The sequence below is a fragment of the Crinia signifera genome, chromosome 8, assembly GCF_055691185.1.
Source record: "Crinia signifera chromosome 8, ASM5569118v1, whole genome shotgun sequence".
Classification (NCBI taxonomy): Eukaryota; Metazoa; Chordata; class Amphibia; order Anura; family Myobatrachidae; genus Crinia; species Crinia signifera.
Window position 1 is genome coordinate 44,936,500 of NC_139224.1, and position 128,475 is coordinate 45,064,974.

At 46.3% G+C, this 128,475-nt stretch overlaps 1 protein-coding gene and 1 long non-coding RNA gene across 5 annotated transcripts; both read left to right on the top strand.

Moving 5' to 3' along the window:
* Nucleotides 1–2,663: 2,663 nt before the first annotated feature.
* PXK (PX domain containing serine/threonine kinase like) lies at nt 2,664–121,353 on the top strand. Of its 3 annotated transcripts, none has more exons than XM_083156263.1 (19): nt 2,664–2,819; nt 35,213–35,263; nt 35,906–35,953; nt 43,258–43,444; nt 48,432–48,509; nt 48,606–48,679; nt 52,871–52,945; nt 54,239–54,343; nt 56,040–56,141; nt 56,950–57,111; nt 58,418–58,535; nt 94,033–94,111; nt 95,449–95,497; nt 101,325–101,402; nt 101,873–101,959; nt 102,062–102,131; nt 104,428–104,490; nt 117,718–117,752; nt 120,931–121,070. In XM_083156263.1, exons 1-18 carry the CDS (start codon nt 2,727–2,729, stop codon nt 117,732–117,734), a joined length of 1,536 nt encoding a protein of 511 aa, XP_083012389.1. In that variant the 5' UTR covers nt 2,664–2,726; the 3' UTR covers nt 117,735–117,752; nt 120,931–121,070. The 3 variants fall into 3 exon arrangements, with proteins under 3 accessions (XP_083012389.1, XP_083012390.1, XP_083012388.1); XM_083156264.1 differs by having other exon boundaries at nt 117,718–117,747; nt 120,931–121,063; XM_083156262.1 differs by lacking the exon at nt 117,718–117,752 and having other exon boundaries at nt 2,665–2,819; nt 120,931–121,353.
* Nucleotides 108,026–116,221, top strand: LOC146025988 (uncharacterized). Of its 2 annotated transcripts, none has more exons than XR_014454331.1 (3): nt 108,026–110,014; nt 110,180–111,710; nt 111,760–116,221. It is a non-coding gene; the product is annotated as an uncharacterized LOC146025988 (long non-coding RNA). The 2 variants fall into 2 exon arrangements; XR_014454332.1 differs by having other exon boundaries at nt 110,180–111,090; nt 111,148–116,221.
* Nucleotides 121,354–128,475: the final 7,122 nt, after the last annotated feature.

The following is a 128,475-nucleotide window of genomic DNA, read 5'->3' on the forward strand; positions in this document are numbered from 1 at the left end:
CATTTCGACCCTAAGCCATGTAGACCTTCCTGCATGTCAACCTAATGTTTGTCGACCTACTTGCTGGTGACCCAATGACCATATCCCACAGAGATATATACACATATATATATATATACATATATATATATATATATATATATATATATATATACACACACTGTATATTCTACGAAGCACATGGGGAGAGAGGGCCCTGCTCATGAGAGCTTACATGTCATCCTATAGACCTATTCATTTAATAAGCTATATATTAGCTAATGTGGAATTCAGATGGCTTACAGACAATGTCTAGGTTGACATGCACAAGGTCGACATCGACAAAAGGTCAAAACAAGCAATAGGTCAACATGGCCTCACTCTCTGGCCAGTATTCAATGCTGCGGTTCACGCACGGCAGCGAATCCTGTTTAGGAATCGCCTGTATTTGCCGACATTCTCCGGGCTGGACGATTCGCAGCTAGCTGTCCCTCCGCTTTATTCAATGCATCAGGGGCTCTCTGTCCCTGACGGTAAATTTGTACCCCCCGTCGAATGCCGCACAGAGCCGGGAGGATGGCGAACAGTGAACATTGAATACAGTAAAGATCATTTTTGGAGAAAAAATTCACTGTTTCGCTGAAAAACAGCCCAGTTCACCGGAAAAAGCGGCACTGAATACTGGCCTCTGTTTCACATATAAAGGACACTACGTTAAAGGGGTAAGAATGGCCTTGGCTGCAGTACCAAGAAAGAGAAAAAGGTGGCAAGCATAGTGTTGCGATAAGATGCTGAAGGTGCGTACACACGGGGGAGATATATTGCTAGCAATATATTGCTTGCAATATATTGCTGAGCAATATATTGCTCAGTGTCTCCTTTTCAACAAGCGACCAGAGATGGTCGCTGTTGAAAACGAACCTCTGCTGGGGGTGCCGCAGAGGTAATTAGCTGGTCGCAGGAGCTTGCTCCTGTGACCAGCGATTACAATGGGGCAGAAAACGGGAGCGCGCACCCGGCGATTTATCGCTGGTGCGCACTCCAATAACTGGCAATATGGTCGCCTGCGACCATATTCCCAGCGATTATAGCCCCTATCTCCCCCGTGTGTACACAGCATTAGAAAGGCTGGAAACACTTACATTAACTAAGAAGGGAGTTCTATCGAAGATGGGATGTTGCTATGGGCAACCAATCAGATTCTATCTGTTGTCTTCTAGAAGGTGTTTAATAAAGAAGCAGAATCTGATTGGTTGCTATGGACAAAATCTAGTTTTCAATTTAACTCTCATCTTAGTACATTTACCCCTTACAGACATTTTTTGAAACCATAGGAATCTTCCAACTTATCACAGTGATTTTGCTATCCCAAGTGACTTTACTATTTATTCACAAGGACAAACATTTGGTGCTTTAAAATATGGACACCCGGTGTGTTCACAAAAAAGCAGTTTGGCTTTGTGTTCTAAGTAGAAATTTTGCGCCACCTGCCAAAAAAGTTCCTGCGACCTCCCATACATTTATTATAAATGTTACCCATATGCTCATTGATCATGCTTGTTGCCAGGGCTTTGACGCTCGTTGCCAGGGCATCCATGTTTGTTGCTAGGGGTCCCGTTTATGACAATGGGCCATAAACGATTAACCTATCCGTATGTTTTTTGGAGTGGTGGAGGAAACCAGAACATTTCGGGGAAACCCATGCGAACATAGTGAGCACATACAAACTCCCTACATATAGGCCATGAGCAGCAATTGAACTCAGGTGCAGTCCCGCGAGGCAGTAATGCTAACCACAATGCCACTATTGGTATGCATTTATGGGGCAGATTTATTAAGCTCGGTGAAGTGATAATGTGGCTGGTACTTTATCACCGGCCAATCAGCTCCTAACTATCAACCAACAGACTGGGCCTGGAAATGACAGTTGGGAAGTAATTGGCCGGTGATAAAGTACTAGCTACATTATCACTTTACTGGGCTTAATAAATCTGCCCCAGAGTCCATAATCATGATAATGATGTCCAGGGGCAAAACATCTATACATCCAAATAAATGTCTTTGGCTTTATAAAAACATAGAAATTTGACGGCAGATAAGAACCATCTGGCCCATCTAGTCTGCCCCTTTTTTATCCTTCAGGTAATCTCAACCCTTTTTAATTCTTATTTCTTTGTAAGGATATTCATATGCCTATCCCAAGCATGTTTAAATTGTTCTACTGTCTTAGCCTCTACCACCTCTGATGGGAGGCTATTCCACTTATCCACTACCCTTTCTGTGGAAGCCATAATGTTCCTTAAGTCACTTACACAATGCACAATTTTCTCTAACTTCATATATGATACACGTTTATATAATCCCATTCATTGTGTTTCCAAAACAGGATATAAAATGATTTGTATAGTAGTAAGTACATAGCACAGAATCTACTATGCATAACAGTTGTGCTGCGGAACTGTGGAAAATATGGCAGTGTTTCTGAGAGCAGATTAGAAAGCAGCACCATCAAAACTGAAACTGTAGAGGAGCGAGACATTTTTACTTAGTTGTCTCCACTGTGACGGCCCTTTTAGTTAAGCCTATTGCCTTTACTTTCATTGAACAGTGGTCTACTAAAAAATGGCTGCCACCATCAAAATACCACACGGAGCTTCAGACTGTTCTTGAAGCGAATTTTAGGTCTTTTATTTTGATATGAAATGCATGTTGTTAGTGATATCACGCAGTGGTGAACATGAGCATACATGGAGAAGCCAGCGTCCAACAAGCTGTTCCTGGATGACACAGCGCCTCTCACAGCTGTCATAGAGGCCAGCCAGAGCCTGCAGTCCCATACGGTGCGTGTACAGTCTGCTGCTGTAGGATGCGCATACTGTGCCTGTCTGTGTGTGTGCTGCTAGGGCAGCCCCTGTTTCTATGTGTACAGCTGTGTATGTATATATTATATGTATCTACTTCTGCAGTGTGTAAACGATTATCCCATAACTTGCCTCTGGCTATATACTGTTATATATAATTATATAGTGTTATCTCTATCACATAGATAATGCCTAAAACATATGAGGTGTTAACTCAATCTTACCCTGTGCATTACACACAATGATTGTACTTTATATGACACACTGTATATGTAACATGATCTGTTTCTATATGAAGGGTATATAGAGCACTTTATATCTGTGTATGGTGTAGTATGTTTCCTTGTGTGGGGTTTGGTATATAACAGTATGTCAACATGGTCATATCGTGGACAATGCTCGCTTAAGACCAACCAAATCCTGATGTTGACAACATAACTGAACATTCTGGTGCTGACAGTGACTGCATACTATTGTAAATTGGATTACCTGGATTACTCTATGCATGATTGCATGTGTTTGTATGGAAGGTGCAATGTTGTAATATGCTCTGCTGGGGTATGCAGTGTCAGTAAGCTCAGCCTGTGGGTTTTACCTTTGTGCATGTGTCTTTGGGAGGTATTCAAGTAAAGGTGCCCATACGCAGCACAATGGTATGTGCACAGAGCACATAAAGTCTATTTCTTAATTGAAACCCCCCATAATAGAAATGCAAAAAATCTGCTGTTTTTCTGTGTGTGATCAAAAACCATTTATGCAGAATCTCGCTGAATTCTGTTGTTACCGTCGTTCCTGTTTTGGCTTTTTTTTTGTTCCGTAATGCAAACTATTTTTGTAAAACTTGGGTATAGACATTTGTGTATTATATCTATAACCAAGGTATAAAGCGCAATTGAATTTGCTGAGCTATATAAAATAACAATAAACCCTGGTGCGACTAGCAGGATAATTTGCAGGGAGCGACCCAGATATATCTGGGTTTTCAGCCATGTATGAAAGGGTTAACCCTTGCTTCAACAGTGTCCTACTGCAGTCACTCGACTGCATCGCTTGAGATATATTTGTTAAATGTCTAATCAGAATCAGCTTTATTGGCCAGGTATACTTGACGTATACTAGGAATTTGATTTGGATTGCTGTACAACCGCCATTTAGGTAACCGTTAAAACATTGACAGTACAGATATACATAACACATACAGGTATATGCTCGTTGTGCCCTGGGGATTGTAGACGCAGGGCACATCGAGCATATAAAGATTTCTGCAATGGGTTATTCAGCTGCTGGACAGGGCTGACCACATACTCGCCTACATTCTTTTCAGACACTTAACATAATCAAGCACGGAATCAGTTCTAATGTCACGTTGAGAATAGTCTCCAAATACACTGTATAAAGGTTGTAGTAATCAGTCAGGGAACATTATGCATTCCATTTGTTTTCAGTTTATAAGTTGAAATGATGGTGTGATTGACCTGTTGTATGTGTAAAAGCATAGTCATCTTTGTATACTGCCTTTTCCTCCATCAGAGGGGTAGCTAGGTGACATGGTGCCCAGAGCAACAGTATGTTTTGGCACCCCCACCCAGTCATCTTTCCTTATTATAGTAATGCTCCTTACACATTATGCCACACACACACCGTTATGACCCACACTGTAATGCCTAGTAGACATTATGCTACAAACCGTTACGCTTAAGTAACCTTATGCCACACACTCTAACATACACATATACCGCCCCTACTAGTGCCGCTTAAACACATAATGCCCCCCCCCCAAAGTGCTGCTTACCTACACATGCTCGTTGCCTGGGGTTCCATGCTTGTTGCCAAGGGGGATTACATACTTGTTGCCAAGGGGCATTACATGCCTGTTGCCATAGGGGATTACATGTTTGTTGCCAGGGGTTCCATGCTCGTAGCCAGGGGAGATTACATGCTTGTTGCCTAGGGGGAGCTAAATGTGAGTTGCCCAGGAGGAAATAAATGGGTTTAATGCCCGCCCTTCCCCCTGCCAGATGCTGACCGCCCGTCTGCTGCGGAGTCACAGAGTCTCTGACAGCATTAGAGACCTTGTGCCCCTCCAAAGATGGCCACCACCACAAAGGAGACAGCCGCTAGAGGCACAGGTGTACCTCTAGTGTCTTCTCTGTGGCGACAGCCGGGGCACAGGGTCTCTGTAATGCTTTCAGCGGGCAGGTGGTTGGCATCCGGAGGGCAGTCCTGCTACTCAGTGGTGCCCGAAGCGCACACTCCACCTGTCCCCCCCCCCCCCGGTCCATCCATCCATCCACCATTATGCATAGACTTGGGCTTTATTTATAAATGATCATATTGTAGACCAAGTGATTATCTTATTACTGTATCACAGCAATAAAAAATTATATACCCCCGAGGTGTCAAATACCGCATCCAGAGACCGGGTCCTTGCAAAGTATAATAGTTAAGAGATCAATTTACTTTCAGTTTCTTGATCCTGGTGCTCGGTCTTTTGCCTGTGCATGTGTGAAAGGGGAGAGCCGGGGACGGAACCATGGGACTGATTCAGACCTTATTGCTGCTGTGCAAGCTTGCAGAGCCCTCTGATCAGATAATTATGCACCCAGATGGCCCCGTGCAAGTGTGCGAATGGCTTGCTGATCTAAAAATCCATTCGCAACTCACTCAACATCAAATGATTTACTCTGCGCAAGTGTGCGTAACTCTGACCGTTCCACAACTCTGCCACAGAGACAGGCTGATCGAAGCCGGCGCTGACGTCATGCACCCTCCCTGAAAATGCTTGGGCAAATGCTGGCTTTGAGCAAACATGTACATTGGAACTGCACTCATTTTCGATTTGCATGGTTACCAATGTACACTGTTCTAGTTAATGACACCGGGGAGAAAGTGTTACTGTCCTAGGCCCACACTAGAGAATAGTCAGTGGAATATCTCTGTAGATGAGCGCTGGGGGGGGGGGTCTTCCCCTGGCTTCCTGTGCATTATTGTCTTACATGGGGCCTCAACTGCTGAACATTGCAGCTGGTTCAGGGCAAACATAATTCCTTCGCTCACTGCATAATTGTTCATTTGTTAGACACTTCAAACTGAAAGCATACGTGTCCGTTCATGATGTGCACTAATTGCCGTACAGAGTAACAACATCTAGTAAACGCCAAAAACAAATCCAAGTAGAACAGGAGTTAGGGAAATGAATAGAGAATAAAACAGAGGGCCGAGGGGAAGGAAATACTGTATTTTTCGCGAGCCAATTTCTAAAGTTCAGGAGCCAGTGGGATGTTAAACGAAGCTAGGGAAGATGTGCTTTTGTTGATGTCGGCAGAAATGATAACCACACTATATCTCCCAACGTTCCCGTTTTCCTTGGAATGTTGCACTGTCCCATCGGTGTACAGCAGCTGGTGGGGTGGGTGTGGGGGCTATGTAATAGATGGGGAAAGTGAACTCGTAGCAGAGCAGCGTATGGTTAGCCAAGCATCTCTGATAGTGTTGGGTATGGACCCACAGTGTTTCCATGAAGTTCTGCACCCTTTTTTTGGGTGCAAGCCGGATCCAGAGTGCCTCACCAGGCATATTGGAGGGGGGGAACCGGATAGTGCAGGGGTGACCTGCTCTCACCTGGCCCAGAGGCAGGACGGGAGAGTGATGCAGGAGGCAGGTGTGTGTGTGTGTGTGTGTGGGGGGGGGGGGGGGGGGGGGTTGGACGGCGCCGGATGAGCTGCTGCTGCTCACCCGGCGCCGTCCTCACTGCTTTAGGCTGTCCTGTATTCATGTCGGATTGAGATTGCTGGAAACGGGGCCTAAACCTGATGGATTTCACCACGTTTCTGTCAAAAGCTGGTGGATCCATGGCTATTCCATCAATCGACCTGGTTTCCGACAGGTCTGATAATTTGAGCTTTCGGGGAAAAAAACAGCCAGGATTGAATAGGTTGGAAACCCTTCCGACCTAAATCGGTTAGAAACTGACGTCTTTCAGACAACACGGCAGTTTAGACTGTAATTGAATATACCCCAATGGTTCCATTCCCCAAATTGGGGGAAATGTATTAAGATGGGAGTTCTATTTCACATGGATTGTTACTGTGGGCATCCAATCAGATACTATCTATTATCTTCCAGAAGATTCTAAATAAATAAGAAGTATATTCTGATTGGTTGCCCATAGCAACAGCCCATCTGAAATAGAATTCCCATCTTATGCCCCTTTCAGACCGAACATATTGCCTGGTATTTTGCTGTTTATTTACTGTTTCAAAACGGTAATATGCGCAGTCTGAACGGTCCAGAGCGAATTTATCATTTCCAATTTTGGAAACGGTAACAAAGTTTACGGTAACGGTAACAAAGACCTACCCATTTCAGACCTTCCTTTTTTTTTTTTTTTTTTTGCAGTCTGAAACGGTATTTAGGACCCAACCGGAAGAGAGCACTGAGCTGGTCATTAAATATTCACTGTGCTGGGTCCCGATCATTAGATATGCATGGAGCGGGACCCAGCGCAGTGAATATTTAATGAGCGGGTCCCCGCCCCCTGCGTATGGAATGAGTGGAATCCCTCTCCGTTCAGTGAATATTTAATGAGCGGGTCCCCGCCCCCTGCATATGGAATGAGCGGGACCCGCTCAATCCATATGCAGGGGACGGGGACCTGCTCATTAAATATTCACTGTGCTTGGTCCCCCTCATTAGATATGCATAGAGCGGGACCTCAGTGCCATGCCATGTAAATACTGGCTTTTATAAGTGCGGTCTGAAAGGGGCTTGAAATGGGTTTAACCTGCTTTGACCTGTTTAAAAAAAAAAAAAACGTTTCAAAAACCAGGTGAAAGCAGCATTAGTAAATTTCCCCCATTGCCTTCTGTGCGGTCTAATTTTGACCATGCTAATAGCCTCAATTATTCTTACCACTTGGTTTGACAGTCCAGATCTCGGGCACGTTAGCCACCTCCATGCAGCCCATTGCTGGCATCTGCAGGCTGCCAGGAAAAGGAGGGAGGATGTCATTGGGGCTCACTGGAGGGATAGGTAATGATAAATACTGGTAGCATATTCATTAGTACTATATGTGTTGGTACTTGTCTACATTCACGGCGCCAGCATGGCACCGTGTGTCTGTGTCCCCTTGTGGGGCTCGCTGCCCACGCTAACGGCTCGTTGCGCTCGCCACGCTATCTATAGTCAACTCCATGCCAATGTGGATAGTAGGTGTACAAACTATCCATGTTGGCATGGAGTTTACAGGCCTGCAGCTGGACACAGACTGGCGCCGTGAAACTACACAAGTACCTATGTGTTTAATGGAGCCCTAAATTTGGTTGAACATAGATTGCTTACACTGCAGATCTCCATTAATAAAGTATTGTATTCTACTATATATATATATATATATATATATATATATATATATATATATATATATATTATATACACACACACACTCCTAGTTCCATTATTCCATTCCTGCTAGTGCCATATATGAAGTACAACTCTCCCTCCTCTCTCAGTATGTGGCGATTGCCCGGCCAGATACTGTACAGCAGAAACGGTTCTGTTTCTGTGGAATAAGCCTGTTCAGACATGTGACTGTACCAGACATTAATAGTTGGAGTAACGTATGTGACATTTCTCTATTGCAACACTGCTGTAGCCTGGAAATCTGCCTCCGAATGATTATTTCCTTTTTGGCTGGTATAGCAGTTAGAGCCAGTATGTGGCTGACAGTCAGTGCGTTATATGTATACTTGTATGTTTTTTTTTTTTTTTAATAAAGGTTTTGCAATAAGCCTCTGTGTAATATTTGTTCTTGTGAAGATTGTTAGAGCAGCAGTAATGGTGACTCACCAGTTGTGGAACTACAAGTGCCAGCACAAATGTCCCCATACTGTCCAGTTTGCTTTTGCAATGCTTTTGAAAGTCTATGGGGGGGAGGGGGTATTCAATCTTTTTTCTGTAAGTTGGATATTCCTGGCCAATTTAACAATTGGTATTCAGACTCCGACTGTTGGAAACGCTGCAACAGTCAGAAAAAGGGTATTGTATTTTTTTTAAAGGCAGTTTTTGACATTGCAGATTCAACTTTTTTTTTTTAAAGCAGATCGGGAGTAAAGACGTCCGAAAATGGCCGAGATTAAATAGGTGTGTGCGCCGATCTTTGCAACTGTCCAAAATATCGGCACAATTGAATAACCCCTATAATTGATTGGTTATAGGTCAAATTGCCGACATTCATTAGGTCGGCACACAAAAGAGGTTGACATGTGTTAGTTCAACATAAACAAAAAGTCGACACAAGCAAAATTATACCATGGAAAAGGTCGACATGAAGAAGGCCAAAATTAGATTTTGGTGTCTATGTTGGCATGAACACTGTATAAATGTATGGCGTCCCCGTGCTGCGGGCACAGTGCCTCACCCTTCATGTCCACTGGGATGATAAAGTATAAACAAAATAAAATGTGCAAAACTCATGTCGACCCTTTGCTTGTCTATGTCGACCTAATGCATGTTGACCAATAGTGGTAGACCTAATGACTGTAGACCTTTTTTAATGTCGACAGCAACCCTAATTGTCTTTGCTATAAACATTGCTTGTGAGAGTCCTCTTTGGCTTTTCGGCTGTGTTTGTATAATGTTGGGGAGACTGGTAGGGATCATTAGGTCACCACAATGTTGGTCGGCAGTCAAAAGGTTGACATGGACACTGAAACGTAGCACCGCGTCCCCTCGCATGGCTCGCTGCGCTTGCCATGCTTGGGGCACACTATTTTATTCTCCCACCACACCCTAGTGGATGGTAGGGCATGAACTACCGCATGTCGGCACATGTCGGCTCAAAAGAAAGTAAAAAACCCTATGTCGGCCTTTTGACTGTCGACCTAACCAATGGCGACCTAGACTCATGTTGCCCTTTCTACATGTTGACTTAATGGTGTCGACCTAATGACTATCGACCAACATGCTGGTGACCCAATGACCGTATCCCGGGGAGACATGTTTGTCTTTGCTCCCCTACAAGACAGTTGCTCTTCTGCCGCTACAGAGCTATAATGTAACCGCTCGGTCACAATACAGGTTACTCCCTTGGTAGGTGAGGGGTGGCTCCGGATGGGTTATTTTTACCCACAGTTTACATAATATTTGCTTAGCACATTGTTTCTAAAAATGGTACTGTCACTTGTGAGGTTAGTTCCTCTGTCACATAACACGTCTACTTAAGTTTCTGAAAGTCAGAGCCCATAGCAACCAGTTATATGCTAACTGCCGTTTGTAGAGCGTACTACTTCATTATAGAGTGTCTCCCATAATCTATATAGAGGTTCCTGTGAGTGCCGGAGTCGATGCGTATTATAAAGGTTTCCGGTCACATGGTCCACACTGTTCATGTTGATACTACAATGTTGATATGGTTTGACATATTGGGTCCAATTCGGAGGGCTGCAAATTTGCAGCCCATCCGAAGTCGCTAGACTGCGCATATGCACGATATGCTGTGCGCAAGCGTGGAGGCCCCTTGCGTATGGACCATGTGAAGTGTAGCCTTTGCTGGCTGTATGCCAGGTGGCTGACAGGCAGGGGGCGTTCTGAAGTGGACCCCCGGCAATTTATGGGCATGCCCACAAAACCGGTGGTCGCGCCTATAGAAACGCTGGACTGGCCCCAACAAACCACGGCGTCGGCACCTGCCCCGAATTTACGCCGATACAAGCAGCCGCAGAGTGACTTGCGGCGGCTGCAAGCGCTGGTCACAGTAGGAGAAATCCTTTGTAAGTAACCATCGAAGGATCTAGACATCCATCCGATACCTTCAGCAGCGGAAGTGGGTGGTGGGGTGGCATCATGCGTTTGGTGGGGGGTCGGTAACCTGTTCTCTAGGCTGCGAAAACAGCTTTCAAATAACGGGCAGTTGCCGGCACCAGTCTGGGTCGACTTTGTACCATGTTGACATATCTGTAGATATGAATGCTAAGCATGTTGACCTTTTCACCACGTCGACTGAATGCACCTTGACATGATAAATGTCAACCTAACATAACACAGACTATCGTATGTGCTTATAAATTGTTCACCTCTGAACAAAGCCGAAACAGATAAGAAAGCAAAGCAACGGAAAAATGTTCTTCGTTTTAACCTTCGGTTCCGGGACCTTGCATGGTTCTGCTGTTCAAGGGGGATGAGATGGGAAATGGACTGTTGAGCTATTGCCTGGCTCAGCACTATGGATGCCTGTACAGCCTTGAGGTTCTGAGGGGAACCCGGCTGCAATGTTGTGTTTTATAGGCCTCATGGACTGACCTTCTGGAAACTCCTGGGCACGGACTATAATACTGGTTTTCCAGGATGTTCCATCGCAGACCGGTTGTGTTGTCACTGCTCAGTGACAATAGCTCTTTGTTTACAGACCCACATTTGTGTGTGAGATCTAGTTATTCAGCTGCGCACTCTGGCAGATTATTCCTCTGTTATCACAACACATAACTCAGCGTGGAACAGCATTAACCAGTGTCGCACAGGTGCTGTAACCCAGGGCACCAGCCAGACTGACTTTGTAGAACAAGGTAAATGCAGGACAAGCACAAGGGCCTGCAGTGTAAAATGTAAAACAAACATATATTGAATTTGCATAGTAACAGGATGGGGATAGAATGTCAGCAGGCTCCTACAATCTAAAGCAATTGTTCCTTTTGTCCGTTCAAGTCATGGAAGGTTCTACACAGTCACACAAATAGGATGCTTGTACGTAGAGAGGTGAAAATGTACTCCTCAGCATTTGTGGGATGTTCTAGTTCGCTCTCTCCGTGACACTTTGTGGTGGCAAAAATCCAGGTTACACCTCCACATTCCATAAGTAACCACACTAGGAAGACATTTGGCTAGGATTCCAAAGAAGAAAGCCAAAACAGATGTATTATATAGTAGTCAGCATTCCCTGCTATCTCCTACATTATAGGAAGATGGTTTAAACCTTGGATAAACTACCATCCAATAAGCTTGTACAGCCTTGTAACATGGTGCTTAGGAGCTAACTCGGTGGTGTATTTATAATGGGTGCAGTGTGTGCGGTGCACACGGGCCCCTGAGTCCCAGTGGGGCCCACAATGTGTAAACTGCATCCATATTTCATTAAAACGTACCCTACGGAGTCCAGCGGCAACAGGAGCACTGCCAAAATTGCCAGAAAACATATGCAGCGGGCATGAGGTAACGGTAATACTCATTGGGTTAGAATAACAGACTGGAAGCTTTAAGGGGAAGGTAGTGCTTGAAATTATTGTTCTTCCTCTGTTAACCATGGTTACCTGCAAGGAAAAGTGCAGTCGGTACTTATGTACTAACTGGGCTGCCGATTTTGAAATCGGGTCCAACGCATCCGACCATATCACATGCGATGCGATGGACCCGATTTTTTCCATAGGATTCAATGTTAAAATGGACTGAGTCCATTTTAACATGGAATTCAATGGGAAAAGGGGTCCTTTTCATACCCCTACTATCCAAGTGGGCATGGAGTTGGATATAAACCTGTGGCGAGCGGACACAGAATACCATCCCCTCGCGGGCAGGTTTTTATCCAACTCCATGCCCACTTGGATAGTAGGGGTATGAAAAGGACCCCTTTTTCCCATTGAATTCCATGTTAAAATGGACTCAGTCCATTTTAACATTGAATGCTATGGAAAAATCGGGGCATCGCATCGCATGCGATATGGTCGTATGCGATGCGATATCTCATCGCATTGCATCTGATTGTATGCCTTAAGTTAAGGCATACAATCAAAACATCGGCAGCCCAGATACTACATAATTACCGTGCAGTCATCTTTGCTTTGCACAAAAAGTGCTTCAGAAGCTGGACAGCGAGTGCCCATTAGCTAGCGGTCCAGCGGGAGACTTGCTTGAAAATAGCGGCGGACAGGGCACTGGGCAGCTCAGCTGGGCGGGGGTCCCCCTTGGCAACAAGCTATTGAATCCCCCTTGGCAACAAGCTATTGAATCCCCCTTGGCAACGAGAAATTTTAGTCCCACTTGGCAACGAACTATTGAATCCCCCTTGTCAATGAGCATGAAGCCCCTTGGCATTGAGCATGACATTTCTAGCAATGAGCATGTAGGTAAGTGGCACTTATGTGTCAAATGTGTAATGGGCATTACGGTTTGTTATATAGTATGTAATGGGCTTTACGGTTGGTTTTATCTAGTGTGTAATGGGCATCATGTGTGGCCTTATGTGTAATTGGCATTACAGCATGTGGCTTTATGTGTAATGGATATTATGTTTGGCTGCGCCCCCTTTTTCGCCACGCAAGAGCCCCTCTTACTATAAATGGAGGGGGGGGGTGTGTGTGAAACATGCCCCTAGCATGCACCCAGGCACCTAGCTACACCGCTGGCTGCAGGATAGGGAAAGCAGTGCAGAGCTTGATCAGAAATGGCAGCAGGTGAAGACTTTTGAAGCATGGCCTGGTGTCAAGAAGGGACAGACTGATATTCTGCAAAAAATACAGGGATTGGACTGTTAAGGACTGGGGGGAAAAATGAGCACCACCATCAGTCTTGTGTCATGCCAACAGTAAAGCATCCCGAGACCATTTATGTGTTTCAGCCAAGGGTGTGGTTTTACTCACAATTTTGCCTAAGAACTCCACCATAAATAAAGAATGGTACCAAAACGTCCTCCAAGAGCAACACTGAAGCAGCAAACTTTGTGAAAACCAAAACTTTTGCCCATGACTGTATAGCTGCCTTTGTATGAGCACTACAAAACTAGAATTCTAATGGGAGTGTTCCCTGATTTCACTGATCATATTTGCCTGTTATACTGTATGATTCAGATTGGCCTTGCTGTCATTGTTGTGCCTTTGGGATCTGTATCCTAGTGCTGCTGTTTTGCACGCCGTCTGCAAGTTTTGCTCTATTCGGTCGCACACAGCCGCTGGTGCTGACATAACTGTTCTGGCATTTTTCCAGGCTAGTAAGTAGTTTTCTCTTTCAATGGTCCTGGTGACACAGCTCAACACTGGGATGTAGGAGGGTCCGAAGGAGCCAGGCACCTATCCTAAAGCTTTAGAGGGTAGGCTCCTCCCCTACTGCATCCCTGGACTCTTCAGTTCGTGTTAGGTGCCCACTGGAGTGGGTGCTATTCTAAAGGGCTGCAGGAGCAGCCGAAGAATTAGAGTAGTTAGGGGATTTTTATTATTTTATTAACTATTACCCTAGCTAGGTAGGCACAGTGTGTGGATTTTCATAGTGAATCCTCACACTGCTAGCGCAGCAGGAGCTGACAGAAGCGCGTCCTGTCAGCTATCTGTGCACAGGGTAGACGCTGTCTGGTCTCCCTGTGCTGCGCTCATAGCCTCTATTAAGAGGCTGCCTGGGCTCCGGAGCTGCCTGAAACCGGCTCCACAGTTAGGTGGGGATCATGGGGGACAGGCGCTCCGTGATGGCGGCGGCCATTTTATGCGGAGCTTACACGCTGAGCTCCTGACTGAGAGGACAGCAGCGCTGTGACAGGCATGTTCCAAGTGGTCCCCATTTGAGGGGGAGACACTGGAACAAGGAAATCCTACCTAAGGAGCGGCTAGCTGGGGGTGGTTGGCGCCAAAAGGTCACGGACCCCGCAGCAGCAGGGACTTTGGTCTCTTCCTTCACTCTGACTTTGGCGCCTTTCAGAACGCTTGCAGCGGAGCTGAGCTGGCGAATTGATCCTGGCAGAGTGACTTGGATTTCCTGGGCATCGCTTCCCCGCAGAGAAACCTACAGACAGCTAAGTGACTGGGTGCATTGACTTTGTATAAGCGCTTGTACAATTGTTTGCACTGTGTATACTGATAGATATACAATTATCACTTGCATCATGTCTGAGCATCAGGCTGTGGTTTTGGGGGAGGGAGCCCTTAATGCACTGAGCGCGTGCAATGTTTGCACACAAAAGTTTGTCCCTGAGCAGATGGCCAAGGGGGGCTTATGTATTACTTGCGCTGATGTGAGACCCATGGGCAGCGATCCCCATAGGGCAGAGCATATGGAACCTGCGTGGGCCAGGGCCCTAGGCAGGTCAGTAAACGCTTTGGTGCAGCTTTTGGACAGGCAGAGTGATGGGCTGGTAGAATCACAGAGACCTATGCCATCATCTCAGCAGTCGTCTGGCTCCTTGCCTCTTACCCAGGCAGATCCTGCACTGATTCAGGTGATGCAGGATACTGCAAAAGGGATTAACAGGTTCAGTGAAATGCTGGACAAAATGGATGATGTGGCAGGGACCCCTAGAAGGTCTTATGCTTTAGCTACTGTGGTAGATGAAGAGGAAGGAGAGTATACTGACATCCCCTGGGATCAGGGTGATGATTTGGAAGAGAACTCTGCTGCTGGTATAGAGGATCTCATTGTAGCTGTGAAGCAGGCTTTAAAGCTGACTGTGGAGGATAAGACTCCTGTTAAGGGTGTTTTTAAGCGACAGCGGAAGGAGGCTGTTACTTTTCCTTCAGATGAGGGGTTACAGGAATTATTAGAAGGAGCTTGGAAAACTCCTGATAAGAGGCTTCAGATGCCTAAGCGATTCCTTAGTCTGTACCCCATGCCAGAGTCTCATGCGGAGCTCTGGGAAAAGGTCCCAGTGGTGGATGCTTCAGTGGCACGTTTGTCCAAGGCTACTGTGTTACCAGTACAGGGCGGTGCAGCTTTCAAAGATTCTGTGGATAAAAAGCTGGAGGGAAACCTCAAAGCTATCTTTGAAGGGGTGGGGTTTACCTTACGGCCCCTTATTGCTTCAGCCTGGGTCTCTAAGGCCATGATAGAGTGGGCTGGTGAATTATGCACCGTGCTGCAGGCTGACCCTGGTGCATTACTGCTTGCAGAAAAGATTAAGGCAGCAGCAGAATATGCAGTGGAAGCAGAGGAGGAAGCTATTAAAATGGCTACCAGAGTGTCCACAGTCTCCATTAATGCCAGGAGAGTGCTTTGGCTTAAAGCCTGGGAAGCAGACAATGAGTCCAAGAAGGCTCTGGAAACATTAGCCTTCAAAGGAAAGGTACTCTTTGGTACCGAGCTAGAGGAGATTATAAAACAGGCCACGGGCGGCAAAAGTACATTCCTGCCGGCCTCCTCAGCAAAGCAGATGTCAAGATTTTCTGCTTTTAAGCCGTCCATTTGGCCCTCCCCTAGAGGTGGTGCGTCCTTTCGAGGACAGTCTTTCAGGGGAAGGTTTCAGTCCTCTAGAGGCAAGACACAGAAGTCAAAATTTGGCTCTTTTCACAAGAAGCCAGCCACAAAAGGAGAGGATAAACCCTCTGCATGACTGTCAGGGGCTTCGCCCGACAGTGACAAGAGTGGGGGGGCGTCTCACACTCTTCAGGGACGCTTGGACTGCTTTAGGCCAGGATGCCTGGGTGTTAGATATTATAACACAGGGTTACAAAATCCCTTACAGAGGGCCGCCTCCGAAGAGGTTCATCCCCACATCCTTACCAAAGGAGGCACGGCTTCGTACAGCTCTTGTGAGAGCAGCTCACTCCCTTTTGGAGAAAGGGGTGGTTACACCAGTCCCCAGGGCAGAGTGGAAGAAAGGCTTTTACTCCACGCTGTTCCTGGTGCCCAAACCAGACGGGTCTTTCAGACCAATACTAAATTTGAAATCCCTAAATGTTCATTTATGGGTAGACCATTTCAAAATGGAGTCCCTACGGTCAGTACTCCTGAGTCTGGACCAGGGAGAATTTTTGGCGTCCATGGATGTCCAGGACGCATATTTGCACGTTCCTATACACCCGGAGCATCAGACCTTATTGAGGTTTGCCATAGGAGACCTGCATTTACAATTCCGGGCGTTACCCTTTGGGCTAGCAACCGCGCCAAGGGTATTCACAAAGATAATGTCAGTAATGGCGGCGGTGCTGAGGCTCAGGGGAATCACAGTCATACCCTATTTGGACGATCTCCTGTTCAAAGCAGAGTCAGCAGTCATGCTGCAGAGTCACTTGGCAGAGGCCATCAGTTTTTTGCAGGCTCACGGCTGGATTTTAAATTTGCAAAAATCTCAGTTGGTACCGTCGCAAAGGCTCCAATTCCTGGGAGTCATACTAGACACCCATCTTCATCGGGTATTCCTCACGGAGGTAAAGGCCAGGGATCTGGTCACCCTAGTCCAGGAGATTCTCAGGGCTCAGAGCATTTCAGTATGGAAGTGCCTCAAGCTCCTGGGGAAGATGGTGGCGTCATTCGAGACGCTTCAATTTGCCAGGTTCCACTCTCGGAGGTTCCAATGGAACATCTTGTCAGCCTGGTCAGGAAACACTTTGACCATGAAATCCGAGATGATAGTGCTGTCTTCGGACACCCGAGAATCCTTGAAGTGGTGGACAGAAATAGATTCCCTTCAGTGGGGTCGGTCATTACAGACCTGGGACTGGTTGATAGTAACTACCGACGCCAGTCTCAGGGGCTGGGGGGCAGTAGTCCTGGATCTCAGGCTTCAGGGCCTGTGGACGGCAGAGGAATCAGCGTTACCAATCAACATCTTGGAGCTGAGAGCTGTCTGGAAAGTGATTTCCTTGGCGGGAGACAGGTTACAGAACCTCCCTTTGAGGATTCAGACCGACAATGCCACAGCTGTGGCGTATCTGAATCACCAGGGAGGTACACGCAGCAGATTGGCCATGTGGGAGGTGTCCAGAATCTTCCTATGGGCGGAACAGAATGTTCCAGCTGTATCGGCTATATTCATCCCAGGGATAGAGAATATAGAAGCCGACTTCCTGAGCAGGGAGGAGCTCAAGGAAGGGGAATGGAGCTTACACCCTCAGGTGTTTCACCAAATCACTTCGAGGTGGGGAACTCCGGATGTGGACCTGATGGCATCCAGGATCAACCGTCAAGTGCCCAGGTTCTATGCCAGAACAAGGGATCCACTAGCGGAGGCAGTGGATGCCATGACTATTCACTGGCAGGGAGATCTCCTTTATGCATTCCCACCTGTACCAATGTTACCGAGACTTCTGAAGAAAATACAAGGGCAGAAGGTTCCAGTGATCTTAGTGGCCCCAGATTGGCCAAGGAGATCCTGGTACTCGAGGCTTCAGAGGTTGTCTGTGGACTCATGGCGTCTACCTCTGAGACCAGACCTTCTAAGACAAGGCCCATTCAATCACCTGGATTCAGATCGATTGATTTTGACGGCCTGGCTATTGAAACCATCATTTTAAAAAGAAAAGGGTTTTCTGACGCAGTAGTACAGACGATGATAAAGGCCAGAAAAGCTGTATCTTCGGCAAATTATTATAGAGTCTGGAAGACTTACATTCGATGGTGTGAGAGAAGAAAGGCTCATACATCTCATTTTAAGCTATCAAGAATGATGGAATTCTTACAAGATGGTTTTTCATCGGGCCTAAGCCTTCAGTCACTGAAGGTGCAGATCTCGGCCTTGTCCATCTATTTCCAGAAAAAGATAGCCATTTTGCCGGAAATTCAAACTTTTTTACAAGGAGTATCCAGGTTGAAGCCTCCATACAAGCAACCAGTAGCACCTTGGGATCTATCACTGGTTTTGGAATGCCTTCAAAAGGCACCTTTTGAACCTTTAAGGTCGGCTGACTTTAAGTTTCTTACGTGGAAGCTAGTGTTTTTGTTAGCAGTAGCATCTGCTAAAAGAGTTTCAGAGTTGGGAGCTTTATCATGTAAATCTCCCTTCTTAATTTTTCATGATGACAGGGCTGTTTTAAGAACAGTGCCTCAGTTTTTACCGAAGGTGGTATCTACCTTCCATTTAAATCAGGAGATTGTTCTACCTGTGTTTCAACCCCCAGAGGGTTCTAAGAAAAGGGACAAGTTGAGAACTTTGGATGTTGTGCGTGCCTTACGCATATATGTGGACAGAGTGAAGAGTGTCAGGAAGACTGACACATTGTTGGTATTGTATGACGTACACAAAATTGGTTGGCCTGCATCTAAGCAGACTATTGCTAGGTGGTTGCGGTCTATGATAGCCTTTGCTTACACCAAAGTGGGTAGACCAGTACCGGCCAAAATAAATGCGCATACCACCAGGTCAGTTGCCACCTCTTGGGCGGTTCGACATGGGGCCACAGCAGAGCAGGTTTGCAGAGCTGCCACTTGGTCATCTGTTCACACATTTGCCAAATTCTATAGATTCCATGAGTTCGCGTCGGAGGACGCATCATTCGGGCGAGCAGTGCTGAGAGCTGCAGACCTGAGCGTACCCTCCCAAAGGACCGGCTCTGGAACGTCCCAGTGTTGAGCTGTGTCACCAGGACCATTGAAAGAGAAAAAGGGATTTTTGTAAGAACTTACCGTTCGAATCCCTTTCTCTGATATGGTCCTGGTGACACAGCGATCCCTCCCTTACGCTCAGTAAGTATGCCAGAATTTCATGATGTTCATGTTAAAATGGTTAAAAGTTAACAGTTTCTGTTATAAAATGTGCAGATAATGTGCAGGTGTTTGTACTGAGTTAATGTATTCCAGTGGCTTTGAAAGTTGAACTGAAGAGTCCAGGGATGCAGTAGGGGAGGAGCCTACCCTCTAAAGCTTTAGGATAGGTGCCTGGCTCCTTCGGACCCTCCTACATCCCAGTGTTGAGCTGTGTCACCAGGACCATATCAGAGAAAGGGATTCGAACGGTAAGTTCTTACAAAAATCCCTTTTTAGCTAACTCTGCTGATACCGTGGGGGCATCATTTACATGTATGGGCAGTGAACAATACTAAATTATCATCCCAAGGGATTAATGATGTCATGATTGACAAATGTATCCCTGGTATGGCGCCACACAATGTGTGATGTGCTGGACTGGGGATCCAGGAACCCAGCATGTGTGAGCAGTATGGCTACTAGGAATTTACTATACTACTATACTAGCCGTAGTATTGGTAATGTGCGTTGTGTTAATGCTAAGATGTATGTGGGAGATTATCGGTTCCAGATTGCAGCGCTCTCGTTCTATGCCAGTCACATACTCCTGCTTTATTGGAATGGTAATTATTCTCTCTGTATATGACATCTGGCAGAATTGCCATTGCTGTAAATTAATTGAAAGACGTGTCCACATACATCTATCCTCCATGCATAACAAGTCATCGTTTACATAACAAGCGAGCTCCGTGTGACTTTGTCGCAACATCTTTTTGTAATGAAATATAGTCTTTTTTTTGCAAAGCGGCATGGATAGGATGCACAAGCAGTTTCTGCTAATTATAATGATATGCGGCATGTTCATATTCCGTGTGTGGCTGTATCTGTATAAGAATTGGAACATTGCAGTGTTTTCCTGGAAATCTCTGTAACAGCACTTTATAATTTTCATCAGCAGAAGCTGCTTGTGCGTCCTATTCACTCTATTTTGCCAATAAGATTTTTAATTGAAAAAGTTGCAAAAAAGTCGCCCAGCACTACAGAGCCTCTCTCTGTGGCAGGGCACAACTAGGAAGGCTGTTTAAAAAAAAAAAAGGAGGCGACCTGTACGTAGGCACATCTGTAAGTGATAGAATACCGTGACACTTATGTGACTGGTGACTGCTTTGTAATAATTCAAATATGTGTATTTTTTGTTGAGCATGTATGGACGGTATAATATAGCCTGCTACTTATTTTCATGCTTGTTAAGGGGGCATGGTTATGTAGTACATTGTGTGTCCTCACTAATTATTACATCCAAATCCCTCCTATCTGCATTTAACAACCAAGTTTTGGACCAATCTCCTCTCTGTTGTGATCTGAAAATCACAACTGTCCTGCCAATACAGGGACAGTTGGCATATAACCTTATAACTGGCACACTTGGGGGTGTCTGCAGTATGTGACAATCATTGCCAGGTTTCATACCTGCCAGCTACCTGCTGCATATCCAGAAGGGTATGTTGAATTTCTATTCCCTGTGGTCTTGAAAAAGATTCACCAGTGGTCCGAAACAAATACCCTATTTTAAAGATGATTGAATAAAACGTAGGGGGTATTCAATACTGGGTTACGACTGTCAGTACGTTGCGACAGCCGTTAGCCTGGCCTGTTTTCGTTTTGCTTGACCGCAAATCGCCAGATGGGATTCAATGTCCCGACTGGCGATCAACGAAAAGGGGGCATGTCCAAATAAACCGCCATGGATTGTTGACACCCGGCTGGGATCGCGACAATTCACGGCCGTTCTCTGCAAAACGGGCCCGGCAACTTTTAAAGTTTGGCCCGTTCTGTCGATCTGCCTCTTCAATGCTGTCGGTCAAGACAACATTGAATAGGTGCCTGTCGCTATTAGCTAATGCATTACTTTACTAAAACAGACTGACTGCCCTCGTTAAGACTCATTGATGTAGGATAAGGTTTCTTAAAAACCATATAGGACAGAGGACATTTCACTGAAACATTCCTATGATAGGAGATGTTCCAAAAGGGCGAAATCCAAACAAGACTTCTTAAAGATCAGATTTCGTGGATGTGACCTGTACTTAGTGGCCTACAAGAGAATCCTGTTCTTCATTGGTTGGTCTAGAAAACGGTTAAATGAACTAGGTAGGCGGGGCTGAAGTCTTGCATGGGTGGAGCTACATTCAGGGGTGGGACATAACCCTGGCAAACTGCATGGAAACAGCATTTCTATACGGACTGCATCAGCCCATAGAAGCCAGAAAGGGCTGACGTATTAGCAGGGGGTGACTGCACATGGGAAGTGGACTTCCTGCTATTGTGGTCCCAGGGGGTGAAAACACCTGCCCCAAGTTCTGACTGTCTGGCAGTGATTAGTGGGGGAACGCTTTCTATAAATTTAACTGGGAAAGATATAAAGGCAATTGAATAGAATTTATCACCACATTAAACGATAAAGGCTATCCATAAAAAGATTACTTTGTTTTGTTATCAATCTTGGTTACAGCTTTAGTACAAAATGAATCGTTTTCTTAAGAATAGAGTGTACACCCTTCACAGGAAAGGAAGGAGTAGAATATTGCTTGGTGGCTTCCTTTCACATGTTTCTCACATAGTAACTGACTTGGTTTCCTCTCGTCCTCACACTGCACATTTCCTAATATCCCGGATGATGAATCTGCAGTTCTTGTCCTGTTTTTCTCTTTCTAATTTACTGGATCTCCCTGTAAATGTCTGTAGCACGTGTGAGCAGTATGGCTACTAGGAATCACTATACTAGGAATATCTTTTATGTTGTAACAAAGCTGTATTATTGGTAGCATGTGTTGTGTAAATGCTGAGATGTATGTGGCGTGACTACTCCAGCTGTATACAGACAGTAATAGTAATACCTATTATACCAAGAACAAAACGGCTGGGAGATTATCTGGGTACTCTTTACCTAGAAGGGCGCCCGTCGCGGGTACATTTATGTGTGCCCGCGACGCGACCGACGCGATGACCGCGATTTCCCATTGAAACCCATGTTAAACATGGAAATCGTGTCGGTCGTGTCGCGGCCGGCCATAAATGTACCCGCGATGCCCGCGACGCGATGCTCCCGATTTCCCATAGGAATCAATGTTAAAAGGCGTGATGGACCCGATTTTACTGTTAAATGGCTCAATGGACCCGATTTGGCCATAGGAATCAATGTTAAATGGGCCACAGAGCCCATTAACCCTTAAATGTCCCCCCCAATTTTTAACGCCACCCCACGATCCACGCCAACCTGAAGCGTGGCGAGCGCAGCGAGCCCGCGAGGGGCGGCGGTACGCGTCCTCCGACCTTTTCATGCCCTACTATCCACTAGGGCGTGGAGTGAGAATAGAATAGTGTGGCGAGCGCAGCGAGCCACCGAGCCCGAAGCGTGGCGAGGGGCCGCGGATACCTTCACAGTTATACGCGTCCCCTCGCGGGCTTCACAGGTGTCTGTGGCGACGCCGACACCTGTGAAGCCCGCGAGGGGACGCGTCTACCTGTGAAGGTATCCGCGTCCCCTCGCGGGGCTCGCTGCGCTCGCCACGCTTCGGGCTCGGTGGCTCGCTGCGCTCGCCACACTATTCTATTCTCACTCCACGCCCTAGTGGATAGTAGGGCATGAAAAGGTCGGAGGACGCGTACCGCGGCCCCTCGCGGGGTCGCTGCGCTCGCCACGCTTCGGGTTGGCGTGGATCGTGGGGTGGCGTTAAAAATTGGGGGGGACATTTAAGGGTTAATGGGCTCTGTGGCCCATTTAACATTGATTCCTATGGCCAAATCGGGTCCATTGAGCCATTTAACAGTAAAATCGCGGTCAATCAGCCTTTTTAACATTGTTCCCTATGGAAAAATCGCGGGCATCGCGGCCATCCCGATTTGCCCGCGATGACCGCGATTTTTACCCCCGACGACCGCGATTTCAATCGCTGGCGCCCTTCTAGGTAAAGAGTACCATTATCTGTTACAGATTGCAGCACTCTAATTCTATGCCTATCACATACTCCTTTTTTATTGGATGGATATATGTATATTATATGAGTTTGAAAGGTACCTGTGTAGTTTCACGGTGGCAGGCTCTCAGGGCCGGTGCAAGGCACCAGAGCGCCCCAGGCAAGTCGGGGTGGGGGCGCCCGCCGCCCGGGTACCTGTCCTGCGGCGCTGTAAAGCTGGCGGCGGCAGCGGGGGGTCCCTGCAGCCAATAAGAAATAACGAGTGCTATCCGCCAGGCTATGCGGAAGCGCTTCTCTTTTGGAAACACTGGTCGCACGGCGCACGCTGATTGACTGAATCTCAGCCAATCAGCGTGCGGCCATTGTTTCTAAAACAGAAGCGCTTCCGCATAGCCCGGCGGATAGCGCTCGTTATTTCTTATTGACTGCAGGGACCCCCCGCTGCCGCCGCCAGCTTTTACGCACATATACGCCGCAGGACAGGTACCCGGGTGGCAGGGGTGGGGGGGGGGGCGAAATACCACCCTCCAGTGGCCGGCGCCCTAGACAAATGCCTAGATTTGCCTAGTGGTGGCGCCGGCCCTGCAGGCTCTGCTACGTTTTCAGCGTAGGCTAAGCTATGTTGTCAGCGTAGCCCAACGGCAGCCTAGTGTTGTCAGCGTAGTGTCCCCGCAGCAGCCCTGCGTCATCAGCGTGGTGTCCCAGTCAGGCAGCGTAGACACTGTGCTGTCTTTGCGATCTGCAGCTCTGTCCAAACGTCCCTGTCAAGCCTAGCGAGTGCCACTCACACAGCGCCGGTAACGGCCAGATCCCCTGTGCTGGTGGAGAGGCGCTCTATCTGCCTAAAACGCACAAGCTTCTCATACACTTGTGTGTCTCGGTAATTCCTGCGGCATAGTACGGCAACCCTGCCAGTGTCCGCTTCAGGAAGATGGGGTTAGAGGTTCAGTAGCACAAAGGGGGGTGAGGGCGCAAGTACGTCTCATGCACAATAAAGGACGCATTTGCCAGTGCTCCATGATACAAACTGGAAAATGCCTCCTTTTCAAACCCCTACTATCCACGCCAACCCGAAGCGTGGCGATCGGATGCGTTACACGTCCTCCCGACCTGTTCATACCCCCACTATCCACGTCGGTGTGGAGTTGATTTTATAAAGTGTGGCGAGCGCAGCGGAATACACATCAAGTAATCCGCGTCCCCTCGCAGGCTCGCCACGCTTCGGGCTCGGTGGCTCGCTTTATATATTCAACTCCACAACAACGTAGATAGTGGGGGTATGAACTGGTTGGGAGGACGCATAACACATCCCCTCGCAGGGCTCGCTGTGCTCGCCATGCTTCGGGCTCACGTGGATAGTGGGGGTGTTTCACGAACATAATCACACGTGTCATGTCAGGCAGGTTAAAATGTCAATGGTTTCCACACAATGTAATAAGCACTGACTGACTACGCTAACTGCGTAACGCTGACTGACTACGCTAACTGCGTAACACTGACTACGCTAACTGCGTAACGCTGACTGACTACGCTAACTGCGTAACGCTGACTGACTACGCTAACTGCGTAACGCTGACTGACTACGCTGACTGACTGCGCTAACTGCGTAACGCTGACTGACTGCGCTAACTGCGTAACGCTGACTGACTGCGCTAACTGCGTAACGCTGACTGACTGCGCTAACTGCGTAACGCTGACTGACTGCGCTAACTGCGTAACGCTGACTGACTGCGCTAACTGCGTAACGCTGACTGACTGCGCTAACTGCGTAACGCTGACTGACTGCGCTAACTGCGTAACGCTGACTGACTGCGCTAACTGCGTAACGCTGACTGACTGCGCTAACTGCGTAACGCTGACTGACTGCGCTAACTGCGTAACGCTGACTGACTGCGCTAACTGCGTAACGCTGACTGACTGCGCTAACTGCGTAACGCTGACTGACTGCGCTAACTGCGTAACGCTAACTGCGTAACGCTGACTGACTACGCTAACTGCGTAACGCTGACTGACTACGCTAACTGCGTAACGCTGACTGACTACGCGAACTGCGTAACGCTGACTGACTACGCGAACTGCGTAACGCTGACTGACTACGCGAACTGCGTAACGCTGACTGACTACGCTAACTATGTAAGCTCTGGCTAGCCGCGAATGTACTGACTACGCTGGCTGCAGGAAGACGACGCTGATACTGACAGGGACACTGACTACGCTAACTACGCTGCCCACGGGAACGCTACGCTGATTCTGACAGGGACACTACACTGATTACGTAACTGCTGCTGTGAAACTACATAAGTACCATTTGAAACCACGTCTTTCTCGCATACAGAAACACAGAGGCAATTACAAGGTAGCAGATTAAGCTTTTGCTTCGAGCGGGCTTAGCTAGTCTCCATTGCTGTAAATGAATTGATAGACTGAAGTGATTGAATACCATGACACCTCTGTGCAGGTGGTGACCGGCTTGTAATAACTGTTTTTTTTACTATTGATCATGACGGAAATGTGCAGTATATAACCTGCTACTTATTCTTCATGTGGGCAATGGGCATGTTTATGCTGTACAATGTGAGTGTGTGTCCTCACTGACTGTTACTACTGATAAGTAAGAAGATAAGATGCCATGATTGCCAGTACCTCCATTTGCCAGCTGTAGACTGTACCGTACCACTTGGCACATCTGGTCAAGTAAGCGCTGCACCCAAACTGTCCTGACCCACCCGAACCCCACCCCTATCCGCATTATTAATCACCTCTGTTGTGGTCTGAAAATCCCAACTGTCCTGCCAAAGTTGGGACAGTTGGCATATAATATATAACTGGCACATATGGGGTAGCTATGCAATATGTGCTGCCCGATGCCAGGGGCCCCCTAATATATCCAGCAGATAGCTGATAGACGCCAATGCAGATGACTGGTGGTTGAGATGGTAGCGATTGGAAAACCATCATGGGCATCTTCATGGACGAAATCCAGATGGGTCAGTTAAGTGTACTTTCTCTCCCAACAGCCTGACCCTTACTCCCCACCCCACCCCCGCTAGTTCCTGACCCTCTTACCCCACTACCTAAAACTACCCCCTCTGCATTCAGCCTAAACCCCCTCCCCACAAGTCCTAAGTCCCCCCCCTTATCGCCTAAACCAGTCTCCATCTGGTAGCCTTGTACTTTAGGGACTTGACATACATATACATGTTTTTGTTTTCATTTTATATATTCGTGGTGAGGTGTAATCTCCAGTAAATCTGAAGATCAGTCATTTCCTTTAGATAAGTAATCTTAGTGACTGCAATGTAGCACACACAGTGCGTGAGGCACACATGATAATGACTCATATGTGTCTGTGTTTTAGTGATGTCACCAGTCCATAGTGAGTTGATAGGTTGTATTTCTTTGCGCAGCTTACTGTGTGCCAATGTCATAAATCACCAATATTTTGCATGTTATATGTGTGTTAAGCTGTGACCTACATTTTTTTTTCACATCCTGTTTTATTTAATTTTAAATATTTGTGAAATGTATAAATTACCAGCCCCTAGAGTGTCTTTGGTGTACCTATAAGACAAATTAGGGCAGACCGAAGACTTGTAGTTATTTTTATTTACAAGATAACAAATATTGGATTCTAGAAAGGTAATTGTATTTAATGTATGTTGACCTTACAACTCCGTTCCTTTGAAAAGGCTCAGATGCATAATGGTGTGTCAACATGGGTACAATCAGCATGAGAATTTGATTATATAGTCCAAATCGCATGCAGATCGCACCGTTTTTTTACCTTGCGATCCTGATGCGCACTTATGTGGCAGCACAAATCGAAACCCAGATAGACAGGGCAGCAATGACTATATAGTGCAAATTGTATGTAAAAAGTACAGAGATAGCAAAGATTGCATAGCACTCGAATCTTAAGCCCTGTGCGCGCGGGGCGATATATCGCTCACGCTGAGCAATATATCGCTCGGTGCCTCGTTTGCATCAGCGACCAGAGATGGTCGCTGATGAAAAAGAAACTGCCGGGGGAGCCCGGCAGTGGAAATCAGCGATGGGTGCACGCTCCCGTTTTCTGCCCGTAGTGATCGCTGGTCGCAGGAACATGCTCCTGTGACCAGCGATCACTACGGGCAGAAAACGGGAGCGCGCACCCGGCGATTTATCGCCGGTGCACACTCCCATCGCTGGCTCAGCGACCATATTGCCAGCGATATTTGCTATAATCTCCCCGTGTGTACGCACCATCAAGTCGAATTGCAAGGGCTTAGATTCAACACATAAAATAGGTTGACAGGGCTGATGTCAGCCGGGTTTTAGGATTAAAGTGTGCATAAGGGGCCAAACGCTGCTCCTGACAGATTATAAAATCTTTGGTTTACGTTTGTTACAGCTTTAGTACAAAATGATCGATTTTCTTGTCCAAAATTCAGAGTACAGTGTACAGCCTTCATAGGAAAGGGAGCAGTAGAATATTACTTGTTCATATCCGTAACTGAGTCTGTTTCCTCTTGTCCTCACAGAGCACATTTCCTAATATCCAGGATGATGAAACTGCAGTTTTTGTCCTGTTTGTGCAGCCTGTTTTTCTCTTGATATTATATCAGACCCCTGTAAATGTCTGAATAAGCAGGTATGGCTTATGGGGCAATACACCTGGGGTGATTTCAGCCCCATTTCTAAGCGATTCTACTAGATCGCTTACAAATTAAGCGCAAATCGCTGTGTGTGTGTGTGTAGCCCCCATAGCGATGCACAGCCCTGCAACTGCCAGGCTAGATATTTAAATCCTGCTTGAAATATCTAGTCATCGCCCATTTTCTCTCTATTGAGAACACGGATAGTGACAGATCGCTGAGCACACGGCGCTGCTACCACTGAGCATGTGCAGCAGCTTTGTCCCTTACACTGCATGGTGTGGCGGCACCTCTACTAATCGTATTATACACCATTGCTATTGTCAGAATTTGGGACACTTCCTAAGAGGAGCGGGGTTTCTGGGCAACCGGTAATCCCCTCTGTATTTGCCTATACTGCTGTGATACATCAATTAAAAAGAAGTTTTCTAAAAATTTGCTGCAAATCTAGTAAAAAAAAGTGTAAAGAAAAACTTACCTGATCATCTATTTCAGGGGTGGGGAACCTCAGGCCCGGGGGCCGTATGTGGCCCCCTTAGCCGTTCTGAGTGGCCCTCCCACCTGCCCAGCGGCTTTGCCGGGAGTCATTTACAGGTGAATTCTCACTTGAGGTCGGTATTTCTTGCGAGATTCCTCTTAATCAACAGTAGCCAGAGACTGTCAGTCCTATTCAGCGGCAGCCGCCGGAGTGTGGGACGGCTGCAGCAGGACAATTTGTAAGAGAAACTTTTACATATGGCCCGCGAAAGATTTTTTTCCCTATACAAACGGCCCTTGGCACAAGAAAGGTTCCCCACCCCTGATCTATTTGGTCCTTACTGGGGGGTAAATAAGTATCCAGTCTCTTTGAATTTCATAGGGTACTTGTTTCCTAGCACGGTGCCACCGATTTTAATTGTATGGCATCGGGTCTATGAGATCGGGTAGCATCGCATGCGATGTGATTAGACCCAATTTTTAATTGTACAGCCACCCTGATGGCTGATTCCTATGTTAAATGCCCCCCCCCTAGACCCGATTTTTAATTGTACACCCACCCTGATGGTTAATTAGTATGTCAAATCCCCCCCATTGTTAACGCCACGCCACTATCAACGTCAACCCGAAGCGTGGTGAGCTTTACGGTATGCGTCCTCCGACCTTTTCATACCCCGACTATCCACGTCGGCGTGGAGTTGATTTTATATAGTGTGGCGAGCGCAGCAGATTACTTCACATGTATTCCACGCCCGCTCGCGGGGCTCGCCACACTATCTAAAATCAACTCCATGCCGACGTGGATAGTGGGGGTATAAAAAGGTCGGAGGACCCGTACTGCCGCTCCGCACGGGCTCGCTGCACTCGCCACACTTCGGGTTGGCGTTGATACTGGGGTGACGTTAACAATGGGTAAGCATTTCACATAATTACCCATCAGGGTTGGGTGTACAATTAAAAATTGGGTGTGTGGGTGCATTTAACATTGTAATCAATAGGAAATCACGTTGCATCGCATGAAATTGTAATGGCATGCGATGCGGTTTTAAAATTGTATATGAAGTTGTTAAAACCCAAATATCGGGTCCCATCGCATACCTTAAGTCAGTGGTTCCCAAACTGTGTGCCTAGGCTCCCTGGGGTGCCTCAGGACACTTGCAGGGGTGCCTTGAGTTAGTGGACCAGGATCAATTCATAATATTAATGGTCAATGTAACAGGCAAAACCAGTGCTGGTGGCTGCCAATCATAATATATGTGGACAAACAGGAGCAAATCCTGTCCCTCACCAGGTAACTGTGAGAGATAAACGCAATGCACTTATTGAGAAATTTAGAAAAAAAAAAATTAAATTAAGAAACATTTGGTCTAGGGGTGACTTGAAAACGTTTTGATGCTCTAGGGCGCCGTGATTAAAAAAAGTTTGGGAACCACTGCCTTAAGTAATGGTATGCGATGGGACCCGACGGGCGCCGTGCTAGGAAACAAGAACCTTTCATAGTTATACATAGTTAAGAGTAGTTATATAGGGAATGGGATCATTGGGTCGACAGTCATTGAGTCAACACTGTTAGGTCGACATACTGGAAGGTTGACAGGAGTCTAGGTCGACAGGTGTCTAGGTCAAAATGGGTTCGGTCGACAGTCAAAAGGTCGGCATGGACACAGTTTTAGGTGCACCGTATCCCCTTGCTACGCTCGGCACACTTTTATTCTCCCACCACGACCTAGTGGATGGTAGGGCATAAAATACCACCTGTCGACCTTGTCCCATGTTGACCTAGAACCCTGTCGACCTTCCAGTATGTCGACCTAATGACTGTCGACCAACCGACCGTGTCCCTTATATAGAGTAGTTAGGAGCAGATGGGGACCAAACCATCATTTTGATGGGCTTTTAACTCCAATCTCTGTCTTTTTGAAACCGATCATTTGACTTTTACTTTCTGTTGAGGCGACATTTGGTCCATTGGATGGCTTCTAGTGGTCACTGGCGGTACACCACCTCAGAGGTGGAGTATTTAGCCTTCTATAAATCTAGATGGCCCTATTTATTCACCCTTTAGTAAATATTCAGTACATATGTCCATTGTTTTAGAAGAATGGACTACATCTGGGTGCACAGTGATAATACAAACAATCGGGCAGATGTATTAAGCCTTAACAAGAGATAAATGCAAAGGTGATAAAGAGAGATAAATGTCCAGCCAATCACATCCTAACTGACATGTTACAGGCTGTGTTTGAAAAAAGTCAGTAAGGAGCTGATTGGCTGGACGTTTATCTCTCCTTATCACCCTTGCATTTATCTCTTGTTAAGGCTTAATTCATCTGCCCCACTATTTTGACCGATATCATTTGTAAAATCACCAGTGTAATTGTTAATGATGCGTGCTCTAACGAGTCATTAGCGAGGTCTTCTGTAATCTGTACCTGCAGCTCAATTTTGAATACTGTATATAGTCAATGACTGCATGCACGAAGCGGGACAGGATGACATCACTATTGCTAGGAATATCGTTGCTACTTGTGTTGTTTCACGGCAGCAGCTTTACTCTACATTTTGAAGCTACGTTATTAGTGTAGCCCCATGGCTGCCTTACTTGTGTAGTTTCACGACGGCAGCCTAAGCTATGTTATCAGGGTAGCTTAGGCTGCCGCCGTGTAACTACCGTACTGTTGCCAGGAACTGCATCTCTGTCCCTGGCAAGCTTAGTGAGCGTCTCTCACATGGCACCGGCGGAGAGGCGCTCCATTTGTCTGAGACGCAGGAGTAACTATTGCGGCAGGGTACAGCAACCCTGCCGACAGGGTTAGGGGTTCGGTAGCGCGTGCGTCTCCTGCACAAAGAGGGGGTGCGGACGCAAGTGTGTCTCATGCACAATAAAGGAAACATTTGCCAGTGCTCCATGTTACAACTGGCAAATGCCTCCATTTGAAACCCCCACTATCCACGCCAGCCCGAAGCATGGCGAGGGGATGCGTTACGTGTCCTTCCGACCTTTTCATACCTCCACTATCCACGTCAGCGTTGAGTTGATGTTATAAAGTGTGGCGAGCCCAAAACGTGGCGAGCCCCGCAAGGGGACACGGAATATATGTAAAGTGATCCGCATCCCCTCGCGGGGCTCGGTGGCGTGGAAAGTGGGGGTGTTTCAGAAACACATTAACACCTGTCTTGACAGGCGGTCAAGACAATGGTCAATGGTTCCCACATAATGTAATATGACTACGTAAGCTCCGGCTGCCTGCGAACGGGCGGGAACACAGCACTGATTCTAACAGGAACGCCTGACTTGTGTAGTTTCACGGTGGCAGCTTAAGCTACGCTGTTAGCGTAGCCCAACGGCTGCAGCCGCGGGAACACTACGCTGATACTGACAGGGACGCTGACTATGCTGCCCGCGGGAACACTACGCTGATTCTGACAGGGACGCTGACTATGCTGCCCGCGGGAACACTACGCTGATTCTGACAGGGACGCTGACTATGCTGCCCGCGGGAACACTACGCTGATTCTGACAGGGACGCTGACTATGCTGCCCGCGGGAACACTACGCTGATTCTGACAGGGACGCTGACTATGCTGCCCGCGGGAACACTACGCTGATTCTGACAGGGACGCTGACTATGCTGCCCGCGGGAACACTACGCTGATTCTGACAGGGACGCTGACTATGCTGCCCGCGGGAACACTACGCTGATTCTGACAGGGACGCTGACTATGCTGCCCGCGGGAACACTACGCTGATTCTGACAGGGACGCTGACTATGCTGCCCACGGGAACACTACGCTGATTCTGACAGGGACGCTGACTATGCTGTCCGCGGGAACACTACGCTGATTCTGACAGGGACACTACTCTAACTACATAACTGCCGCCATGAAACTACACAAGCGCCATAACGTTCAGTGTGTATGCACTATATCGGAAAAATATCACTGAAATTGCTAATGGAACATATCAGCTAGTGTGTCCCCAGCTTACGAAGCACCAACAGAAAATACTTTGTTTTAGGACTATTGGTCACAGTGGTATACACAATGCATAGAAATATAACAACTGCAACACTTTCCTGTAATGCCATCACAATAACACATGAACTAAATCACATCTTGCATTTAGCGATAAGTCTTTATTCAAGAAGCAATAGTCCCCATTGAGCTTGGATGTCCTTGGTGTATTAAAATCCTCTTGGCTGGTTCCTGCGTTCTTACAAGGCTTGCTTGCAGGAATGTAGTCCCTTTTGTGTCACTCTTTCAGCTTAACAACATTGTATCTTAGAGCCATTTCAGATTTCAAGTTTAGTTCTGCATTGATCTACCCTCAGTTCCTCTGAAACTACCTCCAGTCTCTGACAATAGAGGCAATTGGGAGAGTACATGGGGGTATCATTGACCGCAGGTGTAATCAGCGGTCAATAAAATGTTCCCAGTGAGCTCCCCCCCGCCGTAAATTTGGCAGCGCCCCCAACCCTGTGCTGGGTCTGTGGCCAGGACCCACAGATCTAATTGTCTGCGGTCCCTGCTCTTCTCCTGGCTGGTTCTTTCTAATAAAAATTACCCCCACAAAATTGCTGCCCCTAACAGCAGACCGTTTTTGAGGATGCTAGAGGAGGCCGACGCCTCCTCTTAGCATTCTCATAAAGTGTCTGCTGTAAGGGGGAGGACATTTTGTGTGGGCTATTTTTCATTAGCAGGAGCCAGCCAGGAGTAGAGCCAGGATCGCAGACAAGTAGATCTGCGGGTCGCGGCGACAAGCAGAGGGGTAAGGTTGGTCCCGGCAGTAGTGCGGCGCATCGATAGGGGCTATTGTTACACCACTGAATATACTATCCCCTTCTATATGGGCACGCACCGGAATTTTACATGCCCCAAATATTTAACTTTTCTGCACAAGCTTCTCGGTTTGTGTGATGGAACAGGGGTGGATTTTGTGCTGAATGGCTGAATAATATCAGGTGTAAATGCAGCAGAATATGCTGGCAATATACAAGTAACTTAATAAATAAATATGTTTGCTAAGAAGTAGACACTGACTGTGTGGTACAGGGTTAGAGTAATGGATTGAAGTGGAGAGGTTTCATGTGTAGTGGATACTACATACTGTAGTAACACAGTAGTTGAGGTTTAAAAAGACATATACGTTCAACCTTATAGGGTAAGGTCTAGCTGTGGTGCCCTCCTGAAATTTAATCTACCTATTGTAGTTTTGGGTTAATACTGTTTATTGTTTATGGGTTGTACCCAGGGCCGTTTCTAGACAATTTAGCTCCAGGACGAAGAAATAAAAATGCTCCCCCCCCCCCAAAATACATAACATGGTATCAAAAAATTGCACGTGCTGAAATAGGGGGTGTGGCTTTATTTTAAAATGGGCATGGCTTAATATACGGGCGTGGTCTAGCAGGAAAACAATTACCTTACATCACACTTTTGCAACCTGCATGACCAGACATCGGTTACCGCAGGAATTGTCATTGTCCTCCCGCACTTAAGTTGGCGGGCTGAAGGCCACACAGTGACCTAGTACGTCTCACAGATCAAGGCCAAACAATTACAGGCTACTTAAATCATTATACACTGTCTATCCGTGATGACAATTACACATTACGCCTCACACTGTGATGACAATTACATATTATGCCACACCGTGATGAAAATTACACATTAATTACCATGATGCCCATTAGACCCCACATTGTGATGGCAATTACACAATACTCCCCACACCGTACTGCCCATTATGCATTATGCCCCACGCGCCGCTGCCGCACAACTGATGCCGTTTACTAATGTGCCAGATAGGCCACCACAGTGCCACACATATATGCCCGCACAGTGACAGCTATGCCCCCAGTGCCACACATATGCCCCCACAGTGCCACACATATGCTCCCAAGTGCCAGAAGCAGCACAACTCACAGTCTCTGGGTCTCCCTGCGCTGCCATCGCTGCTGCTTCTTCCTTGGGGAGGGGAGCGCAGCGCATCGCGCGTCTCTCCTTCACCTTCACTGTGTACATGAGCCGTCAGCCATTCATTACACATTATGCCCCACGCGCCGCTGTCGCACAACTGATGCCGTTTACTAATGTGCCAGATAGGCCCCCACAGTGCCACACATATATGCCCACACAGTGACAGCTATGCCCCCAGTGCCACACATATATGCCCCCACAGCGCCACACATATATGCCCCCACATTGACAGCTATGCCCCCGCAGTGCCACACATATATGCCCCCACAGTGCCAGATATGCCCCCACAGTGCCACACATATGCCCCCAAGTGCCAGAAGCAGCACAACTCACAGTCTCTGGGTCTCCCTGCGCTGCCATCGCTGCTGCTTCTTCTTCCTTGGGGAGGGGAGCGCAGTGCATCGCGCGTCTCACCTTCCCCTTCACTGTGTACCTGAGCCGTCTGCCATTCATACCTCACGGGCTGGCTCCTGATTGGCTGCCAGCCCGCGAGTTCTGATTGGCTGACAGCCCAGTGACACAGTGAGCAAGGGGAAGGAGAGACGCGCAATGTGTTTCCCTCCCCTCCCCTGAGAAATCAGCTGTGCCCACTAACTGTGGTGGCCATCGGGGAGGAGGAAGGGAGGCGGCGGTATTGGGGGGAGCTGCCGGGCGCCCCAGCTGTTTAAGAGGCAGACAAGCCGTGCGGTGCCAGGGCTGCTGCACGGCTTGCCCGCCTCTAGAAACGACCTTGGTTGTACCCCTGGATGTGTTTTTTTTCTCTAAATGTTTGTCCAACCTTATTTTAAAAGGGGTATAAGTTCTATCACTTGCTGCTAGTCCTTGCTTTTTATACAATTACTTTTAACACTTTATTTTACAATAACTCCAGGAATTGTTTGATACCAGATGCTGTATATGATAATCCCTCGCTGAATACTGTGCTTCTGTTCTGCAGGAATACATAATACGGATCCAGAGAGGAGTGTCAATGGAGACAAGCTGGCAGGTAATGTTTATTCTTAGAAATGAAAAATTCTGCATTGTATCAGATTTGTTGCATCAAGAGACACACATATGGGTGTAACTATATAGTGGGTGCCATTGCTATGGGGCCTAGAGGTTTAGGTGGGCCCTAAGATTTGGGTGAGTTATTTTGTTTCTGTGCAGGGAAAATGCTGACTGCTTTATTTTTACACTGCGATACAGATCTCCCTTTGAAGTAAAACCCCACCCAAATCGAATTCTCTCTGCGCATGTTACATCTGCCCCCCTGCAGTGCACATGGTTTTGTCCACTTGAGAAGGAATTTGCCTTTGCGAGTGAACCAGAATAAGGGTCAATGTGTAATGACAGCTCTACAATGTAACCATGTAAACTAGGGAACTACGATGGTTCATAAAATAAACTAGGGTTCTACTATGGGACATAACATTAAATAGGGCACTACTATGAGGGTTATTGTATTAGGGCACTACTAAAAAAAAACTAGGAGTGTCTCAAGAAGGATTGGACAGATGGGGGGGGGGGTTGTTATACTGTAGTAACATGTTTGTTTATCTGACTTTCCATGCTGAAGCCTTTGCTCACACTTATGCACATTTATGAGAGGACATTAAAGTTTATAGTTGTGACACATGATGTTTTTCAGATTGTGAGAAGATACAGCGACTTTGACCTGCTCAACAATAGCCTGCAGGTAAGATGGTTCACAGTTCATAGGAAGCAGTGGCGTAACTATAGCTCCGCAGCCCCCGCGGTGGCGGGGGGGGGGGCGCAGAGAAATTGGGGGGGCTGCGGGGCTATAGTTACCCGCGTCTGCGTCTCGCCCGGCTCTCTGTCGGGACCTTCCTGACGTCACGGTCCCGGCCGGCTCCTGCTGCAATGAAAACTGACAATTAGAAATAGGCTGCCCCCATACTGCAGACAGTTTTCTGTCTGCAGTATGGGGGCAGCCATTTTCTAAGAGTCCGTTTTCATTGTAGCAGCAGGAGCCGGCCGGGACCGTGACGTCAGGAAGGTCCGGACAGAGAGCCAGGCGAGATGACTCAGACCGCGGGGGGGAAGAAGGGGGGGGGGGGCAGGTTAGGTGGGGGGCGCCGAATAAACATGCGGCGGGGGGGCGCTGAATAGTTAGTTATGCCCCTGATAGGAAGGTTTTATAGGGCATGATGGCTTTAAAAATCTACCATTTCCCATTACTGGCCAGGTTTTCAGGATATCCATGCTGAAGTCCAGTCGCAAATGAGCAATGTTGAGCTTAACAGGCTGTTACTGCATCTACCTACTTACATGGCCTTACACCAGTGGTAGCCAACCCTAACCCTCGAGAGCTACCAACAGTTCACATTTTCCAGACAACTTAGCTGCTGCACAGCTGCACTCATTAATCACTGACACATTTTAAAAGATCCACAGATGGAGCTAATTAGCTCACCTGTGATTCTGTGAGGAGACCTGCAAAACATGCACTGTTGGTAGCTCTCGAGGACTAGGGTTGGCTACCCCAGCCTTACACTGTACATGGTCGTGGGCTGTCAGTGATGTCTATAAGTGTAGTGGTGGATCTAATGGAGTCACTTTTAAATGAAAGTCTGCGCAGAACATAATTATTTATTAACATGAATTTGAAGCCTTTCACTTAATATGGTTTTTGCTGTTTCAGAATTACTATAATCATTCAATCGTACATACAAAAAACATTGAGGCGCATACTACTTTATCTGTCAAAATATAATTTTGTATTCTGTTCTGTCTTGTATTTCATATAAAGAACCATCATGTTGTAAGTGTGGGGTAATTTTATTATTTATTAATTAATTAATTAACAGTTTCTTATATAGCGCAGCATATTCCGTTGCACGTTAGAGTAGGAGATAGTGATACAACAAACTGGGTATTTACAGACAGTCAACGGTATGAGGGCCCTGCTCGCAAGCTTACAATCTATAGTGTATGCTTTGCCCCTAAGATAGCCCTAGGTGTTTTATTATAATAAAACGTACAGGGGCATTTAGTTGACTGCAACAGTGCGGATTATGGGCCTCATTTAGAACTGATCGCAGGGAACATTTTGTTTGCAAATGGACAAAACCATGCTGCACTGCAGGTGTAACATGTGCAGGGTGAGTTAGAATTGGGTGGGTTCGATTGTTCCTGTGCAGGGTAAACACTGGCTGCTTTATTTTTACACTGCAATTTAGGTTTCAGTTTAAACACACCCCAACCCAAATCTAACTCTCTGCACAGGTTACATCTGCCCCACCTGCAGGGCAGCATGATTTTGTCCATTTGCAAACAAAATGTTCCCTGCGATCAGTTCTGAATTAGGCCTATGTGCCTGCATGTGTACATAAAGACCGGACAACCACTTGTTGGATGCGTGAACCTTGCTTAATGGAAAGGGACTTTTGACGTAACTGTCGTCTTGCATTAGTTTGCCAGGAGCTTTGCACAGCTACTAATCTTTTGTGAGGACCTTGCTCCTTGCCTTATCCTGTGGCTGTAATCCTGCCTCCTGCCTGCATTGATATAAGCACACGAGTACACCCGTGACTCTCCGCCTCTGACAATATTTTCCTGATCTCATTGGTCGCAATGGTCTCATTGCACCCACGCTTTTATGCTGGGGATAAATGGAGAAGTAGGATGTGAAGAGTAACAAAAAGATGCTCGGACCCTATTAAACAGATTTTCTCAAAATATGATTCAGTGCCTTATTTCCATGGCTTTATTCAATATAACAACTTGAGACGAGCATGCGTCTTCTGAGGGAGCTTTCATCATACAAATGGTCTTGGGGCAGATGTATTAAAAAGGCATTTATGTTTTATAAATAATAGGTCCCGCCTCTCCTGCATAACATGGAAAAGCGGGCATCCGTATCATGGCGATGTACTGTGCAGGGACCAGTCAATAAGGAGAGCCTTTTTTTTACGGTCTCCACTTCTCTCTTTATCTGCCCTCCCTTAGGCCTGCGCATTCACATTTAAAAAACACTCTCCCTCTCTCCCCCGGCCAGCTCTCTGGTCATGTGCGAGATCTCACTTTTATCGCGAGATTTCATGCTCAGCTCGGAGACAGCAGCAGGCCTAGTGTTGTCCCTTCAGTCCTGGCCACCAATTATTGAGGGGGATTGCAGGGGACAGCACCGCTCATCGTTACTCGGCGGGCTGTACCTAGCGCATGTTAGGTGTGCTAGTAATACATATGAAAAAATTTAATGCCCCCCCCCCCCCGTTAACTAGTGCTAAGTGCAGAGATGCACTTAATGCTACTTGATACATCTGCCCCTATGTGTTTTATGCTAAGACTCCTATGGGTAAATTTTAGCAAAGTTTTCAAAAGTGATAAGTAGGGATGTTGCCCATAGCAACCAATCAATCAGATTTTGTCTATAATTTTCTAGGTTGCAATAGAGAAATGAGAGCTAGAATCAGATTGGTTGCAAAGGGCAACACCCCCCCTTAAAGATGTGAATTCATGGCACAATTTCACCAATGTGCGCGGTTTTCTCCAATGTATCACCCTGAGTCATAGTTTTAGTTAAGATCAAATCTGTCGACACATCTGTCTTAGAAGATCACTATTGCTGTTGTCGGATATGAGAGTATAACTGTAATAATGCATACAATCTGTATCTGTGGGAGGAATTCAGATGCGTTCAGCTGGGCTGATGTGGACAACCAATGCCGTCCTGCTAACCAATTCGCATTTAGCACCTGCCAGTGATCTGCCTGCCACATTATATACTTTCTTGTGGTCCACATAAGATGCAGGTTGTTCAGCAATGCTATTTGTGTGCTTTGGCTGCACTTACACTGCCAACCCACATATTCCCAACCCTCTATCTCAAAATATTGGCACAGTACAGAAAATAAATATGCCCGCGCCCAGTTTTACTAGTATTTGTGGTTCCAGCGTGGCAGTATTACTAATATGTATACAAAACAGACTTTTGCTACCTGTGCTAACAATAGTATACAGAAAACCTGTGTGTATGTAGGAAACAGGGGATTTTGGCATATTTTGCCCAAAACATTTGGGCTGAACGTTTCAGTGTATCCCTTATACATTTAGCCATTTGGGGTTACCAGAGTGATTGACAGCCTTATACACACATAGTTTCTGCCTTAACACATACCCCCCCCCCCCCCCCCGCCCAGCATTATACACAAACCCACCCCCCCCTAGATCAGCGTTCTACACATCCCCACCCCCTTTGAAAACACCGATCCCCGCTCACAGCCAGGTCTACAGCACACGCCCACCATCCACCATTACCAACTGGTATAGTTGAGCGGCAGGTCTGCCCGCAAACCCCAACCACCACCACCACCACTCCCGCCGGCAAGACTAACCGCAGGTATATCACGTCTGTGCTGGTGTCAGGGATTTAATCGAAAGTAGCAGTTCCATTGCCACCCGTGGCCATATACCACTGCCCATTCTAAGCAGCCATAGAGTAATGCAGTGGACCCTATCCCCCGGTCTTCAAGTACCCCCAACTGTTCACAATTTCCAGGTCACCTGTGGATTTTCAAAATGACAGTTAGGGGTACACAGTGGTCCTGCCGGGTGACTTGGAAAACCTGAACTAATAAAGGTACTTGAGGACTGTGGGTGGGAACCACTGATCTAGTGTCCAATGGTGCAGCTGACCTCTGCTCGATGGCGCGGCTGGAGATTAGAACCGCAACCAGCAGGGGGGGCTGTGCATGATGCAGGGATGTAGCATTAGCATAAAGTGCTCATGGGAAAGGATTTGTAAGAATATTTGGAGCTCATGTTATACAAAGTGCACTGTATTCCAGCTCTGTGTAAGCCCCATGGACACATCTGTATTTTTGTACTGCGCCGTCATTGCGGCAGAGATATCGCTGAGCAGTATGGAGAATGCTCCACTGCTTCAGTTCTAATGCTGCTCTTCCATTGCATTTATCAGGGCTTTTGCTCTGTAATGTGCATTTGTTTCAGGTGTAATTGGATTTTCACTCGCTTGTCAGAACTGATCATCTCCCATCGCTCACACCTAGCACAGAAATTCTCAGTAATGCTGCTTCTCACACATCCCATAACCTCTTCATTAAAGCACCCGAGCACCTCTCTGTATCCCGGCTTTCTCCTGGGCTTGTTGTGCACAAATTGGATTTCACGACAGATGGTCGGCGAGAAGCGAACGGATGCAGCACATTGTATAACGCCACTAGTTCAGGTTACTAAATGAAGCTTGCAAAGCTTGTGATGTTTTCATGTTATTTGGGGGGGTTATTCCTACAATATTATCCGTCAGCCAGCAGACACGAGTCTGTCTTCAGCTTTGAAGGCTGTTCCGGTCTCAGCTGATCATAAATATGGAACAGTGCCTTTTTTTATACGCAATCCAGTGCTTCGGAATAATGACTTTATTTGTGCATTAGATCAGGCGATTGCCTCTTGGCATCTTTCATAGATTCCAGGACTCAGCTGTTTTCAGAATGAAATCGGTCCTAATTTTGTGCATCAAATACATTTTCTATTTGTTCTTCATTCTCATCACTCACATTGACATTTGAGCGTGTGCCATTGAATTTCCTTTGTGTGTGCGTATCTACGGTTCATTGAGCAATACCACTGCAAGCTATCCCAATAATGGGTGTGGATCATTAGGTCTACAAGAAGTTGGTCGACACCATTAAGTCGATATGCAAAAAAGGTCAACATGGGTTTAGGTCAACGTGGGTAAGGTCCACAGTCAACACAGACACTGAAACCTAGCACCGCGTCGACGTCCCCCCCCCCCCCCCCCCATGTCTTGCTGCACTCGCCATGCTTCGGGCATGCCCTAGTGGATGATATGCACATGTCGGCTCAAAAAACTGTGAAAAACCCCATGTCAACCTTTTGACTGTCAACCTAATACTTGTGTCGACCTAGACCCATGTTCACATTTCTGCATATCAACCCAATGCTTTTCGACCTAATCCCCCAATAATAGTATGTTAATAGGGCAAATAGGATTGTGAAATATGAAATGCTAACCATCTAAAACCATAAAAATAAGCAAGTCACTAACTCCTAGCAAAAGTCCCTGCAGCCTAATGGCCGCCACTAGTGTGATTTGGCTATTTTTTAATGTGATTCCAACGCATTCTTGCGACGGATCACATGAAAAGTGACACATTGCGTGTCATTTTCCTGCAATGGTGATGTGAGGTGCTCACTTGCACCCCTCAGTCACAGATCCTATGGACTGCCATGAATATTTATCGCAGCCCCATAGTCCTTGCTGGGATTGTTTATGATGCATTGTATGATAAAGGACTGCATATAATGTATCGTATGCGATTCTGCCACTCGGCAGCTGTTGGGGGAGTTAGGGTATTGCATGCGCCCTACTGGATGGGGGACCTTAATCTTAACCTCCCCACTCCAACAGGCTATACGGATGTTTCAGTATTCTTAAATAAGAATTATATTCACCCTATACAGAGATCCTTAATATTAAGGTGTCAACAGAGACTTGACTATTAGCAAAACTTATAATTTGTCTTTGTAAACAGAAGTGTACAAATGCCCCTTTTTATAAAATAGCATGACCTCACCATCTCCGCAGAATATGACCACCCAACATAGGTTGCTCCAGTTATGCCAGAAACTACATATCGGCCAATATTGTCTCAGTGTGTACCAGCTTTAGGCACCGGGGGAGGGTTACAGTTATACCCCTTTTACACCACCTGAAAACTCCGGGTCTTCGGCAAGTCAGACCCGGGTCAGAGGCCTGACAGGATTTCTACCCACGTCCTGACCTGGGTAGAACAAGGCTAGGACCTGGATAGAGGCCGGTGTAAATGGGTACGCCGAGTCAGATGACCCGGCTCCCATTTACATCACTGGGGGACATACAACCTGCGGACCGCAGCGTCCGCAGGTTGGATGGGGGGGGGGGGGGTGCACACACAGCCTGCACTGCTGTCTGCTTTACTCTGCAGACAGCAGTGGCGGTAGCGGAGGAGATGAATGGATGCCTGTGTGCGGCATCCATTCACCTCCCGGGAGACGGCTGGGGGTAGCCCAGCTGCTTACCTTGGTGCTGGGCTGACCCCAGCACGGTGATCGGTGTATCCGACGGGGATCACCGCAGCCCCGGCGCTTGGAGATGATGTCATCTCCAAGCGCCGCCTTCGTCTACACTGCGGGTGGGCACCACAGTTTAAATGGAGTAAATCCCGGATCTGACCCGGCTCTACAGTAAGGGTTCCCCGGAACATTGAATAGGATGAGCGGCCAGTGCGGGCGTTAAATGGCGAGGGTCGCTTGTATTCGGCCGCCACATTGAATACTGTTCTTGACCCTGTTGGCCTATTGACTGTTGACCACCTGGTGTCGCCCTATTAACACTCTATATACTTTTATTCACACCCTAAAATATGTTGTATTATTTCTAAAAAGCTGAATCTTTGCACAGAAATTCATCATATTTTTCCCTTTCAAGTAGACTGAAAGTGGTAAGAACACTGGGCCTGGCTTGGCAAACCACACTGTCTGTGGATCAAACAAAACTTTGCCTCACGATTTGGGGGATATGGTCATTGGGTCAACATGTTTTTTTTTATTTATTTTTTTTACTGTTTTTTTGTGCCGACAGGCGGTAGTTCATTCCCTACCATCAACTAGGGCGTGGTGGGAGAATAAAATAGTGTGCCGAGTGCAGCGAGGCGCCATGCCCGAAGCGCGGCGAGCGCAGCGGTGGTATGTTTTAGTGTTTATGTTGACTGTGTCGAATAATAAGAAAAAAACATGTCAACTTTTTCACGGTCGACCTTACTCATGTTGACCTAATGACCCTGTCGACCTATAGTCATGTCGACCTAATGCTTGTCTAACAACTTGTTGTAGACCAAATAATCCATACCCCAATTTGGAATTGCCATCCATGCCAAACTTCCATGATTGTGTTCTAGATTAGGATTGTGATTCATAAATTATACCACCTTACTCTGAACTTTTCTGTCTTCCCAGATCTCCGGTCTAAGTCTCCCTCTGCCTCCTAAGAAACTCATCGGGAACATGGATCGGGAATTTATTGCAGAAAGACAGAAGGGGCTACAAAACTATTTGAATGTTATCACCTCCAATCACATCCTTAGCAATCATGAATCAGTGAAAAAATTCCTTGACCCCAATAACTACTCTGCAAATTACACTGGTAGGTGATCAATCTGATATTGGAGACTTGTAATAAACATAGACTAATGAATCATATTAAAGATATTAGTACTTTGCAGTCAATATATTTGTTCATTTATATTGCTATCTCTTTCTCTTCCTATGGTGGCTCCATGATCTGTTATCACCTTACCATATATACCTGATCTATAAGCCCTGCCTCAGTGGAGGGCAGTTACTGTTATCTGTTTCTAAATAAATAATTACAGGCTCGTACCATCCGGTACCTGAATGATTATTATATTTTATCTTAATTATAGTTTTCACTGTAGGATTTTTTTAGAGCAGGGCGCTGACCACCGGGCAGGGCACTTTTTTCAATCCGGAAGGCACAATTTATATTAGAAATTTACATAAAAAAAAAAATCATGTATAAAAAAATTGCACACAGCACTAGGATACCCATTACACAAACCGAAAGTTCTAAGCGGCATGTCAGCGCAGTGGGGGCAGTGTGAGGGCACACCGTGCCACACACAAAAAGGGCAGGGTGATTTTCTTTTGCAGGGTGCCGCAACTTGCCCAAAAATGGGCAGGTTGCGGCACGCTGCAAAAGAAGCTTAGAGGGAACACTAAATTAAAATTGACTATTGTATTGAACCCAAGACACCTCATTATTTGCTCTTGTCTACTCCGCCTACCTCTCTGCTGTTCCTCCACAGTCCACCTGCTCCATTGCTGTTCCATCCAGAGACCACACCCTCATTGACTTTGTGCTGACAACCCTCCCCTCCTGGCAGCCACTCCTCCTCTCCAAAGTCTATCCCATCTTCCTCTCAGTGGGAGGTGTTGCGGTGCGTGCCAAAGCTTCCACTGCATGTGCATTTAGGAGATGGGACAGGCCTGGAATTATATATAGATTCTCAGAATATCTTGAATTGAATGGACCTATGACATGTTGATTACCAATGCAAAGGTTTATTGTAATCTTCATACAGTGGATTTCCATTCACATTCTTGATTTAATAATCTGAAATGTACTCTGTCCCTGATCCTCCTCTTTATGCTCTGTAGAGGACCCTGGTGTGTCTCAGTAGGTTTCCAGATAGGATGTGAGTGAGGAGCAGACTTATTAAGCCTGGTGAAGTGATAAAATGGTCAGAAATATGCAGCGGCCAATCAGCTCCTAACTGTTGAGTTACAGGCTGTGTTTGAAAAATGGCAGGAGCTGATTGGCTGGTGCATTATCACTGGACCACTCTATCACTTCACCAGGTTAATAAATCTGCCTCTCTGCTTCGCATGTTAGAAGTTATTTTCCGACAATAAAATACCCAAAACTCTTACCCATAAATTCCATTTTCCTACAAGCGTGTAATGCTATTTATGTTGGAGAAGACCTTTGTAATAGCTGCTGAGTATAAGGGACATGTCTGCTCCGTCACTTATGGTATAGCGCAGTGGGAATAATAGAGTGATAATAACAGCAGACGCAGCTGCCTGTGATCTGCGCACAATCCCTGCGGGAGCTCAGGTAGCTTGTGTACATTGTATACATTCATTTGTCATTTGCCGGACTATACAGCCACATTAACGAGTAGGTGGGAAGGATTGCGTGATCAGTCACAACTGTAATAGGAAACAACAGACGTGGTATATCCCCCCCCCCCCTCCCCCGTCCGTATATAAGCCTTTTTCCATGACTCCATCTTTCCACTGTCTATTGATTTACCTTTTGTTGATATTGTATTTCAGTCCTGAGTGTGCCACCACAGTGCTGTGGCTTGCCCTCTCCCATTGAGTCACTAAGCGGCGCACTGCAGTTAGTTGCTGGAGAACAGCTGGCAGTGCAGAAATAAACTGATTAATTACTGTACTTTGGGTTCCTCAGTACCCGTGAGGGCTAAGGTTGACAAGCGGATGATCTGGCTCTGGTTTATATGTAATTTAGCAATGCTAAAGGCTGAAAACTGAAAGGGATGGTGACATGAGGATGCTCCTTTATTGGCCACAATTTCTTTTTGTGTGGAATGTGATGATTACTTACCTGTGTACATGTGATCCAGTGGATCAGATAGGGTTGAGTCTTCAGGATGCTGCACCACAAGCCAGTCTCCAATGGGATCGAAGGGAGCAACTTCTGGAGCGCATTAGAGGAGGAGCCACGTAATCATTGGGAGGAGCCACCTCATCAGATGATCGCTGGTGGTTATTGTCAGGGATCAGAGTTTAATTGGGATATTGCACTGGAATTCAGTGTTTCGCTTTTAATTGGGATTATTAAGAAAACATCACTTTTTACTCTACGTTCATAGTGACAATTAAGACATTATCGTGTTGCTTCACTTTTATTTCACAAGTGTCTCCAAAGTTGTGCATGCTCTGCAGTTTATGATCGATGCTGTCCTGCATCTACAGACAATGGACAAGGATTGCAATGCTGCAGAGTGTAACATGGCACTCAGACTGAATTATCTGTGCTGCAAATTTATGTGCAGCCGCTGAGATTTGCGCGGTCTCTGGTGGGCCACTGAATGCATTTCTAGGCAGTAGCGTTAGCATTAATTTCACATATTAGCTCCGTACACATTTGTTGATGCAAGTACATGTCAGCCTCTGGACTGGGCCCAGAACCCATTGATATTATAATTGACAGAAACTCATGAGGCCCCTTATAGGAGCAGACTCTGCAGTAGCAGGTGGGCAAGTTTCCCATGTTAAAACTGTGCTTTTGCGTGGTCCATCTGAGTTATCACCCTGTAGGGTTTAAGATGCTTTTTTGTTCCATATTTTTTTTTTTGTTGTATCTTGTTTTGTTAGATGTATGTGGGTTTTTTTTCTTTTTCAAATGAGTAACCTATTAATGCAAAGTAGATGGATTTGCAAGACTGTGATGCTTGTCAGTATAATTGGATTATTAGATTTATGTAAAACAAAAATTTCAGTAGTGGTTTTAAATCCCGTGAACTGTAAAGAAATCGGTAATCCTACCACTCACACTAATGAGGGCTTCTTTTTGTATTCAGTATTAAAGTGGTAGAATGTAAAATGGATAGCTTCCTAATAAATAAATAATATAAAAAAAATATATAGGTACTTGTTTCCTAGCACGGCCACAATCTTGTCCATCGTGTACCTTAAAGTTAAGGTACACGATGGACGCGATGGACCCGATTTCCTTTGAAATCAGGTCCATTTTGCCGGCAAAGGCAAAATCGGGGGCATCGCGTCGGTCACGTGCATTAACATGGCCCCCGACGCGATGGACGCAATTTTGCCATAGGCTTCAATGTTAAAATATTTTGAACATTGAAATCGGGAGCATCGCTTCGGGCTTGTGCCATTATAATGGCACAAGATGAGATTGACTTGATTAAGTCCATTTTACATAGGAAACAATGTGAAATGGGCCAATATGACCCATTTCGGTACTTGTGAGTTATCCGGGCTGCCGATTTTTTTCATCGCGCCCGAAAAATCGCCATGCGACCGACGCGATTTCCCATAGACAGTAATGTTAAAAGACGCGATGGACCCGATTTCCCATAGACAGCAATGTTAAAATTATTACAGTAATGTTAAATGATGTGCAAAATAAAATGACAATGTGAAATGGGCCAATAACGGCCGCGACCGACGCGATGCCCGCGATTTGGGGGTAAATCAAAGGCATCACGTCGGTCGGGTGTCCTTAAGTTAACTAAACTTAAGGACAAAATCAGCAGCCCGGATAATTCACAAGTACCCCCATTTCACATTGTATATGGCCCCGTCATGGTTAAAAAGTTACGCAACCCCATTGTGAACGTCACCCCATGATTGACGCCAACCTGAAGCGTGGCGAGCGCAGCTGTGCGCGTCCTCCGACCTTTTCATACCCCTACTATCCACGTCGGCGTGGAGTTGAGAATATAAAGTGTGGCGAGCGCAGCGAGCCCGAAGCGCGGCGAGTGCAGCGAGCCCCACGAGGGGACGCGTATACCTGTGAAGTTATACGCGTCCCTCGCGGGGCTCGCTGTGCTCGCCTCGCTGCGCTCGCCACACTTTATATTCTCAACTCCACGCCGACGTGGATAGTAGGGGTATGAAAAGGTCGGAGGACGCGCACTGCCGGCCCTTTGCAGGCTCGCTGCGCTCGGCACGCTTCGGGTTGGCGTCAATCGTGTATGTGTGTGTGTGTGTGTGTGTGTGTGTATGTATATATATATATATATATATATATATATATATATATATATAGAATCCAATGAGACACGTCACTCCAGGTCTGGTAAATTTCAAAACAACGTTTATCTGGTGCCTACGGCGTTTCGGGACAAGCCCGTCTTCAGGACATACTCAGGTATGTCCTGAAGACGGGCTTGTCCCGAAACGCCGTAGGCACCAGATAAACGTTGTTTTGAAATTTACCAGACCTGGAGTGACGTGTCTCATTGGATTCTATGCATGTGGTCAGGTTTTTCCTGCACACGGAACGAGCACCCGGGCAAGTTATTGAAACATACTGGTGGGCAGTGCCGGATTGACAGGAGATATATATATATATATATATATATATATATATATATATATATATATATATGTGTATATATATATATGTATATATATATATATATGTATGTATGTATGTATATATATATATATATATATATATATATATATGTATATATGTATTTATATATATATGTATTTATATATATATATATGTATTTATATATATATATATATGTATGTGTGTGTGTATGTATGTATGTATGTATGTGTGTTTGGTGTGATGTAATGAAAGCCATGTTCGGTGCACGTGCAGGATGCTGTCCACATTGAACTTTTTTTTTTTTTTTTTTAAAGGGGCAGTCATTTACAAGGTAAAACCATGCTGTGCAAATGATTGCCACTTTAAAAAAATAATAACATCGAAGGTCCACCAGCATCCCACACGCCCCTGAAACACTGTCTTCATTCCGTCTCAACTGCTGGAGCTTATTCCTGTGATAAAGCTGATACAGCCCTCTTCTATATACCTGCAGAAATTGCCTTGCAACAAGTGTCAATGTTCTTCCGATCAGAACCTAAGTTTGAGGTGGTGGAACCCCTGAAAGATATAGGTGAGATACGTTGGTATATGAACAGTGGAATATTCTTGGTGACTGAAGCTGCCTGTGATCGGTGACCCATGTTATCTTCTTTTTTTTTTTTCCTAGGTTGGAGATTGCGGAAAAGATATTTTCTTATGAGGTGTAAAACGCAACCAAAAGAGCACCTGGTTTTAAGCTGGGTAAATATATTATTGGGCTGGCTCAAGTTATATACAGTATAAAAGGTGGTAGCAATATTCATGTGCTTTAGGAATGCATGTCATAAGGCTGTACTCTCTACAATGGGAGTGGTGTGCCTTTTATCTTATGCGCGCTAGATTTCAGCTGTCAGTATACTGATAAGTATGTGTTTCTGACTGTATGACCATGATGTATTTTTAAGTATACAGATGTGTCCTCATTCATCTTTTTTGCGGTCACACCAAACAGCCCCTCTTGGCGCACCAGGTCAATTGACATGTTCTAGCGTCGTCTCTTCTGCATTTTTTCTGAAAACGTGTCTTGAACACAGTGCAATATAACTAGGATGTAACAGGAGACTGATGATTAAGGTTCTATATGACACTTGCTATAAGGTTCTATATGACACGTGCCCACACACGCTAAGATTTTTAAACGATATGGCCGTTTCTGACCAATAGGAACGACCAATCATTTGTGTGTGGGCATGATCACGATCCAATGTAGGCGGGAGGCTGTGCACAATTTGGCCACATCGTTCAGTGTGTAGGCATAATGAACGATGTGGTAAATGTTTAGCAGTCCGTAAATGACCCCTCTGATCATTTGCCCAATCGTTCTGTGTGTGTGGGCATGATCAGTTGTGTTCTGGATTTCAAGGGAAATTGGGTTTTACATGATATCTGTTTGTGTGTGGACAGTTAAGGCCCATACACACTCGAAGATTTTCATTTCAAAAGACTTTGCCAAAATCTTTGAAAGATATATCTGTCACCAAAATAGTATGTACACACTGAGCTATTTTCCCAAAGAGCGAGAGATTTTCAGGAGGAGAAAGACTTTGCTGAAAATCTTTCATATAAAAGGCTATTTACATAATGGGCGGGGTTTGTATTCCAAGGGTGGGAGCAGCGGCCATTTTATTCAGTGCATTTCTGTTCTTGAGGCCTGATTCAGAACTGATCTCTGGGCTGTGTATATTCGGAGCCAAGCGAACAGGTAAAATCCCGAAACGCCATTGGCAGTGCAGTAAAAGTACTGTAGTTTCAAGAGCCTGGAGTGACGTTATTTCTTCCATAATTGTGTGTGTGTGTGTGTGTGTGTGTATGTGTATATATATATATATATATATATGTGCCAGCAATGTCTATATTACTGGCTAATAACATTGGTGGCCAGTGTACAGTTATATGCTCCGTGTGGAGCAAGTCGGAGGGAGCAGGGCGGATAGAAGCCGGGAGGGGCGGGGCGGGGCGTCAGCTGACTCAGTCTGTGGCCGGGCGAGAGCAGCTGCAGCCTGGAGAACTATGGAGCCGGGCAGACGAACGGGGCGGTGCTTCAGCGGCGGTGAGTATGATCTGCAGCCGGCGGGGGAGCCGGGCGGTCAGCCGGCCTGAAAGCATATCATCTTTCAGCCCGCGCTGCGTACACACCTGGCGATTATGGCTGAAAAACCAGCCATCATCGCTAGATGTGCTGGTAAAACCAGCTGACTGCCCATCTCGCTGGCGATGATGCGGGAGCGCGCATCATCGGCAGTCGGGGGTGCATACACACCAGGCAACTTTCAGGTGAAAATCGCTCAAAACGGCTGTTTTGATCGATTTTCAGCTGAAAGTCGTTGAGTGTGTATGGGCCTTTAGTCTCTGAATCTCTACAGCAAGTATTACAATGTAGCAGCTGCAGCTTTTTTCCCAAAGTTCTGTTCTGCTCTGTATACAGACTTGGTCACAATACAATATGCCACGTTAATCAGCACAGTCTCCTCGTGCACCGTGCATTGCATTAACATGCATTCTTTTGGAAAAAATAAAAATGTATTATTTATTTACAGTTTCTTATATACAGTTGGAGCCTCTCTCAACTTTGTTCCTTAGGTCATGGCTGGCCATGGCTATCCTATTGTTCTCAGCAGCAATACAATACATACTGTAGAAAAATACAGTAATAACATAGCATATTAATCCTATTACTCACTTAATCCTATCAACAGGTTAAATGAGGAGGGCTCCATCTGTAGCACAGAATATTCCATTGCTCTTTACAATTGGAAACTACAGTGAATAAACAAATTGGGTAGCAACAAACCGACATAGAGGTAGGAGGGCCCTGCTCGCAAGCTCACAATCTATAGGGATAATAGGAGGGATACATAAGTATAGGATTCCATAGCATGTCCGTCCCACCAGATTATAAAACAGTCCTGATGGGATGCAATTAGATAGGAATGCTACTGGAGGTTATGTGGGGGTTCAGGAATATGATAAGCTAGCCCGAAGAGGTGAGTTTTCAGGGAACGCTTGAGAGTTTGGAGGCTAGAGGAGAGTCTTATTGTGCATGGAAGGGCATTCCATAGGGTGGGTGCTGCCTAACAAAAATCCTGCAAGTGTAAGATGGAGCAAGTAATGAGTGTGGATGAGAGACGCAGATATTATGCAGAGCGGAGAGGTCGGGTGGGGATATATTTTGAGATAAGCGAAGAGATAGAAGTCGGTGTAGCCAGAGCAATGGCTTTGTATGAAAGTATTTTATATTGAATGCAGTAAAATACAGGCAACCAATGTAGGGACTGACAGAGCGGATCAGCAGATGATGAACGTCTAGCAAGGAAGATCAGCCGCGCAGCTGCATTCAAAATGGATTGTAGTGGTGAGAGTCTTTTCTTAGGAAGAACGGTAAGGAGGCCATTGCAATAATCAATGCGTAATATATAATGAGTGCATGGATTAGAGTTTTTGCAGTGTCTTGTGTAAGGTACGGACGAATTTTGGATATGTTTTTTAGATGCATGTAACATGATGTAGAGACAGATTGAATGTGAGGAATGAAGTTCAGAGTCAAGGATGACCCCTAGACAGCGAGCTTGTGGAAAAAGGCATCTGACTTGCAAAACCGGTTGCCCACTCACGCCGGGCATCTTGCTCTGTATGACATATATAGGCTAGATGTCTGAGGACACATTTATTTAGGTACTTGTTTCCTAGCACGGCGCCCATCGGGTCCCATCGCATACCATTAGTTAAGGTATGCGATGGGACCCGATATTAGGCTTTTAAGGGCTTTGTGTACAATTTTAAAATCGCATTGCATGCCATTACAATGGCATGCGACGCGATCAGACCCGATTTTACATTGTACAGCCACCCTGATGGGTGCTTACTATGTTATATGCAGGAATGCACCACCATTGTTAACGCCACCCCCACTATCCACGTCGGAGTGGAGTTGATTTTACACAGTGTGGCAAGCGTAGCGAGCCACCGAGCCCGAAGCGTGGCGAGCACAGCGGATTACATATGAAGTCATCCGCGTCCCCTCGCGGGGCTCGCTGCGCTCGCCACACTATATAAAATCAAGTCCATGCTGACGTGGATAGTATGGGTATGAAAAGGGCAGAGGACGCGTACCGCCGCCCCTCGCGGGCCCGCTGCGTTTGCCACGCTTCGGGTTGGCGTTTATAGTGGCGTTAACAATTGGGGGTGCATTTCACATAGTAATCACCCATCAGGGTGCCTGTACAATGAAAAATCGGGTCTGGGGGTACATTTAACATAGTAATCACCCATCAGGGTGGCTGTACAATTAAAAACCGGGTCTCATCGCATCGCATGCGATTGGGTCACATGCGATGCGTTCAGATAGACCCGATGCCATAAGATTAAAATCGTGGGCGCCGTGCTAGGAAACAAGTACATTTATTTATTTATTTATTTATTTATTTACAGTTTCTTATATAGCGCAGCAGATTCTGTTGTGCTTTACAATAGTAGACAGTGATAAAACAAACTGGGTAACAACAGACAGACTTGGAGGTAGGAGGGCCCTGCTGCAAGCTTACAATCTATAGGGATATAGGAGGGAAACGAAAGGACAGGCACCTGTAAGCTTACCATATGACCCCTTTAAACCAGCACACTTATGAATTACATCGGTTCTTCAGGTGAAATGCAGGCATGATGTCATCCAGCCACAGATCCTGTGTAATTCACGAGTGTCCCGTTTTAAAGTATGGTAAGCATATTAAATTATCAGCATTTAGTTTTTACACTAGTCCGGTCACACTGTGTTACATATGAGCTAGTATAAAATGTTATTATGCTAATTGTTGCGATGTTGGTTTTCCAGTGCACACCATTCTTTATTTTTGTATATGAAAATCCCTGATAAAGGTGTTCCCTTCTCTGTTTCAGGCTGATTTAGGTCCTGACAAGTATCTACAAGATAAAGATTTTCAGTGCGCGATCAAACTCCTGCAGTCGTGGTCTGTGAGTATAGCTGGATTCCCAATTCTTCTACCGCTCCCATGTCTTATGGAACAAATCTAAAAACTAGTTCCATTCATCTTATTGCCAGTAAGCTGTATTGAAATGAGCACTTACCCTATGTCGATCAGGGGAATATACGCTATCCCCGTGCCTTATGGCAGGGGATAGCGCTTCCCCTGATCTATGACACCCGCGATGCGGGTGTTAAACAGGCGGCGGTGTAGGCCGGAGACTTAACGCAGATGCAATATTTTAAACAGAGCACCTGAGCCTTACATTATCCGGCGATGTGGTGCTTCGTTCTTTATGGAGCCCCATCCCGGAACGCCATCTTTTTTCTGGCGTTGCGGGTCTCCTACTTCTAATGTTCAATGCGTCTTGCTGGTCTCTGGCATCTTCAAATTAAAACTGCACATGCGCCATGTATACAGCATCCCAGAATCCCCGGCAAATATTACCCGGAGCATGCGCAGTTTTAATTTGAAGACGCCGGAGACCAGCAAGACGCACTGACCATTGAAAACAACTGCGCATGCGCCGAGAATACAGAGTGAGGCACGCAACCCGGCGCATGCGTAGTACTACAACCCAGGGAGGAGCGTACAGCCATTATGGGAGGACGCGTATCACCGTCAGGTGGGGATAACGCACTCCCATAACAAAGACTTCTACATTAGCACATTCAGGCGATGTGCGGGGCCGCTTTACCACGATAAAGTGGTGAAGCGGAACGGGGCTGGTAAGGATCGGTAAAACAGGAATTATAAATCTACCCCTTAGTAGCGTAGTTATTGCAGATACTATAAACAGTGACCAGGTGGCATAATGATTTTGTTTAACCCCTCTGATAGCAGAATTATTTAGTTTCACCACCCGTGGTTCATAACCCATATGTTGCAATCCAGAAATGGGTCTACAATCTCTATGGTAGGCTTCCATGCTAAATAAATGGAAATTCTCTTGTACACATGTGCGTAACATGGTATATTAGTACCTGTTGTATGGGTAGCTGAAAAGGAATGCATTATTAATTCCCAACTTGTCTGACACCGTGTCTATCACCCGGGGCTTCTTTAGGATAGATCTGATTACATGATGTAACGCACAAACACTTCCCATCACTATATGTTCCCTTCAGGCATTCCTGGCAGTATTTACCAATGCTACATTTAATTACTGGTTGTAGACATTGGTTTTCGCAGCTATGTTCCGGACTGGTTTGTGTCTGGGCCATGTAGGCGGTGATTAACATATAATTGTCTCCTTGGTAAATGTGTTCCATCCTCTCCCCAGCATCCGAACATCTATGGAGTCACATTCGCCACAGCCAGCGAGTTGTCTGCTCTTGTTATTAGGCCTTTCAATGAAAAGGGAACCCTGAAGGATCTGATCTATAAGGTAATCGCTGTATTACTAGCCCTTTACTATTCCTGCTTCATAGTGTCCCATACACACATACAACAAATACAATGACAGATTTCCAATTTATGTTGTAGTGTATCGTGCCTTGCCGGATGCAGAATATCTCCCTATATTCTGTATCTATCAAACCTACAATGTTTTATGCAGAGAAGACATTACAGAAGTATAGACCCTTATTCAGATCTGATCGCTGTACAAATTTGTTCTCAAAATGGGCAAAACTATGTGCACTGCAGGTGGGGCAGATGTAACCTGTGCAGAGAGAGTTAAACTTTATTCTTATAGTTTACAATCCATGTGGTCTGTAACTATAACCTGTCGTAAAGCATAGTGAGCAAAATGTTACACTAATTGGGGGTCCTGATGCTCAGGTATCAACATTGACCCCAAAAAAACCCTGTACAAGGTCCTATTGACCTTGTCATGTGTAGCCTTTTTACTGTGTCAACCTTTATCACTCATTGTGCATGCCATCCTTTTGGTGCTTACCTAAAAATTGTCTCATTAGAGCCACACCCGAGAGGATGTGCATGAAATATTAAAGAATGCTCGTATATCTTCTAAATTGATATACAAGCGGACTGAACTCATTAGAAGTTATGCTGCTTTCAGACCGCAAAACTGGCTTTGACCCTGTATTTGGAAACGTTTCCAAAAACGGGTCTGCCAGGTAAAACCCCTTTCACACCGCATCTCTTAAACGGTATATTACCGTTTAAGTGCGTTTTTTTTTACACTGGCAGACCCACCCCACCTCCCCCGGGGGTTGACACCCCCAAATCCCCCCCACCCCAGGGCTAAACCCCCCCCCCTGTGCAGCCGGTACCTCCGTTGCGTGATCCGGCACTGCAGTTGGTCGGGGAAGCACTTATGAAAAAAGCGTCTTTCAGAAAATGGCTGCCCCATAGGAAAATCAGTTTTAAAAAACTGTCTTTCGTATGGGGGCAGCCATTTTCCGAAAGTCACTTTTCTTATAAGAAAAGTGACTTTCGGAAAATGGCTGCCCCCATACGAAAGACAGTTTTTTTAAAACAGGTTTTCCTATGGGGCAGCCATTTTCTGAAAGACGCTTTTTTTTCATAAGTGCTTCCCCGACCATACTTCACTGCCGGGATCCACAACGAAGTGTGGGGGTGTCGACACATGCGCGGGGGGGGGCGGCTCCAGTGCTGCGAATATTTAATGAGTGCTCATTAAATATTCGCTGCTCTGAATTTAGGACCCAGCTCATTGGCTGGGTCCTAAATACCGTTTCAGACCCGATTTTGATCCCAAAATACCGGGTCTGAAACGGGTAGGACCCTGCATTTTAACCGGTTTGAAAAAACGGTATTTTCAAACCGGTTAATTGGATCTGCACCTTTCAGACCGCACAGATTACCGTTTTAAAACGGTAAAAAAACGGCAATATACCGTTTACAAAGTGCGGTCTGAAAGGGGCATAATTATTGCATTGGCTGTGCTCATTAGTTACATTTGTTCCAATTTATTTCTTGATTAACTCCAGAGGAGAGATCTCCATTACGCGGGGTTATTGTGGTAGTAACGCTCAGCCAGCTGTGTGTGCGCCGAAGCCTCATTGTGGATGGTTGTCCACATTTCCTGGTTTATGGTGAGATTTGTTAGTCTCTTCCTTCTCTGTCAGATACTGTAACTGTCTCTTCTCTTCTAGGCCAAACCGAAAGATCCCTTTCTAAAGAAATATTGTAATCCCCGGAAAATCCAAGGCTTGGAGCTCCAGCAAATCAAGATGTTTGGGAGGCAGATTCTAGAGGTATTACAGTTTGTATTGTAGTAATCAGAATGATATAGCTGGAAACTGGCAAATAAACCTTTCTAGTCTCTTCATCCAATGTAATTCTAGGTATTAAGGCCCATACACACTGGGCGACGTTGAGCTGAAAATCGCTGAAAACAGCATGTTTGAGCAGCTTTCAGCTCAGTCGCCCAGTGTGTATGGACGGGCGATGAACCGTGAGCGCTACTGTGCGCTCCCGCATCATCGCTGGGAAAGCCGCTCATCTGCTGGTATTACCAGCAGAAGAGCGGCTTTGAGGATGGCCTTACATAGCGCCGTCCTCTCCCTGCTAGCGGCGCCAGGCAGGGGGAAAGCCGCTCAGTGTGTATGCACTGAGCAGCTTTTCCCCCAGCAATGAACATGATCATCGCTGTCCATACACGCTGGGCATAGTCGCCCAGTGTGTGTGGACCTTTACTCGTGTAATCAAGATTAGATGAGATCCTGAGTGGCCAGCAAGGATATCCTCCACCTCATTGTCAGCTACTACACTCATAACCACTGCTTCGCAGGTGATTTCCTAATCATCTGTATTCACAATTAGATACAGATGCAAACATAACAGGTTAAAGTGTAATGGTGCAGAAGGTGGTGTTGGTAATTCCTGGTGGCTTACTCTTAGGCCTTATCAGCTTTTTTAAATGAACACCAGTAAGAGGTGACCTATTAGGTTAATGTCACAATTACTTTATTCCTTGGAACCAACATGGTCAGGTTTCTGCAGATGTCTGCTGAAGTTGGGGCATTACATGTTGTTCTGATGTCACCTGTGTCATATCCCCAGGTACTTAAGTTCTTACAGGACCGTGGCTTCCCGTATGGGCATCTTCATGCCTCCAATGTGATGCTGGAGGGAGACACCTGTCGTCTGATGGACCTGGAGAACTCGCTGCTTGGGCTGCCGTCCTATTACCGATCCTACTTCTCTCAGTTCAGAAAGATCAGTGTGAGTCTGCAGCCAGCGGCCTGGTCTGGGTTCTAGTGGGGTGTAAGGGGGAAGCGCAGTGTCACTTAAAGGTTAATTCTACCCACAAATGTCCACTTTTAGCTGTCACTGAACCTTCATACAAAGCTAATTCCCCTATTTAAATAGCATAAATAGATATTGGTTTTACCACATAGGCCTTTAGCCAGATCAGATGCAATAATTGCACACCACAGATTCCCTATTGATGATAATATTATTTAACGTATATGTAGACTCTAAACAAAGTGTTCATTCAACGTTCCCATCTTGTTGCTCTTAAGACCCCCATACAATAACCCTTTGAATGGTGGGTTTTGCTGGGGCAGGACAAACCTACCAGGGCAGGTTTGTCCTGCCCCAGCAAAACCCACCACAGGACATTGGAAACCTCTGCGCCGCTGACCCAGTCACAGTCAGCAGTGACGTAGGCGGCAAGCTCGTACGTAAATCGCTGTGTATGTAGACCACACAGTTAAATGCGCGGCCCCACCTGTCTCAATCCGGTGGCGATTAATAACCTGCACGCAGGTTATAAATGGGTTGGGGCTAGTGTTCTCAACGGAGAACACTGACCCCTCGCTCAGCACATGCGCTGTGTGATGAGAGAGACCTAGCGCTGTGAGTGAAGTAGCTGCGCTCAGAACGCTCGTCTGCCCCTGCGTAGGTCCCTTAAGCTGAGTTATGCAATACCTCGGATATTGTCTGATGGGGATGCGCCAGACTTCCCAGCAGCTGGAACGCATACGATACATCATATGCGTTTCTTTTGCATACAATGTAACACATGCAATGCTGTTGACTGCCACAGGATCTGACCAATGCGGCAGCCTTGGTGATCTGTCCGTATCTGATCCAATGCGCACTGGACCGCACATCAGATTGGATACGGAGGTAAAACACATATGTTATGGGACTTTTCAAACAATTTATCGACACAATAGGTCGAAATGGAAAGGGCCATATTGTGAAAGTGTTTTGGCCACCTTTTAACCCCCTGCTGTATCCTACTGTGGGGCGTTTCAACAAAAACGGTGGACGCTCCCATAGCAACGCTGGGCGGACCACTGCGAGGGTGAGAGGATGACGTCACATGATGTTAGCGCCTGCCCCGAATTATCTGAAGAATGGCCACCATAGAAGTACGGTGGGGTGGACGTGCGTTCAGCGGGCAGTGTTTCCCTGCTTGCTAAGCAGCAAATATACACATCCTAGCGAGCAGGTCTGAATTACCCCTACTGTTTGGAAAATGATAAACCTGGTAACTGAATTATCCTGATTTTTCCAGACATTGGAGAGTATTGACGTTCACTGCTTTGGCCATTTGTTGTATGAAATGACATACGGCAGACCTCCCGATTTTATACCTGTGGACCAGTTCCCACCCGCTCCATCATTATCAGTGGGTGAGTATTATCCTGCTTATGTAGATGATATATTCATCGCTTGTCAATCCAATACGGCAATATGGAAATGATAGAAAACATGTGATGTACTCTTTGAAAGTGAAATGTGTTTTAAAACTCTGGTTACCCCTCCATGCTGCCTTTCATGTCAGGGACTTACTGTATACCACATTTCCATTAGAAGAGCTGGGTCACACCTGGGATTTTGTACTGGTGTGTGACTCGGCTTGCAGACCCTTTACCACTAGTCACCTGATCCGGCATAAAGCTGGGTGTGTGATGTCATCGGGAGGCGGGGCTGAGCAGCGCTGGGAGACGAGAGCATCTCTTAGTGGGTGCTTCTATATTGCAGTGTATGGGGCCCTGGTTACCCATTTCCACTGCCCCTCGACCTGGTAGCATCTCGAGTCCAACACAGGTAACTACCCGGGTTGGAGTCCATTTCTCCTTTGGAAGCATTTCCACTGGCAAAAAACCCAGGTCGATGCATGTCCCTGCGCAACGAGCCAGGTTATTTTTGCTAGTGAATGAGTTGTTTTATATCCCTTTTCCACTAGCAAAAATATCCCGGGTCGCGCATCAACCCTGATTTTTTTGCTAGTGGAAACGCATCCCCATGCAAAATCCTGGGTCAGCCACTCCAACCCGGGTTGGAGCCCAAGGGCAGTGGAAATGGGTGACCCGGGTCCTGTTCACTGCAATACAGAGCCACCGCTGGGAAATGCTCTCTTCTTCCAGGCTTCCAATGGGAAAGCGTTTGCAAGCCGGGTCATTGAAAATATGTACAAAATCCCGGGTGCGACGCAGCTTGCTAGTGGAAAAAGGGAGGATACACAAACCATGAAAACAGGTGTTGACATTTTCCAGTGTCGGCCATTTTATGTTGACCTTTTTGCTTATGTCGACCTGTCACTGTTGACCTAGCCTATATTGACCATTCTTAGGTGTCGACTTACTCACTGTCTACTAGGGATGCCAATCCCGGGGCATTTTTTCAATCCCGGGATTCGGGATTGAAAAATGCTCAATCCCGGGAATCCCGGGATTGGCCTCCCTAATAAAAAAAAAAAACATGACCCGCCCCCAAATGTCACTAAATGCCACAGCCACCCCCCAATCTTGCCCATCCCCCCTGCCCTGCACTGTCACTTACAGAGGTAGTGGTGACAGGCAGCAGCAGGACCGACCATCCATCTCCAGCGGCGGGGCGGGCGATAGCAGCACAGCGGGCATGTGTCCGGGCGTCCGGATCCGACCATCCATCTCCAGCGGCGGGGCGTGCGTGCGGGCGATGGCAACACAGTGGGCATGTGGCTGGGCGTCCGGATCCCTGACAGTGTGCTGCACTGACCGGAATGGCGGTGGACGGGCTGCGCAGCGTGGCGTGATGTCAGGGGTCACGCTGCGCAGCCTGGGCGCCGTCATGCCTGTCATCAAAGCACACTGCCAGTGAACACAGAACCAGCTGTCCACCGGGGGTCAGCAGCAGTCAGCCGGGCAGCATCTGAGCCATTAGGTGCTCAGCGCTGCCCGTCTTTAGGCACTGGGGTACTAATCCCGAAATCTCGGGATTGATATCCCGACGATTTTAGGCCAAAATCCCGGGATCCCGCCGATCCCGATCCTGGGATTGGCCTCCCTACTGTCTACCATTAGTGGTCTAATTCTTTTTTTTTTACTTATACTGATGTATCCCTTCATACATATTCTGTCTTTATGATTATGCTGATGTTTGCCTAATATATAACATACTTACAAATGCCACGTCTGATATACATCTGTATTTGCTGAGGGGGGCTGGGTCATGTTCCGCCTAGATTAGGGCCATTAGTTTATTGTCTCCATTTCTACGGGGGGAGATTTTGCTTTTTGTTTTATTGTATATTTTTCTTTTGTTAGCTGGACATTACAATACTACTATGATACTTGATTCTTATTCTTTATGTGGACATTCTGTTTAAATTTCCTGTAAGCTGGATCTATATGCCCTACAATACAACCGATATCTCCCCTTAAGTTATTGTCTATGATTAGTCTGATGAATCTGAATGGCGCCTTCGGATAGTCGTGCTATTACATCCTGCCAGTGGCATATATCTGTTACATATGGTCCTACATCATCGGTTCACTTCCTGCTGACTATGTCCAATGTATACTTTGTATTAATTGGGGGTGGGGTGGGGTGTTATTGCAAAGAATTATTGAATTAAAGTGCAGTGTTTCAAAAAAGGTTGAGAACGACTGTGCTAATCTATTACTATAGATATTAGTACAGAAGACTTAGGGGCCTAGTCACCATCACTAACATTCATCATTAAATGATTGTTCTGTAACAATGGCTGGTAGTCCATTCTTCCCCAAGGCCCCAGCTGCCTCTTGCGTATCGGTTCTGCCATATGCGCTAGATTTTGCTGTTGTTTTGGAGAGTTGTACTATCATTGGTTGCGTTCTTTCACCATAGAAACCACCCCTCCCCATTTATCCGGGCTTGGGACCGGCTATGTGAGTCACATAGGCTGGGTTAGTGGCCTCCAGAGAGGTGTTATGGCCTCTGGAGGTTTTGTTGTTATAGATGTTAGTTGGGTGTGACAGCAGCGGCCTTTGATGATGCCTTGTGGCCGGGCAGTGTGGCAGCAGTCTCTGCAGTTATAATGGCCCACATCGGAAGTAGTAGCCACAATACCTGACACAGGTATTGAGTACGAATAATATGACTATACAGCTCAAGAGGATTATGATGGTCTTCATGGTAACTCTAGCCACTGGATCATTAAACCGAGTTACTAAGTCACTCTTTAGCACAGTCAGCCTGAATCCAGCCTTCATCTTCTGTTGGAGCCAGCAGTAGTACATTCCTGTGTCACTGAGTTCTAGGGAACGGATGTTCAGATGCTCTCCGTAGTCTGTTGTTACTCTGCCATTGTCAGAAGGCCCAAGTAGGTACTGTGATCGATATAGTCTATGGGTGTCATTATCCCCCTCTTTATCCCAAGCCACAATTTGCCCTGGTTTGGCTCCTGGGCACTGAAGGGTGAGGCTTTTGCCTGCTAGAAGCTGTAACATTTGCGTTGGTGCCTTTAGTGAGTTTGGTATGTTTTTAAGGAAAGGAATATAATTCCAAATTTTCTTTATACGTTTCAAGGCACCAGTTATCCATTTGCCGATCTTATGTAGGAGGTTGGATGGTGTTTTCCTGCAGGGTGATGTGCAGCGCCTGATCTGGATGTCTGGCTTGCGATTAGTTAGATATCGCTTAAATCTTGCTGGGACAGCGCCTGAGCCACATGGAGCCTCTTTTTTCATCTTGAGCAGATACCTTGGGAACAGATGGTCACTCCTCACATGGCATAAGCCCACTCTCATTTGTTCTCCTTGCACATCACAGCGATCACATACGGACCAGTCTGAAAAAGACGTGAAGGCTGTAAAGCCGTCCATTACCAGGTCTTCTTGTGGATGATCGTTCTTTACTGAAAACTCTACATCTGCTGTTAGGGCATCTTGGATGTCAATGTTATAGGCATAGAAAAACTGCTTATCCCATGTGCCACAAATGTAGTGCCCGGAGTCTTTGGTTTGTGCCCGAAATAGTACAAGGTCATACACTTGGATGCTGAACCTCTTCAGGGCATCGGTGTTACTCGGCATGTTGTTGCTGTCCACTTGGGTTCCACCGTTGACATTTGTGAACACCCGGCTGAGATCTCCACCCAAATTCTTCTGATAGTACCACACTACAGACTTGATCTCTTCTGGCTTGCAGTGGCATTCTAGCATGATGGTCATGTCCGTCAGGTATGCTGCTGTGTCAAACACTATGAATGCTGGGCAGTTCACGGTCCTGAATACATCCTTTTCTTCCAGCAGCTCCAATCCAGAAACCGGTGTGATGTAAATCATGAAAGCCGCAGCCATAAGTAGTAAAAGGTGATGACTCCTCGGAGCCATCACCATGAAAGTTATTGCAAACAATGTATCTCAATAAGAAATTAAGTATACACCTTCTCTCTTCTAGTCACATGTGACAAATGAGCCAGCACAGGAGTCACCACTGGTATAGTCTCTCCTGTTATTGTGATGTCACAGTACACTGTGACATCACAATTGCAGTACACTGTCACTGTGACATTATATTACAAAAGAATCATGGACTAATAATAAATGATTATTGTTGTTGATGATACTAATAATATGTACTCACCAGTCACTAGTGTGGGCCTAGAACAGGAACTTTTTCTCCCCAGTGTCATTAACACTCAGGACAGTGTAAATTGGAAACCATGTCAATTGATACTGAGTGCTGTTCCCATGTACACGTTTGCTCAAAGGTAAAGAAAAAAAAACCACGGTCACAGAAGAATTTTCCAGACACAGATTGTAACATGGCAGGAGCTGATTGGCTGATACTTTAGGTTCTATTTATTAAGCCTTGGGGAGAGATAAATGAAATGGAGATAAAGCACAAACCAACCAGTTCCAAACTGTCATTTTTCAAACAGTCTGTGACAAGGTAATTAGGAGCTGATTGGCTGACACTTTCTAAGTCCACTTTATTGCTCTCTAAAGGTGCCGATACACTTGTAAGATTTATCTTCAGATCTGGCTGGTTGGAACAAAAACATGGTTATGGATGAGGGACAGTTTGTCAGTTTTCCAGCATTTCCAAGCAAATGGTCAACTGTCATTGGCTCTCATCCATAACCATGTTTTTGTTCCAACCAGCCAGATCTGAAGATAAATCTGCGTGTGTATGGCCACCTTTAGACTTAGTAAAGCCTTTATCTCTCCAAGTTTTGATGCATTTCCCCCGATAGTCACCGGGTGCTCAGACCATATCTATTGCTGTTGTATTCTTCTGTATAGAGTGTTTGTGGGGAAATAGCTTACTTCTCAGGACTCAGTACAGTTTCATAGTGTCCCATATGCAGAATGCTTGGGACCAGAAGCCATTTGGGGATTGGATTTTACTGTTTTATATCCCTTTTCCACTAGCAAAAATATCCCGGGTCGCGCATCAACCCTGATTTTTTTGCTAGTGGAAACGCATCCCCATGCAAAATCCTGGGTCAGCCACTCCAACCCGGGTTGGAGCCCAAGGGCAGTGTAAATGGGTGACCCGGGTCCTGTTCACTGCAATACAGAGCCACAGCTGGGAAATGCTCTCTTCTCCCAGGCTTCCAATGGGAAAGCGTTTGCAAGCCGGGTCATTGAAAATATGTACAAAATCCCGGGTGCGACGCAGCTTGCTAGTGGAAAAAGGGGGAGGATACACAAACCATGAAAACAGGTGTTGACATTTTCCAGTGTCGACCATTTTATGTTGACCTTTTTGCTTATGTCGACCTGTCACTGTTGACCTAGCCTATATTGACCATTCTTAGGTGTCGACTTACTCACTGTCTACTAGGGATGCCAATCCCGGGGCATTTTTTCAATCCCGGGATTCGGGATTGAAAAATGCTCAATCCCGGGAATCCCGGGATTGGCCTCCCTAATAAAAAAAAAAACATGACCCGCCCCCAAATGTCACTAAATGCCACAGCCACCCCCCAATCTTGCCCATCCCCCCTGCCCTGCACTGTCACTTACAGAGGTAGTGGTGACAGGCAGCAGCAGGACCGACCATCCATCTCCAGCGGCGGGGCGGGCGATAGCAGCACAGCGGGCATGTGTCCGGGCGTCCGGATCCGACCATCCATCTCCAGCGGCGGGGCGTGCGTGCGGGCGATGGCAACACAGTGGGCATGTGGCTGGGCGTCCGGATCCCTGACAGTGTGCTGCACTGACCGGAATGGCGGTGGACGGGCTGCGCAGCGTGGCGTGATGTCAGGGGTCACGCTGCGCAGCCTGGGCGCCGTCATGCCTGTCATCAAAGCACACTGCCAGTGAACACAGAACCAGCCGTCCACCGGGGGTCAGCAGCAGTCAGCCGGGCAGCATCTGAGCCATTAGGTGCTCAGCACTGCCCGTCTTTAGGCACTGGGGTACTAATCTCGGGATTGAAATCCCGACGATTTTAGGCCAAAATCCCGGGATCCCGCCGATCCCGATCCTGGGATTGGCCTCCCTACTGTCTACCATTAGTGGTCTAATTCTTTTTTTTGACTTATACTGATGTATCCCTTCATACATATTCTGTCTTTATGATTATGCTGATGTTTGCCTAATATATAACATACTTACAAATGCCACGTCTGATATACATCTGTATTTCATGAGGGGGGCTGGGTCATGTTCCGCCTAGATTAGGGCCATTAGTTTATTGTCTCCATTTCTACAGGGGGGGGATTTTGCTTTTTGTTTTATTGTAATTTTTCTTTTGTTAGCTGGACATTACAATACTACTATGATACTTGATTCTTATTCTTTATGTGGACATTCTGTTTAAATTTCCTGTAAGCTGGATCTATATGCCCTACAATACAACCGATATCTCCCCTTAAGTTATTGTCTATGATTAGTCTGATGAATCTGAATGGCGCCTTCGGATAGTCGTGCTATTACATCCTGCCAGTGGCATATATCTGTTACATATGGTCCTACATCATCGGTTCACTTCCTGCTGACTATGTCCAATGTATACTTTGTATTAATTGGGGGTGGGGTGGGGTGTTATTGCAAAGAATTATTCAATTAAAGTGCAGTGTTTCAAAAAATGTTGAGAACCACTGTGCTAATCTATTACTATAGATATTAGTACAGAAGACTTAGGGGCCTAGTCACCATCACTAACATTCATCATTAAATGATTGTTCTGTAACAATGGCTGGTAGTCCATTCTTCCCCAAGGCCCCAGCTGCCTCTTGCGTATCGGTTCTGCCATATGCGCTAGATTTTGCTGTTGTTTTGGAGAGTTGTACTATCATTGGTTGCGTTCTTTCACCATAGAAACCACCCCTCCCCATTTATCCGGGCTTGGGACCGGCTATGTGAGTCACATAGGCTGGGTTAGTGGCCTCCAGAGAGGTGTTATGGCCTCTGGAGGTTTTGTTGTTATAGATGTTAGTTGGGTGTGACAGCAGCGGCCTTTGATGATGCCTTGTGGCCGGGCAGTGTGGCAGCAGTCTCTGCAGTTATAATGGCCCACATCGGAAGTAGTAGCCACAATACCTGACACAGGTATTGAGTACGAATAATATGACTATACAGCTCAAGAGGATTATGATGGTCTTCATGGTAACTCTAGCCACTGGATCATTAAACCGAGTTACTAAGTCACTCTTTAGCACAGTCAGCCTGAATCCAGCCTTCATCTTCTGTTGGAGCCAGCAGTAGTACATTCCTGTGTCACTGAGTTCTAGGGAACGGATGTTCAGATGCTCTCCGTAGTCTGTTGTTACTCTGCCATTGTCAGAAGGCCCAAGTAGGTACTGTGATCGATATAGTCTATGGGTGTCATTATCCCCCTCTTTATCCCAAGCCACAATTTGCCCTGGTTTGGCTCCTGGGCACTGAAGGGTGAGGCTTTTGCCTGCTAGAAGCTGTAACATTTGCGTTGGTGCCTTTAGTGAGTTTGGTATGTTTTTAAGGAAAGGAATATAATTCCAAATTTTCTTTATACGTTTCAAGGCACCAGTTATCCATTTGCCGATCTTATGTAGGAGGTTGGATGGTGTTTTCCTGCAGGGTGATGTGCAGCGCCTGATCTGGATCTCTGGCTTGCGATTAGTTAGATATCGCTTAAATCTTGCTGGGACAGCGCCTGAGCCACATGGAGCCTCTTTTTTCATCTTGAGCAGATACCTTGGGAACAGATGGTCACTCCTCACATGGCATAAGCCCACTCTCATTTGTTCTCCTTGCACATCACAGCGATCACATACGGACCAGTCTGAAAAAGACGTGAAGGCTGTAAAGCCGTCCATTACCAGGTCTTCTTGTGGATGATCGTTCTTTACTGAAAACTCTACATCTGCTGTTAGGGCATCTTGGATGTCAATGTTATAGGCATAGAAAAACTGCTTATCCCATGTGCCACAAATGTAGTGCCCGGAGTCTTTGGTTTGTGCCCGAAATAGTACAAGGTCATACACTTGGATGCTGAACCTCTTCAGGGCATCGGTGTTACTCGGCATGTTGTTGCTGTCCACTTGGGTTCCACCGTTGACATTTGTGAACACCCGGCTGAGATCTCCACCCAAATTCTTCTGATAGTACCACACTACAGACTTGATCTCTTCTGGCTTGCAGTGGCATTCTAGCATGATGGTCATGTCCGTCAGGTATGCTGCTGTGTCAAACACTATGAATGCTGGGCAGTTCACGGTCCTGAATACATCCTTTTCTTCCAGCAGCTCCAATCCAGAAACCGGTGTGATGTAAATCATGAAAGCCGCAGCCATAAGTAGTAAAAGGTGATGACTCCTCGGAGCCATCACCATGAAAGTTATTGCAAACAATGTATCTCAATAAGAAATTAAGTATACACCTTCTCTCTTCTAGTCACATGTGACAAATGAGCCAGCACAGGAGTCACCACTGGTATAGTCTCTCCTGTTATTGTGATGTCACAGTACACTGTGACATCACAATTGCAGTACACTGTCACTGTGACATTATATTACAAAAGAATCATGGACTAATAATAAATGATTATTGTTGTTGATGATACTAATAATATGTACTCACCAGTCACTAGTGTGGGCCTAGAACAGGAACTTTTTCTCCCCAGTGTCATTAACACTCAGGACAGTGTAAATTGGAAACCATGTCAATTGATACTGAGTGCTGTTCCCATGTACACGTTTGCTCAAAGGTAAAGAAAAAAAAAACACGGTCACAGAAGAATTTTCCAGACACAGATTGTAACATGACAGGAGCTGATTGGCTGATACTTTAGGTTCTATTTATTAAGCCTTGGGGAGAGATAAATGAAATGGAGATAAAGCACAAACCAACCAGTTCCAAACTGTCATTTTTCAAACAGTCTGTGACGAGGTAATTAGGAGCTGATTGGCTGACACTTTCTAAGTCCAATTTATTGCTCTCTAAAGGTGCCTATACACTTGTAAGATTTATCTTCAGATCTGGCTGGTTGGAACAAAAACATGGTTATGGATGAGGGACAGTTTGTCAGTTTTCCAGCATTTCCAAGCAAATGGTCAACTGTCATTGGCTCTCATCCATAACCATGTTTTTGTTCCAACCAGCCAGATCTGAAGATAAATCTGCGTGTGTATGGCCACCTTTAGACTTAGTAAAGCCTTTATCTCTCCCCACTTTCTCTCCAAGTTTTGATGCATTTCCCCCGATAGTCACCGGGTGCTCAGACCATATCTATTGCTGTTTTATTCTTCTGTATAGAGTGTTTGTGGGGAAATAGCTTTCTTCTCAGGACTCAGTACAGTTTCATAGTGTCCCATATGCAGAATGCTTGGGTCCAGAAGCCATTTGGGGATTGGATTTTACTGTTTTATATCCCTTTTCCACTAGCAAAAATATCCCGGGTCGCGCATCAACCCTGATTTTTTTGCTAGTGGAAACGCATCCCCATGCAAAATCCTGGGTCAGCCACTCCAACCCGGGTTGGAGCCCAAGGGCAGTGTAAATGGGTGACCCGGGTCCTGTTCACTGCAATACAGAGCCACCGCTGGGAAATGCTCTCTTCTCCCAGGCTTCCAATGGGAAAGTGTTTGCAAGCTGGGTCATTAAAAATATGTACAAAATCCCGGGTGCGACGCGGCTTGCTAGTGGAAAAAGGGGGAGGATACACAAACCATGAAAACAGGTGTTGACATTTTCCAGTGTCGGCCATTTTATGTTGACCTTTTTGCTTATGTCGACCTGTCACTGTTGACCTAGCCTATATTGACCATTCTTAGGTGTCGACTTACTCACTGTCTACTAGGGATGCCAATCCCGGGGCATTTTTTCAATCCCGGGATTCGGGATTGAAAAATGCTCAATCCCGGGAATCCCGGGATTGGCCTCCCTAATAAAAAAAACATGACCCGCCCCCAAATGTCACTAAATGCCACAGCCACCCCCCAATCTTGCCCATCCCCCCTGCCCTGCACTGTCACTTACAGAGGTAGTGGTGACAGGCAGCAGCAGGACCGACCATCCATCTCCAGCGGCGGGGCGGGCGATAGCAGCACAGCGGGCATGTGTCCGGGCGTCCGGATCCGACCATCCATCTCCAGCGGCGGGGCGTGCGTGCGGGCGATGGCAACACAGTGGGCATGTGGCTGGGCGTCCGGATCCCTGACAGTGTGCTGCACTGACCGGAATGGCGGTGGACGGGCTGCGCAGCGTGGCGTGATGTCCGGGGTCACGCTGCGCAGCCTGGGCGCCGTCATGCCTGTCATTAAAGCACACTGCCAGTGAACACAGAACCAGCTGTCCACCGGGGGTCAGCAGCAGTCAGTCGGGCAGCATCTGAGCCATTAGGTGCTCAGCGCTGCCCGTCTTTAGGCACTGGGGTACTAATCCCGAAATCTCGGGATTGAAAGCTTCAATCCCGGGATTGAAATCCCGACGATTTTAGGCCAAAATCCCGGGATCCCGCCGATCCCGATCCTGGGATTGGCCTCCCTACTGTCTACCATTAGTGGTCTAATTCTTTTTTTTTTACTTATACTGATGTATCCCTTCATACATATTCTGTCTTTATGATTATGCTGATGTTTGCCTAATATATAACATACTTACAAATGCCACGTCTGATATACATCTGTATTTGCTGAGGGGGGCTGGGTCATGTTCCGCCTAGATTAGGGCCATTAGTTTATTGTCTCCATTTCTACAGGGGGGGGATTTTGCTTTTTGTTTTATTGTATATTTTTCTTTTGTTAGCTGGACATTACAATACTACTATGATACTTGATTCTTATTCTTTATGTGGACATTCTGTTTAAATTTCCTGTAAGCTGGATCTATATGCCCTACAATACAACCGATATCTCCCCTTAAGTTATTGTCTATGATTAGTCTGATGAATCTGAATGGCGCCTTCGGATAGTCGTGCTATTACATCCTGCCAGTGGCATATATCTGTTACATATGGTCCTACATCATCGGTTCACTTCCTGCTGACTATGTCCAATGTATACTTTGTATTAATTGGGGGTGGGGTGGGGTGTTATTGCAAAGAATTATTGAATTAAAGTGCAGTGTTTCAAAAAAGGTTGAGAACCACTGTGCTAATCTATTACTATAGATATTAGTACAGAAGACTTAGGGGCCTAGTCACCACCACTAACATTCATCATTAAATGATTGTTCTGTAACAATGGCTGGTAGTCCATTCTTCCCCAAGGCCCCAGCTGCCTCTTGCGTATCGGTTCTGCCATATGCGCTAGATTTTGCTGTTGTTTTGGAGAGTTGTACTATCATTGGTTGCGTTCTTTCACCATAGAAACCACCCCTCCCCATTTATCCGGGCTTGGGACCGGCTATGTGAGTCACATAGGCTGGGTTAGTGGCCTCCAGAGAGGTGTTATGGCCTCTGGAGGTTTTGTTGTAATAGATGTTAGTTGGGTGTGACAGCAGCGGCCTTTGATGATGCCTTGTGGCCGGGCAGTGTGGCAGCAGTCTCTGCAGTTATAATGGCCCACATCGGAAGTAGTAGCCGCAACACATGACACAGGTAATGAGTACGAATAATATGACTATACAGCTCAAGAGGATTATGATGGTCTTCATGGTAACTCTAGCCACTGGATCATTAAACCGAGTTACTAAGTCACTCTTTAGCACAGTCAGCCTGAATCCAGCCTTCATCTTCTGTTGGAGCCAGCAGTAGTACATTCCTGTGTCACTGAGTTCTAGGGAACGGATGTTCAGATGCTCTCCGTAGTCTGTTGTTACTCTGCCATTGTCAGAAGGCCCAAGTAGGTACTGTGATCGATATAGTCTATGGGTGTCATTATCCCCCTCTTTATCCCAAGCCACAATTTGCCCTGGTTTGGCTCCTGGGCACTGAAGGGTGAGGCTTTTGCCTGCTAGAAGCTGTAACATTTGCGTTGGTGCCTTTAGTGAGTTTGGTATCTTTTTAAGGAAAGGAATATAATTCCAAATTTTCTTTATACGTTTCAAGGCACCAGTTATCCATTTGCCGATCTTATGTAGGAGGTTGGATGGTGTTTTCCTGCAGGGTGATGTGCAGCGCCTGATCTGGATCTCTGGCTTGCGATTAGTTAGATATCGCTTAAATCTTGCTGGGACAGCGCCTGAGCCACATGGAGCCTCTTTTTTCATCTTGAGCAGATACCTTGGGAACAGATGGTCACTCCTCACATGGCATAAGCCCACTCTCATTTGTTCTCCTTGCACATCACAGCGATCACATACGGACCAGTCTGAAAAAGACGTGAAGGCTGTAAAGCCGTTCATTACCAGGTCTTCTTGTGGATGATCGTTCTTTACTGAAAACTCTACATCTGCTGTTAGGGCATCTTGGATGTCAATGTTATAGGCATAGAAAAACTGCTTATCCCATGTGCCACAAATGTAGTGCCCGGAGTCTTTGGTTTGTGCCTGAAATAGTACAAGGTCATACACTTGGATGTCGAACCTCTTCAGGGCATCGGTGTTACTCGGCATGTTGTTGCTGTCCACTTGGGTTCCACCGTTGACATTTGTGAACACCCGGCTGAGATCTCCACCCAAATTCTTCTGATAGTACCACACTACAGACTTGATCTCTTCTGGCTTGCAGTGGCATTCTAGCATGATGGTCATGTCCGTCAGGTATGCTGCTGTGTCAAACACTATGAATGCTGGGCAGTTCACGGTCCTGAATACATCCTTCTCTTCCAGCAGCTCCAATCCAGAAACCGGTGTGATGTAAATCATGAAAGCCGCAGCTATAAGTAGTAAAAGGTGATGACTCCTCGGAGCCATCACCATGAAAGTTATTGCAAACAATGTATCTCAATAAGAAATTAAGTATACACCTTCTCTCTTATAGTCACATGTGACAAATGAGCCAGCACAGGAGTCAGTGGCGGAACTACCGAGGGTGCAGGGGGTGCAGCTGCTATGGGGCCCGGCGGCTGGGGGGGCCCCATGGACAGCAAGCACTCCCCTGCACCGTGACTGTGCTTACATAGTTATTTAATTACTTTATTTAAAAAAATGTCACGGCGCGGGACAGGAGCGCGCGTGTGCGTGCGGGGGGCGGGGGTGTCGCGCTGTGCCGGGCAGAGACGGCGCCTGACACTTACCAGGGAAGGGCAGCTGCATGCTGGGTGTAAGCAGGACACTGCTGCCGGGAGGGAGGTGTTGCGCCGCGCTGTGCGGGGCAGAGACGGCCTGGCACTGGGGAACTGCAGCCGTATGCTGGGAGAGAGGACGTGTGGACAGCAGCGCTCACCAAGGGAGGGGAACTGTATGTATCTGACTGCCTGACCCCGCTGTACTGTATGGACATGGACATACAGTCCATGTCAGTCAGTAACTGACATACAGTCAGTAACTGCCTTGCTGTTACTGAAGGTGGATGGATGCAGTTGGACTAGAGCAGTGTGTGTACATACTGTGGGACACACGTGTGTCTGTGTGCACAGTATATATATTAGTGTGGGATATGTGTGTGTGTACAGTATATATAGTGTGGGATGTGTGTGTGTGTGTACAGTATATATAGTGTGGGATGTGTGTGTGTACAGTATATATAGTGTGGGATGTGTGTGTGTACAGTATATATAGTGTGGGATGTGTGTGTGTGTACAGTATATATAGTGTGGGATGTGTGTGTGTGTGTACAGTATATATATTAGTGTGGGATATGTGTGTGTGTACAGTATATATAGTGTGGGATGTGTGTGTGTGTACAGTATATATAGTGTGGGATGTGTGTGTGTACAGTATATATAGTGTGGGATGTGTGTGTGTACAGTATATATAGTGTGGGATGTGTGTGTGTGTGTGTGTACAGTATATATAGTGTGGGATGTGTGTGTGTACAGTATATATAGTGTGGGATGTGTGTGTGTACAGTATATATAGTGTGGGATGTGTGTGTGTGTGTACAGTATATATAGTGTGGGGCATATGTGTGCTTGGGAGCTGTCTGTATGACAACAGGATAGATATATGCACCTGATTCATAGAAATGTACAAGAACCACTGATTTGTGGGACTGACTGTGGGCATTGCAGTATGTTATATAATGTGTTATGGTCATTGTGGTGTGTCGTGTAATGGGCATGGGGGGGCCCCATTATAAATTTTGCTATGGGGCCCACAAACTTCTGGTTACGCCTCTGACAGGAGTCACCACTGGTATAGTCTCTCCTGTTATTGTGATGTCACAGTACACTGTGACATCACAATTGCAGTACACTGTCACTGTGACATTATATTACAAAAGAATCATGGACTAATAATAAATGATTATTGTTGTTGATGATACTAATAATATGTACTCACCAGTCACTAGTGTGGGCCTAGAACAGGAACTTTTTCTCCCCAGTGTCATTAACACTCAGGACAGTGTAAATTGGAAACCATGTCAATTGATACTGAGTGCTGTTCCCATGTACACGTTTGCTCAAAGGTAAAGAAAAAAAAACCACGGTCACAGAAGAATTTTCCAGACACAGATTGTAACATGACAGGAGCTGATTGGCTGATACTTTAGGTTCTATTTATTAAGCCTTGGGGAGAGATAAATGAAATGGAGATAAAGCACAAACCAACCAGTTCCAAACTGTCATTTTTCAAACAGTCTGTGACGAGGTAATTAGGAGCTGATTGGCTGACACTTTCTAAGTCCACTTTATTGCTCTCTAAAGGTGCCTATACACTTGTAAGATTTATCTTCAGATCTGGCTGGTTGGAACAAAAACATGGTTATGGATGAGGGACAGTTTGTCAGTTTTCCAGCATTTCCAAGCAAATGGTCAACTGTCATTGGCTCTCATCCATAACCATGTTTTTGTTCCAACCAGCCAGATCTGAAGATAAATCTGCGTGTGTATGGCCACCTTTAGACTTAGTAAAGCCTTTATCTCTCCCCACTTTCTCTCCAAGTTTTGATGCATTTCCCCCGATAGTCACCGGGTGCTCAGACCATATCTATTGCTGTTGTATTCTTCTGTATAGAGTGTTTGTGGGGAAATAGCTTTCTTCTCAGGACTCAGTACAGTTTCATAGTGTCCCATATGCAGAATGCTTGGGTCCAGAAGCCATTTGGGGATTGGATTTTACTGTTTTATATCCCTTTTCCACTAGCAAAAATATCCCGGGTCGCGCATCAACCCTGATTTTTTTGCTAGTGGAAACGCATCCCCATGCAAAATCCTGGGTCAGCCACTCCAACCCGGGTTGGAGCCCAAGGGCAGTGGAAATGGGTGACCCGGGTCCTGTTCACTGCAATACAGAGCCACCGCTGGGAAATGCTCTCTTCTCCCAGGCTTCCAATGGGAAAGTGTTTGCAAGCCGGGTCATTAAAAATATGTACAAAATCCCGGGTGCGACGCGGCTTGCTAGTGGAAAAAGGGGGAGGATACACAAACCATGAAAACAGGTGTTGACATTTTCCAGTGTCGGCCATTTTATGTTGACCTTTTTGCTTATGTCGACCTGTCACTGTTGACCTAGCCTATATTGACCATTCTTAGGTGTCGACTTACTCACGGTCTACTAGGGATGCCAATCCCGGGGCATTTTTTCAATCCCGGGATTCGGGATTGAAAAATGCTCAATCCCGGGAATCCCGGGATTGGCCTCCCTAATAAAAAAAACATGACCCGCCCCCAAATGTCACTAAATGCCACAGCCACCCCCCAATCTTGCCCATCTCCCCTGCCCTGCACTGTCACTTACAGAGGTAGTGGTGACAGGCAGCAGCAGGACCGACCATCCATCTCCAGCGGTGGGGTGGGCGATAGCAGCACAGCGGGCATGTGTCCGGGCGTCCGGATCCGACCATCCATCTCCAGCGGCGGGGCGTGCGTGCGGGCGATGGCAACACAGTGGGCATGTGGCTGGGCGTCCGGATCCCTGACAGTGTGCTGCACTGACCGGAATGGCGGTGGACGGGCTGCGCAGCGTGGCGTGATGTCCGGGGTCACGCTGCGCAGCCTGGGCGCCGTCATGCCTGTCATCAAAGCACACTGCCAGTGAACACAGAACCAGCCGTCCACCGGGGGTCAGCAGCAGTCAGCCGGGCAGCATCTGAGCCATTAGGTGCTCAGCGCTGCCCGTCTTTAGGCACTGGGGTACTAATCCCGAAATCTCGGGATTGAAATCCCGACGATTTTAGGCCAAAATCCCGGGATCCCGCCGATCCCGATCCTGGGATTGGCCTCCCTAATGTCTACCATTAGTGGTCTAATTCTTTTTTTTGACTTATACTGATGTATCCCTTCATACATATTCTGTCTTTATGATTATGCTGATGTTTGCCTAATATATAACATACTTACAAATGCCACGTCTGATATACATCTGTATTTGCTGAGGGGGGGCTGGGTCATGTTCCGCCTAGATTAGGGCCATTAGTTTATTGTCTCCATTTCTACAGGGGGGGGGATTTTGCTTTTTGTTTTATTGTACATTTTTCTTTTGTTAGCTGGACATTACAATACTACTATGATACTTGATTCTTATTCTTTATGTGGACATTCTGTTTAAATTTCCTGTAAGCTGGATCTATATGCCCTACAATACAACCGATATCTCCCCTTAAGTTATTGTCTATGATTAGTCTGATGAATCTGAATGGCGCCTTCGGATAGTCGTGCTATTACATCCTGCCAGTGGCATATATCTGTTACATATGGTCCTACATCATCGGTTCACTTCCTGCTGACTATGTCCAATGTATACTTTGTATTAATTGGGGGTGGGGTGGGGTGTTATTGCAAAGAATTATTGAATTAAAGTGCAGTGTTTCAAAAAAGGTTGAGAACCACTGTGCTAATCTATTACTATAGATATTAGTACAGAAGACTTAGGGGCCTAGTCACCATCACTAACATTCATCATTAAATGATTGTTCTGTAACAATGGCTGGTAGTCCATTCTTCCCCAAGGCCCCAGCTGCCTCTTGCGTATCGGTTCTGCCATATGCGCTAGATTTTGCTGTTGTTTTGGGGAGTTGTACTATCATTGGTTGCGTTCTTTCACCATAGAAACCACCCCTCCCCATTTATCCGGGCTTGGGACCGGCTATGTGAGTCACATAGGCTGGGTTAGTGGCCTCCAGAGAGGTGTTATGGCCTCTGGAGGTTTTGTTGTAATAGATGTTAGTTGGGTGTGACAGCAGCGGCCTTTGATGATGCCTTGTGGCCGGGCAGTGTGGCAGCAGTCTCTGCAGTTATAATGGCCCACATCGGAAGTAGTAGCCGCAACACATGACACAGGTAATGAGTACGAATAATATGACTATACAGCTCAAGAGGATTATGATGGTCTTCATGGTAACTCTAGCCACTGGATCATTAAACCGAGTTACTAAGTCACTCTTTAGCACAGTCAGCCTGAATCCAGCCTTCATCTTCTGTTGGAGCCAGCAGTAGTACATTCCTGTGTCACTGAGTTCTAGGGAACGGATGTTCAGATGCTCTCCGTAGTCTGTTGTTACTCTGCCATTGTCAGAAGGCCCAAGTAGGTACTGTGATCGATATAGTCTATGGGTGCCATTATCCCCCTCTTTATCCCAAGCCACAATTTGCCCTGGTTTGGCTCCTGGGCACTGAAGGGTGAGGCTTTTGCCTGCTAGAAGCTGTAACATTTGCGTTGGTGCCTTTAGTGAGTTTGGTATCTTTTTAAGGAAAGGAATATAATTCCAAATTTTCTTTATACGTTTCAAGGCACCAGTTATCCATTTGCCGATCTTATGTAGGAGGTTGGATGGTGTTTTCCTGCAGGGTGATGTGCAGCGCCTGATCTGGATCTCTGGCTTGCGATTAGTTAGATATCGCTTAAATCTTGCTGGGACAGCGCCTGAGCCACATGGAGCCTCTTTTTTCATCTTGAGCAGATACCTTGGGAACAGATGGTCACTCCTCACATGGCATAAGCCCACTCTCATTTGTTCTCCTTGCACATCACAGCGATCACATACGGACCAGTCTGAAAAAGACGTGAAGGCTGTAAAGCCGTTCATTACCAGGTCTTCTTGTGGATGATCGTTCTTTACTGAAAACTCTACATCTGCTGTTAGGGCATCTTGGATGTCAATGTTATAGGCATAGAAAAACTGCTTATCCCATGTGCCACAAATGTAGTGCCCAGAGTCTTTGGTTTGTGCCCGAAATAGTACAAGGTCATACACTTGGATGTCGAACCTCTTCAGGGCATCGGTGTTACTCGGCATGTTGTTGCTGTCCACTTGGGTTCCACCGTTGACATTTGTGAACACCCGGCTGAGATCTCCACCCAAATTCTTCTGATAGTACCACACTACAGACTTGATCTCTTCTGGCTTGCAGTGGCATTCTAGCATGATGGTCATGTCCGTCAGGTATGCTGCTGTGTCAAACACTATGAATGCTGGGCAGTTCACGGTCCTGAATACATCCTTCTCTTCCAGCAGCTCCAATCCAGAAACCGGTGTGATGTAAATCATGAAAGCCGCAGCTATAAGTAGTAAAAGGTGATGACTCCTCGGAGCCATCACCATGAAAGTTATTGCAAACAATGTATCTCAATAAGAAATTAAGTATACACCTTCTCTCTTCTAGTCACATGTGACAAATGAGCCAGCACAGGAGTCACCACTGGTATAGTCTCTCCTGTTATTGTGATGTCACAGTACACTGTGACATCACAATTGCAGTACACTGTCACTGTGACATTATATTACAAAAGAATCATGGACTAATAATAAATGATTATTGTTGTTGATGATACTAATAATATGTACTCACCAGTCACTAGTGTGGGCCTAGAACAGGAACTTTTTCTCCCCAGTGTCATTAACACTCAGGACAGTGTAAATTGGAAACCATGTCAATTGATACTGAGTGCTGTTCCCATGTACACGTTTGCTCAAAGGTAAAGAAAAAAAAACCACGGTCACAGAAGAATTTTCCAGACACAGATTGTAACATGACAGGAGCTGATTGGCTGATACTTTAGGTTCTATTTATTAAGCCTTGGGGAGAGATAAATGAAATGGAGATAAAGCACAAACCAACCAGTTCCAAACTGTCATTTTTCAAACAGTCTGTGACGAGGTAATTAGGAGCTGATTGGCTGACACTTTCTAAGTCCACTTTATTGCTCTCTAAAGGTGCCTATACACTTGTAAGATTTATCTTCAGATCTGGCTGGTTGGAACAAAAACATGGTTATGGATGAGGGACAGTTTGTCAGTTTTCCAGCATTTCCAAGCAAATGGTCAACTGTCATTGGCTCTCATCCATAACCATGTTTTTGTTCCAACCAGCCAGATCTGAAGATAAATCTGCGTGTGTATGGCCACCTTTAGACTTAGTAAAGCCTTTATCTCTCCCCACTTTCTCTCCAAGTTTTGATGCATTTCCCCCGATAGTCACCGGGTGCTCAGACCATATCTATTGCTGTTTTATTCTTCTGTATAGAGTGTTTGTGGGGAAATAGCTTTCTTCTCAGGACTCAGTACAGTTTCATAGTGTCCCATATGCAGAATGCTTGGGTCCAGAAGCCATTTGGGGATTGGATTTTACTGTTTTATATCCCTTTTCCACTAGCAAAAATATCCCGGGTCGCGCATCAACCCTGATTTTTTTGCTAGTGGAAACGCATCCGGGTTGGAGCCCAAGGGCAGTGGAAATGGGTGACCCGGGTCCTGTTCACTGCAATACAGAGCCACCGCTGGGAAATGCTCTCTTCTCCCAGGCTTCCAATGGGAAAGTGTTTGCAAGCCGGGTCATTGAAAATATGTACAAAATCCCGGGTGCGACGCGGCTTGCTAGTGGAAAAAGGGGGAGGATACACAAACCATGAAAACAGGTGTTGACATTTTCCAGTGTCGGACATTTTATGTTGACCTTTTTGCTTATGTCGACCTGTCACTGTTGACCTAGCCTATATTGACCATTTTTAGGTGTCGACTTACTCACTGTCTACTAGGGATGCCAATCCCGGGGCATTTTTTCAATCCCGGGATTCGGGATTGAAAAATGCTCAATCCCGGGAATCCCGGGATTGGCCTCCCTAATAAAAAAAACATGACCCGCCCCCAAATGTCACTAAATGCCACAGCCACCCCCCAATCTTGCCCATCCCCCCTGCCCTGCACTGTCACTTACAGAGGTAGTGGTGACAGGCAGCAGCAGGACCGACCATCCATCTCCAGCGGCGGGGCGGGCGATAGCAGCACAGCGGGCATGTGTCCGGGCGTCCGGATCCGACCATCCATCTCCAGCGGCGGGGCGTGCGTGCGGGCGATGGCAACACAGTGGGCATGTGGCTGGGCGTCCGGATCCCTGACAGTGTGCTGCACTGACCGGAATGGCGGTGGACGGGCTGCGCAGCGTGGCGTGAGGTCCGGGGTCACCTGGGCGCCGTCATGCCTGTCATCAAAGCACACTGCCAGTGAACACAGAACCAGCTGTCCACCGGGGGTCAGCAGCAGTCAGTCGGGCAGCATCTGAGCCATTAGGTGCTCAGCGCTGCCCGTCTTTAGGCACTGGGGTACTAATCCCGAAATCTCGGGATTGAAAGCTTCAATCCCGGGATTGAAATCCCGACGATTTTAGGCCAAAATCCCGGGATCCCGCCGATCCCGATCCTGGGATTGGCCTCCCTACTGTCTACCATTAGTGGTCTAATTCTTTTTTTTGACTTATACTGATGTATCCCTTCATACATATTCTGTCTTTATGATTATGCTGATGTTTGCCTAATATATAACATACTTACAAATGCCACGTCTGATATACATCTGTATTTGCTGAGGGGGGCTGGGTCATGTTCCGCCTAGATTAGGGCCATTAGTTTATTGTCTCCATTTCTACAGGGGGGGGATTTTGCTTTTTGTTTTATTGTATATTTTTCTTTTGTTAGCTGGACATTACAATACTACTATGATACTTGATTCTTATTCTTTATGTGGACATTCTGTTTAAATTTCCTGTAAGCTGGATCTATATGCCCTACAATACAACCGATATCTCCCCTTAAGTTATTGTCTGTGATTAGTCTGATGAATCTGAATGGCGCCTTCGGATAGTCGTGCTATTACATCCTGCCAGTGGCATATATCTGTTACATATGGTCCTACATCATCGGTTCACTTCCTGCTGACTATGTCCAATGTATACTTTGTATTAATTGGGGGTGGGGTGGGGTGTTATTGCAAAGAATTATTGAATTAAAGTGCAGTGTTTCAAAAAAGGTTGAGAACCACTGTGCTAATCTATTACTATAGATATTAGTACAGAAGACTTAGGGGCCTAGTCACCATCACTAACATTCATCATTAAATGATTGTTCTGTAACAATGGCTGGTAGTCCATTCTTCCCCAAGGCCCCAGCTGCCTCTTGCGTATCGGTTCTGCCATATGCGCTAGATTTTGCTGTTGTTTTGGAGAGTTGTACTATCATTGGTTGCGTTCTTTCACCATAGAAACCACCCCTCCCCATTTATCCGGGCTTGGGACCGGCTATGTGAGTCACATAGGCTGGGTTAGTGGCCTCCAGAGAGGTGTTATGGCCTCTGGAGGTTTTGTTGTAATAGATGTTAGTTGGGTGTGACAGCAGCGGCCTTTGATGATGCCTTGTGGCCGGGCAGTGTGGCAGCAGTCTCTGCAGTTATAATGGCCCACATCGGAAGTAGTAGCCGCAACACATGACACAGGTAATGAGTACGAATAATATGACTATACAGCTCAAGAGGATTATGATGGTCTTCATGGTAACTCTAGCCACTGGATCATTAAACCGAGTTACTAAGTCACTCTTTAGCACAGTCAGCCTGAATCCAGCCTTCATCTTCTGTTGGAGCCAGCAGTAGTACATTCCTGTGTCACTGAGTTCTAGGGAACGGATGTTCAGATGCTCTCCGTAGTCTGTTGTTACTCTGCCATTGTCAGAAGGCCCAAGTAGGTACTGTGATCGATATAGTCTATGGGTGTCATTATCCCCCTCTTTATCCCAAGCCACAATTTGCCCTGGTTTGGCTCCTGGGCACTGAAGGGTGAGGCTTTTGCCTGCTAGAAGCTGTAACATTTGCGTTGGTGCCTTTAGTGAGTTTGGTATCTTTTTAAGGAAAGGAATATAATTCCAAATTTTCTTTATACGTTTCAAGGCACCAGTTATCCATTTGCCGATCTTATGTAGGAGGTTGGATGGTGTTTTCCTGCAGGGTGATGTGCAGCGCCTGATCTGGATCTCTGGCTTGCGATTAGTTAGATATCGCTTAAATCTTGCTGGGACAGCGCCTGAGCCACATGGAGCCTCTTTTTTCATCTTGAGCAGATACCTTGGGAACAGATGGTCACTCCTCACATGGCATAAGCCCACTCTCATTTGTTCTCCTTGCACATCACAGCGATCACATACGGACCAGTCTGAAAAAGACGTGAAGGCTGTAAAGCCGTTCATTACCAGGTGTTCTTGTGGATGATCGTTCTTTACTGAAAACTCTACATCTGCTGTTAGGGCATCTTGGATGTCAATGTTATAGGCATAGAAAAATTGCTTATCCCATGTGCCACAAATGTAGTGCCCGGAGTCTTTGGTTTGTGCCCGAAATAGTACAAGGTCATACACTTGGATGTCGAACCTCTTCAGGGCATCGGTGTTACTCGGCATGTTGTTGCTGTCCACTTGGGTTCCACCGTTGACATTTGTGAACACCCGGCTGAGATCTCCACCCAAATTCTTCTGATAGTACCACACTACAGACTTGATCTCTTCTGGCTTGCAGTGGCATTCTAGCATAATGGTCATGTCCGTCAGGTATGCTGCTGTGTCAAACACTATGAATGCTGGGCAGTTCACGGTCCTGAATACATCCTTCTCTTCCAGCAGCTCCAATCCAGAAACCGGTGTGATGTAAATCATGAAAGCCGCAGCTATAAGTAGTAAAAGGTGATGACTCCTCGGAGCCATCACCATGAAAGTTATTGCAAACAATGTATCTCAATAAGAAATTAAGTATACACCTTCTCTCTTCTAGTCACATGTGACAAATGAGCCAGCACAGGAGTCACCACTGGTATAGTCTCTCCTGTTATTGTGATGTCACAGTACACTGTGACATCACAATTGCAGTACACTGTCACTGTGACATTATATTACAAAAGAATCATGGACTAATAATAAATGATTATTGTTGTTGATGATACTAATAATATGTACTCACCAGTCACTAGTGTGGGCCTAGAACAGGAACTTTTTCTCCCCAGTGTCATTAACACTCAGGACAGTGTAAATTGGAAACCATGTCAATTGATACTGAGTGCTGTTCCCATGTACACGTTTGCTCAAAGGTAAAGAAAAAAAAACCACGGTCACAGAAGAATTTTCCAGACACAGATTGTAACATGACAGGAGCTGATTGGCTGATACTTTAGGTTCTATTTATTAAGCCTTGGGGAGAGATAAATGAAATGGAGATAAAGCACAAACCAACCAGTTCCAAACTGTCATTTTTCAAACAGTCTGTGACGAGGTAATTAGGAGCTGATTGGCTGACACTTTCTAAGTCCACTTTATTGCTCTCTAAAGGTGCCTATACACTTGTAAGATTTATCTTCAGATCTGGCTGGTTGGAACAAAAACATGGTTATGGATGAGGGACAGTTTGTCAGTTTTCCAGCATTTCCAAGCAAATGGTCAACTGTCATTGGCTCTCATCCATAACCATGTTTTTGTTCCAACCAGCCACATCTGAAGATAAATCTGCGTGTGTATGGCCACCTTTAGACTTAGTAAAGCCTTTATCTCTCCCCACTTTCTCTCCAAGTTTTGATGCATTTCCCCGATAGTCACCGGGTGCTCAGACCATATCTATTGCTGTTTTATTCTTCTGTATAGAGTGTTTGTGGGGAAATAGCTTTCTTCTCAGGACTCAGTACAGTTTCATAGTGTCCCATATGCAGAATGCTTGGGTCCAGAAGCCATTTGGGGATTGGATTTTACTGTTTTATATCCCTTTTCCACTAGCAAAAATATCCCGGGTCGCGCATCAACCCTGATTTTTTTGCTAGTGGAAACGCATCCCCATGCAAAATCCTGGGTCAGCCACTCCAACCCGGGTTGGAGCCCAAGGGCAGTGGAAATGGGTGACCCGGGTCCTGTTCACTGCAATACAGAGCCACCGCTGGGAAATGCTCTCTTCTCCCAGGCTTCCAATGGGAAAGTGTTTGCAAGCCGGGTCATTGAAAATATGTACAAAATCCCGGGTGCGACGCGGCTTGCTAGTGGAAAAAGGGGGAGGATACACAAACCATGAAAACAGGTGTTGACATTTTCCAGTGTCGGACATTTTATGTTGACCTTTTTGCTTATGTCGACCTGTCACTGTTGACCTAGCCTATATTGACCATTCTTAGGTGTCGACTTACTCACGGTCTACTAGGGATGCCAATCCCGGGGCATTTTTTCAATCCCGGGATTCGGGATTGAAAAATGCTCAATCCCGGGAATCCCGGGATTGGCCTCCCTAATAAAAAAAACATGACCCGCCCCCAAATGTCACTAAATGCCACAGCCACCCCCCAATCTTGCCCATCCCCCCTGCCCTGCGCTGTCACTTACAGAGGTAGTGGTGACAGGCAGCAGCAGGACCGACCATCCATCTCCAGCGGCGGGGCGGGCGATAGCAGCACAGCGGGCATGTGTCCGGGCGTCCGGATCCGACCATCCATCTCCAGCGGTGGGGTGGGCGATAGCAGCACAGCGGGCATGTGTCCGGGCGTCCGGATCCGACCATCCATCTCCAGCGGCGGGGCGTGCGTGCGGGCGATGGCAACACAGTGGGCATGTGGCTGGGCGTCCGGATCCCTGACAGTGTGCTGCACTGACCGGAATGGCGGTGGACGGGCTGCGCAGCGTGGCGTGATGTCCGGGGTCACGCTGCGCAGCCTGGGCGCCGTCATGCCTGTCATCAAAGCACACTGCCAGTGAACACAGAACCAGCCGTCCACCGGGGGTCAGCAGCAGTCAGCCGGGCAGCATCTGAGCCATTAGGTGCTCAGCGCTGCCCGTCTTTAGGCACTGGGGTACTAATCCCGAAATCTCGGGATCGAAATCCCGACGATTTTAGGCCAAAATCCCGGGATCCCGCCGATCCCGATCCTGGGATTGGCCTCCCTAATGTCTACCATTAGTGGTCTAATTCTTTTTTTTGACTTATACTGATGTATCCCTTCATACATATTCTGTCTTTATGATTATGCTGATGTTTGCCTAATATATAACATACTTACAAATGCCACGTCTGATATACATCTGTATTTGCTGAGGGGGGGCTGGGTCATGTTCCGCCTAGATTAGGGCCATTAGTTTATTGTCTCCATTTCTACAGGGGGGGGGGATTTTGCGTTTTGTTTTATTGTACATTTTTCTTTTGTTAGCTGGACATTACAATACTACTATGATACTTGATTCTTATTCTTTATGTGGACATTCTGTTTAAATTTCCTGTAAGCTGGATCTATATGCCCTACAATACAACCGATATCTCCCCTTAAGTTATTGTCTATGATTAGTCTGATGAATCTGAATGGCGCCTTCGGATAGTCGTGCTATTACATCCTGCCAGTGGCATATATCTGTTACATATGGTCCTACATCATCGGTTCACTTCCTGCTGACTATGTCCAATGTATACTTTGTATTAATTGGGGGTGGGGTGGGGTGTTATTGCAAAGAATTATTGAATTAAAGTGCAGTGTTTCAAAAAAGGTTGAGAACCACTGTGCTAATCTATTACTATAGATATTAGTACAGAAGACTTAGGGGCCTAGTCACCATCACTAACATTCATCATTAAATGATTGTTCTGTAACAATGGCTGGTAGTCCATTCTTCCCCAAGGCCCCAGCTGCCTCTTGCGTATCGGTTCTGCCATATGCGCTAGATTTTGCTGTTGTTTTGGAGAGTTGTACTATCATTGGTTGCGTTCTTTCACCATAGAAACCACCCCTCCCCATTTATCCGGGCTTGGGACCGGCTATGTGAGTCACATAGGCTGGGTTAGTGGCCTCCAGAGAGGTGTTATGGCCTCTGGAGGTTTTGTTGTAATAGATGTTAGTTGGGTGTGACAGCAGCGGCCTTTGATGATGCCTTGTGGCCGGGCAGTGTGGCAGCAGTCTCTGCAGTTATAATGGCCCACATCGGAAGTAGTAGCCGCAACACATGACACAGGTAATGAGTACGAATAATATGACTATACAGCTCAAGAGGATTATGATGGTCTTCATGGTAACTCTAGCCACTGGATCATTAAACCGAGTTACTAAGTCACTCTTTAGCACAGTCAGCCTGAATCCAGCCTTCATCTTCTGTTGGAGCCAGCAGTAGTACATTCCTGTGTCACTGAGTTCTAGGGAACGGATGTTCAGATGCTCTCCGTAGTCTGTTGTTACTCTGCCATTGTCAGAAGGCCCAAGTAGGTACTGTGATCGATATAGTCTATGGGTGTCATTATCCCCCTCTTTATCCCAAGCCACAATTTGCCCTGGTTTGGCTCCTGGGCACTGAAGGGTGAGGCTTTTGCCTGCTAGAAGCTGTAACATTTGCGTTGGTGCCTTTAGTGAGTTTGGTATCTTTTTAAGGAAAGGAATATAATTCCAAATTTTCTTTATACGTTTCAAGGCACCAGTTATCCATTTGCCGATCTTATGTAGGAGGTTGGATGGTGTTTTCCTGCAGGGTGATGTGCAGCGCCTGATCTGGATCTCTGGCTTGCGATTAGTTAGATATCGCTTAAATCTTGCTGGGACAGCGCCTGAGCCACATGGAGCCTCTTTTTTCATCTTGAGCAGATACCTTGGGAACAGATGGTCACTCCTCACATGGCATAAGCCCACTCTCATTTGTTCTCCTTGCACATCACAGCGATCACATACGGACCAGTCTGAAAAAGACGTGAAGGCTGTAAAGCCGTTCATTACCAGGTCTTCTTGTGGATGATCGTTCTTTACTGAAAACTCTACATCTGCTGTTAGGGCATCTTGGATGTCAATGTTATAGGCATAGAAAAACTGCTTATCCCATGTGCCACAAATGTAGTGCCCGGAGTCTTTGGTTTGTGCCCGAAATAGTACAAGGTCATACACTTGGATGTCGAACCTCTTCAGGGCATCGGTGTTACTCGGCATGTTGTTGCTGTCCACTTGGGTTCCACCGTTGACATTTGTGAACACCCGGCTGAGATCTCCACCCAAATTCTTCTGATAGTACCACACTACAGACTTGATCTCTTCTGGCTTGCAGTGGCATTCTAGCATGATGGTCATGTCCGTCAGGTATGCTGCTGTGTCAAACACTATGAATGCTGGGCAGTTCACGGTCCTGAATACATCCTTCTCTTCCAGCAGCTCCAATCCAGAAACCGGTGTGATGTAAATCATGAAAGCCGCAGCTATAAGTAGTAAAAGGTGATGACTCCTCGGAGCCATCACCATGAAAGTTATTGCAAACAATGTATCTCAATAAGAAATTAAGTATACACCTTCTCTCTTCTAGTCACATGCGACAAATGAGCCAGCACAGGAGTCACCACTGGTATAGTCTCTCCTGTTATTGTGATGTCACAGTACACTGTGACATCACAATTGCAGTACACTGTCACTGTGACATTATATTACAAAAGAATCATGGACTAATAATAAATGATTATTGTTGTTGATGATACTAATAATATGTACTCACCAGTCACTAGTGTGGGCCTAGAACAGGAACTTTTTCTCCCCAGTGTCATTAACACTCAGGACAGTGTAAATTGGAAACCATGTCAATTGATACTGAGTGCTGTTCCCATGTACACGTTTGCTCAAAGGTAAAGAAAAAAAAAACACGGTCACAGAAGAATTTTCCAGACACAGATTGTAACATGACAGGAGCTGATTGGCTGATACTTTAGGTTCTATTTATTAAGCCTTGGGGAGAGATAAATGAAATGGAGATAAAGCACAAACCAACCAGTTCCAAACTGTCATTTTTCAAACAGTCTGTGACGAGGTAATTAGGAGCTGATTGGCTGACACTTTCTAAGTCCACTTTATTGCTCTCTAAAGGTGCCTATACACTTGTAAGATTTATCTTCAGATCTGGCTGGTTGGAACAAAAACATGGTTATGGATGAGGGACAGTTTGTCAGTTTTCCAGCATTTCCAAGCAAATGGTCAACTGTCATTGGCTCTCATCCATAACCATGTTTTTGTTCCAACCAGCCACATCTGAAGATAAATCTGCGTGTGTATGGCCACCTTTAGACTTAGTAAAGCCTTTATCTCTCCCCACTTTCTCTCCAAGTTTTGATGCATTTCCCCCGATAGTCACCGGGTGCTCAGACCATATCTATTGCTGTTTTATTCTTCTGTATAGAGTGTTTGTGGGGAAATAGCTTTCTTCTCAGGACTCAGTACAGTTTCATAGTGTCCCATATGCAGAATGCTTGGGTCCAGAAGCCATTTGGGGATTGGATTTTACTGTTTTATATCCCTTTTCCACTAGCAAAAATATCCCGGGTCGCGCATCAACCCTGATTTTTTTGCTAGTGGAAACGCATCCCCATGCAAAATCCTGGGTCAGCCACTCCAACCCGGGTTGGAGCCCAAGGGCAGTGGAAATGGGTGACCCGGGTCCTGTTCACTGCAATACAGAGCCACCGCTGGGAAATGCTCTCTTCTCCCAGGCTTCCAATGGGAAAGTGTTTGCAAGCCGGGTCATTAAAAAATATGTACAAAATCCCGGGTGCGACGCGGCTTGCTAGTGGAAAAAGGGGGAGGATACACAAACCATGAAAACAGGTGTTGACATTTTCCAGTGTCGGCCATTTTATGTTGACCTTTTTGCTTATGTCGGCCTGTCACTGTTGACCTAGCCTATATTGACCATTCTTAGGTGTCGACTTACTCACTGTCTACTAGGGATGCCAATCCCGGGGCATTTTTTCAATCCCGGGATTCGGGATTGAAAAATGCTCAATCCCGGGAATCCCGGGATTGGCCTCCCTAATAAAAAAAACATGACCCGCCCCCAAATGTCACTAAATGCCACAGCCACCCCCCAATCTTGCCCATCCCCCCTGCCCTGCACTGTCACTTACAGAGGTAGTGGTGACAGGCAGCAGCAGGACCGACCATCCATCTCCAGCGGCGGGGCGGGCGATAGCAGCACAGCGGGCATGTGTCCGGGCGTCCGGATCCGACCATCCATCTCCAGCGGCGGGGCGTGCGTGCGGGCGATGGCAACACAGTGGGCATGTGGCTGGGCGTCCGGATCCCTGACAGTGTGCTGCACTGACCGGAATGGCGGTGGACGGGCTGCGCAGCGTGGCGTGATGTCCGGGGTCACGCTGCGCAGCCTGGGCGCCGTCATGCCTGTCATCAAAGCACACTGCCAGTGAACACAGAACCAGCTGTCCACCGGGGGTCAGCAGCGAGTCGGGCAGCATCTGAGCCATTAGGTGCTCAGCGCTGCCCGTCTTTAGGCACTGGGGTACTAATCCCGAAATCTCGGGATTGAAAGCTTCAATCCCGGGATTGAAATCCCGACGATTTTAGGCCAAAATCCCGGGATCCCGCCGATCCCGATCCTGGGATTGGCCTCCCTACTGTCTACCATTAGTGGTCTAATTCTTTTTTTTTTACTTATATTGATGTATCCCTTCATACATATTCTGTCTTTATGATTATGCTGATGTTTGCCTAATATATAACATACTTACAAATGCCACGTCTGATATACATCTGTATTTGCTGAGGGGGGCTGGGTCATGTTCCGCCTAGATTAGGGCCATTAGTTTATTGTCTCCATATCTACAGGGGGGGGATTTTGCTTTTTGTTTTATTGTATATTTTTCTTTTGTTAGCTGGACATTACAATACTACTATGATACTTGATTCTTATTCTTTATGTGGACATTCTGTTTAAATTTCCTGTAAGCTGGATCTATATGCCCTACAATACAACCAATATCTCCCCTTAAGTTATTGTCTATGATTAGTCTGATGAATCTGAATGGCGCCTTCGGATAGTCGTGCTATTACATCCTGCCAGTGGCATATATCTGTTACATATGGTCCTACATCATCGGTTCACTTCCTGCTGACTATGTCCAATGTATACTTTGTATTAATTGGGGGTGGGGTGGGGTGTTATTGCAAAGAATTATTGAATTAAAGTGCAGTGTTTCAAAAAATGTTGAGAACCACTGTGCTAATTTATTACTATAGATATTAGTACAGAAGACTTAGGAGCCTAGTCACCATCACTAACATTCATCATTAAATGATTGTTCTGTAACAATGGCTGGTAGTCCATTCTTCCCCAAGGCCCCAGCTGCCTCTTGCGTATCGGTTCTGCCATATGCGCTAGATTTTGCTGTTGTTTTGGAGAGTTGTACTATCATTGGTTGCGTTCTTTCACCATAGAAACCACCCCTCCCCATTTATCCGGGCTTGGGACCGGCTATGTGAGTGACATAGGCTGGGTTAGTGGCCTCCAGAGAGGTGTTATGGCCTCTGGAGGTTTTGTTGTTATAGATGTTAGTTGGGTGTGACAGCAGCGGCCTTTGGTGATGCCTTGTGGCCGGGCAGTGTGGCAGCAGTCTCTGCAGTTATAATGGCCCACATCGGAAGTAGTAGCCACAACACATGACACAGGTAATGAGTACGAATAATATGACTATACAGCTCAAGAGGATTATGATGGTCTTCATGGTAAGTCTAGCCACTGGATCATTAAACCGAGTTACTAAGTCACTCTTTAGCACAGTCAGCCTGAATCCAGCCTTCATCTTCTGTTGGAGCCAGCAGTAGTACATTCCTGTGTCACTGAGTTCTAGGGAACGGATGTTCAGATGCTCTCCGTAGTCTGTTGTTACTCTGCCATTGTCAGAAGGCCCAAGTAGGTACTGTGATCGATATAGTCTATGGGTGTCATTATCCCCCTCTTTATCCCAAGCCACAATTTGCCCTGGTTTGGCTCCTGGGCACTGAAGGGTGAGGCTTTTGCCTGCTAGAAGCTGTAACATTTGCGTTGGTGCCTTTAGTGAGTTTGGTATCTTTTTAAGGAAAGGAATATAATTCCAAATTTTCTTTATACGTTTCAAGGCACCAGTTATCCATTTGCCGATCTTATGTAGGAGGTTGGATGGTGTTTTCCTGCAGGGTGATGTGCAGCGCCTGATCTGGATCTCTGGCTTGCGATTAGTTAGATATCGCTTAAATCTTGCTGGGACAGCGCCTGAGCCACATGGAGCCTCTTTTTTCATCTTGAGCAGATACCTTGGGAACAGATGGTCACTCCTCACATGGCATAAGCCCACTCTCATTTGTTCTCCTTGCACATCACAGCGATCACATACGGACCAGTCTGAAAAAGACGTGAAGGCTGTAAAGCCGTTCATTACCAGGTCTTCTTGTGGATGATCGTTCTTTACTGAAAACTCTACATCTGCTGTTAGGGCATCTTGGATGTCAATGTTATAGGCATAGAAAAACTGCTTATCCCATGTGCCACAAATGTAGTGCCCGGAGTCTTTGGTTTGTGCCCGAAATAGTACAAGGTCATACACTTGGATGCTGAACCTCTTCAGGGCATCGGTGTTACTCGGCATGTTGTTGCTGTCCACTTGGGTTCCACCGTTGACATTTGTGAACACCCGGCTGAGATCACCACCCAAATTCTTCTGATAGTACCACACTACAGACTTGATCTCTTCTGGCTTGCAGTGGCATTCTAGCATGATGGTCATGTCCGTCAGGTATGCTGCTGTGTCAAACACTATGAATGCTGGGCAGTTCACGGTCCTGAATACATCCTTCTCTTCCAGCAGCTCCAATCCAGAAACCGGTGTGATGTAAATCATGAAAGCCGCAGCTATAAGTAGTAAAAGGTGATGACTCCTCGGAGCCATCACCATGAAAGTTATTGCAAACAATGTATCTCAATAAGAAATTAAGTATACACCTTCTCTCTTCTAGTCACATGTGACAAATGAGCCAGCACAGGAGTCACCACTGGTATAGTCTCTCCTGTTATTGTGATGTCACAGTACACTGTGACATCACAATTGCAGTACACTGTCACTGTGACATTATATTACAAAAGAATCATGGACTAATAATAAATGATTATTGTTGTTGATGATACTAATAATATGTACTCACCAGTCACTAGTGTGGGCCTAGAACAGGAACTTTTTCTCCCCAGTGTCATTAACACTCAGGACAGTGTAAATTGGAAACCATGTCAATTGATACTGAGTGCTGTTCCCATGTACACGTTTGCTCAAAGGTAAAGAAAAAAAAACCACGGTCACAGAAGAATTTTCCAGACACAGATTGTAACATGACAGGAGCTGATTGGCTTATACTTTAGGTTCTATTTATTAAGCCTTGGGGAGAGATAAATGAAATGGAGATAAAGCACAAACCAACCAGTTCCAAACTGTCATTTTTCAAACAGTCTGTGACAAGGTAATTAGGAGCTGATTGGCTGACACTTTCTAAGTCCACTTTATTGCTCTCTACTGTCAACTGTCATTGGCTCTCATCCATAACCATGTTTTTGTTCCAACCAGCCAGATCTGAAGATAAATCTGCGTGTGTATGGCCACCTTTAGACTTAGTAAAGCCTTTATCTCTCCCCACTTTCTCTCCAAGTTTTGATGCATTTCCCCCGATAGTCACCGGGTGCTCAGACCATATCTATTGCTGTTGTATTCTTCTGTATAGAGTGTTTGTGGGGAAATAGCTTTCTTCTCAGGACTCAGTACAGTTTCATAGTGTCCCATATGCAGAATGCTTGGGACCAGAAGCCATTTGGGGATTGGATTTTACTGTGGTTTGTGATACAGTATCTGCATTCCAAAATGAGATGTCTTGGGGATGGGATCCAGTACAGAATGCAGTAGTGTCATGTACACCTTATACACGCAGCCTGAAGGTAGATTTATACAACTTTGAATAATTGCGTGCATGAACCAAGTTTGTGCACATTGAATGGGATACGGTCATTAGGTCTACAGCAACTAGGTCGACAAGCATTGGGTCGAGCCCACTAGGTCGGCATGGGTTTAGTTCGACAGATCATTAGGTCGACGTGGGCAAGGTCGACATGGGTTTAGTTTGACAGATCATTAGGTCGACATGGGCAAGGTGGACAGTCAAAAGGTCGACATGGCGTTTTTCTCTTCTTTTTTTTTGAGCCGACGTGTGCCGACAGGCGGTATTTCATGCCCTACCACCCATTAGGGCGCGGTGGGATAAGAAAATAGTGTGCCCGAAGCATGGCAAGCGAAGCAAGGGGATGCGGTGCACTTCAAACTGTGTCCATGTGTTGACATTCGTGTCAATAAAAAGTGAAAAACCTCATGTCGACCTAATGTCCTGTCGACCTTGATAATATGGGACTTTACAGTATTACTATTGTATTTGAACATTTGATCGCAACATTCAGAATTCATTTACCAAGGACTTTGTCAAAGACATTTTCTATTCCTGTCAGAAGCTAACATATGGCGATCCAAAGATAACTCAATATACATTGCATTACGACAGTGGAAACCTATTACCTTAGCAGACTGAAGCAGAAACGTACAGGAATACTTGTCATCTATATATGTATGTGTTTTTAAATAAGTTAGAGGGATCCCTAATACCCTTTTTAGACCAAAACGCCGGGTCGCACCCGGCTTTTTGGACCCTGGTTGAAGCCGGGTGCGACCCGGCGTTTAGGGGCATTTACACCGGATGGGCTTAAACGCCCGCACCACCCTCCCGCCCCTTCCCGGCGCTTGAAGATGACAGCGCGATGTCATCTTCAAGCGCCGATCGACGCCGCCGTACCCGGAACGCTGCTGGGGGCAGCCCAGCACTAAGGTAAGCTGCTAGGCTGCCCCCAGTCCCCGCGCGCACCCCCCCGCCATTGGACAGGAGGTGAATGGATGCCGCACACAGGCATCCGTTCACCTCCCTCCCCCGCCACCGCTGCTGTCTGCAGAGTATAGCAGACAGCAGCGCCGGCTGTCCGTGTCAGACTGACAATCCGTCCAACCTGCGGACGCTGCGGTCCGCAGGTTGGACGTTCCCCATTCATGTAAATGGGAGCCGGTTCATCCGACCCGGCGTTCCCATTTACACCGCCCTCTACCCAGGTCCTAGCCGTGTTCTACCCAGGTCAGGACCTGGGTAGAAGTCCCGTGTAAAGGGACACGGCGTTAGGGATTTACACTGCCGAAGATCCGGGTCTGACCCGCCGCTGACCCGGATTTTTCGGCGGTGTAAAAGGGGTATTATATGTAAAACTCCTTATTTGAATGTGGCCCAATCAGTGGTATAGCAGGTATATAACTGTAATAAGAAAGCTAGCAGGGACCATCATTTTGACAGCCTCTGGTGGCTGGATGGTCGGATGTCTGTATCCTGAAAAATAAACACGTCACAGACTTTGCAAGGGAACCCTGGTCTCCTGGTCTTTTCCTATTCTTCAACCTTGACCCATGTCGACCTTGCTGCCTGTCGATCTAGTGATGTCAACCTAGTTGCTGTAGACCAGGCATGTCCAACATTGGCCCTCCAGATGTTGTGAAACTACACATCCCAGGATGCTTTGCCACAGTTTTGCTATTAGAGAATGCTAAAACTATTGCAAAGCATGCTGGGATGTGTAGTTTCACAACAGCTGGAGGGCCAACCTTGGACATGCCTGCTGTAGACCAAACGATCCCAATCCCATTGAACCATCAGAAAGCAAAGGTGTCATGATCTCAGTCCTGCTTAAAACAAATCTGTATTTTGGATACAGGAGACTCAGCCTGTAGTTGAAGTACAGTAAAACAAGAACCCATTACTCTGTACAAATGGTTACATTGAACTGTTTTCAAATAGACCAGTGTTTCCCAACCCTGGTCCTCAAGTACCCCCAACAGTGCATGTTTTCCAGATCACCCAGCAGGTGCACTCATTATTCAGACACATTTCAAAAGATCCACAGTTGGAGCTAATTATGTCACTTGTGATTCGGTGAGGAGATCTGGAAAACATGCACTGTTGGGGGTACTTGAGGACCAGGGCTGGGAACCACTGAAATAGACCAAAGCCATATTCAAAACCTTTTTAAAAGTATTCATACTAAGCAGAACTTTGTAAAGCTGCTGCATCTTCAGCTTTTTTGCTTTTTGCATTTAAAGGTGCAATAATATTATAAACGCCACCAGGAATATTTTCTGTTTAATATCAAAACCAATGAAGCCGCGGAGGATTTGATAAAGCACTGCTTAGTAAGTTTACCCTATAGTCTATTAGTGTGAGCTGTGCAGGCATCACATTAGGTGGCTGTGCTAATTGCTCTGTTATTACTGTGACTTCCTAAATGCCATTAGCAGCTATTGTATGGTTCTGCAGCAATGGCGTAACATGTATGTCTTGTGTTTCAGTGTCTGTTTTGGAATCCATCCTGTCATGCGAGGCCTGTAAATCTGGCATGCCATCCATCTCTCAGATCCTGCAGATGCCGTGAGTCCCTTCACAATTACATGTATGGGGCATTTCAGTTCCATGTTACTGTATAGGCACACTGGGGCCAAAGGCCTTCAAGCAGGCTGAGTGGAAGCTACAAAGTCAGAGCGGGGAGGCAGTGAACGGCTGCCAGCATGCTGATTGGTGGATGGCTGGAGCGATCTACCAATCAGAATGCTGACAGCCACTCACTGTATAGAAGTATGCAGAGAGGGAGGGGTAACTGCTTTACCCAGCACCCACAATGTTGGACCAATACACAGTTACATGCAAGTCCAGCACAATTTAACTTGCATTTCATTAATGTGTTTATTCTCCCATATTGAGTTCTGCACATCTGTGTAACCGCACTGCCCCTACTCCTCAAATCGCTGAATCATTATCAGAACGCACCTTGCGTCAGCCCTACACCTGGAACATGAGATGCATGAAGATGCAATACGCTAGATACTGTTTTCCACTCTGCATCCTCTATGTCTTGTCTTGGGTTTTCGTTGTAAATTTGTCATGTGACACATTCTAATAGCCCCATATATCGCAGATCCCCTGATGCACCGGTTGGGGAATCAGAATTATTAAACTTGTTTAAAATCCCTGATTCCTTGACCCTGTCTTCAGATCAGGCATTTTTAACCTGCTTAATCTCTCAGATCCCCCGCCGGATCATCAATGTCCGCCAATCAGGGAAACATGGCCGCTGGTGTATGGGGACCTTCACTCCCTTTACTGCAAGTTAGTTCTGGGCTCTCCTGTAATTATATTAGTATAGCGATGGGAGTAAAAGCATAATTGCATGGCCCAATTTACTACAACATCTACATGTTATTAATGTTCCGCTGTTACAGAAAGGAATGAGTGCATAGAAAGTTTTGATGGTTCCCCACCTGTTACCTTCTGCCCGCCCGCCGCTACCAAATTTCCCATTCATATCAATGGGCTGCCGCTGATTGGCAGCCAATTAGTGGATGCCCAGTAGTGTGAATAGATGTTCTGAAATCTCCTGCCCGCTGGTGGCCTCGCTATCTCCATCTTCCAGCTGCAGTGGGGGGGGGGAGATGTCATGGAAATCCTGCACAAAGGGTCGTTCACCTTTCTCCCTGCTGAAGAGATCAGCAGGTTTGATGAACAACCCGCGGGCACCCGCATTGGATCGTCATAATGCCCACACATGGTAAGTTTTTAAACAATTGGTCGATCTGAATGATTGGAAACGGCCATATAGTTTAAAAAATCTTACAGAGTGTGGGCACCTTTAAAGGTGAGATTTGCTTTAAAATATGGTTTTATACTATTTCTTCAAAGTGTGACACTAAAATTGATCTGTTGCCTTACAGGTTGTTCAGTGACGTGACGCTGATGAACACTGAAAAACCTCAGTGTAAGGTAATGTATGTCTTTCAGATTTGTCATTTGACATTGCTTCGTTCAGAGTAAAGTTACCTCAAGTTAAATCTTTCCGTTGTTTAGATAATGGCGGCTGTCCTTCTGTGGGATGGTTACGTAACGCACAGGAATGCCACAGAAATGTTTGTGTTGTGTTTTTTGCCATAAAGAAGGAACCGGCTATTCCAGTTCTGCTTGTGGAAAGGATAATGTAGTTCGACCGATTTGAGGTTTAGAAAATGTCAGGGATTGAAAATTGTGCATGAAATGCGTCCGTAGAGTGTTCTAGCCACAACACCAGTCGTGCATCCTATCTTGGTGACTGCACGTTGGTGTGGGTGCCGGGGGACAGCCCCAAAGTGATATTAGTGGCAATGAAATGGATTCAGTGACCAGGTTGTTTAAAGTGGGAAATATAAAACCAAATGATCTGCAAGCAGATGAAAAAAAGTACATTTTTATTGGTTTTACAGAGTTCTAACTATCTTATATTATAAATGATGCTATTGGCCTGACATGTGCAGTGACAGCCTGGTAACACACTGCACACTCATTATTCCCCTCTCTCAGGCTGCAGCATAAGGTGCTGTTACACCATATGAGGGGCGAAAGGATGTAACTTGCCAGTTGCTTAACAGCTAATGGGGCTGTGTACACTCAGGTGTAATGGGCGCAGCTACTGGGGCTGTGTGCACTCAGGTGTAATGGGCGCAGCTACTGGGGCTGTGTGCACTCAGGTGTAATGGGCGTAGCTACTGGGGCTTTGTGCACTCAGGTGTAATGGGCGCAGCTACTGGGGCTGTGTGCACTCAGGTGTAATGGGCGCAGCTACTGGGGCTGTGTGCACTCAGGTGTAATGGGCGTAGCTACTGGGGCTGTGTGCACTCAGGTGTAATGGGCGCAGCTACTGGGGCTGTGTACACTCAGGTGTAATGGGCGCAGCTACTGGGGCTGTGTGCACTCAGGTGTAATGGGCGCAGCTACTGGGGCTGTGTGCACTCAGGAGTAATGGGCGCAGTTACTGGGGCTGTGTGCACTCAGGAGTAATGGGCGCAGTTACTGGGGTTGTGTGCATTCAGGTGTAATGGGCGCAGTTACTGGGGCTGTGTGCACTCGGGTGTAATGGGCGCAGTTACTGGGGCTGTGTGCACTCAGGTGTAATGGGCGCAGTTACTGGGGCTGTGTGCACTCAGGTGTAATGGGCGCAGCTACTGGGGCTGTGTGCACTCAGGTGTAATGGGCGCAGCTACTGGGGCTGTGTGCACTCAGGAGTAATGGGCGCAGTTACTGGGGTTGTGTGCATTCAGGTGTAATGGGCGCAGTTACTGGGGCTGTGTGCATTCAGGTGTAATGGGCGCAGTTACTGGGGCTGTGTGCATTCAGGTGTAATGGGCGCAGTTACTGGGGCTGTGTGCACTCGGGTGTAATGGGCGCAGTTACTGGGGCTGTGTGCACTCAGGTGTAATGGGCACAGTTACTGGGGCTGTGTGCATTCAGGTGTAATGGGCACAGTTACTGGGGCTGTGTGCATTCAGGTGTAATGGGCACAGTTACTGGGGCTGTGTGCATTCAGGTGTAATGGGCGCAGTTACTGGGGCTGTGTGCACTCAGGTGTAATGGGAACAGTTACTGGGGCTGTGTGCATTCAGGTGTAATGGGCGCAGTTACTGGGGCTGTGTGTACTCAGGTGTAATGGGCGCAGTTACTGGGGCTGTGTGCACTCAGGTGTAATGGGCGCAGTTACTGGGACTGTGTGCACTCAGGTGTAATGGGCGCAGTTACTGGGGCTGTGTGCTTTCAGGTGTAATGGGAACAGTTACTGGGGCTGTGTGTACTCAGGTGTAATGGGCGCAGTTACTGGGGCTGTGTGCACTCAGGTGTAATGGGCGCAGTTACTGGGACTGTGTGCACTCAGGTGTAATGGGCGCAGTTACTGGGGCTGTGTGCTTTCAGGTGTAATGGGAACAGTTACTGGGACTGTGTATATACAGTGTACATTCAGGTGTATTGCGCAGAGGTACTGTGGCTGTGTATGTTTACAGGGATTATATGGGGCGACATAGGAAAGAGGGTAAGTTGGGGACAGGGGCGGAGCAAGTGAATCAAACCTTGGCAAAATGTGAAGTTGTCCAAAGTAACCAATCCAATTCTAACTTTGGGCAACTTCTCTACTTTGTTTCTCCAAGGTTTGGTACATCTTGTTTTTTGATGGGGAAGCAGAGTTTGATGATTGCTTGACAGACAGGGAATAAGGGGGAGAGACTGAGGAGAGGTTTGGAGAAAGATACAGAGGGGAAGAGAGAGATGGAATATGAGGGTGAAACTGTTGCATTTAACAAAAAGATATTCACATGTAATCTGCATGTTCTGTGCTCATGGCATGTCTGCAAAAGAGTAGAATATTGTATTTTTCTATCCCCTCCCTATCCCCTACATTCTATTCTATTGAATGACTTTAGGGCAGTGGTTCCCAACATGGGGTACTTTTGCCTTTGGGTGTACACTGTAGACCGGTTGGGGGTACTTGAAAATAATATTGGTAATGGCAGAAAGAGAGGAAGTCTCCCGATGGTGGATTAAGTCTCCCATTGCTGTGGAGACGAACCTCGTTGGGTCACTTCCGGTTCTACCTGCAGCATCACCAGCGCTTCCTTGTGCCCTTTTCCAACCAGCAATCCACTGGGAGCTACCCGCGATGCCCTCAGACATCAGCATTCACCTGCCCTGTGCTGACATGGGTGAAGGAAGCAGCAACATTAATTCTACAGGCGTTGGCGTGAACACCGCTGAAAGTTCACAGCCAGCGGACAAACACAGAGGGGACCCAATTCCTGACCGCACACTACTCCTCTGGTTTTGCCTTTTTTTTTAAATTCAGTAGTTTTTTATTGAGTTTTTGAGTACCAAAAAAAAAAAAAAATACATTAAACACACCCCTCCAAGTATTACATAGCTGTTGCTTATAACAAGTAAAAACACGTAGTTAGGCATAAGCATCTTGGTGGCAATTATAAGAGGATATTAGAAACAGGATGTCTTATTCAAACACATTTCTTTGGAGTAATACAGGACATGTAGATACCCGAGGGCGCCTACTCGGGTACCGTTTGTAAGAACATAGCGGAGCAAGCAAAGAAATGTTCACATTTAAACATTGACATGAAAGGAGCAAAATCACCATGTACTAATATGATTTACAGTCAAAGTAATGCCAGTAGCAACTTCAATAGCTAAATATTACTGTCTAGTATTATTCTAACAAGTCAAAATAAACCTCCCCCCTTCAAATGCCCAAATCAAACCTCCCATGAAACCCCCCACCCTGTACTACCTAGCCCCAACTGAGGTGCACCTGGATCCCTAAACTGTTCCCCCCCAACTACTAACTACCCACCTTATACTATCTATCTATTCCCGACCCCTTACCTATGCCCACCCTTTTGTAATTAGCACCCCCTCCCCCCCCCCCCCCCCAGATAATATCAGGATATGAATAACAGGATCTGCTGAGGGCTATGCACATATTTAGTGCCCCAAACCCAGCCTTAATAGACTAGCCATTCCCCTGAGTGCATCAATATATTGCATTTAACATGAAGAACATTTGATGCCATAAGAAGTAGTGCTACAAATGAAAAGTTGTGTACTGTACCCAAACAATGTAATACCAATCACGCTCTGAGAAGACATAAGGGTTGTCAATACTTTATGTGGTATACAGAATCACAGCAGTAAAAATGTTCAATATTAGCAGGATATAGATACAACATTGAATTGTAGTTCACATGGGAGATCAACAAAATATCAGCGAAGTATGGGACGACCACGTGTGTACTGATGTTGTACGAGAGCTTAGTCTGGCCAATCCACGGAGCCATAATAAACTAAAAAGGTGATAAGAAACTCGTTTTCAGCATCTCGCAAGGAACGCATATAACATCCAGGGTCACTATCCTTAATGTGTGGCAGTCCCGAGCAAAGATCAGCAAACAGGAAATAGCAGGACATGGTTTTAAAGGAGCTATCATTAGCTAGAGTAGAGTCCTGTGTGCACAAGTCCCGGACAAATAAAGAAACATGAGCCATAGGGTTTTCAGCGTCACGGGATGCATGTATAGCGGCCGCAGGCACATCAGTACGGGCAGCCTTCGTAGAAGAGTCGGACATAATAACACACTGTATATCAGATGGATTGAATATATGTCTGTCCGCCGAGGAGCAGATAAGTAGAGAAGCAGGAGACATGAGACTTTCAGTGTCACAGCATATATTCAGGGTGTCTTCAGACTTGTCGTCCAATGCATCTTCAATGTAGGGGCTGGGAACAGTGTCCCACTGTATAGCAGACAGTCTGGCTATAAGCCTGTCAGCAGAAGATGCAATAGCCTGCAGGGCACAGTTCAGTAACGCTTCCATCTTGAGGTTAGTAACGAAGCAACCAGTATTATGGAGACAGTATCCAGTTGTACTTAGCACTGAGGAGATAGGGTAGTCGAATCAAAGAATCAAATGATCTGCTGGAGATCCAAGATGACGGGGCCAGGAGGATGTACAGAGGCGGCCACAGCCCAGGGAGTATGCGGGCAGGACAAGGCTGGCACCCCCTGCGCGGACAGCGGCAGCGTGACCCTGACGGGAACGCTTCCCGCATACACCGCTCACCTGTACAGGGAGTAACCACCGGCCTCCGCAGCACCCGGGGAGTAGACGGATGCAACCCACAGGAGTCTCAAGCCGCCGAACAGAGTGGCTAAAATGGCGCCGGGTCTCAGTCTCTCCAGTGACAGGAGGAAATAGGCCAGGAGTCCTCGCGCCGCCAAGTCAAGCCGGCCAGCTGGGTGCCAAGCGGTCCAGGGGTATCAGGAGGGCACCAGAGGTCGAAGCAGGCAGGGTAGGCAAGCCCAAATCTCCGCAGATAGGATATAGAAACAGGATTTTTACGGAGCTCGGCTTCCCCACGTCCACCCGCTAGCTCAGTCAGGCCACGCCCCCCCTGGTTTTGCCTTTTACATACTCTATACTAATAATTTGAATTGTACATGGACCACCAACCAAAGGCACCCCTGCAAGTGTCCTGAGCCACAGCACCCAAATTTGGAACCGCTGCTCTAGAGTGTCTGGCCATGTAGAACAAAGAAGTTGTCATTGTGTGATGTCATATAGCGTCATTTAAAATAAAAGCATACGCCACTGTTGGGTGATTTTTACTTTGTTTTTGAGTTAGCACACCTATTTGGAATTAACCTTCTCCAATACAACTTGTTTTATTTTATGTTCAAATTAAGTTTTTATTAAAAGCAAGTAGCAGAATAAGCTGGGATGTATATGCCACCTACTGGCAGTATAATAACAGTGCACCCTGAAAATGATTCTAAAGGGGCATACACACGGGGTGATTTGATCCCTAACTCTTTTATTTGTATTTGTTTTTTTGTTTTATTCAAGACAAAACAGAAATAATGATACAGAAATCGTACAATGTCCATATAAACACGAGCACGACTTAAGCCCTATTTTTAAGCGATCTGTCTATATCACTTAGAAATGAAACACGGATTGCTCCGTGTGTACAACCTATGGCGATGCGTGGTCCCGGGCGTTGCTATCGCATGTAAAGATAGACAGTGCATTCACTGTCTGTCCTGCTTAGATTGCCTATCAGTATAGGTAATACACTGGTCAGCACACATTGTAGGTGCATCGATGTGTGCTGACTGATCTCTGCTGAACCACCTCACTCAGCTCGGAACGTCAAGTCGCCCCGTGTGTACTGGGCTTTACTGTTAAATATTCCATTGTTCTGATTTGGTCTTTTAAAATCTTGCAGATTCCTTCCAAGTTAAAAGAGGCCCTGAAAACCGCCAAAGAATGTATGGAGAAGAGACTGGCAGAGGAGCAAAAATCGGTAATTTCCTATTCCTAAAACCAACTGCATGTGCTGTTCTTCTACTGTTATTTCTTTCCATCTTAAATCCAGCTATTCCGCTGTTTCTTTATGACAAAACCGTATGGCGGTCCTTCAGGAGCCCTCTGATTGTGTTGTACAAGGCATTTCTGCTACTGTATGCCAGCATGGTATAAAAGAAAGTTCCTGAAGTGCGTCTACCTGTTTGAACGCGCCAATCTCAAAATCACTGGACAAATGTTTATGCAGTTTTCACTATTATGTAATTTTTCGACAATCTGCCTCCTTTTTCACCGATCCACGGTCTCTCCGACCATTGGAAAATTGATTGACTAGGTCGAATTAAAGTCCAACCTGCTCTTGTCAAATAGTGCCAATATTTCTGGCTGTTGGAAATCTTGGCACACATTGAATACCCCCCAAAGTACAGATACTAACCTGTTTCTAAATGTTGTTCTAAAATCCTGTAGATCTACCAGCACAGACGACTGACACGAGCACAGTCCCATCACGGCTCAGAGGAAGAAAAGAAGAAGCGAAAAATATTAGCACGAAAAGTAAGTAAAGTAGAATTATAATTTTTTTATGTGTTCTTTGAAATCATTATTAATGAAGCAATAATTGCCAGAATAACATGTTCTATTATTCCTGCTCTCTAGAAGTCTAAGCGCACAAACTGCGATTCTGGTGAGGAGCAGACCATAAAATGCAACAATTCCAATAATTCAGGTAATTACCAGATTTCTGGTTCTTTGTTAGTTACACTTTCTGTTCTCCTGGAGAAAAGACCTTTACCTCACAACCAACTTATACAAGGGAAAAGTATGTTGTGATCCAAATGCATTTGGCCGCTTGCTTTTTTTTTTATTTCTTAACTGTTTTACCAGACAGATTCTTATTTGCTTTACGAGGAGGGAATGGTCAACACGCCTCAATTCCAAACCTCATAAGATGTGCTAGCATGCTGGGCCTTGTAGTGACGAAAAAGAGAAAATGCTGGTGCACTCTGGGTTTTTGTGGCTGGGCTACCTTGGGATATCATTGGAACACTTCTAACAATTTTTTGTACCTTAACGTCTTTTCACTAATGTAACAGTTATTTTTTGTTAAACTATTTGGGGGGTATTCAATCCAGGATCACAGCTGTCGATCCCTCCCGACCGCTGCAATCCTGGCCCGTTTGCATTTTGATTGACATCTGAACGGCAGGCGGGATTCAATGTCCCGCCTGCCGATCGGCGCAAAGGGGGCGTGGCTGTAAAACGGCTGTGGGTTGTTGATCTCCGGCCGGGATCACGACAATCAACGGCCGTTATCGGCAGAACCGGCCCGACAGCTTCTAAAGCAGGGCTGGGCAATAGTGGCCCCCAGCTGTTGATGCTTTGCATTAGTTGTGCTATGTGGCCATGCTGAACCTGATGCAAGGCATGCTGGTATGTGTAGTTCATCAACATCTGGAGGGCTGTTATTGGCCAGCCCTGTATATCTAAAGTCAGGCCCGTTCTGCCGTGATCCCGCTTCAATGCTGTCGCTAAAGACAGCATTGAATAGGGAGCCGCTGCTATTTCCCCCATTGGGCAAATTGAATACATTGAATACCCCCCTTTATTTGTTCAAAGAGAAAGCCATGGTGGACAAACCATATCCTACATGAGCAGTTCTAAAATGATGAATTTTGAAGACTGCGGCGGGGAGAAGAGCTCCTGCGGCCGCTGAAGAGGCCAGAAGATGCCGGGATCAAGAAAGAAGATCTCCGGCGCCTTCTGCAGGAAGACGAGAAGCAGCGCCGCCGCTGGCAAGGACAGGCCAGCGGCAGAAGAAAGATGACGGCCGGATCCGGAGAGGCCAGCAGGGGTGGAAAGCAGAAGAGCTGACGAAGCTCCCCCCTGCGGCTTCTCCTTTTAGTATTTGTCCTATTGTTGGGGGGTCGTCTTATACGCCTGCAAATACGGTATATCACTTTTTAACATACTTAGAGCAATTGCACTGTGCTGGGGTGGTAGTGGAGGGACTTTAGCCCCAGGAATGTTAGGGACCCACCAGATGAGGTCATCTGGCCTTATTTTTTGGCCCAAAATGATGCTAAGAACATCAGTTTTGCTCCAGGTTATTATATTGGTTCTGATTGCCAGTATTCTTAGTGTTTAGAGTGTGCACCTGCATTTTCTCTTATTTTTTTTTCTTACTTGCCTTGCACCAGTTATAAAATGCAATCACTCCAACATTATTTTTTGTTTTCCTTACACACTGTACAGTATGTGTGTTTACCAGACATTCTTATGTATATATAGAGGTACTGCTATAACTGTGTACATGGGGGGATTTATCGGACCTTCTAAAGAAGATTGGTCCGTGGTAGCCAACGGAGTCCTCGAGAGCTACCAAGTAATTGGCTCCACTTGTGGATCTTTTCAAATGTATCAGTGAGTGATAAATACAGCTGTGCACCTGCTAGGTGGTCCGGAAAATGTGAGCTGTTGGTAGCTCTCAATGACTGAAGTTACATATCCCTGGTCTTAATGTTACCCATATCAACCAATCACATTCTAGTTCTTTTATCGAATATACTTGGTAACTGCTAGCTCTAATTGGTTGCTACGGGCAACACCCCACTTGTGCTTTTTAGAAGGTTTCTTCCCTTATAAACCCTAGGCTGCATACATACTATGCGATAAAGGCTGACGATATCGTTTACGATTTCCCTTGAACTCCCTGGAGCTACAGAATGGGCGATTTTAAACTATAAAGATAATTGTCGAGAAAGAAGGACCCATGGGAGCACACATCATTCTCGTTCATACACACTGAACGCTGTGCCCTATAATTTTGTTAATGATATCAATACCAAGCATATCGTCTGCCTTTATTGCATGTTGTGTTCAGGGCTTTAGTCTATGTATCCCACCACTGTAATGAAAGAGATGGGTTATGTTTGGTCATTGCCCCCGGCTTAGTGAGTGTTGTATTGCTGGTTTTATTTCATCCATCTAAATAATAACATAAAGTTCCTCCGTTTTCTGGATAGCGGGCTCTGGAACAAGTTCTTCCCTGACATCGCCGTCCTCTCCTACGCCCCCGTCTACAACAGGTGAGTTCTCTTCTTGACATATATCCATGTGGATAAAGATGGCTTAAAGCATACCTCCCAACATGACCCCTCCAGGAGGGACACATTGCTCCGCTCCTGCACTACCCTGGTAACCTATGGTTGCCATCACCCGTGTTGAAACACCTTTCTTATCAATGAACCTTTTCAACACAGATGAAGGTAATCATACATTAAGAGGGAAGTCCCGGAGCAGAGCATTTTGTATTTCCTGGAGAGGGTCATGTTGGGAGGTATGCTTAAAGCCCAATTCTCGAAGCATTTATAGATGCAGTTTACTAATTAAAATCAATAAATGAGAGACACATATTTCAGTCTCTGATTCACAAATCTTTCCATTGGTAAAATAAATCAAACAAAAAAGAATGAGAAAGACAAGTAATACCTAGATCTGTCTGTCCCAGTTGTCCTTAAAGGCTATGCGATTTTGGACCAGTTTCGGTATTCGGTCATTCGATCGACCTTATTTAGGTCGAAATACATTGGGTCGACCACTAAAGGTCAAATGTTGACATGTGGTGACAGCGGTATTTCATGCCCCATCATCCACTCCAGCAAGGTGGGGTCATTAAATAGTGTGCCGATTGCAGGGAGGCAGCTTGCCCGAAGCATTGCTAGCGGTACACCTAGTTGGTGTCCATGTTGACATTCTGGACAAAAACTGTGAAAAACGTATGTCAACCTTTGGACACCATTCCGACCCTGTCAACCTTAGCCATGTCGACCTAAGCCCTGTTGACCTCCAGCGGTCGACTCAATGCATGTCGACCTAAATTGGGTCACCCAATGACCCATACCCCCAATTTCACCTTATTCCGGGGATCGGGGCGAGTATTTTGCGTGCGATCCATTGCTTAAGGAGGATCGGAGGGGAGAAGTCGCTTAGTGTATGGGGCCCGTAAAGCATTTATTTAGCACCACTACACCTGGAACAAATAGCTGAATACATTCCAAATTCAGAGGAGTCTTTGACACATTTGTATACAATAGTTGTAGCTAAGTAATTGCGGTAAAATGATGTATTTATTTTTAAAGTTTTTATTTCCCTTAGTCCATTTTAAAGTAAAATTTGATCTATTCTATGTGTGCTTTTTAATGATGTGTTCAAATTAATGATTTTGCTTTTGTTATTATTTATTTATTTATTAACAGTTTCTTATATAGCGCACACATATTCTGCAGTGCTTTACAGAGTATAGTTGAACATTTAAATCAGTCCCTGCCCCAGTGGAGCTTACAATCTACATTCCCTACCACATGGACACACGCACACAGACATTCTAGGGTTAATTTTGTTGGGAGCCAATTGACCTACCAGTATATTTTTGGATTGTGGGAGGAGACCGGAGTACCCGGAGGAAACCCACGCAAGCACGGGTAGAATATACAAACTCCGCACAGTTAGGGCCATGGTGGGTATTGAACCCATGACCTCAGCGCTGTGAGGCAGTAATGCTAACCATTACACCATCCGTGATGCCCACTTGTTATGCAAATTATAAAAATATTTGGCAATAGGAAAAGTCCTTGGAGGTTTTGGTACCCCTAATGGTACATATTTTATAGCTCTCCTCATGTTTCACAACAAGTTTATTGGCACCAAATGTGTAACTATGAAAAGGTGTCAGCCAGTAATGAATACACCTGTGCAGCAAGTAGGAAATGTTGAAAACATGCAAAATTATGTGTCCCTGAGGACTGAAATTGGGAAACTGGTCTAAACATTACCCCCTTTCAACAGCAGTGTTGGCATTTACATCAGTGACATCTGCAGGCTGTGATTAGGTACTACAGTAAGGCGGAGGTTATTGATTTGTGAACTGAATAAATGATATGACTATTGACTGTTGGTTCAGAGGACAATATGGCTGCCCCCACTGTGATACAGGAACACCTTAAAACAAATCAAGTGATATTAGTTTCACTTTAACCGTATGATACATTTAATGGGTAAACCCTAACGCATGCATTTGTTTTCCAAGATCACATGTGAGGTAAGTGTGGTCGGCTTCTGGTATGTTGCCTCCAGCTGCTTCTCTCCATACTAACATCTCTCCACCATGCCCAGAACAATATCCACTGCCATCATCCGTACCCTGTGCTCATACAGTACATTGCTGTTCCCCCATCGCTGGCATCAATCAGCACATCTCTGCTATCTAACATACCTATGGATAAGCATACATGGCCCATTCACTGCCGGGCCAATGCTGCACTCGTTATACCAGGGGTAACGGGAATCTTGTGTTTAGGAATCCAGCTTCCATTCATTTTGATGAAGTATAATTGGTCTGGGAATAGTGATACGGGTAAAGGAAAGAGTAATACTAATTTACAAAACTTGTTTGTAATATATATTAATATTATTAATCAGTATTTATTATAGACGAGTTTTATTATTTGCAGACTTTTTATTTAGTACTTTAGGTTTAAGTGAAGCTTCTGAAGATATAATGAAACCCATCATTCTACAGTGGTGTGATACCAGTGAGTCTGACCCAGGGCCAGATTACAGGTTCCAGGTGCCCCACACATGTAGCCCCCCTTGTAATGCTGCTAAACACCCGTGTATGGGCGCTCAGGAACTCGCCAGTCATACTGCCCATGTGCATGTAACTAAGGTTATACAAATCACGCCAAGGCGTGTGAGCAGCGCTAGGAAAAGGGTTGGCACACACTGGTAGGTACAATATATAAATTTTACTGAATAAAATGGAACATATAACACATCACAATATGAATCACAATATAAAAACAATTATGGTACCAAGTAAAACTGGTTCTTCACGTCACAAGAAAACAATGGATATATGTATAACACCTTTGATAAAGCTGCAGTTGGCAGTGAAACGCGTCAGTGGACTGCTGGTTCTTCACTCAAAGTACTCCAAGTGTGGACTCCCCCACCCAGATTGGACCCACTTGCTTTAGGTGTATTAACACCCACGGATTTTCCCTGCATATCCTCCCCTTCTCCCAACCAACTCTCCCCCACTCTGCCTGGTGGACACTGTTCCTCCCAAACATCCTGCGGCATAATTCCAGCTTGCCAGCAAAGGAGGACACTGTCAAGTGAACGGATACCACCACTTCATTCATCTCTAATCGTGTTTGGCAGACACCGCTCCTTGGATTCTTCTGGGGTATTCGATTCCCCCCCCCCCCCTCCATCCATCATCAAATATACAAGGGGTACCCATTTAAGCGGAAGCCGACCGACTGATAACAGCTGTTCACAAACCATACACCATTGTGAGGACTTCAATTTCCACTCAGTGGACATCACTGGACATCCAGACCTCCGACCATTGGTAAAGTGCACTTACCTGCGATTGTTGGTTTTCTCCTCCCCTTGCCCTTACCCTACCACCGTCAACCACTGTCCAATCTGGACTTATACATATATCCATTGTTTTCTTGTGACGTGAAGAACCAGTTTTACTTGGTACCATAATTGTTTTTATATTGTGATTCATATTGTTATGTATTATATGTTCCATTTTATTCAGTAAAATTTATATATTGTACCTACCAGTGTGTGCCAACCCTTTTCTTAGCGCTGCTCACATGCTTTGGCGTGATTTGTTTTGTTGCCTTCCTTTCAGGTGGGGACTGACTATCCCCCCATTGAGCAGCAGCTAACCTATAGAAAGACATATCCTGTCAAGCGCCTGATTTTTTCCTTGGAAGTATTCCTTGGGAATTTTCCTAACTAAGGTTATACAGCTGGCATGTAGGATCTAATGCTTGTGGTGTAGGAGACTTTGGCTTTAGGCTGCCCAGCTGGCGCTGTAGCACAATGTACATAAAGTAATGGTTCCATCAGTAAGTTACATTGGCGCAGTCACCTTTAGAACTTTACCCTCCCACAATACATTGGGAAGGGTGATGGCTAACAAGCATGGAACAAATTAGGCCTTCATTTTATTCCTCAGCTATAACCCCCCCCCCCCCCCCCAGCCCTGGCACCCTAGGCTGCAGCCTAATCAGCCTATTGGTTAGTCAGGCACCTGTCTGATCACCCCTCTAAAGCTGCTCTCCCTTCTGCTACTGATTGATGGAGCTAAGAGTGTTATCAACACCTTCCATTGAAATGGGTAGTTTAGGTCGGAGTTGCACAGACAACACCGCTATAACTGTCCAGCAATAGCAGGCAAGAGAAGAGCAACTCTGGAGTGTAACTTGGAGCCTTTGGCAGCACCTAAAACCAAGTAGAACCCTGTATAATTTTGCTGAATTTCATTGATGTCTTAAACGCCACTGGGTTTGTATGTGTGTATGTGTGTGTGTCTACAGCAGATAAGCGGCGATGATGCAATGACCATTGCTAGCCCGTACACACTGGGTGGCTTTTATGCTGAAAGCAGCTCAAAAAGAGTAAACTGATCTGCTTTCAGCTCAAAATCGCCCAGGGCCAGCGTGTATGGGCCTTTAGTGATTTTATTGTGCTGAAGAAAGGTGTACAGGGGTTATTCGTGCTACCGTCAGGGTGAATATTTCTCTTGTAATCCCTAATGTATTAATAGTTGTAGAGGAGGACTGGTGGTGCATTAGATTAATGTTATAGAACAGTGGTTCCCAAACCTGGTCCTCAAGTACCCCCAACAGTGCACGTTTTCCAGGTCACCCGGCAGGTGCACTCATTATTCAGACACATTTGAAAAGATCCACAGGTGGAGCTAATTATAGCACTTGTGATTTCTGTGCGGAGACCTGCAAAACATGCACTGTAGGGGGTACTTGAGGACCAGGGTTGGGAACCACTGTTATAGAAGAAAGACGGTAGGATATTTTAACATGGTATATTAATTATGTGTAAACATAACTGCATTGTGAATAAATGCAATTTAAGCAATGTTAATAAATAGTGTGATACAATCATTCAATTGAATAGGCTATAGAATTAAAAATTAAATATATATAGCAACAACAGCATGCAATATTTAAAACAAACATTGGTATAACAATAAGCCGGCGTGTGTCTGCCTGGCTGCAGGGTTCCGTATTACCGCTCTATGAAACTAGTGTCCAAGGTTAGTACAAGCGGTCCTTGGTAGCGGGACACTGCCCGTGAGTATGTTTGCAGAATGGGTTCCCGGTTTGACAGCTGAGGGGGGTATTTCTAATGCCCGCAAGGGTCTGTGCACAAACACCGCAGCGGAGTGTCGGCGGCCGATCACTCTTGATGCAGAGGGATTGGAGTTCTATGTGCACACACGGTGTAGCTGAGCGGCGGAGGCCGGTATACTCAGTGCAGCATAAAAGGGAGGAATAAAGACGGAAAGGTTTTATTACTTGGTTTAGGTCCCTCACTCCTTTAGTGTTTAGTCAGTTTCCACAGCCGCCTGTATCTCTTGTCCTATTAATTGTTTGAACAGGCTGATGTCAGCATCTTGCTCAAGGAGACAGGTTGGTAGTGTAGTGGGTGGACCAACGCGTTTCACATGGCATCTCAATGCTGTGCTTCGTCAGGAATACCTGTCTTGTGCCCAATCCATGGAAACTGGCAGAAATGCTGGCTACAGTTCTTTTTGTTTTTAAAGTGCAGTTTCTGGAGCATGCAGGGGACAACAGAAAGACATTTCTAAATGGATATATATATATATATATATATATATATATATATATATCTATCTCCTCATTATATCTATGGTGCTGCGGATATATATAGAGGTGTCACAATTGGTGTGGCTAGAGCTCTGCTTTTGAGAGCGCTTACACTTTTGTCATACTTGAAGTGGAAGTCACTTTAATTTGGATCACCATACAATATGTACCCCTATGTTCAGTGGCAGTCTGGGCTGGGGGACAGGGTGCCATGTGCCCCCTAGGTCAGCACATTTATGCACAACTTGGGCCAGTTGTGCACATGCCTGACAGTTAGGAAGTATCTGCTGCCTCCCTCTCAGGCTGTCCACAGCTTCTCAGTCACTGCTGCTGTGACTGGGTGCTTAGCAACCCGCAAGTGAGGGGAGGGACTGCTATTATGTTTGTTTATTGACAAGTTACAGGCAGCAGCCTTTGTGTAGCTCGCCTCTCCCTCCTTTCCTTCCCTCCCATTGTCCAGTCACATGACTCATGCCATAACCCCCATTGATGAGCGGATTTGTTTATTATAGCACATTTAGCACTGCTGCTGCCAGTGGTGTGGCAATGGTCACGCAGACCCCACAGCGGCTTGGGGAACTCAGCGCCGGCGGAGTCTATGGGGAGTCCCGTGATGTTTCTACTGCACCCGCAGTCAGGCGGGTGCTGCCTGCCTGCTTAAATAGCTGGCATATTGGAGTAGCAAAGCCAATGAACATTTCAAATGTGGTACCGGCCACCAGCCAATCAGAGCTTGCAGACCAAATGACTGCCAAACCACAAGCTCATCCAATTGGCTTTCAATCTGGCGTCAAATTTAAAATGTCCACCAGATTCATTTAGAGGGATCCAGAGTCACGTTCTAGCTCCACTTCCTTACCTGTTGTAGTGGCTTCAGCAACAGCAGTGGCTACAGATGCCTGGCTGGACTTGATGGTGAACAGCACTTGGGCCATAGAGAAAGTGACTGATCCCCCTGTTCTCCTGGGAGGAGAGGTGTGGAGGGCACTGGCTGATGCAGTGACTGATCCCCATGTGCTCCTGTGAGGAGAGGTGTGGAGGGCACTGTCTGATGTAGTGACTGATCCCCCTGTGCTCTGTGAGGAGAGGTGGGGAGGGCACTGGCTGATGTAGTGACTGATCCCCCTGTGCTCTGGGAGGAGAGGTGTGGAGGGCACTGGCTGATGTAGTGACTGATCCCCCTGTGCTCCTGTGAGGAGAGGTGTGGAGGGCACTGGCTGACGTAGTGACTGATCCCCCTGTGCTCCTGTGAGGAGAGGTGTGGAGGGCACTGGCTGACGTAGTGACTGATCCCCCTGTGCTCTGTGAGGAAAGGTGTTGAGGGCACTGGCTAACGTAGTGACTGATCCCCCTGTGCTCCTGTGAGGAGAGGTGTGGAGGGCACTGGCTGATGTAGTGACTGATCCCCCTGTGCTCTGTGAGGAGAGGTGTGGAGGGCACTGTCTGATGTAGTGACTGATCCCCCTGTGCTCTGTGAGGAGAGGTGGGGAGGGCACTGGCTGATGTAGTGACTGATCCCCCTGTGCTCTGTGAGGAGAGGTGTGGAGGGCACTGGCTGATGTAGTGACTGATCCCCCTGTGCTCTGTGAGGAGAGGTGTGGAGGGCACTGGCTGATGTAGTGACTGATCCCCCTGTGAGGAGAGGTGTGGAGGGCACTGGCTGATGTAGTGACTGATCCCCCTGTGCTCCTGTGAGGAGAGGTGTGGAGGGCACTGGCTGACGTAGTGACTGATCCCCCTGTGCTCCTGTGAGGAGAGGTGTGGAGGGCACTGGCTGACGTAGTGACTGATCCCCCTGTGCTCTGTGAGGAAAGGTGTGGAGGGCACTGGCTAACGTAGTGACTGATCCCCCTGTGCTCCTGTGAGGAGAGGTGTGGAGGGCACTGGCTGATGTAGTGACTGATCCCCCTGTGCTCTGTGAGGAGAGGTGTGGAGGGCACTGTCTGATGTAGTGACTGATCCCCCTGTGCTCTGTGAGGAGAGGTGGGGAGGGCACTGGCTGATGTAGTGACTGATCCCCCTGTGCTCTGTGAGGAGAGGTGTGGAGGGCACTGGCTGATGTAGTGACTGATCCCCCTGTGAGGAGAGGTGTGGAGGGCACTGGCTGATGTAGTGACTGATCCCCCTGTGCTCCTGTGAGGAGAGGTGTGGAGGGCACTGGCTGACGTAGTGACTGATCCCCCTGTGCTCCTGTGAGGAGAGGTGTGGAGGGCACTGGCTGACGTAGTGACTGATCCCCCTGTGCTCTGTGAGGAAAGGTGTGGAGGGCACTGGCTAACGTAGTGACTGATCCCCCTGTGCTCCTGTGAGGAGAGGTGTGGAGGGCACTGGCTGATGTAGTGACTGATCCCCCTGTGCTCCTGTGAGGAGAGGTGTGGAGGGCACTGGCTGATGTAGTGACTGATCCCCCTGTGCTCTGTGAGGAGAGGTGTGGAGGGCACTGGCTGATGTAGTGACTGATCCCCCTGTGCTCTGTGAGGAGAGGTGTGGAGGGCACTGTCTGATGTAGTGACTGATCCCCCTGTGCTCCTGTGAGGAGAGGTGTGGGAGGGCACTGGCTGATGTAGTGACTGATCCCCCTGTGCTCCTGTGAGGAGACGTGTGGAGGGCACTGGCTGATGCAGTGACTGATCCCCCTGTTCTCCTGGGAGGAGAGGTGTGGAGGGCACTGGCTGACATAGTGACTGATCCCCCTGTGCTCCTGTGAGGAGAGGTTCGGAAGGCACTGGGCGATGCAGTGACTGATCCCCCTGTGCTCCTGTGAGGAGAGGTGTGGAGGGCACTGGCTGATGCAGTGACTGATCCCCCTGTGCTCCTGTGAGGAGAGGTGTGGAGGGTACTGGCTGATGCAGTGACTGATCCCCCTGTGCTCCTGTGAGGAGAGGTGTGGAGGGCACTGGCTGATGTAGTGACTGATCGATCCCCCTGTGTTCCTGTAAGGAGAGGTGTGGAGGGCACTGAGCGATGCAGTGACTGATCCCCCTGTGCTCCTGTGAGGAGAGGTGTGGAGGGCACTGGCTGATCCCCCTGTGCTCCTGTGAGGAGAGGTGTGGAGGGCACTGGCTGATGTAGTGACTGATCCCCCTGTGCTCCTGTGAGGAGAGGTGTGGAAGGCACTGGGCGATGCAGTGACTGATCCCCCTGTGCTCCTGTGAGGAGAGGTGTGGAGGGCACTGGCTGACGTAGTGTGACTGTCATGGATTCCTGCTCCATGTGGCTGCTAACAAGTCGCTCTTTTTGCACCCCCTGCTGCTTCTCTCTCCTCACCCTCTGTTGAGAATTGTTCTTGCACCTGCCTGCATGTGCCAAAATGGAGTATCTGATCTTAACTGCATGTGCCAAGTGTCTTGTTAATAGAATAAATAATGGAAAGTCAAGTAATGTTGCATATGTTTAATATTACGGACTCCCACTAGGACGGTTACATCAGTACTGCATGCTCAGTGCTCGCTGCGTGTCTCCAGCATAATTTCAGCAAGCATTGCTGTATGTACAGAACATACATGATGTGGCTTAGGTATTCTCAAAGCCAGAGCCATCAGCGTTTCATTTTACCTGGGTTCCATCTAGAATGTTACATGTAAAAAACTTGACAACGGGGATATTTAGCAGAGATTGCAGCCAATCGGCTCCTAACTGCCATGCCACAGGCTGTGTGTGAACAAAAGAGACGAAGGAGCTGGTTGGCTGATGTTTTATCTCTCTCCATGGATTAAGCTGGGCATGTCATCGCCGAGGCTAATCCAGGTAAATATACACACTTACTGATCTGCGTGTCCGTCAGTACATTCAGTGGCAGGCATTTGAATGTGATCACCCAGCTGTGTCCCCCACAGCAGGTGTACAAGGGGGCTACAGTCAGATGTGCTGATAGATAAGCTGTGCTGTCCAGCATATGGGAGAAGGAGATAATAGGGTCTGGTTACATAAAACACTTGGAGGGTGGAACTAGACAGACCATTGCGTTATAAATGTAGGCAGAGATTTATCAAAAGAGAGAGAGATAAAGTCGAGTGCTAAAAGTACCAACCATAAGCTGATTGGTACTAGGTCTCACTCTCCTCTTTGATAAATCTCCCCCTCTTCACTAGACTGCCATCCTGGCATCCACATTTTGTAAAGGGTCTACTAATACATTAGTCAGGGGACCCAGTTCTGCAAGGTACCAGTGCATACAGTAGCAATGCGGTGCTCTATTGGAAGAGCTTACATACAGGACTGAAAACATCAGCCAGCTTTTGATTCCAAGAGCAGTGTCCAATCAGAACAAGCCATTGTTTTTAGTACTGCACTCTTGTGCTTGGAGATGATTGGATGGGATGCACTCTGCATTCTTGTGCTTGGAGATGATTGGATGGGATGAGCAAGATATATTTCAATTCATTTTAGTTCATTTTAAAAATTGTGAATTCAATATCCCAACAAAGCTACATGTTAATAAACCCCTTTAGGATGATACAGTACCACGCATTACAATTGTCAGCATTTTGTGAGATCACTGCTTTGCTTTTAAAGTCTTGTATCCTAAATGCTTCAATGCCCATCTAACCACCCATTAAATGTATATACATGTATGATTTCCCTTCATTATGAACATCTGAACTAGTGTGTTGCTGGCATACAGTAACTAGTCCCCTGCTAGACTACACTTGTTTAGCATTATACTTAATAAAAATAAAATTGCAGGGATAATTCCGTTTGCACTCCTATCTGGCCAGTTTAGGCATGTACTTGGCATAATAGGGGCACCCGTTCATTCTTGTCTTTAGTTCAAAATAATAACTTGAATTTACCCAAAGAACACGATGACTGTTGTAGTCAGGGGTGGACCTAACTGTTAGTATTCCCTGGCAGCAAATGAGCTGGCAGACCTGTTTACACAAACTACGAAGCGGCATCTGAATTTGGGCAGTGTGTGTGTGTGTGTGTGGATACTCCAGCATCATGTGGACCAAATGTGTACACACCGTAATATAATCCCCTTATAGTCTGAGCCAACAAGTCAGAGTCTGAAGCGTTTCCATTCCCTAAAGACGCTTCCTGCGTCTGAGAGATCACCAGGTGCTGACACATAAACATTCTTACAGACAGCAAACTCTGGGAGAGAGGTATCAAAACTTTTGGGCAAGTATAAGAAGTCCTGGACAGAGAGAAAATCAAGAGCGAGAAACTAGCAACAAACATTCTCCTAACTGGTTGGTACTTTATCTCTCTCCGTGAGTTAGTAAATAGACCCTCATACTTTGAAGTGACAATGAGGCCAGTGGTCCCCAAAATTGTGTATGTCACCCTTAGGTTCCGTTATGTGATGGAGTACAGCACTCATTTCTGTTTGTCCACATATGTTACGATTGGAAGCCACAAGCACTGGTTTTTCTTATTACATTCACCATAAATCAATGTAATTGGTCTTGAACCCCCAACCAAGGGCACCCTGCCAATGCCTCGAGGCACCCCAGGATTCATAGGCACACAGTTTGGGAACTACTGAGTTATACAATTGCTAAGCTCCCATGTCTCCGCCGAGCTGCACCTCAGCTGGTCTGGTTTTGTTCTTTAAATCCAGTATATACAGAATTCATGTTTTTCGATGGCGATGTCATTTCTTGTTTGGCTGCCGAGTATTCCTACAGCCAACCCCTACCGAACATGAAGTCTGCGAGGATCCGGGGGGGGGGGGGGGCACACAATTTTGATGCGTTCCCCTGTATTTTACCCTTCGTTGCATACAGTTGCAAATTTGCCACATACCTATATATATACACTTGTGCTCATAAGTCTACATACCCTAGCAGAAATTGTGATTTTCTGGCCGTTTGTCAGGGAATATGAACGATAAATCTGAATTTTCTTTCACTCATGGTTAGTGGTTGGGTGAAGCCATTTATTGTCAAACAACTGTGTTTACTCTTTTTAAGTCATAATGACAACAGAAACTACCCAAATGTCCCTGAAATTACGTACGTTCTCCTATCTTTAATAAACCAGCATCGAGCTTCTGGTCCAGTCCTGGTTCCAAAATGAGACGTAGGGGTCCCCCATATGTTTGAAACCAGCACCAAACTACGCGGTACGCGTCCTCCGACCTTTTCATACCCCCACTATCCACGTGGGCGTGGAGTTGAGAATAAAATAGTGTGGCGAGCACAGCGAGCCACCGAGCCCGAAGCGTGGCGAGCGCACGCGGATACCTGTGAAGCCCGCGAAGGGACGCGTTTACCTGTGAAGGTATCCGCGTCCCCACGCGGGGCTCGCTGCGCTCGCCACGCTTCGGGCTCGGTGGCTCGCTACGCTCGCCACACTATTCTATTCTCCACGCCGACGTGGATAGTGGGGGTATGAAAAGGTCGGAGGACGCGTGCCGCCGCCCCTCGCGGGCTCGCTGCGCTCGCCGCGCTTCGGGTTCGCGTTGATCGTGGGGTGGCGTAAAGTACTTTTGGGGGGACATTTCACTGTTCTGGGGGGTTTTTGGGGCTTTCTGGCCCATTTACCATTGTTCCCTATGATGATTTGGTGAAATTGAGGTATTTAACATTGTTCCCTATGAGAAATCGGGGCCATCGCGAGTACATTGAGCCATTTAACATTGTTTCCTATGGGGAAATCGTGGGCATCGCGTCTGGACCATTTAAGGCTTTTTTAGCCGCATACGACTCGACCGACGCGATTTTGACTATTTTCAATGCATTTCAATGGGAAAATCGGGGGCATCGCGTCAGTCGCGTCGTATACCACTAAAAATTACACACGATGCCCGCGATTGTGGCCATGCTAGGAAACAAGTACCAACAGTTTTTTTTTATATATAGTGCCTACATATTCCGCAGCGCTTTAAAGAGTATAGTTGAAAATTCACATCAGCCCCTGCCCCAGTGGAGCTTACAATCTATATTCCCTATCATATATACATGCACACACAGACATTCTAGGGTTAATTTTGTTGGGAGACAATTAACCTACCAGTATATTTTTGGATTGTGGGAGGAAACCGGAGTACCCAGAGGAAACCCACGCAAACACGGGGAGAATATACAAACTCCGCACAGTTAGGGCCATGGTGGGAATAGAGCCCATGACCTCAGCGCTGTGAGGCAGTAATCCTAACCATTACACCGTACGTACTGCCCTTTATCTATCTCTCTCAAGTCTTGATACATCTCTCCTTCTGTGTGTGTGTGTGTGTGTAAATACTTTATTGAACTGCAAGGTCTATCCCACGCCTTTTTTACTGTCTATTAACCCTTTGAGTGCCAAAATCTCTGTGAGAGATGTGCAGGATATCCGGTAAAAACACTAACATTTGTTATATATATTCAAACAAAAAAAAAAGTGTAAAAAAAATAAATAAAAATAAATACATTTCCTATTTAAGGTAAGAAATACAGGTCATTATGATTACAAATATTTGCTTGACCATTTTTGACACCGATGTTGACAAATTCACTTGGCACTCAAAGGGTTAAACCCTGCTGCTTCATACAGGATAGGACCACCCCTGGTTATAGTGTGACAATAACCGTTCCTACATGTACGAGTTTGTCTGTAAGATGTAAATAATGATTGGTGTCCTTTTTTCTCCCCTCTCTGCTGTCTTCAATGTAGAGCATGCATCATTTTGAACGTGAATTATCGGTAAAGTAAGCAAACGCTTCATTATGTCACTTCAAAAAGTGCTGTTTGCAACCACTTGGGGGCAGTGCAGAGTAAAACCGCGTCACCGCAGTGCACAGTCCAACATCTTCTCAGAGCAGTCCTGCTGGTTTAAATGGTTCTAATACCAGTGACACTCTTTCACACGTGCATTAAAAAAAAGTATTATTTGGGTCTAGTTTCAAGTACACGGGAATTATTTAAAGTTAGCGCTTGGTTGTGTGTAAAAGGGCTCTAAATCCATTCTGTGATTAGGAGAGACCGACAAGAACCACAAGATAATAGTTCTCAATGAAAAGGGGATTAGGAGGAGGAATGTTATCCGCTTATTATACTGTCTGACTTCTGTAACCCACAGACACTATATGGCGTAATTACCAGGCTAACATAGGTAGTAGAACCCACTTTTCCCTGGAGTACTTGGCACGGGAATGAATACCCTTGAAATACTCTACTATTTGTAGCTATTCTCTTTGTACGACATCAGTGATATCCAAGCGGCATCACTTGTTGTCTCTATACTGCAAGGTGGATTAGATGTGGCTGCTCTCCTATTTACTGCTGCGCAGTATTCATTAATGAACAATACTCTGCTCAATAGAGTCTCCTGAAATCAGAACTACTGGCATGAAATGTCCCTCAGTGTTGTATGCCAAGTGACCGCTGTCGTGTACAATACTTGAATCCCCGCATAGAGGTGAAGAGCAGTGTTAGCCTGAATTTCAGTCAGCGGAGCAATACCGTCAGAAACTGCTCGCTCAGAGATTTAATAGGGGACTGGAAGACCAGATGTAGGGAGTCTTCAACATTTCACCTCCATCTAGACATGTATCACCCTACACCAGGATGATGACTTTGTGTTCCTGACACTGAGGTGCTGCAACGTTAGAGCAACATGAGGTTCCGGAGCAGCCCCTCACATTTACCAAAATCCAGCATATATTGCAGTTCTCTTGCTGGAGTAGATGTAGACTGACCAGGTGGAGGCGGAAGAAACAAAATGCCATGATCTTTGTAATAGTAGCTTCATTCTGCTAATACAGATGTGTCCGCCTACATCTAGCCTCAATATGACATGCAGCACAAGATGCAGACACTGGCACAGTCTCACGTGGCCTGGTGCGCCAAGAGCGTATTGGGTGAGACTGCACCAATGAAGTATGAGGATACATCTGTAAGTGACACGATTTGCTTATTGTAGCTAATCAGATATATTCTGAGACGGCCCGAAATTATTATACAACTTCTTGTGGTTTCTAAAGCAAGATCGTCTTCTCCTTCTTCCTAGTCCATTTATATAGGTATTAGAAGTATGTTGGAGTGGTGCACTAAATTCATGATGTCCACCACCTATTCTGAGACGGCCCGAAATTATTATACAACTTCTTGTGGTTTCTAAAGCAAGATCGTCTTCTCCTTCTTCCTAGTCCATTTATATAGGTATTAGAAGTATGTTGGAGTGGTGCACTAAATTCATGATGTCCACCACCTACCATCTAGATTTCCTTCTGTCTGCCTTGTGGTCATTTAATGTTTGTTACATGTTCTGTATTACATCGATAACATCGGCATCTGGTTACATGTTCTTATGCACATTGGAATATTTGTATACAAACTGCTAAATGCCGTCTAGTTTCATGCATTTCCAACCTTACCAGGTCCAGTGGACTGAGGCGGTGGCAATGAGTAAGAGGCCCTTCCTAGTCAGAGTAACTTACACAGATAACAGGTGCAGACCCATATTATACGTGTATGATCATCACCGATTAACAGACACAGAAGTGTTCATTCTAGCACCCGCTATCTTTGAAAACCCATGCAGTTCCTCTTCCCTGCCAGGGGTGTCATTGTCTGCTGTGGTGTTTCTAGCACAGGTCTGGTTTGCATATCATTGCTGATATACAGACAACACTGTGCTAGAAGCACTACAGCAGACAGCGACACCCCAGGCAGGGAAGAGGAACTTCATGGGTTTTCAAAGATAGCGGGTGCTAGAATGAACACTAATACAGGTATATGGGAACATTACATTTTTGGGAAGTAGCTTCTTGCAGACACTCTGGGTGGGATAATGTAATGGGGTGTGAGATTTTGATTGGTCTTTTTTTATTTAAAGCGGCAGTCATTTATACTGCAAAACCAGGTTGATTTTGTCATGTAAATGATTGCTGCCTTAAAAAAAAAAAAAGTACAGTATTGTAATTGATTTTATAATATAGTGAAACTATATTATAAAATAGTTGAAAGGGACACTCATAATGGTTTTCATCTCATGTGTCACAATGGTTTTACTTCATGTTTTTTTAGGTTTTAATTTTTAACAGTGCTGGGAATGCACCCATAACCTCTCTTTTCCATATTAAGGACCCTTGTACGGAAGCACAATCAATGCAAGTTGTTTTGCAGAAGGGAAAATGTCTCACGCAGCAACAGTCACACAACACCATTATTTAGGCTTTTATATTAATACCCCTTATTCCCTGGTTATTGACCGGTTAACCTGGGACACTGCTCAGTGGGAAAACGTTCCCTGTGAATCAGATCGGGTAGCAAGCGAGATTAAACCCAGGAAGGACCTAGGTAACAGGGCAGTGTAAATGGACAACCTGGGTCCCATTATAACACAATACAGAGGCTGCTCACCGGCACTTGGAGATGATGTCTTCTCATGTGTCGGCAGAGGAAAGACCTGCCAGTAACTCGGGTTCATCCTGTGCGACATGGCTTGAAGCCTGTGTTTGGTTACCTGAGTTGGACTTAACAGTCTATAGATACTGTATGTAGCGCTGCTTGCAGGCAGTGGATATTGACAGTCATGGAAGAATTGTACAGGACACTACACCTGTATCTTATGTGGAAGGCTTGTGGTATAATAGTGTGGCATCTGAAACAAATACCAGCGGTAGTGGTTTGCGGTGAATGGTAAAGTGCCCATTATTAGACATACAGACCGCACTTTAATATGTATCTGGAGAGTACCCGTAATTGTTTTTCTGTACTATACCTGCTGGAAATCACGGGTCAATAAGCCACAGGGGGAGAACATAAGCCATACATATCACTCCATACATAGTGACTGAATGCTTTTCAAATCGACTATTCCCTTAAGGCCTCCTGGACGTAATGTATTATATAAATTAACTTCATTTCTTTCATTTTGTACAGGAAATTCAACATTTCAAATACCAGCACCTCCCCCTCCTCCGCCTCTACCACCAGCTGCACCTCTCCTCCCTCCAAGCAAGGACGTGCCAACAGAATCCGCCCCCACCTCTGTTAACGGTACAGACCGTGGAGCCTTACTCAGTTCCATTAAAAACTTCAGAAAGGGCGCACTGAAGAAAGCGGAGACGAATGATCACAGTGCCCCGCGGACCAGCTGAATGCTCAGACTTGAGCAGGCAGTGAATGTGGATATATACAGCTTAGCCCGCTCGCTGTTCAGATATTTTATTGTTTTATATCAGGATTTCCGTTCTGTAAATGAAAACATGTACTTAAGAGAATGCCTTACGTTTTAAGGAAGGTTGAGAGTAGGAAAACAGATGCCCAGTCTCACTTATTATTAAATAGCTCTGTCTTATCAAATCTTCTTCATTGTGTGCTCTTTCCCCTGTTCAGTCCAGAATTCCATCAGAAGACAAGACGCCAACAGTCACCTGGTCTGAGTGGGTTTCCTGGTCATAAAGAGGTTTTTTTTCCCTTTAAGCTCATAGGAGCAAGACCACTTTTTGATATGTGAATTTGAAAATGCAATTGTCTGGCCTATTGTCTGTGCTACGAGAAATAACCTTTTTGTGACATCAGGAAAACACAACCCTGGACCTGATTGGCAGATTTAAGTATGGTTCTGGCCACTTATTGGGTCTGCCCCTTATACTTTGGATGGGGGGGCATTATATTTTTAAAAGGACATGTTTGATATTGGTAATAGCTTTTTAGGACCTTAAAATTTGAAACAAAGAACCCGTAAAAAAAAGCAATGTGTTGGAACAGCGGAAACGTGTCTGCTTGTGGCATCATAGTAAGAACATTGTTGGGAGATTGTCAGTTCTCAACCACCATCTAATTTCGGGTATGGGTCATTGGGTTGACCACTGAAGATGGACATGGCTAAGGTCGTCAAGGTTGGAAGGTAGACACAAACATTAGGTCAGCAATGGGAAGGTCAACAGTTAAAAGATCGACATTCACATTTTTTTTGTCCTGAATGTCGACATAGACACCATCAAAGTATACTGCGTCCACTCGCATAGCTCGGCACACCATTTTATTCTCCCACCACGCCTTAGTGCAGGCTTCCCAACCACAGTCCTCAAGGCACACCAACAGTGCAGGTTTTAGTGATATCCAGACTTGAGCACAGGTGACTTAATTAGTACCTGAGTGATTCTGATTAAACAATCTGTGCTGAAGCCTGGATATCACTAAAACCTGCACTGTTGGTGTGCCTTGAGGACCGTGGTTGGGAAAGCCTGCCTTAGTGGATGGTAGGGTGAAATACCCTACCATCTTTTGACTTTTAACCTTCCCATTGTTGACCTAATGCTTCTGTCGACCTTCCAACCCTGTCGACCTTAGCCATGTCAACCTATTTGAGGTGTCTACCGAAGCCCTGGTCAACCCAATGCATGTCGACCTAAATAGTATAGACCTAGTGACCCTATCCCTTAGATTCTGTTCATTTTTCTTTTATATTAAGAAATGGAGATCTATTAAGGATCTTCACTCTACAACTGTGGCTCCCACTCCAGCTGTAACTTTAGGGCTACCGATTGCGACTTAGATTTAAATTCAATTTGCGGCTTATTCTTACATTCTGACTGCTAACAAAAACAGGTTAGTGGTCCTCCTGTTATAATTACAGATGTTTGTGTAGCTAGTTTCAAAAGTAGGTTTGATAGATGTTCACTTTTGGAGATCTCCTCTCTTTGTGATTTTACCTCCAGCCAGTTTTACCTGTACCATAGTTTAACAACATTAGGAAGTACTGTTAGATTCAGTGCTTTATTCCCATTATAACTACTCAAGCTGCTTCTCATTCAGTTGTGAATGTGGCACTCTGATTGGCTATATCCATCGACCAATCAGGTGCATCATAGAGTATACACCTGCTCTGTTTAGAAATTTAAAATAACGTGGTGTTTTTTCACTGCTCTAAGCATAGGCTGGTGGTTCATTACTGGTGAAGTTGGCAATTTCCAAGGGGTACTTCCACAGACCGGTATATAGAACGTGGGTCCTAAACTAGAGAACTTTTAAAGCACTGCAGTCCTAGATAGTATTTTAGATTGAGGACAGAGTGTGTATGTTTGAAGCAAGTCTGGTGTCATTTTTTTTTTGTATACACAGAAAAAACAGTAATGCATATATTTTACAGCATGCAGCTCGGCGCGCCCATACCCGTGGAAAGGGATTTCTAGTCTCTGTCATTGCCCTCAACATGTGTACACCCTTGCAGAAGCCTATACCCAGTGCACACATGCACAACTCTTCATATGCCTGCACACTGAACCATGCTTACATGGAAGAGCCCCATTACCGTCCTGTTGCCTCTTTCAGGTGCAAGTGCAGCTAGGGCCGAGTTCTGTACACCATCAGTCACAGGTGTGTATGCTCAGCACTAGGCCATGCGCCTTGCAAACCACATGCAAGATACACAAAGTTGACTTGTATAACCACATAGACCTAACCCAGGGCTGGGCAATAGCGGCCCTCCAGATGTTGAGGAACTACACATCCCAGGATGCTTTGCATTAGTTTTGCTATGTGGCCATGCTGAAACTGATGCAAGGCATGCTGGGATGTGTAGTTCCTCAACATCTGGAGGGCCGCAATTGCCCGGCCCTAACCCATTGTATCAGCAAGCTTATGGCCCCCTAGATGTCCTGCTTCCCCAATTTGCCAATTCACAGTTATCCGCAATCTGGGGTTAAAAATGTCCAATTTGCTGATATCAACTGTCAGGGGATCCAAGACATTGGTTCAATATATCTATGGGGGTCATAAGGCTTCAGGAGACAGCAGAGGTGTCACCTTCCATACTGGCACAGGATGCTTGATGAAGACTCCATCCGTGTGCATGATAATGGTGTTTGGCTTAGCTTCCTCACCTCATGCTTTCGTTACTGAATTCCCAGCTCCCACACAGTGACAGGAGCTGGGTGCTGTACATAATGTTAGGGTCACTGAGCCTTTTGATGACACCTGGGAGCGGCTCCCACCCCCTTTGTGACGCCATTGGATGAGCATACAATTCCATTCTGTCATTGTTCAGCTTTGCGTTTATACATTCCGGGTACTGTAGGGCAGTAAGATATGTTTACATGGTCAAATCTGTTACTGAAATTCATAATCTAGTTGCAGAAAGGAGAAATTGTATTAATATCAATGGTACACATGGCTCCGAACTTCAGTTTCCTTTTTAATTTGCACTTTACAATCTGTTTTAAGAATGCAGAGGAGTTGTGGTTATGATTAAGGGGCTCATTACTACAATGTATATTCAGTCATATTTTTATTAAAATAATAAACCAACCCCGTGATTTATTGTTTATTTGTTTAGTAAATTCATTTATTAATCTGATTCCATACAGTTAAAAACATTGCAGGATCTACTGCACTTATTAACCTCTCACAAACGTGAGGCAATCTGCCATGGTGACAAGACTATAGGGAGCAAGAATTTAAATGTTAAACTGTGTTACACGAATAGGAGCAGCTCGGTACTTGGTGAGAATTAGTAAGTAGGATGTCAAAAAGTGATACAGAAGTGAAAAGCAGTTTAGGTACTAGGTCATTAAGTGTAACGCTAAAGATGACCTAAAGCTATACCACCTCAGCAGGCCTAGGATACCGGCGGGGAAAGCGTGTGAAAATTGGCTCCCCCAACACCATTTATGTTTATCAATGGCCAATATGACCTCTGAAATGTTGAAGATTGCAGGAAAGGGGGACGGTTTGTAGGTTGTGTGTTAAATATTTGCAGCTATTTTTCTATATTGGTAGTGCCATCTTCATTACTCCCTGGTGTACCAGTTAGAAGCTTTTACCATCTTAACATATTATATTTTAAATAGCCGATGTGACTATGGATTCGCAGAGAACTACTTCCAAAAAGAGACTGATCTCTTTGTCTCTTCACCCTAGAGGAGCTGGTTTCTCACAGTTGCAGTCTTCCTAATAAATCAGTAGTTAGTATAAGGCCAACTCTAGTCCTCGAGAGCTACCAACAGTGCACATTTTCCAGATGATCTCACAGAATCACAAGTGAAGTAATTAGCTCCACCTGAGGATCTTTTAAAATGATTTAGTGAGTAATGAATGCACCTTTGCAGTAGCTAGGTTGACTGGAAAATGTGAACTGTTGGTAGCTCTCGAGGACTGGAGTTGGCTACCACTAGTATAAGGAGTCAAAATTCCTAGAAGAGATCGTGGTGAATTTACCAATTTGTTCTGGGTTTGGACTCGCCGCCTAATTGGCTCAGTGATAAATGTACCCCTACTTCTGCCATTTGAGTGGCCTCTGTATATTGGCTTATGAAAGTATACAAAGTGCTTGGGTGTGCAAATATTTGTGTATTGGTGTCCAGATCCCTCCATGGAGTTGGTCCCTGGTAAGTCTTGGTGGTTCCTTCTATGTTGCCTTTCAATTTAAATCTTGAAGGCTCAAAAGAGCTGTGTAAAGAGCGAAGGGTAATTGGGATAGGCATATAAAGACGTGATAGGTGTGAAGAAAGGGGCTAGAGCAGGGCTGGGCAATTGCGTTCCTCCAGATGTTGATGAACTACACATCCCAGGATGCTTGGCATTAGTTTTGCTATGTGGCCATGCTGAAACTGATGCAAGGCATGCTGGGATGTGTAGTTCATCAACATCTGGAGGGCCGCAATTGCCCAGCCCTGGGCTAGAGCAACCAATCAGCTTTGAAGTAACATGTATTAAGTACATTCTATAAATTTACAGTAGCAGCTGACTGATTGCCATGGCACATGTCTACACTCTTATCACTGCTTCATAGTTCATACCCCTTTGTAACTATTATATTTCCTTTTTCTTGCGTCTCTGAACTGTGGTCATGATAAAGGAGGCTAAAAATACTTGGACATTACCCAAAATCATTGTAGACAGGTCTACTGCTGCCCAGGGGTGTAACTGGACTCTTCGTGCTATAGATCTTGTAGAACAAGCAGTTGTGCCTATATTCGGTCCAAGGAATGCTTCAAAGGTCCTAACGACATTTCCTGGAGTATAAGGAAAGTAACAGGTGAATGGAACCAAAGACTAAAACTTGTATATAACAGGATCAGACTGGAAATGCCCTACCTAACAGAAGCATGCAGCTATTTCTAGTGGATAAAGGAGGGGACCACATGCTGCAAGTTACAGCTCCCTCCTCTTCTGTTATTAGGGGTGGCACTATGGCTACTGTGTACAAGTAGTGAAATAAGATAGTAGTTTTATAAAATAAAAAAAGCAAATAAAACCCCATTATTTTACACCTATATGTAAAGTTTTATAACTATAAACAGTCAAACCATATTTAAAAATGTTTTGACAAAACAGCTACTAGTCCCTACTAATATATTCAGCCCAACATAGAACGGAGGGTGGAGGGTGGGGGGGCTGAGATGATACAAGACTAGGTGCCAGGGGGCAAATGAGTTGGGTGATGGAGGGAGAGGGGACAGTGGGTTATGTGATGGAGGGAGAGGGGACAGTGGGTTATGTGATGGAGGGAGAGGGGACAGTGGGTTATGTGATGGAGGGAGAGGGGACAGTGGGTTATGTGATGGAGGGAGAGGGGACAGTGGGTTATGTGATGGAGGGAGAGGGGACAGTGGGTTATGTGATGGAGGGAGAGGGGACAGTGGGTTATGTGATGGAGGGAGAGGGGACAGTGGGTTATGTGATGGAGGGAGAGGGGACAGTGGGTTATGTGATGGAGGGAGAGGGGACAGTGGGTTATGTGATGGAGGGAGAGGGGACAGTGGGTTATGTGATGGAGGGAGAGGGGACAGTGGGTTATGTGATGGAGGGAGAGGGGACAGTGGGTTATGTGATGGAGGGAGAGGGGACAGTGGGTTATGTGATGGAGGGAGAGGGGACAGTGGGTTATGTGATGGAGGGAGAGGGGACAGTGGGTTATGTGATGGAGGGAGAGGGGACAGTGGGTTATGTGATGGAGGGAGAGGGGACAGTGGGTTATGTGATGGAGGGAGAGGGGACAGTGGGTTATGTGATGGAGGGAGAGGGGACAGTGGGTTATGTGATGGAGGGAGAGGGGACAGTGGGTTATGTGAGGGGGTGATGGAGGGAGAGGGGACAGTGGGTTATGTGAGGGGGTGATGGAGGGAGAGGGGACAGTGGGTTATGTGAGGGGGTGATGGAGGGAGAGGGGACAGTGGGTTATGTGAGGGGGTGATGGAGGGAGAGGGGACAGTGGGTTATGTGAGGGGGTGATGGAGGGAGAGGGGACAGTGGGTTATGTGAGGGGGTGATGGAGGGAGAGGGGACAGTGGGTTATGTGAGGGGGTGATGGAGGGAGAGGGGACAGTGGGTTATGTGAGGGGGTGATGGAGGGAGAGGGGACAGTGGGTTATGTGAGGGGGTGATGGAGGGAGAGGGGACAGTGGGTTATGTGAGGGGGTGATGGAGGGAGAGGGGACAGTGGGTTATGTGAGGGGGTGATGGAGGGAGAGGGGACAGTGGGTTATGTGAGGGGGTGATGGAGGGAGAGGGGACAGTGGGTTATGTGAGGGGGTGATGGAGGGAGAGGGGACAGTGGGTTATGTGAGGGGGTGATGGAGGGAGAGGGGACAGTGGGTTATGTGAGGGGGTGATGGAGGGAGAGGGGACAGTGGGTTATGTGAGGGGGTGATGGAGGGAGAGGGGACAGTGGGTTATGTGAGGGGGTGATGGAGGGAGAGGGGACAGTGGGTTATGTGAGGGGGTGATGGAGGGAGAGGGGACAGTGGGTTATGTGAGGGGGTGATGGAGGGAGAGGGGACAGTGGGTTATGTGAGGGGGTGATGGAGGGAGAGGGGACAGTGGGTTATGTGAGGGGGTGATGGAGGGAGAGGGGACAGTGGGTTATGTGAGGGGGTGATGGAGGGAGAGGGGACAGTGGGTTATGTGAGGGGGTGATGGAGGGAGAGGGGACAGTGGGTTATGTGAGGGGGTGATGGAGGGAGAGGGGACAGTGGGTTATGTGAGGGGGTGATGGAGGGAGAGGGGACAGTGGGTTATGTGAGGGGGTGATGGAGGGAGAGGGGACAGTGGGTTATGTGAGGGGGTGATGGAGGGAGAGGGGACAGTGGGTTATGTGAGGGGGTGATGGAGGGAGAGGGGACAGTGGGTTATGTGAGGGGGTGATGGAGGGAGAGGGGACAGTGGGTTATGTGAGGGGGTGATGGAGGGAGAGGGGACAGTGGGTTATGTGAGGGGGTGATGGAGGGAGAGGGGACAGTGGGTTATGTGAGGGGGTGATGGAGGGAGAGGGGACAGTGGGTTATGTGAGGGGGTGATGGAGGGAGAGGGGACAGTGGGTTATGTGAGGGGGTGATGGAGGGAGAGGGGACAGTGGGTTATGTGAGGGGGTGATGGAGGGAGAGGGGACAGTGGGTTATGTGAGGGGGTGATGGAGGGAGAGGGGACAGTGGGTTATGTGAGGGGGTGATGGAGGGAGAGGGGACAGTGGGTTATGTGAGG

What these genes read in the sequence shown, in the direction of transcription:
- PXK (XM_083156262.1), top strand. Translation starts at nt 2,727, where the DNA reads ATGGAGAAGCCAGCGTCCAACAAGCTGTTCCTGGATGACACAGCGCCT. An exon ending in AGAGCCTGCAGTCCCATACG is followed by an intron (nt 2,820 to 35,212) that starts GTGCGTGTACAG and finishes TCTGTTCTGCAG; the next exon opens with GAATACATAATACGGATCCA. An exon ending in CTCAGTTCAGAAAGATCAGT is followed by an intron (nt 57,112 to 58,417) that starts GTGAGTCTGCAG and finishes TGATTTTTCCAG; the next exon opens with ACATTGGAGAGTATTGACGT.